This window comes from Prosopis cineraria, unplaced genomic scaffold (genome assembly GCF_029017545.1).
Source record: "Prosopis cineraria cultivar Desert tree isolate PC_DT_omini unplaced genomic scaffold, ASM2901754v1 PC3, whole genome shotgun sequence".
In the NCBI taxonomy this organism is placed as follows: domain Eukaryota; kingdom Viridiplantae; phylum Streptophyta; class Magnoliopsida; order Fabales; family Fabaceae; genus Prosopis; species Prosopis cineraria.
This window is the reverse complement of record NW_026555334.1, coordinates 35,073,698-35,213,924: the sequence shown is the minus strand read 5'-3', so window position 1 is coordinate 35,213,924 and position 140,227 is coordinate 35,073,698. Positions and strand designations below refer to the sequence as shown.

The window sequence follows — 140,227 nt, the reverse complement described above, 5'->3', positions numbered from 1 at the left end:
CACACCAAAAAATAAATCCAGTACTATAATCCAAACGCTGGCCTGTTCTTGCAAATAAATTGGAATAAATTGTGTTAATTTCTTCCAGCTACCACTTCTTTCTACATGTTTGGTATGGAGTTCTTCCCCAAGAATTCAAAAATTGATAAAAGGGTGAGCAATAATGGCTAGCATAAAGTCTGATGAAGCCAATTCAAAAGTGACACAGCAAAGTTGAATAGGAAATCATTTAAAGGTTCTAGGGTGGCAGAAAGCACCAGTAGCTAGGACAGGGTCAAGAAGCAAGACATGCCGTTCTGATATGTCCTTGGGAAGCTTCTCATATATAAGCTGCTTAAAGGAGAAACAATTTAATAGTTAATGCATATAAGTTATAAACATATATTATCAATACAAAGCCCTCAAAGAGGAACATTTTTAATTAACTTCCATTATGTTTTGGGAAAAAAAAAAGGTTTATTTACGTCCCTTCAAGGACATCCAACAAACAAAGTTAATTTACCTGCTTGCCATAATCTCCATCTCTGTGGATCAGAATCTTTCCAATTTTTATGCCTTTGCAACATGCTCGTAGAGCATTCTCCATGCTTTCACCACTACAATGTAAAAACAAGGGGGAAAATTCAAGGGAATAGCCTATACATAGTGGCAGTGTATGACACCTGATTTGCTATTAAGACTCAATGTTCAAGGAATAATAAAAATACATGAGAATTTCAAAATGTTAATCTAACAAAATAAGGCCACTTAAATGCATTTACTTAAACATTGTATTTCTTGTATTATATCATTTAGAGGCTGAACCTGCCAAAATTAATACCTGGTTCAAAGCTCACCTTCGGACAATAGAAACACCGCACAACTTTTTGCAGAAGTCAACACCAGTATAGACAGATCCTGAAACATAAAACAGAAATCAAAATTTACAGATTGCACTTGCTTTCAGGCAGTAGATGATTTAAATGAAAGGAGAAAAACTCCTTAAGCATGTGTCAACAACCTAGAGAAGGAAACCACGATTCTCAAAGCTCCTAAAGTCTAGACCACAACAAAACTCAAACATTAAAATTTTATTTTTGAAAAGAAACAAGACTAGCTGTATAAGTTCACCTACTATAAATAGAGAAGAAAGTGCCCATTCAGAAATAAATGAGGGTTTATATAAGAGAAAAATCTTGTTTGCTTAAGCTCATATATCTAAGGTACATTATTCTAATCAAATCAGGAGAAGTGGATTTTTTTTTTTTTAATGCATAACTTATCCTATAACTAACTCTTGTCACTTATTTTTAAATTTAAATCGTCTGATTTGATTGAACTAAAGTACCTCAAGTATACGAGCTTAAGTCTTCCCTTTATATAAGATCGTTGATAGACCTTGCATCTTCATTCAATGTCTACAGGGCAATCAAGATAAACATTCTACGAAAGATCATTTCAGGTAATCCATGGGGATAAAATGAACATCCAGACATCTGATCAACAAAACCAAGCACATCTCACAACAGAACAGTTTTGCAACGCATAAATCCTATTTTCCAAAAAGGGAAGGAGAATACAAAGAATTTGAAACTTCAAATATGATGATTGGAGAAGAGGATAGATGATTACCTGTTGGAGTAACCACTTGCTTTTCAGTGAAAGGCAAATGGCCAAGGCCATGCTCAACAACCTGATATAGATATCCCCAAAAGCCGTCATTGTTCAGTGTTCTAAGTAATGAAGATATGAAAACCAATGAAGTTTAGCAAAAAGGTTGAATAGCACTGAGTACCAGACGTATGAGTCGGTCTGAATAAAATACAAAGTCATGCTTTGATATATCTTTGTCACGAATCAATGTGTGCATCCCCCTTATCTGAAATGTTTAAGCATAACCAGTGGATAACAGTTAAAACCTTCGGCTAAAATCTAATCCAACACATGGCTTCCATGGATACAAACAAAATAAAGCTTCATAACGCAAATTTACCATCCACTTCTAATTCATGAAATAGAAGAATAAAATAAAAAAGGTCTAAGAAAGTTCCAAGCATGAATACCTGGAACGTTGACTGGATGACATACACATTCGGATATATTTTGCATAGATCATGTTGACCAAGTTTTGTATGTATATGCTGGACAATCAGATCAATGGCAACATGATTATCACCACCACGGGGGATGATCACATCAGCATATTTCTTTGATGGAAGAACAAAATCATCAAAGGCAGGCTTGACAAACTTTGCATACTGCACAACAACATTACAATTAGTCGCAAATGCACAATGTGATTAATTACATTTGATGAGGAACATTTATTTTTTCACAGAAAACTCTCACTGCCATATTGAAATTTCCCAAAAACATATAAATTTATTAAAAACAGATGTCATCATTTGCACATTCGCCAATAACCCTGTGGTTACTATTTAATTTACCATGTGTACCTGTTCAAGAACAGAGTTTATATCCCTACCCCTCTCCACTGTATCACGTCGAATTCTACGAGCAAGCCTCACATCAGCATCTACCGGCAATTAATAGCCCCAAATACAACATTAGATAGATAAATAACTAGAGAGAGTGGAGCTTCCATCACTAAAACAAATAATGAAAAAATTAGCATTCTTTTACAAAAGAACTCAACAGAGACAAGAATGGAAAGACAAAGAAGGTAGCTAAGCTAAGATTCTTTAGCTAGAAAGAGCAAGCCCATGAGTTCAATACCGATAGAAATCTCGGGCAATACATCAATAGGCATATTGAAATGAATTAGACGCCACAAAGAAATCTGAATCATTATAGATTTAAAGGATATCTTTACATTTACCCACAAAAGATAACAAGAAAGCATTCTGCGCTTTTAACTATCTAGATTTTCAATGAAAATCACTGTTTAAGCAATTCAAGCATAAGAACCTGCAATGCTATTCTGTCACAGCAAAAAAGTATGCTGGCAATTTATAGTTTTATCCAAAAAAACTAATAAAGTCATCTTTGCCCCATGGTTCAACAAGTATTTCTACAGCAATTATATTCTGAGTTGATTATCTGTTGAGATTCATCCATATATCCTTAACATGAATTAGCCCTGCATGTTTTCAATCATTCAGCCGAAAAACTACACAACATCAGAACCCAGCAAAAGTAATTTGAGGCACAGACAACAATGCAATGCAAAACATAGCAAGGGGGCATTGATCTCATGACAAATTATTACAAAATAATATAATCAACGTTGGCTTGTATTGACAGACAACATATTCACACACATGATACACCATGGGAAGGAGATACAAATGGATCAGACCTGTGTCAACAAAGATTTTCATGTTCATCAAATCACGAACACGTTGGTCATGGAACACAAGAATTCCCTCCAAAATAATGACATCAGAAGCATTGACCTAGCACATCCATCAATACTCTTTATCAAAAGGTCATTAGAAAAATTGATTAAAACGAACAGTTATTAGCATAAAAAACAATCTGATACATTTGACATGACTAAAGAATTCATCAGGTGTAATATGTACTGTTAAGTGTGTAATTCGTGATTCACAGATCTAATAAAATTTTCCCTCGCAATGTTGATGCGTGAAACTAACTAGAAAACAGCTGCACAACATGTTAATAACTACAATTTCTTTTTGGTCATCTCACCTACTGCATTAATAAAGCTTGAAAATAAACTCGTGTCTCAAATCAAGGTGGATCATGAAAATGGAAGGATTTGCAGATCACAAAATAGTAAAAATGGAAAAAGCAAAGGAACTTTGTCAAAGTGATGGAGGATGATTTCCAAGGGGCAAATTACATAGTAGTTAAATAAAAATAAGATTGACAGTTCCAAAGACAATTAACATGATATAAGGTGATACCTGCCGAAAACTATCTGAAGAGCGCTGGTGCTTCTTGAAGTCATAAATTGGGACTTGAACTGAGTGGCCACTTATGAGTTCTTGCATGCATTCTAATAGTTGTTCAGTGTCAAAAGCATCTACAAGAAAAAAGCGGAATATACTTCAAAGATTTAACAAATACTCGAAGCAAGCCCCAAAAAAAAAAAAAAAGTATAATAGGACAGAAAGAGGAGACCACTAAAAGTTATCTTTATGGGCACATGAAGTCGCGGAGAGTAACAGAAGAGCTAGGCCACTGAATAATTCAAAGAATCCCGATGATATAGGAGGTACGTATGAATTACCAGGATGATCAAAATTATACTCGTGTGCACGTTCCGATTCTTCAGGCGTCAAACCACGATAAAACGAATCCTACAGGTAAAACATCGTAACTAGATAGCTAATAGAAAGCAGCCAGAAAAAGAAAGGAGAGACATAAAACCTGATTGACTAGCACAACGCGGTGATCGTGTAGCTGTTGGATTATCATGTCACAAACAGTGGTCTTCCCTGAAGCTGTACCTCCCGAAACACCTACACATTCAATCAGCCCAAATCATAATGATGGAATTAAAACAGTGAAGCCATGGCTCAACGAACAAGAAAAGGAGTTTAGAAAATGAAAGCGTAAGATTCAAGCACATTCAATAAATACAATCACTGGAAAAAGTGTAGCCATGGCTCAACGGACAAGAAAAGGAGTTTAGAAAATGAAAGCGTAAGATTCAAACACATTCAATAAGCACAATCACTGGAAAAAGTGTCAACCTGTTTCAAAGAATGGAAAGCATAGCTGAGAGTTGGAATTGAAGAGAAAATTACCGATAACGAAGGGCCGTGCGGGAGTAGAATCACAGGGTAGGGTTGAATCCAGAGCAGAAGCGGCAGCGGAAGTAAATCGATGAGCAGGTGAAGAAGCAGAAGAAGAAGGCGGAGAAGAGAGGAGACCGTCAAGGCGGAGGCCCGAGAAGTGGGGCCCGGAGGCAGCCTCCATGACATAGTCGATCGATGTGGTCTCCTCCGGCATCGCTGTGTACTCCGTCTAGTCACACCTTTTCCGTGGAGAAAAATAAGATTTGGGAAGCGTCGCCATTGCCGGACGAAAAAATGACAATGGCCATGGGCATTTTGTCACGCGACTAAAACATCGAACACGCCTTTATTCCTCACTATTATAGTGGCAAATTTGATAATAAATTTGGTCATAAATAAATTATTAGATGATATAAAATAAATTATGAACTTAAAAAAAAATATTCAGTAACTCATTGTTAACTTTAACTGATGGACGTCATGTGAAACCCGTGATAATATGTGGCACGACACATCAGCATAATAAAGATACAAATTTAATTATGAATTATTTTTCTGAGAGTGTTAGATAGCCTCTACTATAAAAAAAACAGACCATCCAACACATTTTCCTTAATTTTGACTAAACATCATTTATTTTCATACTTATAAGGCCCACAAAACATTAATATCTTCAATTTTCTTACCTTTATTCTCAATATAAGATCTAGAAGAAAAGGTTCAATAAGTTTTTATCTGAAAACCTTCACAAGGATGATGCCAATGAAGTAAAAGCTTAAATTTACTATGCATAAGAGGAAGCTTAATTCTAGCTTAATTTAATCACGAATTATTTTTTCTATTTTGTTAACGTCGTCTCGATAAATGTTTTTGGATAAAAACTCATTGAACCTCTTTGTCTGGAGCTTATATTGATAACGAAGGCAAGAAAATTAGAGATATTAATACTTTGTAGGCCTCATAAGTATGCAAATAAATGATGTTTAGTCAAAATTAAAAGGAAGATGTTGGATGATCCGTTTTTTTATAATACAGGCTACCCAACACTCCCAAAAAAATAATTCGTAGCTAAATTTGCTTATTTACCATACTGACGTGTTGTGCCTGTGTCGTGCCATGTGTCATTACGAGCACCACATAACGTGCGTCAGTTGAAGTTAACGACGGGCTATTGGATGCTTCCTTTTTGAAAGTCTGTGATTTATTTTACACTATCTGATAGTTTAAGCTATCATATACTCCTTAAAAAATAATTTGTTATCAAATTTGCTACTTTACCCTTAAATAAATGTGAATGAAATAAAATAATTATTACATTATATTGATATAAATAAAGCCAATGGCAAGAGGTTGAATGAGAAGGAGGTTGTGAGATCTATTCCATGCTCACCAATCACCTCACAGTGAAGAGGTAGTTATGTAAATGTACAATATTGTTTGTACTTAGTCCATTTTAAAATATATATATACATATATATAACTAAAATTGATTGATTATTTATATTTTTTATTATATCATTCAAAAAATAAATAAAAATTAATTTGCAAATTCTTCTAATTTTTCTCAATTTCAAATTAAATATATCTATTTTATTTTATTTTAATTAATCTTTTATAATATGATCAATTAAATATGTTAATTCTTAATGTTAAAACTATTAATGCATAATTAAATTTTTTAAAAAAATATTTTTAAAAATTATAGAGAATGTGATTTAATACTTTTAGCCCAAAAAAATCATTTAATATGATGTTTACATTTTTACTAACTTTTTTATAAAAATTATATATGTATAAAAGTTATTTAGAATGCATAATCTAATTACATAATTTTTAAGTTAAAAAAGTTATGTGATGAATTCTAAAGTTATATATTCTTTTAATAAATAAAACATAAAAGTTCTTAGTTTCATTTTTAAAAAAATTCAAGGATTTTAATCTTAAGAATTAACATATTTAATCTATTAAACTATAACAACTTAATTAAAATAAGATACTATCTCTGTTCAAAAATGTAAGTATTTTTAAATGAATATCATTCCTAATAAAGTAATTACTTATCTTTAAACTAATCATATCTTTTTATATTTACCATTATTTAATAAAGTGTTTAACCCAAAAAAATATAAAATAATCTATTCAATAAGGGCACTTTTGAAGAAAAAATATAATGATTACACTTTAAAAGACTCAAAATATTTTATATTTTTTAATATCCAATCCCTCAAAAAATAATTTATATTTTTTAACAGGAAGAGTAAATTACAAGACCTAGTTTAAGATTAAAAGAAACTGTAAGAACTTGAAGATTAATTTTTTAAAAAAATAATATTAGGATAAAACTTTTTTACCTCTTTTTATTGTGTATTATTAAAGTTGGCTTAAAGTTTGGATGATTATGTGATAACTATTAAGATGTTAAAATCACTTGCTTTTACATTAGAACCAGCCACATCCATGTCAAGTGAAGATTATTAATGAAAATAAATAAATAAGTAAAACTGATTCAAAACTTTACAATAGATAGTATTTTAAAAAATATATGTTAAATATAACAATGAACATAAGCGTATAAATTCAATAAACAAAAGCACCACAATTGACAATGAAAAAAACTTGCTCTTTTGCTTTTTAAAGCAAGGCCACGGAAAAACCGTGTAAAGAAGACTAAGGTTTATTCATATCTAAAGTCATTAGGCTTATACAATCAAGGGGCAGATTTTCAAAGATAAAAATATTGAAATCTTTGTAGGATGCCTTATGGGTTGGAAGATCAACACATTTATTAGCTTCCCTATAAACATGGTCAAAGGTAACCTCTCAATCTCTCATGAAGAGCTCTTGATATTCTTGATAATCATAGAGAGTGGATAGGTATCGTAGTAGCTATTAGTAATGAGCGACAAGGTTTCTAAAGAGTCAGAGTAGGCATTAATTTTGAAAAGATCCTTATTCCAACAAAGATTGAGTCTTTCTAAAATTCCCAAGAGCTCAACTATTATATTTAGGTAACAACCAAGATATTTAGAGAATCCTTTAATTCAATTTCCCTTGTCATCTCTGATAATACCACCCAAGCAGCAGCACATTAGTAGTAGTAGAGCCATCAACATCAAATTTAACCCAACTAGGTTCAAGAGGATTTCATTTAGCTTCATATTTGTCGTTATTTGTAACACCCTCAAAAATACAAACCGATTTTTCGCAAATTATTAAAACCGTTATCATGGTAGAAAATTTTCTTACCATGATACATCCAAGACAATATACCACAGGTCTTAAAATATCTCAAAAAAACAATTAGAACTATGAGGGACAGTCAGGATCCTCGTGGCATGATATTTAAATTAGGTCATGAATCAAGAGAGACAAACATAATCCTCTTGGTCAAATAAATACTTTTAATAAAAAGGATTAGAGTTTACATGCTTCACAAAGAAGATATGTCCTAAGTTGGCACAAGATACATTATATAATCTAAAATAAGAGGCAACGTAAAAGATGGTGTTTCATACACCATAGTTACACCTCTGGTGCTTTCTCGGCCGGACTCGCTCCTGTAAAAATATTAACCACGGGGAATGAGACTTAAAAGTTTCAGTAACCAAAAATTAATATGTAATGATGCATGCGATTGTAACTAATCATGCAATTGCTAAGTGGGCACACAAAACATTTAACCGAATAATATTTTCAAACAAACCGAACAAGTATTTAATTTGCATGACTACACCTTATATCCTCCTTTCGCCATGCTCGGACGCCAAATCACCCAGCCAAAGGTGAGTTGGACCAAGCGACACGCCACTCATTGGGTCCAATGAGGGCTTACCACGTGGTAATAATTAACCGAACAGAAATTTTCCATTAACACCATACATTAAAATACCCTGACAAGTCATGCATCATTCAAATATCCAAACAGGAATATATCCGAACAATAATATCTCATCATGATAAATAAAAATAAATTTTTAACCCACTTGGCAATAATTTCAAACAGTATATAACAGTATTTATTTTCAATAATTCATAGTTTTTTTCAAACAACAAGTCAACACATAACCATTCACAAACACACTCATCACAACACATTAATAATGGTTACCTTGTGTCTTGAATAACAAGTTCTCCTTCACAACTCCTTTTTCACCACTATCTTTGTCAATATAATCTACATAATTATTTCACAATACTATATATTAATTTTACATTAAAATAAATAACTCTAATTTAAAGAATTAGAAAGTCTTAGATCTATAATCTATATTAATACTAATTTAAGATTTATGCCTCATTTAACTTCCCAAATTCTTTTTCTAAAATTCTCGTACCCTAATAAACTATTTTTTTATCCTCAAATCACTTCTAGTATCACAATTTCATCTTTCTATATTCTAAAAATTCGTCCAAAAATAAATTAAAAATTTTAAAATTATCTTGAAACCTCAAATCACCTTTCTATAACCTTAAAAATACATATTCATACTTAAATAAATATTTAATAATCAGAGATTTATCCCTACATCTCAAATTCCACATAAATTCAACCATATAGATCTAGATTTTAACTCAAAAATTCTTAAACATGAGTTTTAACCTCAAGAAAATATTCTATAATATTTATTATATCCCTAAGAGTTTTAACCTATATTTTTAATCCATCATATCATCAGATTAACTATCCTATAAAAAAATCCTAATCAGAATATTTACTCTATCCTACAAAATAATCATATCACTAAAAAGCTAATATTATTTAGAAAATAACTATAAAATTAATTTTGTAATTAAATAAATTTTTTAAATGCTAATCTAAATAGGAAAGTTAGAACATACCTAAAGAAAAAGAAAATAATCCCCCTCTTGCAAGAAGACGCCGACCAACGTGAGAGGAAGAGAGAAAAATAATATAAAAATGGGATTGTGGATCCCAAAATTATATTAAAAAAAACTATAGGTTTAAATTTAATTATTCAAACCTTTGGGCCATTACTTGCAATTTTCACAAATTGCATCTTGGGCCCTTAGTTGCAATTTTTACAAATTGCAATAAATAATTCATTATGCTTCCTCCACAATGCACCTCCTCTTTTTATACATGAGGAGGTGCCTTTCATTCCCACATCTAACCGATGTGGGACTAAACCCCCTCCCTTTTTTTTTTACTTTCTTTTCTTTTTTTTTTAAACTCTCACACACACGTAATTTTTTTTTAAATCTTAAAATTATATCTTAACAAAATATTTCTTATATAATTTTAAACTTAAGTTTTTAAATTCATAATTAAATGCCTACCCATATTATTAAAATAACCTCAAATAATATAAATTCCTATTATTATCATCATTTTAAAAAAAACTTAAATTTCATAATTTTTTTATCTAAAATTTAGGATGTTACATTATTCTTGCTTAATTGGTTGATCTTGGATTACAACTTTAGGTCATTCATTATTTGTTGCGCGTTAGAGAAGACAATGTCACTTTCGAGAAAGTCATCTTCAAAGTAGATCTTCCTGCGTCTAACTTTCCATATATTCCAACATTTTTGGGCAAAAAGTCTCTACTAGGGGATTCTTCTCATAATCCAACTGCCAACATCATTCTTGGCATTCTAGCTTATCCAATCCTGCACATCACAAGAGAAAAAGGTATTAAGGTTTGGAGGGTTTACTAATCTTTTCCATACCTCTTGGGCTTCCTTACAATCCTGTAAAATATGAATAGAGGAGTTAGTAGAGTTATAACACAGGGGGCATGTACGCTGCTAAGGAGTATTCATGTTAGTATATGTATAGTTAGTCTAGTGACAATCCCAAGCAGCCTTCTAAAGGAAGTATTTAACTTTCTCGTAGGTAGGTCATTTCCAAATCTTAGACTACATATTAAAGCAATTTTGATTTATAGGCTTTATAGGCAAATTGAACAAAGAAGTTGCCATCGAAGGAAGCTTCCAAATAAGAACATCTTCGTCACTTTATTAGTTAGGAGGTTGAACAAGTGCAATCTGTCTAATGACCTCAGGATAAAGGTAGCGTTTCAAAAGATCAAAATTCCAACGTCTTTCGGTATTACTAAAGTCTAAGACTCATGCATGAAGAATAAAATCAGCATTATGGAAGGCATATTTGATAAGAGGATTAAGGAGGGGGGACTATTTATCATACCAGAACAATATTTGATCTCTTTTGCCCACTTTCTAACCTATCTAGGATGTGAACTTATCCCAAACTTTGCATATGCTACTCTAGGTAAAAGAACAAGAGCTAGGCTTAAAAACCATTGGAATTATAGGTTTATTACATTTATATTTATCACGTAAGACCTGCACCCAGAGAAAATTTGGTTTGGTGATGAGGGCCCAATAAAGTTTCATGATGAAGGTAATATTTTGAATCTTGAGCTTCTTGATGCCAAGCCCCTCATTTTTTTTTTGTCAGAAGTAATGTAAGCCCAAGACAAAAGATGAGATTGTTTGTTCCCATCTAAAGAATCCCAGAGAAAACTTCTAGATATTTTATCCAATTCAGCTAAGACGTTGTCGAGTAAGAGCATAGTTTACATGATATGACTAGGCAAAGTAGAAAGGACAAATTTAATGATCACAGATTTCCCCATGATATTTAGATGATGGCTTCTTCAATTAGCCAAGCGCGAATTCATCTTATCAAGAAGAGGAGCAAAGGTAAGCTTAGAAGCTTTTTCATGTATTAGTGGAATTCTGAGGTATTTCTTAAGATTTCTTGTAAGGAGAACTCCTAACTCCTCACTAATTTGAGTATCAAGATTGATATTAACATTCTTAGAACAGAATAGTTTAGGATTTATCAGTATTGATTCTTTGTTCTGAGGCACTGTAAAAATTCAAAAGTCATTATTGGATGATCATTACTTGAGATAAAGATGATTCTATAAAAAGTAAAATATCATCAACAAAAAATAAGTGACATATGGGAGGCTCGTTAGGGGTCAACCTAATTGGCTTTCAATCATTTTTGTCAATACTAGTGAGAATGCAATGGCTTAAACGTTCAATATAAAGAACAAAAAGGTAAGGAGAAAGAGGGTCCCTCTGAAGAATGCCTCTGGAAGGTTTCAATTCCATAGACGGCTCTCCATTTTAAAGTACTCTCATCCTCCTAGTAAAGATGGCAGCATAAATTAATTTCCTAAGATTACTATTTATCTTGACAAATTTGAGAGTGTCAACAATAAAGGCCTATGATAGTCTATTGAAAGCCTTTACAAGGTTAATTTTTAGAGCCATAAATCCTTTCTTTCCCCGTTTTATTTCTCATAGAATGAACGATCTCTTGAGCAGTAATGATATTATCACTATTCTGCCTGCCCTGAATGAAGTTGCATTGATTATCACTACTAAGATGATTTATATAAGTGCATAAACAATTAAAGATAATTTTGGTAATAATTTTGTAGCTCAAATTACAAAGAGACATAGGTTAAAAAATTTTCATGCAAGTTGGGTGATTGATCTTAGGGATTAGGGTAATAAACATTTCGCTAATCTTTCTAATAGAATTAGGATCTCTGAAAACCTTTTTGGTAAGATTTATGATGTTATACTTTAATTTTTCCCAGTTAGAGTGAATGAATCCTGTATTGATACCATCTAAACATGGGGCTTTAAAAGCCCCAATATTAAAAGCTGCATTCTTAATTTCATCATCAATAACATCTCTGTGAAAGGATTAAAGATGAATGTAAGAGAGAACAAGGAAGCTTTTGTTAATGGTAAGTTTAGGTTTAATGTTGTCTTCTTCTTTGAATAGGTTTACACATGATTGTGGATTCCACATTATTTACCTCATATTTCCTACATAATAGATGAGAGAAATTGATACAGTCAATTGTACCTCTTCCCTTATTGTTGGAAAGGGTGGTGTTACTATTTCTAAATTTATTCATTTGGATTTTGTTCTTTATGTTCCTTACTTGGCTTGTAATTTGTTGTCTATAAACAAGTTGACTAAACAAGCTTATAATACTCACTTCTTTTTCACTTATTGTATTTCTAAGATCTCTTATTAGGGAAGATGATTAGTAGTGCTGAGAAGTGCGATGGGCTCTACTACCTAGATGAATCAACCGTGAGTAATCTCTAGTTTCATATCTGCTGCAACCTTACATCTACTTCTAAAAATGTTGATCTTTTGTTATAGCATAAAAGAATAGGTCATCCTAATGTCTAGTATTTGAGTTATTTGTTTTCTCAATTTCATCTAATAAAATTTATAATTTTCATTATAATACTTGTAAATTGGCTAAACACCATCGCTCTTTTTTTCCACACTTTCAATATAAACCCTCTTAGCCTTTCTCTATCATTCATAATGATGTTTGGGGTCCTTCGTGTGTCCCTAATCGAACTCATGCTAAGCAGTTTGTTACTTTCATCGATGATCATACTCATGCGTGCTAGGTGAATTTAATGAAAGATAAGTCTAATGTAACATCTATTTTTATCAAGTTCTATACCATGATACTAAATCAACTTCACATATCTATCAAAATTCTCTAAACTGATAATGACACTAAATATGTTAACAAATCTTTAGGTGACTTCTTTAAGTCTTAGAGAATTGTTTGTAAAACTTATTGTGCTAATAGTCTCCAATAAAATAGGATGGCTAAAAGGAAAAATAGGCACTTACTTGAGGTTGCTCATGCTCTTCTTTTCTCCACAAATGTGCCTAAATACTTTTAGGGGGATGTTATTCTCACTATCATTTACGTCATTAATCGCATGCCCAATAAAATATTATCCTACTCTACCCTACTTTAATATCTTCATCAAACACACTCTCTCATTCATCTTGAGACAAATCTTCCTTTGAAGATCTTTAGGTGTTCTGCCTTTGTTCATCTTCACTCATCCTCCAAACTTGAGCCTCAGGCTGTCAAATATGTGTTCCTCTATTACTCCTTAACCTATAAAGGCTATAAGTGTTTTAAGCCATCTTCTAAGATGTTGTTTGTTAATCATGATGTTACTCTTTTTTTTTTTCAAAACATGAATTTTTTTACCTATCTCCTTCAATTCAAGGAAAGAGCTGGAGTGAATTTCAGTCAACCCTTGATCATCACCATGAGTATTCTCTTGTTGATTCTCTTGACCACCCTAACCTTACTTTTCTTAAGCTCATGTCCGCTTCTTGTATGCCAGAGGCACAAGAAAATGCAAGTTCAGGGGGAGACAAGGACACAAGTGCTAAAGGTAAAGAGATTAAAGTTTGCACAGGAAGATGAAGAATAATGGAAAAGCCCCCATACCTAAGGCAATACCAGAATTTGAATTGATGGAAGATTTTAAGGGATAAGGTCTTTGAGAGGAAGATGAGAGTATTAATGAAAACCTTGATATGTGGAAGACTTCAAAGGAACTAGAGGATGACTTGGAATTGTCAATTGCCCTCAAAAAGAAACCTTAGCCATGTACACAACATCCTATTTAGAAATAAAATTCATATGAAGCTTTATCTCTTAATTTTCAAGCTTTTATTGCTAATGTAGATGATGTTAGCATTTCTAATAATATCTATAAGGCAACTTTAAAAACAACAGGATGGAGAGAGGGTCTTAGAGGAAATGAGAGCATTAAAAGAAAATGGGACTTAGTAGATTCTGCAGAAGCCAAGGAGCAAGAAAATAGTAAGTTGCAACTATGTCTTTTATCTGAATGTATCAAGTTGATAGGAGTCTCAATAAGTTGAAGGCTCAAAGGATTCATACAAAACTTTTGGCATTGATTATTAGGAAACTTTTGCTTCAATGGCAAAATTGAACACTACTAAAGTATTGTTGTCCATAGCAACCAATCTTGAATGGCCATTACATTAATTGGACATCAAAAATACCTTTATCAATAGAGAATTGAAAGGAGAAGTCTATATGACTCTACCCCTTAGTTTTGATGAATTGAAAGAAATAATTATGCGGTTTGAAGTAGTCCTCACAAGCTTGGTTCAATAGATTCTTAACTTAAAACTATAAGGCTACAAACAAGGACTATCATATCATACTATGTTTGTTAAAATAGAGGAAGGTAAGAGGTGTATCGTTATTGCATATGTTGATGACATAATTATCTCTGGTGATCATAGTGAAGAAATAACAAGAGTAAAATCTGCTTTGGGAAGAGAATTCAAGGTCAAGGACCTTGTACACTTGAAGTATTTCTTGGGAATGAAAGTTGCAAGATCAAAGCAGGGTGTTTATGTATCCCAAAAAAATTATGTACTTGATCACTTAAAAGATAGGTATATTGGAGTGTCAACCTATTAAGACTTCTGTTGTTATTCTAAAGAAGCAAAAGTCCAAGAAAGAAGCAAGCAAACCTGAGGAGGAGGATGACATTGTTGAGGAAGAGGAGGATAAGGAGAGAGAGAAACCATCTAATAAAGAGAGATAATAGAGACTTGCTGGAATACTCATCTACCTCTCATACACAATACCTGACATAGCATTTACTATGAGTGTAGCTAGTCAATATATGTGTGAACCAAAAGAGAAACACATGGAAGCGACATACAATATTCTAAGGTACCTAAAAGGTACCCCTAGAAGGGGTTTGTTGTTACAAAAGCAAGAATGAAAAACCATAAAAGCATATACAGATGCAAATTGGGGTGGACATCACCTAGATAAAAGATTGACTTCATGCTATTGTTCATTTGTATGAGAAATCTTGTTACTTGAAAGAGTTAAAAGCAAAGGGTTCTCTCCAAAAGCAATGTTGAATTTGAATTAAGGGCATTTGCTCAAGACATAATGGAAGAATTATGTTTGAAGAGGGTATTGGAAGATATCCATGTTCAACTAGATTTAGCACTAAAATTGTATTATGACAATAAGACTGCCATTAGCATGGCCCTGACTCCCATCCAACTTGAGAGGTCTAAGCATGTGAAAATAAATAAACACTTCATCAGAAAGAAGGTGGAAGGGTGGAGTCATACGCCTAACCTTTATACCAACGAATTTTCAAGTTGCAAATGTGTTGACCAAGGGGTTATATAAACTTACTTTCAAAAGTTGTATGAGCAAATTGGACATGATTAGTATCTATAATTCAACTTAAGGAAGAGTGCAGGAATAGTTAAATTAATGCTTAATGCAGAGAGATTTACTCCTTTAAAATAAGGATATAATTAGATGAGATTATGGGAGTTAATATTTTATTTTTATTTGATTTTATTTCCTATATAGGAAATCTTGTAAACTTTATATATGCTTCAACCCTGTGGATAGAATGAAATCGAGATATTCTTTGAACCATAATACTACACAGAATAACGTACTCCTCCCATTTTTACTACTAGTGAGTAGTGAACATAGCGTTCTTCATGACTAATAAGCCATTAGTTAAACTTCACCAGGTATCTTCTATTCATCCCAGTTATAGCTTTGTACATAACCATTCTCATTCTACTTTACTTAACTCTTTGTAAGATATAGTGGGGGACAAGCTGCAATTTCCATTATCAGGTTTGAAATTGACGCCTGAAAAAGGCAAGAACAGAACTGTACACAATGTCCTTGGCATTGATCCCCATAATGAAGTCAGCATGTCCATAGTTTTTTACGAACTGAACACTGAGCTTGTCCACGTCGTGGAGCTTAAGGCGGTCAAGTAAGCTGCCAACGTCAATAACATCGGACAGCGCATCTTGGCCTCCATAGCTAATGAACAGAGGAAGGTCACGGGGGATGTTAGAAAGGTTATAAATCGGAGGCGTTACTTCTCCATAATGCATTATGTTGTAGTCTGGTCTCACGTAGTTGAACTTTTCCAGAACCCCACGTCTAACAGCTGCAAAAGTTCATCACTTTATATCTGCATCTAAAGAAACAGGCTTTGAGCCAGAATCTTTACATGTCTTTAAACTCTCTTTTGACTTACTCTGAGCCAAGTGCACCATGTTCTTTGTGGATGTGGACTGGGGTTCGTTCCTCAAGAATAGATCAACTGTTGAAGAATTAAGACAGCAATTTTTACCTGAAGAAGAAGACAAGTCAGGCATTCAAACATAATGGTCAGGAATCAAAACCCCATAGTTGAGGAGTCATTAAGTATTAGTATGGCTAAGACTTGTACCAGTCAGTGCCGTCAGCAAGTCGTAACAGTCTACGCCAGGGTAATGGCAGAGAGACTTGACAAAGGCAGCAACAGGCAACCTGGTCAAACGATTTGGAGATAGAACATCATCAAATTATGAAGAATCATAATAGTTTCTTTTAACTTAGTTAATAGGATGAAGTTGTATGCCTTCTTGGTTCTTACCCTAAGGGATTAAATTCTGCAAGACCGAACAGGGTGGTGATCTGCTTGACAAAGCAAAAATATTAGCATGAAGGATCTAATTTGTTAGTTTATTTTGCAGATGAAGAACGTGGTTATTGGTTAGATTGTATAGTGTACCTCTCCAACGAAGGCTTTGGCAGCGATAACTCCAAGGGCAGTGTTCATGTGGCTCAAGTAGGCGATGGGGCTTAACAAGGCTGCTGCTTGAAGCTGGTCCACCAAGCCTCCTTCTGAGAATGATGCCAAGGCTACCAAAGTGCCCTGCCAAACGTGTTTCACCCAAATTGTTCACCCAAGCTTGCTACTTTGTTTTTCAGAAATGTCTCAGATTTTCATCATTAAGGGAATAAATCATGTGATAGTGTACCAGAGAATGGCCCACGTAATTAATCTTCTGTCCTGTTTGGCTGAATACGTAGTCAAAAACAGCTGGTAGATCATAGTCAACCAGTTCGTCCCATGACCAATTCCAAAATGCCTGCCATACATTACACAAATGTTTCAATTTCAATTCAGCAGATTAAAATAATGTCTCCGAAGAATATTAAAAAAGATTGAAAAACCAGAGAAAAAACTAGGAACGAACAGGGCTGGATGGGTCCCGAAAGATGTGTCTACGGCTAAATCTGGTTCCTCTTGTATTAGCGATCCACACGTCAAAGCCATTATCAGCAAGAATCAAGGGCAGATTTTGCTCTGGAGAGTTCAGAAGCCACGTCGTCCCATCCTGCGCCCACGATGTCGTATAAGTTCATCAAACCCACAAAACATAGTAGCATTATATGTAATTAAGCTTTTGGTTTTTAAAAAAACAAAAAACAAAAGAAATGCGTATATAAGCATGTTTCTTTAGCCTTAAGACTCAAGAACAAACAAACCTGCCCGGCCATTCTGAGTCAGGGAGACACTAGTAGTGTTGTTTGCTTCACCACGTAAACAGTGAAGACAGATCAGAGGGGTTCTTAAACTTCGAACCCCGAAAGGACCGTACGCTTATGCTGGAGACGGTGCATGAATTTGCGGTCCTGTCAACTTTTTTCAGCAGCTCACTCTTTAATCTTTACTTTCAGATTCAGAGTTAGAGGTGTCATGTATGTGGCTGTGGGGGACCATATATATGACACATTTATTATCTTGGAAACTCAACACTAAACTAGTTTCTGGGTCATATTTCAACTTGAAGACCCATGATCTTGTGTCTGCCAGAAAGGGAGGGCTGAAGAAAAAAAATTTGGGGAGTCGCATCCAGTCTCAGGCATGAAGATTATTATTAAAAAAATTTTGGAGAATATCAGGGGATCACAATATGGATGGATATCCAATGATATTGTTTTCCATTTGGAACATTTGATGAGGAGTGTGGCATAAGTACAAGACGTTTCAAAACCCATGGTAAAGTATGGACACTTCAAAAGAAAAGAAAAGAAAAGAAAAGAGATGTATAATCCTGCGTTCATAATTTCGTATCATGAACGTATTACGTCTCTACCAGTCGTCTGCTAATTATTGGTACCGTTACCAAACTCATTTATTAGGTTGCTTAATTCTAACGGCAGTCTTAACAAAGTCGTCTTCAGTCTCAAGCAATCAAATTAAATACATACATGCGACATTTACAACTCAAAACTGGTCAGTACTGTTACAAGATATCATTATCATTATTAATATTAATTATATATAATATACTCTCTGTTCTTATTTATTTATAAAAAAACTATTACTTTTTACTTATTTTTTATATAAGCAAAATCACATATTTTAATAAACATTTATTATATATTTTTTAAATCACCTTTTATAATTTACATTAATAAAAAATAATTAATATACTTTTATATTGATAACATATGACATTTTAGTTCAATTTCTTTACTTTCAAACATGATTATTATGAGTAATCAATTTTTTTAAATTATATGATATATTTTTTTCTCTTATATATAAAATGAAAGGAGTAGTTAGGGTTAAGGGCCATTGACAAGAAAAATGTAAGTGTAAAAATTAGAAGTAAATTATATAAAAATATTTTTTGTTATGCCAGGTCTCAATTCTCTTTGACTATATATGCATCGGCGAGATCCAATTTTATTTAAACTCAACAAAATAAGATTCATTAATTATGATGACAGGGTCATGATCCCTTTGACTTGAAAAGGGACAGAGAGCACTAGCAGATGCATCACGTGACAGACGCGGAACTGAGCACTTTTTGTCACTTTATCAGGTTCATCCAAAGTCATGTTCACACCGAACCACTTCCACATATATGAGATATATTCTTGGGTGGATTTTCACTTCATCATCCAAGCTTATCAACTACCACGTATACAGTAACTCACAATTACATATTCTCTAGGCCATGTCCAGAAATTAATATACGTAGCCTCTTAGAAACTGAAAAACTGGGATCAACATTTATCATTGGAAAACCTATGTTTTGTTCAAATCTAACGCGGAAACATTAATCATTATTGTATGATATATATGACTTACCACCAGCACTCCGTGTTGTATAATCACAGGCGGCTTCTGAGCACCGCTGCTTCCAACAACCCTGCCTTGTGGAATTCTTTGCAGGCTAAGAATATATCCATCTTTCGTTGTAACCTGTTTATTATGTAGATTGATTAGTGTGATATTCGAGTTGCAGACCATTATGAATGATGAAAGGTTATGAGAGTCTGTAGGTTTAGATCATGAGCGTTACATGAAGCTCGTGGCATTGGTAGCCATGGATGATGACAAAAGAAGCACAGATACCAAGTGATGAAGAAGAAGAAGAAGAAGAAGAAGAATCAGGAACGTGTCTTGCGGTGAAGGAGCCAGTTCTTGAAGGTGATGCTGCGTGAGGCTGGGACGATATGGCTAAGAAACAAAGGCTCAGAGCAGCGAAACCCAGAAGAGCCATGGAGTTTGGAGGATGATGATGTTGAAGTCAGGAGGGGTATTCCTTTATATATATAGGATAAGAGAAGTTATATGAAACAAACAAACATAACAATAAATGGAATATACAGAATGGGAAAACGCCTTTTGTTTATTTGAAGTTGCCGGGGAGAGATTCATGGGCCTAAAGTGGAAGTTTCTCTCATTGCCTGATAATGTCATGTGGTGCGGGCCCTTTTTCTTATCTTGTAAGAAAATGGCAATGGATTTTCAAATACTAATAATAATTATTTTTTTAATATTTCATCATAAAATTTTGATGATTTGATTTTTGGTAGTCCATGTCAATAGTTAGTTATGTTAATGACAATGCCACCTGTAAACTTGAGCTTTAAGATTCATACCCTACATTGGCATGTACGTACATGAGGCGTAATTGATAATTTCAGACCAAAAAAAAAATGTTGGTGCTCAATTGAATAAGATTTAACAGGGACAGGCGGTATGTATAAGATAAATAAAGCAGGATTCAGATTAAGAAAATTTTGAGCTTATTTGAAACTGTTTTTGTTTGATTAATGTTATAAGAACTAGTGTTTTGTAAAATATATTTTGAGAACAAAAAATAATAAAAAATAAGTATTTTTTGTATTCTCCTTAATTCTCAAGAATAATAATTCCAAAACATTTAAAAGATATTTTTGTTTTTTCATTCTCCAAGGGAATATTTAATTTTTTTTCCCTTCAGAACACTTTCTGAAAACACAATGCTAAATAGATTTTTTTTTTCCCATTATGAAGAAGAAAAAAACTGTTTTCAAAATAGATTGTCAAATAAGTCATTTATTTTCAGCAAAACAAAAGAAATTTGCATTATCCATGTATAATAACCAATATTTAATAATGTAACTGCGACCTGACGGGTATGAGTAAAATGTCCAAGATAAATATTGATATAATTACAACATTGAGCTTTAAGTTAGAATTTTTCCTCTTATGTTAAAAAGAAGTACCAATAATTTTTACCCAGAAAAAAAGAACAAGTCCTAATAATTATACCTATTGCCCATGGTTTTTGTTCGGCAAAGAAATTTCAAATTTCTTATGATAAGAAGTCAGATAAAAATTGTCTGATTAAAATTAAGAAATATTTTTATTTTTAAAGTAAAATTGACCAGCTTTATTTTAAAAAATTTGAGTCATCCATATGAATCGTTAATAACTACTACGTACTTCAGCACCATGTGACATGTAAATGTGACGTAAAAGTGATATGTACAACATAAATCCAGTTGTGGTTATGGCAATGTGTTCAATAATATTCAGTAATATATTATTCCATTGTTGTTTGGTCCAAAAACTATTAGTGCATAGTTTTTTTTTTTCCTTTCAAAAAAGAACCAATTTTATTAATTAAAAAAATTAGTGCATAGTTAAAGATTAATTTACTTTATCAGAAATGTTGGGTGTCTAACGTCTACTAACTGATAAATCATTTTCTTTATTTTAAAAAAATTATTATCATTCAAATAAATTAAGTAATTATAATTTATTAAAAATTATAATCATTTTATCTCATATAAATATGAATATTAACACTTTTTGAAAATATCATAAAAATACAAAAATCGACTATAATAGTATTCAATTTTTTTACAAAAAAATTCAATCATAACATTTTTTTTTAACAAAAATTTTAGGTGAGTTGGTTTTTAGGACTTAGAGCAAGGCTTCAAAGAGTATTTATAGATTTATTCACAGATCGCCTATCAAAGTCATCACATTGGTGGAAGGATTTGAACACATCATAACCTTATAAGTTATGGGTTAAATCTTTTTTAACTTGATTAACTTTTTTTTAAAAATAATTTATATGAGTAAGAATTTGAAAAATAATTTTTTATTAGTTTGATAATTAATTTTTTTAAAAAATAACAATAAGTGGGGGTGTAAATGGAAGTGTGGAGTCATCCATTCTCCAGGTCGTTGTTAAGTCTGAACGGGGGAATGGCAAAAAATAAGGAAGGAAAAGGTTCTTTGGCCCAGATTCTCTGCGAGTCTTCAGTCTTCTTTAAACGAAGAATTTTTTTTTTGTTTTCTTTGGTGGAAATTTAATTGTTCTTTTTCTTAGATCTGAAACGGAGGTGTAAAATTAAAGAAATCAAAAGAGGCAGACGCTGGAAAAAAGTTTGCTATAAAGTTACCATTTTCTAAAAGCATCCCATATTCTCATAAATGAAAGAAGTCTTTCGTTTTCCTTTTCATTTAAAATAATACAACATCAGTTTGCTTCTGCCATTGCACGTTTGAGTAGAGTTCATATCTATTGAGCCTTTTCAGATCTGACCCCTTAAAAATCACTGCCAAATGCATCGTAACTTTATTTCAGAAGAAATTGTTCAGACTAACATGGGATTATGGAAGGGGTTTTCTTTACATACATATATGCATGTATGTATTCACATATACAGCATTTGATTAATTTTATATTATTTACAAGTTGTATTCTTTTTTCAATGACAAATTTTTATTTTATTTTTCTTTTATTTTTTAAAAATCTGTGTGTACTTAGTTGTAATTTCAATTTCCAAATTTTTATAATATAAATAGTATGAATCAAGAGCTTTGCTCAAGATACTTGAAAATTATTAAGATATATTTTTTTAAAAAAAAATTCAAAACAATGATCAAATGACTCAATACTTATACCATTCCTCCCAAAAATTTGAAATTTAATATTTTTTAAGTATTATATGATAATTTTTTTACAACCGTCCTATTAAATCAAATCTTTATAATAGTGCCACATGAGACACTCATTGAATAACTATTCTTAAAATATTTATTGAATTCAAATCTTGAAAATAAATATGGTGATTCATTAAAGTTTTTAAATTGTATGTGTTTTCTGACCGTTGAATGTTTAGATGTAAAGTAAAGAAGTTACTGGTGGAATGCTTAGACATGGTGTATTTAGAAAAGATAGAGACCACAAAGATAAGCATGAACGAGTGCTTGGACATGGTGTATCTTGCACGTAATCACAATTTTTATACCAATGTCTCCCTCAAATATATGGAAGCTAAACGCAATTTAAAGTAACATAATCTCCTTTCTTAGTACAAAAACAAAAGTTACGTATTTTTATACATATAGTATTTTTTTTCTTTTTTATTTGTGTGTGTATCCACTCTTTCGCTGGTTGAGGTGAAAGAAAGTGAGAAAAATAAATAAATTCAAATTTATATCTAGGAGGTAGAGTAAAGATTTAAACACAAGGAATGCCAAGATTAAAAAGCATACCTAATATAAAGTTTTTTTTTTCATTTCGGAGGACTAAAATAACAATTATATGCTAAGAATTCTTTTTAAAAAGAAAAAAGAAAAAAGAAAACACTTAGTGAGGAGGCACGAGGGAACGGAATAAGTAGGTTGATAAAGAAAGAGATGGGGCAAGGCATCTTTTGATTTTTGAGGCTTTCACATTCGTGAATGAGTGTAGCTCTGCTCTCTGCTTTAATTCTGTTGTTATTGTGCATTCTGTGTGGACCCTGCTCCTTCACTCTTCACCTCCGCTCAATCACCCACATGGATCCATCCTCCTCTCTTCCTTTATTTCACTTATTTCTTTTATATATATATATATATATAAAATATAAAGTTTAGGTGAATTGAATTTTAAAAACTTATCAGAATTAGAATATATCTTTAGATTCAAAGTGCTTACAATGGTATATACATATTGTTTACTAACAAGGTTCTTATATTAACAGTAAAATTTAATTCTATAACTTTTTAAATTATGAGTCAAATCCTTATCAATTGAATTAATTTTTGTTAGTTTTATTTCAATTATTTCTCTCCCCACTCATTTTTTGCTTCTTCCTTTTTCCCCCCATTTTAAAGGCAACATCCAATCAAAGTTGAGTTTTGCAGATTCAAGTTTTCTTTGTCCAATTTCTGTATCCAGCTTCAAACTCTAAACTCGTGACCATTCAGTGCCTTTTTGTTTATCGTTCCCTCTCTGCTTTCAAAACACAATGAAAATTGTCAGGTGAAAATTACTCCCAATTCAATGGAATCAACGAATCATTTACCAAGTTGTTATAATTGTTAATTTCCTATACTAAAGTTATTAATTATGATGAGAGAGGTTTCAATGGAATTGTTAACAAAAGAAAAGGCTCCCGTTTTCTTATGCATATGATTGGCAAGTTTCAGATACACAATAGTAACAAATTATGAAAAATAACAAGTTGTTCTTGAAGTAACTTTTTATACATGGAATGCATGAGGTGATGCATTATGGAATAAAATGAACTGTTTAGTTTTTTAATATGCACAAGACAATAAATTATTTTATATTTTTTATTTACGATGGCATAACAATTTATGTGACAATAACTCATCCTGAAATAAAATATTAGTGAAAATTCTAGTTTTTATTTGTACTCAAGTCAAAGCAAACTTAATTTATACATATATTCTATGACATAATTAGAATTTACAATGTTTCACTCCAATGCTATCCCAAACCACATGCCATTTAAAAGCACTCGGGATCGGGATTGTAGCTTATCAGTGAATGATTCTGTCAAGTAAATCTTCATATGGAAAAATACGTCGAATAAAAAAAAATACTACTTCATAAGAGATAACCATTTCTAACGATGAATTGGGCCCAGGAAGAAATATTATCACAAGAAAATCTCGTAGCATTTTGACAGGGCATCACTTCAGTCAGAAGTTTTAAATGCTCTCAAAATTAATATTATAAGGTTTCTTTACAGGGAAATGTTAAGAGGTACATAATCATATAATGCCAATTGAGTCGCATATACCTTGTACAGTATGTCAAAGTCACTTCTGTGACAAGACTACAATATATAATCGTGGTCAAGGTTTTCCATTAGCTGCTATTGCAGGACTCATCTTCCTCCTCCTCTCACTAAAGCTACGACATGAAGCCAAGCTCGGAAGGCAGCACTGCACAGACTTACCTGATTTTTCTTTGATGGACAAAGGGTCCTCATTCATGCTTCTTTCACTGCTACACAGAGAGTTAGCCCCTGAGATATATGGGGTACTTTGTGCAGATTTTGGAAGCAAGTCATGCATAGTAGTTTTAACTTCCTTTTTATCGCCCATGTTGTGGGTCTCGGAGGTATTCTTCTCATCCTCAGCCTCATCTTTGTCTCGAAAAAGCTCTACAAGTTTCTTCTTCCTTTCTGTTGGAGATGGCTCTGGCAGTGAACTGGGATTTCTATTCTCAGAAGGGCTTTTCTTGGCACCGGAGTTCACAGGAGAGTGGTGAACTGGAGTGCTGCCCCGAGATGGGGTAAACTCTGCATTAAAAGAAACAGGCAAAGAAATACTACATCTGATTGTAGGAAGAGTTATGATCAAAGAAGAAGTTAAAACGATCTGTAGTTCAACGTGGCTCTGCATTCTTCATGTAATTGTATTACAGTAAGACTGACTATGATAATGATGAATATCTTTCCAGTTCAAATTTGTGTTTCCTTCTGACTTTTCCCTCGGCAATTTTTTTAGTTGTGCACAGTTTGACCTCAAGTCACAGTCAGCACACAAGCACATCACTAAAATCTTTGAAGTTAGGCAGGTAAATACTCTGAGAAAAAATTCGGAAAAAGAAACCATTGCAAGAAATCCTTACCACCATTGACACTATAGAAATCATCTTCACCATCAGAGTCTAACCAAGGCTTGGAATCAAAAAATGTTTCCTCTTTGCCACCTGTCCAGGCAAAAAAAAGAAAAAAAAAATCACATTCAGGTCTTGCATGGAAAAAAGCATGAATATGCAGACTCGACTTGAATGCAATATCTGGGAAAATTAAATCAGAAAAACAATCAAAAAGAGAAAAATAAATTCAACAGACAAGATTCCGTTTGATTTTGAAATGTTACAAACAAGAGATGAAACATAGAGATTGGATATCCTACTTAATCCTTCATATCTTATGGTCTACTATCAAGCATAATTAGGGGCACTCTCTGCACTTCTTCACAGTGCAGACTTTCAGCAATCCAAGAGTTTTGAGAAGGAAGCCGAACCTCATAATTTTATCTTCGTCCCTATTACAAAACAAAATTTGCAATTAACAAAGACCTTCAATCTAAAATCATGAGTCCATGATTCTGAAGGCCTTACATTCTTCTTTGGCAATGAATACCCATCCTTACCCCATTATGCGATCCACTGGTCCGGGAAGACTGAAAAAGTAAACACAATATCCTAATGGCATTTCCATTCACAAAAGAGGCATTCTTCCGTGAGCTTCACTATACAGTTTATGATGCAAAATGCAACAGGCTCAATCATTATAAAATTCTATGTTTTTTATAAAATTAATGGAGTCCATAGATGACGTGGCATGATGAGCCTAGATGGAAAATATACCATCCTTCCCCAGTATACAAAAGTTCCAAACAGCGATCATATACATACCAATAAGCATCTATGATCTATCATCAATGAATGAATCCAACAAGATATCTGCTAGTGAAAACAACAAACTGAAACGAAATTCCCAAGTAGAAAACAGAACAAGTAACAAGGTCAGCCGACACTATCGGGACCAGGGTGCGTGATATTCTAGTATTTTTGTTTCCTAAACACTAAGTCTTCTAAATATTGATCGACAGTGTTAAGAAAAAAGCCTCAATCCAGCTGCCTATAGGATCTATGGAGTTTGAGTTTAATACCAACACATCAGCAGAAAAAGAGAGAAGGGGTTCAATTTATAAAACAATATCTTCAATAAAACTTCTTGGACTGCGTCGTTCCCTCTTTCCAAGGATGCTCCCACTTTGAGGCAGATACTATTAATTATTGCAAGCTTAGCGAGAGGTAGCCACTTATAGCATGCTTAACAGGAGGCATAGCTCTTTGATTAAGTGGGGACGCCCCCTCTTACCTAATAGATAGACTTCCTCTGATCCACGAAAAATATCTCTTGAATGCTGAATAGCTCATTAACTAGATGCCTACTCTTAGTAATTATCTTACAATTAAGTTATTGTGACTTTCCATTTTATTAAATTAAAATTAATAAATTAATATAAATCAATCAATATGAAATAGAGACCATACAAACCAAATGGATCAATAGAAGAGATGATCAACGACCCACCTAGAAGGGACAGCGGAAGGAATCAAACAGAAATAAGCCACCCAATGACCCAAACTCCAAAACCAGTAACAATAAGTAACATAAAACATGAATGACAAAAATCTGGTATACACAGATTGGATTTTCTGAAGCATGTGAAACAGAAGATAAATAAATATCTACAGACCCCGCAACAGTTGAGATCGCACGTCAAAAGAAAAGCCCAGAAACATTTGCAGAAAGATAAAAGCGCCAAGCTTCACGTCTGATGAGAAATATATTGATAAAAGACAACATCTGTATATCAAGATAGTAATTAAAAGTAGAATAACCCTTTAAAACGGCCAAGCAAGACAGAGAAAAGAACCAACTCGTGAACCAATAAAAACATAACATAAATCTTGTGACGATAAAAATTTCAACAAAGATCATATCGCAGTCCCTGAAGAACTTAAGAGCAATACCGTGGACCCGGAAGTTGTCATTGCAGGGCTTTTCCTTGATGGGTGATGGGGGAATCACAAGCTTGTCAGCTTTGGATCCAAGTGACAGTTTGAATTTCATGTCCGTCTCCGTGTTTCTATGAACAGAAGCGCAAGAACCCATTACTCTCTGTTCATCACGAGCCAGGAAAATAGAGAGTAAAGTGGAAGTGAGAGGCCAAGAATGACGAAGTGGAGAGCGGTTTTGGCGTTACAGGGAAGGGTTGGGAAATGGCTTGGTAAGAAAATCAGACAGAGAGAAAAGAGGATTGGGCTTGAAAGGGAAGTTTTGATTGCTCAGAATTACTTCATACTGTATGTCTGTATGGCTGTATCGTATGTGGATTCTCGCTACTCAGGAATGACATAGGTCCCACCGGAAAATAAATATTGTTCTTTTGAATCGGAAGAAAGAGTTGGCTGTCTACAGTTCTTGCTCGAGCCCGTGACCACCAAAAACCGTCCTGAAAATGGAAACGCCTTTTTCCCCTTCAAAGCACGGACTGGGGAATTATTATTTTTTATCTTAATTAATTTTTTATAAAAATAATCCTAACAATGTTTTGCAAATTATAGTTCTAATTATTTAAAAATTGGTTAAAAATTAATAATAAATTTTTATCAATTACAATAAAAGTTTGAGAATTGATTGCCAACTTTAGAACAATTTAGAATCATAATTTTGAATAACTTTGACAGATTTTTTTATAAAATTTATAACCTATCCCTTTATCTCATTTTTTTTTATTTTGTGTAAAATATTGGAACAATGTCTGGTTTTTATAAAATTTGAATTTGGATAGTTTTTTTATTTTTTTTTAGAGAATTTGAGTATGTTTATTAAAGTTGAAATTTGTTTTAGTTTTAAATCATTGTTTTCTGTTGACTTTTCAATATAAAAATTGAAATAAGCAGTTTATAGGAGATCAGTCACTTCTACTAATTTCACGGAGAAAAAAATTGATATAAGTAGTTTGCTTAAAATAAGTGAAATATATATTTTGTTGCTAGATTAGTCACTTCTAACAATTTCACGTGAAGTGGAATTCCCCTGGACAGAGAGTGGGTTGGAAAGAAGCTCCATGTAAATTTAAAAGTAGAAAGTTACTTTTGATATAGAAACTTGTGGTGGCGGATCGATAACTAGTACAGTTAACGTGGGAATTAATACACATGGTGAATAATAATTAATAAGTACAATACAATATTCTAAACGCAATTATTCTCATTCACACCCCTCTATCTCACTTTGAATCCATTCCATAGCACAGCACATGGAATCTATTTATCATACTTTAATTGCCTTTACATTATATAGTGCCAGCTTCCTTCTCTGATAATACTGATAAATCCCTTTATTGTTACTTTTTCCTATTGAAGAACACCACCGAGGAGTGGACGACAAGTTTCAGAATCATATGCCGCACCCAACCGGACAGGTCACATATATAGGTGCGTGTGAATTTTACTAGTCTTGTGGGCAACATAGTAATAAATATTAATTAATAATGAGATTAGGAAACGCATGGGTGTTGCAAAGGGAATATTAATCCGTGGGTGAGTGGAAGGTGGGATAAGATCAACTTGGATCACTGAATTTAACTTTAGCATAGCGACGTTGGGTGGGAATTGAAAACGACGGAATTAACTAACGTTAAGGCGACCAAGTTGGTGCACAAAACGTACTCCGTAATTATTTCATAACTAGCTTAGTTATTAAACTGTAAACTATATAATGGATCGTCCCTTTGCCTGTTGAAGTGAAGATGAAGCATCACGTGGTTGATCACACGTATTACCTAAGCTTAGGCATGTAGATGTATAGTAGGATTGGATGAATCGTGAGGGAGAAGGCACTTATGGGATGTATAAAACCCTTGCAACCAACAAACATTTAAATCAACTGAAATGTAAGCCATTTTGATTTAATCAGAAGTCTCGAGTTTAAATCTTAAGAATATATCTAGTGTGATAAATTCTCCTTAAGGGTGTGGTAGAAGCTTCCTCCAAAAATGAACCAATCTGGTCTTCGTTTGAATTAGTCTGACCTTGTGAGTTAGTGGGTTGGGACATCGGATGCTTTCAGCAAAAACAGAAAAAGAAAAAGCCTCATATATTTCATATTTGAAACCGAAATTATTGAGGATGGCCTGCGTGATGTACCTTTCATTGTTTCATTTAAGAATGCGCCATTCCTGCACGTATATCACGGACTTTGTGCGCTATTCCATTTGAAATTCAGCTTCATTTATACAATATCCTCACCAAACCACTTTCTCCATTATTCCCTTCTCATTTATATGTGTGTGTGTGTCCTTCATCCTTTCATTTGATTTTCATTCATGCATTGAATAAACACACACACATACATAATAGTGCATCTTAGTTTAGACATATGGATGATCCAAGCTATATTATGTGGTTATTTCTATTGTCATGTTAATTAATTGAAGTGACTTTAGGACTCTAATTTGCCGTCCGGTGTACATATATGAACAAATATCACATGATATAGTCTATTAATAAAGTTGAGTGTCTTATCTGGAGAGGATATTAATTTGGCAATGCCACGGCGACATTATTGATCAAATCATATTCACCAACATGCACTGTGCAGACACGTGTGTGATCCATTTAAGAAAATGACATGGAAGATTGGTCAATGAATCACAATAATGCTCCCTCCGTTTCTACATATACCTTGTCTTTTATGATATAAAGTTAGTTAGTCCAATTTACAAGGCATGAGATATTAAATGAATTTTCTTTTTTTACCTTGTAATTATAATAATGATCTCATTACTTAGTACGATTATATTTCGCAAAAGGACGCAGATGAACAGGGGTATTATTAAAATACCGTGATGTTTTTAGACCAAAAAAAAAAGTCATCCAACAACTCTTTTTAATCTACGTGGAATATATCTGAAATATCCCAGAACAAGGACGGAAGGAAGTAAGTACATGTCATAATCATTTGTCGTAAATCATATTAATTCTTAATATCTTGTTAACAATAATAAAGTGAGTGATATAAGTCAAGGTATGGGTATGGGGAGAAATCAATATTAAGACCAATATGTTTATAGAAATTATATTCCCTCCTCCATTTTCAAATATATGAAAATTTCAACAAACTTACACAATTTAAAAAAAAAAGTTAATAATTAATAGTTAATATTTAATCATAATAATTATGTTTGAAATTGAAATGTTTAGACTAAAATGTCCTTGCAATTAATGATACTATCTATTTATGAAAGATAATTTAAAGAAAATATAATTAATGCTTTTTGAAATTTATAAGTTTATTTATAATAAAAATAAAGAAATATAAAGTATTTTTTTTATATTTAAAAACAGGGCAGCATATAAAAAGACCGGAAATCATGTAATTCACAACTTGTGAACAATGCAAGATTTTTGTTCTAGGATTTATGTCATGCCTATTTTGAGTGTCTTTGTGTGATTAATTAGAGTGGAGTCCACATGTAATTAAGAGTAGAGAAGGGAATCCGTAATTGAGAGGGGAGATTGATCGGCTTGGCCTGGTTGGAGGACCATAGGGATGGTCGGCAAGGCAAGCATGTCGACGCACGTGCGGAGCCGCTTCCCAACAATTAATTTTTAAACATAATTTAAACAAACAGTTACTCCTTGATTGACTCCGTAAAGTTTTTATGTCTCATTCTCATCTCATATCCCCTTTTAGCTTCGTCACGATTGGACTTTGAGAGCCTGATCCGCTGCTTGACCTTCTCGTGGATAATTTCTCTCCAACAAACCACTATAACTGTGTGTTGTTTATTTTTTTGTTTTCAGGCAATTATTACTTGTTTTGGGGTGCTTAGTGGGTGCGTTAATTGAAAGCAACAGAAAATTGATGTGAAGGCACTTAACTGCTCGACAACAAAAAGAGAGGCTTCTAATAATGGAACCTTGTCCTGTCTCTACCTGCCCGGGGAGGCCACATCCATCCCCCCATTTTTCTCCAATTTCTTCTTCTGGTATGGTTCTTGTTTCATATCTTCTCCCAATTATTATTTGATTTTCTGAGTGTCATCCTCAGAATTTTTTATATCCTACGAGATTTTTCCAACACAAATAGTATAATTTTTATTCAAAAAAACATTATATTTGTGATTTAAAATTGACATAGTTCATACTTCCATGTCAGCTCTGGAGCTTGTTTGTTCCAAACTCATATTGGGCCACTTCCTCTTGGGGTGAGGCTCGGCCCTGTTTTGGTTTGTGAAACGACATTGCCATTAAAATGCCATGTGCTTTATTTTCTAGTTAGAAAATTTAAAAAAATAAACTTAGAATAGCAATATTGGTCACTAATGTTGTGCTTGGGCAGGAGAGAAAAGTGAGGAGGAAATAATTTTTTTTTTTTTTACTTGGTTATGAAGAGAAAGGTGAATGGGAGAGAAAAGTTGGAAGGAAATAACATGTAGAACCCATATATTTTTACTTCAAACTTTTCTCTCTAAATATGGAGAGATTTTAGAGAAAAAATTATATTTTCAATTTTACTCACCAATTTTCAAATTTGATATTTATAATATAGTTACATTTTAATCATGGACTTTTGTTAAACAAAAAGTATATTTAATTTTTAAATTAATTAGATAAATGCTAATTCTAATTTTTCAGCGAAATTTCTTATATTTGGTTGTAATCTCAAAATTTTAAAAATTATATATTTAATAATTTAATAAATAAAAGAGTAAATTAGCCCAATGGTCATAAAAAATATAGTTCTCATAAATTATAGATGAGGTTTTTAAATATTTTAAAATATGGCTCATTCATAAAATAAATATATTACTAAAACGCTTTACATAAACAGGTTCACAAATATATCTCCTATAGCTAACTAAATGATATTAATATTTAACTAACTAAATTAAATCCTTGCATATACATCCATCATATCTCTCCTTCTTTCACAATAATTCCTTCCCTTTTTTGGTGGGTGGAGGAATCAATGTGATATTTACATATTGCTTTATTGTTGTCCAAACAAATGCACTCTCCTGCAAGAAACGTCCCAACATGAATAGTTTAATTTTGTGCCTTTGCAAACAATTCTCGTTGCTAGACTTCCTTTGCCCAAAGATGGATATAAACCCAGAAGTTTCATTGCATAGGGATATTTGATTCTTTATGATCAGTTAAGATGTCCAAAAAATTTTTATGACATATGTTTGACTTATTTTGGGTAAATAATTATGTTTTTTTTCGTGTTTCTAATCCACGATCGTATATCAATGATATACAATTATATATTCTAATAAACTATATCAGTAAAAATTTATCAACATCATTTAATTTTATAGATATGAAGATGCTTAATGTCATCATTTTTAATGATGGAAAAGAGATTTATTAATTTAGGTATTTTATTATCTGTAATAAGTTAAGATGTACAAAAAATTTTACAAACTATGTTTGATCTATTTTGGATAAATGATTATATTTTTTCATGTTTCTGATCTATGATAGTTTATCAGTGATATATAATTGTATATCACTAATAAACCATACCAATAAAAACTTATCAACACCATTTAATTTTATAGATGCGGGGATGCTAAATCTCGTCATTTTTTTTCGAATGAAGATCAAATGAAGCTTTCTTCCGTCTTTAAGTATTTGAAAAAAGGTTTTTGTCAAAAAAGTATTTAAAGGAAGGTCACATTATTTGCAAAGAGAATAATTTTGTCATATAAAGATTAACTAAATATTAAAATAATCATAATGCAAAATATAATAAATATTGGGCTGTTTATTAAATTTGGTTTTATAAAATGGAATGTATATGCAAAAACTGCTAAATAAAATTATAAATTGGATAAAATAATTTTTGTTAATATTGGATAAAATAATTTGCAATTATGTTTTTATTCCATCAATAATATATGATAGAAATTATTATTATTATTATATATATAACATGTTAAAATACTAAGTTTTATTATATATAAACATTTTTATAAATAATAAAGTTATTATTTTTTATATAAAATTAACAATTCTTTTCTCTTGTTCAGCCAATCATAATAGGAAAAAAATTACATCCTTTCACCTTTTTTTTTTTCCTTTATTTTCTCTCTTTCTTATTTTTTGTTCGGAGTCAAACACGGCAAGAGAGGTAGGTTCTTCTATATGCGTTAAAGCATTGATTAATTAAACAAGACATGGCCTTATATTTTGTACAAAGTCTGGCACAGGTTTCATTATTTATTACACACTGCAGTGTTACGTAAATTTAATCAACTGAACCCTGGATGACGGGAGCACATTCAGCACCGGTGCTCATCAGCCATCAGTCATCACCTTGATATCATCTGAATCGTCTATATTACAATTTTGATATTCCAAATTTAAAGATTTTTATTTTTATTTTTATTAAAATATAATTTTTTATTATTAATCTGGGTTGTTTAGAGGAACTGGTTTTAGTGCTAAGTGCCCTGATGAGCACATCAGGGTGTTTAGATCTAGATTAAAGATTTAAAAATTTTATATTTTACTTTTATTAAAATAAAAATTATAAACTTTTTATAAATAAAAAAATTAATAAATTTATTTTATCACTAATTTAGACAATACAGATTTAATTTAAATGATCTAAATACTGATAATTTTTATAATTGATAGCAAAAAGATATTTTTTTAGAAAAATGTTGTGAGTAATAAATTTTACATATAAATTGTTTATAGTACATCTACATGGTAAATTTAATATTAAATTGGATAATTTAGATTAAATATGTATTATTTAGATTGATGATAAATAAATTTGTTAAATTTTATATAATTTTTGTTTTAATAAAAATAAGAAATAATGATTTAGATCTAGACCATCTATATTAAAATATGAACGGTCCACTCGTCAAGGTGCTTAGCGCTGAAATTAGTTCCTTGTTTAGATTGTTCAAATTTAATATTATAATTTATAATTTTTATAAATTTTTATTTTGATAAATAAAATATTAAAAATGAAGATAATTTTCTAACTGACACTTTTCAATTTTTTTAAAATACGAGCCAAGAGTTTTGAATCTGAACTATTCAAAGTAAATTTATAGATTCAATTTATAAAAATTAAAAATAATAATATTAAATTTGAAAATCTTGACTATTCAAATTATTTAAAAAATGATGAGCACTTTGATGATCACCGGGTGTACTTCCCTCAATGTGACATGTTTTGATGGAATTATATCTAAACGTGAAACTGAAGAAATTGGTGAGAATGACCAAATGATAAAATTATTTCGGTAAAAAGAACCAAGATCCTTCAAGTGAATTAAGATTGAATGAGAAGTTACTTGAAGCACCAAGAACCTTAATTCACTGAAGGACGCTGGTCTTTTTATCCAAATAAATTTACCATATGGTCCCTTTCAAGCAATTTTCACTTGAAAGATTTTCATTCTTTCTGTCACTCCAATAAAACTGTAGGGTCAAAAAAACAAAGCCGATGAATCTCTAATTTTCATATCCAACCAGTGCCAAGAAGTAAGAACAGTGATAAGCACTTGTGGTCACGTGCATGAGCACGCTTTATTATGTACTTTTATTTTTTTTTTGGCCAAACGCTTTATCATGTACTTCCACCCCTTTCCCCTTGTGCTTGGATCCTAATGGAAAAATGTGCGCGTTGCGTAGTTATTCGCTTTTTCACGCTCAAGTCATCCCGTACGTCAACTGCATTAGAAGCTCCGTCTTCGAAAGCTGGTCAAATAACCGTTAACCTGCTGCGTCGTAAAGCTTTGTGTGGGGTATTGGGTACTGTGCTGCGATTTTCAGGGAATTGCTACTGAGTTCTCAAGTCTTGAGGCCGAGGTATTTCGATCATGACAACCACTTGTTTCCGACTTGCGTAAACAGTAAACTCAGATAAAGTTTTGTTTCCTTTCACTCTGTGGGCTCTTTAAAAAAGAAAAAAGAATGACTCTTGTGTCTCTAATCTTGAATACCCCAAAATTACTTTTGACTTCACTGAACCCTAGTAAATTGTCCTAGAAGTTACAAAGTAAGGGTTCTGTGGATAGGATTTGAGTCGAGCCATTTACTAATCCCAACGAAACTACCGACTCAGGAAGCGTTTTGTGTTTTGATTATATTCCAAGTTCTGACCCTCCTTTACTTCAGAAAGAAATTGCATGAGTATGACCTATCCATCCATACCCTTCCTTTTGGCCTCTTCTTTCATTGTCCATCTTCGTCCTTTTCACTGTCATTCCTATGTATTCATCCTGATTACGTTATTCATTCATTGCCTTCTCAACTTTTGATGCTTCCGAAGTCCACCAAGATCTTTAAAAGTCTGTTTCTGCAAAGTGGTGGCACTGTGCTCTCCCTGTAGGCTGCTTTTGCTTTATCATGGATGGAGGAAAATGCAAAGTACTTGAATTGAAAGGCTGCATCATGAAACTTAGCTGCACATCTTTCTCAACCACCTGCCATTCTTGTGACATTAATGAAGTGCAAAATGCCCAGCCTCCTAAATTTTCACTCAGATGAGGTTCTTTTTAACCAGCTTTATTCTTCGAAAACAAACAAGAAAGGGATGCCAGCTAAGAATATCTAGAAGCTTATCTCTGTAATATTCTTCGTATGAAACAGTGAGCGTGCCTAGACTAGCCTACTCCGCATTAAAGCATGACAACATTTATGACTCGGTACATGATACATGCTTGTCACGAATTATATTATTGGACAGTAATTCCTGTTCTTTTCTCCTTTTCTCCGTGTAGACTCTTAATCTCATCTGACTTTAACTGCAAATTGTTTTAAATAAATTCAGTTCTTTGATATGATAACTTTACAATATTTTATTGGTTATACTCAATAAATATTCACCCGCAGCTATCAACAATGAATGTTCCTCACATGTTCTGGTAGGACCATAACAAAGGTCGTAGAACCTCTAAGTAAGTTGAGACTTGAGAGTGGTGGCTATAATCACAGTCAAAATATTCAAAACAAACTTTGTTGTCTCCAAGAAACCAATCCTTGAAACAGCTTCGAAAAAATTTATTACCCTTACCTTTGTATAGATCCGAAATTTTTGCTCTCCAAGATTGAGAACAGGCTTTTATTATTATCAATAGGCCATTCCATGATGGAGCTGAGTGGCCTGGGGACTGGGGCTGAGTAAAGATGATCATAAGCTCCACCTGAAAGCTTCTTCCTCTGTTTATTTGTATTTGTACTTCCACCTGGAAAAGACCTTATGAATTTCAACACATCATTCCCCAGACGTGTCTGGATATGTTTGCAGTGGAAATGAGTTTTGCTCACTCATACTTTTGGTCTCTCTTCAACCTGAGCTTTTCACTCGAGAATCAATCGGTTCGTGATTTCAGAAGCGACCGGGTTTTGTGCAGATAAAGAGTCCCTCTCACAGTTTCATCCTCTGTCACCCTGTGATCTTGATGTTAAACTCAGATTGCTGATCCCATTGAGATATTCCTGCTTATTTTTTTGACGGAGTTACTCAAAAACCAAGATATTCGTTCACACCTGTCCGGTAAGTGAAGGTGATACAATATCTAATTTTACTTCCAAGTTCAACTTCTACAGAAGCTATTGCTTTCGTAACGCATCATCAACTGAAAGCCTTGCTCCATTTTTCTCTATTCTACTCAATGGTTAGCCTATTCTTGCTTCTCTAGCCAAACCATGTATTAGTCCACTCGAGAAATCAAACATGTGGAACACTGAACTCTGTCTTAGTTTAGCTGGGGTTATACTTGGAATTTGCATTGCTTTTGCAGCAGCTTTCCTTGTAATCAGATTGAAGAACAAAACGGAAGAGAATGGGATTGGGAAAGGAGACTTGGAGCTTCAGCATCTCAACCTCAGTGTAAGAACAACCTGCGACAAGAAGGTTTCTTTTGAGGGATCTCCTGACACTCTCAAAGGGAAAATTATTGAAACCACACCACGCAAGATGCTCCTGGAGACTTACACTGTTGAAGAGTTAAGGAAAGCAACTGAGGAGTTCAGTTCAACTAATCAAATTGAGGGATCTGTGTTTCATGGCCGTATCAATGGGAAGAGCACGGCAATCAAGCGCACAAACAGAGAGACATTGACAAAGATGGATTTTGGACTCTTCAATGAAGCGCTTCACCACCACCCCAACATCCTTAAACTGCTTGGCACGTGCTCGACGGAGGGTCCTGAATCGTATCTTGTTTTCGAATTTGCAGAAAACGGGTCTTTGAAAGACTGGCTTCACAGTGGGCTGGCCATCAAGAACCAGTTCATTGCTTCCTGCTATTGTTTCCTTTCATGGAGCCAGCGACTAAGGATCTGCCTTGACGTGGCCATGGCTTTGCAGTATATGCACCACGTGATGAACCCAAGCTACGTGCATAGAAATTTGAAGAGCAGAAACATATTTCTAGACGAAGAATTTGGTGCCAAGATGGGAAATTTTGGGATGGCAGGTTGTGTTGAGAATGACCCTGAAGACCCACTTTTGTATTCAACCAATCCTGCCTCTTGGAGCCGAGGCTACTTGGCCCCTGAATACGTGCACCAAGGTACAATTTCCCCAAGCATTGATATTTTTGCTTATGGGGTAGTTTTGCTGGAGATACTATCAGGTCGACCACCCATAAGCAGGCCCGATGAGAAAGGAGAAGGAAGCATTTGGCTCACGGAGAAAATCAAGTCCGTGTTGAAGTCAGAGAATGTGGATGAGCTAAAGGAGTGGATGGACAGTGCATTGGGTGAGAATTACTCTTTCGATGCAGCTATCTCAGTGGCAAAACTTGCAAGATCTTGCGTAGAGGAAGACTCCTCTCTGAGGCCGAGTGCTGGGGAAGTTGTTGAGAAGCTATCGAGATTGGTTGAGGAACTACCTGAAGAAGAGGACCACTTCTTCTTGTCTGAAAGCTCAACCAAACCTCTGGTCAAGACGCCTATAAACAATCAGTGCAACGTGTTAAAGAAGCCAAGCGAGTAATTCAGTTATGGTTGCTCATTTATGTCTCTTTGGTTTGATGTGAAACAGAGCAAACAAAGAGTCTCAGGGGAAAAATGATTTTCTGATTGGTCCAAAACATCTGCATCTAGAGTTCGGAATTAACTAGTGTCTTTCATATTAACTATGCAGTTGTCGTTGGGTGTTTTCCTCAAACATGTAACTAGCAAACAAATCATAATAAGAGACAGACACTCCAGTTTTCTGCTAGTGTTCATCAAATACTGACATCGGAATCATTTTATTAATGTAACTAAATAACCAATGGAATTTAATTTACAACATCACATCATCATGACTCTGAATTCCTCAAAACTGAGAACACCATCACCGTCGAGATCAAAGCGAGAGATCATAAGTTGGCAGTTATGCAAACTCATAGATTGACCCAACCTACTAAGCATCCTCTTGAGACTATTAGGGGTAATACAGCCAGACCCATCCATCTCATACATTTTAAAAGCCTCTCGTAAGCCCTTCACTTTCTCTTCCTCTTTCTCATCTTCCACAAACGTAGCAAAATCCTGCAAATCCACCAACCCATCTCCATCCACATCCAGATAAGCCACCAACGCCTCCGCCTCCTCTGCTGACAGCTCTCCGCCCATCGCCTCCACACGATGCCGTAGCTCCGACGCCGATAGCTTCCCGTCTCCGTTCTCGTGAAAGTGCTGAAATACACGTTCGTATTGATTTGACTTGTCCATAGTGGAATCAAAATGTATATGTTAAGTTAAACAACGATTGAAGCGGACAATGATGGTAGATAAAGATGTATAGAGATATGGAAGAACAGGGAGTGAAGAATGAAACCAATACGATGATTGCTGCTCAGGACAACGAAGAAGGCTGCGTTATTGTATATATAGGAGTGAGAGTTTGAAATGGAAAGAGTAATACGGTGTGGTCGCGTGGCGTGGGTTGAACACGCTGCCTGCTGGACCGGGTAAGGCTCCAGGATCACGTTAAAAAAATCGTTGACTCAGGGTGGTTCACAAGAAAATAATGAAAATGACTAATTTTTTTCTTTTGACCAAGGAAAATAGACTAATTTATTAACTAAAGCATTTCATATTTTTGGGATGATGAACCTGCATGGAAGGACATGTCATATTTCCTCTCGTATAAGAAAAGTCTAAAACACGCCCGTATGCTAAAGGTTAGTACTAGATAGAAATATCAGAGTTAAAATCTAGAGAATAACAAACAATTGAGAAGTCGAAGTCTTTATAAAATAACAACCCTAATTAATCCCCCAAATCAAAGCACTGTTCATCATACTGAAATAGCAGATTTACAAAGATATACTTTTCAATTTAGAAAAAGAAATCGATCGAACATCTCTTTAACAGACCGGCTAGTCGAGTTTGGGCGAGTTTAAGGGATGCTAATACAAGATGAATTAGTTTGGCTTAAATATAATTCAGAGGGAGATAAACACAGAGTTCCAGCTATCTTTGATAATGTCACCTATGACCCACTCAAGATTGAACACGTTTGACGTTGTCCGTCTAACGTTGTTGAAATTAATTAAAAATTTCAATCGTGTCGTTTTTTATTCGGACTGGAATTTGGAATTAAGACTCCTTCGTAGTTGGAGTTCGACGTGGAAAAGTTTGTTTTTTTTCTTTTAATACAAGCACAATAAAAACCGTGCAAGGAGATCAAGATCAAGTTGTGTTTCAAGTTACAAGACTTTTACAATTAGTAGGTGAATTATCAAATAATCTAATACCAAAATTCTCTCCCAAAACCTTGTGAGTCAAAAAATTAGCACATCTATTTATTTATTTTTTAAACATGATCAAAAGTAATTTCTCAATCCTTCATTGTGCGATTTTTGATATTTTCAATAATTATTGAGAGACAATGGCTATTAGAGGAGTTGCGTTCAATGAGTGACAAAGCTTTTATAAAATTTGAGTAACCATTAATTTTAAAAATCTTAGCATTCTAACAATGGTTTAGTCTTTTCAATATCTTTATAAGCTCAGGTGTTGTGTTGAGTTGATAGCCAAGATTTTTGAAAAGATTTTTAATTTAATTACCCTTGTCATTTTTTATAATGCCTCTACAAGCAGTTACACCATTAAAGTTGATAAAATTGTCAACATTTAGTCTAACACACTCAAGATTTGGTGAATTCCATCTACCTTCATATTTGGTGTCAATTTTGCTTAAAAGGTTGTGTTTGGATTTAAACTTCATATCATTGATAATTTACTAAGTGCAAGAGAAGACAATGTCATTATTCAAGACTACATCTTCAAAGTAAATTTTATTATATCTAACATTTCATATATTCCAACAGTGATAGGCAAAAAATCTTTGTCAAGGCAAATTTCTTTGTAAACAGGTAGCTTGTTTTATTTTTAACATTTTAAATCATCTAATCCTATATAAAAAGAAAAAAAAAATATTATGAAAAAGTTCGTGTTTAGTCGCAGCATGACATATCTCATCTCACAGTATTGTAAGGCACATCAAAATACTGTTTATTTACAATATTTTGAATGGTGCATTACAATATTAAAAAAAATTATTAAGTTTTGAATGATAATGTGAGATCCACGTTATTAAAAGTAGGTGTGGGGCTCATAGTAAAAGATATATATAAAGATAAGACTTAATAAACATGATAAATATGATTTTAAAAAAATCATAAATATAAAATTTGCGATGAGTGTACAAATTTAAGTTTAAAAAATGTAAAAAAAATGAAATGTTTATATTTTGAAAAATCACATGGGATTCATTACAAAAATAATAGGCGTATGATCTATACTGAAAAATGATAGTGGAGATAAGACGTATAATAAAAATAATAGGCGTCGGATATGCAATAAAATTATAAATTTGATTTAAAGGAAAGGTCAAAAAAGTATTTAACTGACTGAATTTTTTTTGAAAATTTAATTTTAATTATGTGGGGATAAAAATCACTAAATAATAAACTATTATTTATGTTTTGAGTAAAATATATTATTAGTTCAATTATAAAAAGGATTTTTAGGGGACCAACAGTAAAAAAAATATAATAGAGATGAGGCTCAATGAAAATTGTAAATATGAAATTTGTAATGAGATTAAAAATTTAATTTTTAAAATTAAAAAAATATAATATTTTAATATTTCAAAAAATCACCTGGGATTCATAATTCATTATAAAAATAATAGGTGTAGAATCCACACTAGAAAATAATGGTAAATATCAGACTTACATAGTAAAAATAATAGATGTAGAATATGCAATGAAATTACAAATTTAATTTAAATGAAAGATAAAAACTAAAAACTAAATTTTTAATTAATTCAAATTTTTAGAAATTTAATTTTTTATTATATGGGGATAAAATTACGTAAAATAATAAATAATTATTTATATTCTAAGTTAAATACAGTGAATATTAATTTTAAGGAACATTTGCGTGAATTTAAAAAATTTAAGAGAAGTATATGCAGTTGTGTTAAAATAGAAAAGATATCAATGCAGTTGTGTTATTATTATTTTTTTCGGTCAGGCATTTTACTCTTATAGTTTAAATATGCATGAAATAGTAAATTATAAAAGTAATTTATGCATAAATAAAACAAGTTGGCATATATTTTCTTATTATCACACATGTTATTCAAATTTCAGTATGCAAAACAATATTTTTTTTCCCTTCTTGATGCCGTAAAAAAGTGTAAGGCCCGTTCAAAATTGATCATAGACATAAGATCCGTATTAAAAAAAAAATGATAGGTATGATGTCTACAATAAAATTATAAACTTAATTTTGACAACATATAAAAAATACTTATATTACCTTGTGAGATTTTTTTAAAAAAATTTAATTTACTAGACATAAAAATTCTAAATAAAATAATGTGTTATCATTATTATTTTTAGAGTAGATAATTTGAGTCAATCCAAATAAATTTAAAAAAATTTAAGACCATGCTTAACTAAATAACATATTTTTTATGTTTGAACTTATTTGAGCTGATCCAAATATAATTGATTTACATGCTTCTAAAAAATTAATTTGTAAGCTTTTAATAATTTTCTTCAATGTTAAATTAAATTCCTATCATTTATTTTGTTTCAATTGAGCTTTTATAGTTTGATCCATTAGATTTGTTAATACTTGAAAATCCTTGAATTGTTCATTTGAAAGAAAAAATAAAACTAAGCACTTTAATATTTTTATTAGATAATCATATAATTTTAAAATTAATTACATAATTTTATAATTAAAAATTAATATAATTAGGTTATGTCTTCTAAGTAATTTTTACATATATAGAGTTTTTATAAAAATTTAATAAAAAATATAAACATTATAATAAATCAAATTTTTTGTAGACATCAAATGTGTTTTGGTTTTGAAAAAATAAATCATTAATAATTTTAACCTTTATAGATAAATATATATTAAATTATAAGAGCTCGACTCAAACAAAATAAACTACAAAGTCCTAATTTAAAATTGAAAAAAATTGTAAGGACTTAAATTGATTTTTCTTATTTTTATGATAAATTATTTATATTTTTTGATATATGCATATAAGAGTGACACTGACACATTACAAAATAAAAACTTTTCCATATATTTTATTTTCCACAACCAACACTTTCTAAAATAAAATAAATTATTATTTATATTTTTAATTTGTATTTGTACAATAAATTTTATAGTAAATTAAGTTGCTGTTTAGTTTAAATTTAATAGAATATGAATATACTAAATATTTTTTATCCTTTAAATATTAAAACATCCCCGTGAATGCACAAGAATAAATCTTGTTTACTATTATGCTTTGTGAAAGTCAGATTATTCTGACGCTATTTCTCATCTGTGAACATTCAATTCCGACATTTTTAAATTTTTCATATATCTCTATGTGAAGTTGCATATAGAATGGGGAACAATCAAAAAATGCACAAGGAGAGGAACAGTAAACGATGGTGAGTGGAGTGCTTGGAAGTATTAGAGGGTCTGGAGGTGGTGAGGGAGGTGCTAGCAGTGGTGGAAACGAGAAGGGAGGCAGAGATAAGGCTGGTAGGTCACATACTGGTGATCCACAGTTTGTTTTCATGGCGAATAAGGATTAGGTTCGTAAGGAGAAGGGGATAGTTCAGCCAAAAGCTCCTAAGTCATATAGGGAGTCTTTACTCAATTTGAATTCCTCTGGTTTCTTATCATGTAACGGGCATAATAAAGACCTTTTGAAGGGTTGGAAAGGATATTTTGCCAAATGTAATGAACAGGAGAGGAAGCAGCATGGTGACTTGTCTGATAAGGATTGCCAGGTTCTGGAGGCTAATCATGATAGGAAACCATAATTGAAGTTCACACAGGCAGAGTATGAGCAATGGTGTTGTCCTTGGCTGAATTCGTTAATAGTTAAATTAATGGGTAAAACTATCCCATTAAGATATCTTAGGCCAAGGTTAGTTAGAATGTGGAGAATTCATGAACCAATGAGAATTACATCACTCAGTAATAGGTATTTTATTGTTTCTTTCACAAAGCAAGAAGATTTGGATTATGCTTATCAGGAAGGTTCATAGATGATAGATGACCATTACCTCCTAGTACAGAAGTGGCGACCAAATTTTAATTTGTGGAAAGCAGATGCTCAGAGAAGGATTGCAGCTTGGATCAGAATTATGGATTTATCGGTTGAGTTGTATAATGTGGAATCACTGAGACGTATTGCAAACATGGTTGGAAGGACCTTGAAGATAGATTTATCAACTTTTATATCAGATATGGGGGCATTTGCATGAATTTGTGTTGAGTTGGATTTATGTCAACCTTTGCTTCCATCCTTTACGCATTTTGATGAGGATATGAAAATAAGATATGAAGGATTGCACCTTGCGTGTTTTCATTATGGTAAATATGGTCATCACAAGGATGTTTGCCCAGAGAAAGTCGTTACTTTAAAATGAGAGAATATTGATATGATTGAAAAGGTTGGTGAAGCGGATCAAAAAACATCTACAAGTAAGGAAAGGGATGAGTTCCAGGCTATTTCTGAGGAGACCCCTGTGAGTAATGCTGTGCCGATAATGGAAAAAATTAGAGAGATGGAAAGCACGGTGGTCAGAGACAGATACAGACTGGAGATGCTAATTAAGCATCAGTTATACTGGAGATATGGAGTTGCAGATTTGAAAGGACTACAAGATGGAGATGCGAGCTTGAAGGATAGAGAGAGGAGGAGGCGAGAAAAAAAGAGTGCAGATTGTATCAGGTGAACATAAAAGAGGCGATCATGGAGGAAAGAATCAGAAGATTAGAGGACACTGGATCTTCAGCAAGGAGAATAAAAATAAGAATTACTCAAAGTGGGTCCCGGTCGATGTAAAACATAAGGGATCATCAATTATGAAAGTCAAAAGAAAAGAAAATACTCCTCCTGTTGATCGAATCAGGCTTTACGTGATGAAGAATGAAGAAAATTGGAATTTAGGCCTGAAAATCTCAAACACTTTTAGGGCATTAGATAATGGGCTTCAGGAAGTGGGAGGAAATAATTTAAGCCAAATGGGGATGCATATAGGTCCAAGTAGCGAATTTTCCTCAAAAGCCCTCAAAGAAGTGATCTATGTGAATAAGATGGAAGATGAGGCCATCTTCAAAGGAAAAGGTAATGATCACATTATGGCTGATGGGACAAACGTGATTTTGGAAGTTGTCATGTATGAAGATAAAAACCACGAGGAGGGTTCTAGCGATAGGAGAATTTTATTCAGCAATGAAGCTCATTCCTTTTCCAATATATCTTGATGAATTTTGTATTCTGGAATAGTAGAGGAACAGGTTTGAAGTCCTTTCCTGGATTGGTTAAGGAAATTTCAAAAAAACATTCTGTGGATTTTTTTGTCATGCTAGAGACACGAACTGGTGGTAGTAAGGCCCAGCGACTAACTAAGGCGATGGGATTCTAAATTTTTAAAGTTGTGGATGCTAGAGGATTCGGTAGTGGTTTATAGGTTTTATGGAATGATGCTTCTTGAAAGTTTGAAATTTTGCAGAAACATGATTAATTTATTCATTCAAAACTTACATATGGTAGTAATGAGTTATTTATTATAACTGTATATGCTAGTCCTAACCCCATTCTATGTAGAGCCCTTTAGTCAGAATTGAGAAGAATTAATTTTTCTATGACAGGGGCGTGGTGTATTGGAGGAGAGTTTAATAGTACTCTTTTTATGCATGATAGTAAATCATCTTATCAGACTGGAGCTAGTATTAATTAAGAGTTCTATTCCTGGGTCGATGAGCTTGAGTTGTCAGATTTGGGATGTAAGGGTTCTTACTTCATGTGGAAGCAAGCAAGAAGTGAGAGTAGGATTGACAAAGTGCTGAGTGATGAAAGTTTTAAAAATTCTTTTCTTGGAGCAATTGTTACTCATCTCCCTTTCTTCAAATCAGATCATCGTCCTTTATTACTTCGTTTGACTGATCAAGGTAGTGCTATAAAGAAGAAAGACCGTCCTTTTAGATTCAATGCAGCCTCGGTCCTTCATGATGATTTCAAGAGTTTGGTGAATAAAACTTGGTTACCAAATGAAGATTGGTGTCTTAATGTTAATAACTTTACTATTGCAATCAACCAGTGGGGTCATGATGTTTTTGGGCATATTAATAGAAAGAAACGTCATCTGCTTAATAGAATTAAAGGGCTTAATAACTCAGTGAACTCGTGCTATAATGCTAAATCCCTTAAGCTTCTTTAAAAGAAGCTTTGGCAGGAACTTGAAGAAGTTATTCTCTAGGAAGGTCTACTTTCAGCTCAAAAAGCTAAATATGAGTGGTTTATTTTTGGGGATAGGAATTCTAAATACTTTTATGCTCGAGCTAATGTTAGAAGGAAGAAGAACATAATTGAGGCTATTCAAAATGATAATGGTGAGTGGACATATGATTCTGAGGAAGTCAAAGCTATCACTTTGTCTTTTTTCAAGAACCTTTTTCGTGAAGATTCGGCTCTCATTACAGGTAATTCCATTCCCTGCCCTATCTCTTTCCCTTGTATTGAATCTAGCTCTTTACATGAGTTGGGTAGTAATTTTTATGATGAAGAAATTAAGAATGCTATGTTTAGTATAGGGGCTTTGAAATCTCCGGGGCCAAATGGTTTGAATGCGCTTTTCTTTCAAAGCTAATAGAAGTATATTGTAATTTTATTACAAATATGGTTAAGTAAATTTTCAACAACCTATCTCTTGTCCATGATATTAATGGGACGTTACTTATTCTCATTTCGAAGAAGGAACACCTTGAGACCATTCGTGATTTTCGTCCTATCAGCCTTTGTAATGTCATTTACAAAGTTATGACTAAGGTTATTGCCAATAGAATTAAACCTCTACTTCCTACTATTATTTCTCCAAATCAGTGTGGTTTTATTTCAGGATAATATCATAATATCTCAGGCAGTTATTCATTCTATGCATAATATGAAAGGGAAGAAAAGTTTTATGGCAATTAAGATCGATATTGAAAAAGCCTATGACAGAGATAATTGGGATTTTCTTATTTCATACCTTGAGGAGATTAATTTGCCAACAAAGTTGATTGAGGTTATTCGGCATTGTGTGAGATCTTCTAGGATGCAAATCTTATGGGAAAGAAGTAAAATGGAAGAATTTAGATCGGCTAGAGGCATTCGTCAAGGAGATTCTCTTTCTCCTTATCTTTTTGTTTTATGTATTGAAAAGCTTGCTCATCTAATACAAGCAGAGATTGTTAAAGGTACTTGGAGGCCCATTCGCTTAAATAAAGGTAGTCCTCTTCTCTCCCACCTTTTCTTTACTGATGATCTTGTGCAGGTGATTAGACAATGTCTTGATTGTTTCTGTGCAATGTCTAGGCAGAAGGTAAGCCATTCTAAAACTAGGGTGTTTTTCTCTAGGAATATGAATCATAATAGAGCACAGCAACTTAGTGACTTACTTGAATTTAATCGTACAGCAGATTTGGGTAAATATCTTGGGGTCCTTCTTCATCATAATCATGTGACCAAAAATACTCATCAATTTGTGGTGGATAAAATAAAGCAGCGACTCTCTAGTTGGAAGGTGACTTCTATTTCTTTTGCAGGACGAGCAACTCTAACAAAGTCTGTGTTGAGTACCATTCCTCTATATTGTATGCAAACTGCTCATCTCCCTGTGAGTACTTGTGAGGAGAATGATAAATGTTCTCATGGTTTTCTTTGGGGTTCAACTGGGGAAAGGAAAAAGATTCATCTTGTAGCTTGGGATGAAGTGTGTAGACCAAAAAGAAATGGTGGCCTTGGTTTGCGACACACTCATCTTCAAAATAAGGCCTTTATGATGAAAGCAGGATGGGGCTTTATACATAACAAGGAGGCTTTATGGGCTAGAGTTATTATAAGTAAATACAAATGTGGAAGGGAGTTAATTCCACAAGTGAATAGGACTCACCCCGGATCTCAGTTCTGGAAAGGTTTGAGAAACAATTGGGAGAAAGTTCAAGTAGGGGTGGAATTCACAACTAACCAGGTGAATGAGGTGGTTGTTAGATGGAAACTTGAGAAGCCTGGTATGTTTACAGTTCGTTCTGCTTATGAGTTCTTGACAGATAGTTATGCTTGCCCTGATCAGATGTAGACCAAGATTTGTAAGCTTCAAGTGCCTTAACGTTGTAGATCTTTTCTTTGGCTCATAAGTCATGACTATATCCTTACTAATAAATCCCGTTTTAATCATCATTTGGGCAATCAATCGTGGTGTAGTTGTTGCCCTGGGAAGGTTGAAGACACTCTGCATGTAATGAGACAGTGTCTTGAAGCTAAGGAAGTGTGGATGAAATTACTACGTCCTTCTCAAAGATGGGCTTTCTTTACTGTAGACCTACGTGAATGGCGTAAGATGAATCTTAAGATTCAGGTAAAAGTTAACAATTTCAAGTGGTGTGATTTGTTTTCTGTTTTGTGTTAGGCAATATGGAAGCATAGAAATGAGAGAGTTTTTAAGGGATAAAGATCGACGTCAGAGTGTCAGTGTACAAACTACTGCTATCCTTAACTGTGTGAAAGGGGCTAATCGTCGCTTATAAAATACGTTTATTGCTGGCATTTGTCCTACTATGTAGGCAAATATGACTATTTTAGCTACTGATAAGCTTTTTATTTTTGTTGATGGGACCTTTGCGGTTGCTACGGATGCTAAAGGTTGTGGAGGACTTGTAACACACCAAATTTTTTTTTTAAAATAATTTAACTCAACCATAGTTGGGTTACAGTCACCCAACACATTTTTTATATCAATAATTTTAATATAAAATATTTTATAATTGGTTTCAACTTACACATTATAACATTTCGGATAAATTGTTACCTCCCACATGCCATTAGGCTAAATCACATTTGTCCATTCTTATACTCCCAACAAGTAAATTAAATTACATTTGTCCATCCTTATACTCCCAACAAGTAAAATAAGCAATTGAGTCAATTTTCAACACAAGCCAGTTATTTGGCCTTATAATTATGTCATTTTAACCAATCCAAAGTAAACCAAATATTAAAATTACAGTCATCCAAATTGTACCAAAAATAGAAATAGTTTGAAAGGCATGATTACATTTATATATTCATATAATTGACAATAAACAAAAAAAGTCCTAATATTGGCAATATAACACATTATAAATCATAAATTAAATACCCAAAAGAGACAGTGGATTTATACCACTAAGTCTCTGGGACTCCTCCACGTGTCACTCGTGGCTCTTCTCCTGAAAATTGTTAACCATATAATGAGACTCAAAAGTCTCAGTAACCAAAGCCAATTTATGATAGTGTATACAAACAGTTAAGTGTGTGTTTACTAAGTGAGAATTAAAAATAATATAATTCCAATAAATATAAGAAATAATACAATACACACAAACAATCATCCTTATATCCCTCAATTAACCTCAAACCGTAGCCCTCACTCGGTGCTAAATTATCCGGCCAAAGGTAGATTAGCTCGAGTCCTTACAAGCCACCTATTGAGCTCCAATAAGGGCGTATCACGTGGCACATAAATACAATAATAATAGCAAGTCTCCCAACACCTCACACAATAATTAAACAAATTTATAATAATATTGCACAATTATACAATATTATAAAATTCATAATTTTCTCAATAATCACCCAATTAACATGAAGTAATACTAATCACAAATTAAAAGCATGGTTACCTTGTGGCTTTTTCAATAAATTATTCCTTAAAATTTCTCTCTCACCACAATCTTCACCAGTAATACAATCTACAAATAACATATTATTTATAAATATTAGTTTCAATTTTTGAAACTAATAAAATAATTCTAATAATAGAATTAAAAATATAACATAATTCCTAATCTCAATCTTAATACAAATCTATAGTTAATGCTATTAAGTAAAATTTTTAACTCCTCTTTTAATTATTAATAAACATTAATAATCTAAAAATCAACTTCTAAACTAATTTCTATTATCAAAATTTTTTTTATTTCATAAATTCGTACCTAAAATACCCAAAAATTAAAAATTGAGTCTCTAGTTTAGAATCATAATTCTATAACCATAATAATTCATTTCTCATCCCAAATAATCATCTAAACCTCAATAAATTAACACATATTTTCAGATCTAGTTTAGAATTTGATTTATAAGCTACAAATTCAAAGATCATCAACAAATTTATACTCTAGAACATTTATTATACTACTGACAACCTCAAAAACCATATTTATTCAATATAAATTCATCCCTCTTCCAGATCTTAAATTTTCTACCATTACAAACTCAGAAACCAAAGAAGAAGGATGACTAAGAAAAATTTTTAGAACACTTACTTAGTCTTAAAAAGCTTAAAACCACACCCTAAATATCCTATTAAAAACTCTTACCTTAAAAACTCAGATCTCCCGCACCGGTGAAACTAGACGCTCTTTCAGTCTCAGCTCACGCACACGAAGAATGAAGAAACGAAAGGAAACGGGTGAGTTTTTATAAAAATTTAGTGGGTCCCACATTTTTTTTAAATTATTTCCTCTCTCTTCTTCTTTTTTTTTATTATTATTTTATTTTACTATTGAGGCGGCCGCGGAAAGCAAACTTCTCTTTTTCTTCTTCTCTCTCTTTTTTTTTTGCATACCTTTTTTTATAATAATAATTTAATAATATTTTTTAATTAATTAATTAATAATAATTTTTTTAATTAATTTCTTTAAAAAATTTTAATTTAGAATTATATCCTAAGTTAGATTTAATGATCATTTCCTACTAATTTATTTACCTCTAAATATTTTTTTTTTAAATTTCTATTAACCCAAATTAACTATTAAAATTTAAATTGGGATGTTACAGGACTAGTTAAGGATACCAAAGGGAATACCATTGAAGCTTTCATGCTCTGATTAGATAAGGGGGATAATTTGATGGTGGAATTATGGGCTTGCTATATGAGACTAAAGCGTGCTTGGGATATCAAAACCAAGCATGTAAGACTAGAGCTGTCCATTAGGGCCAACCAGGTCTTAAAGGGCCGGCCCTTGAAGGGCCAAGGCCTAAACGAGTTGGCCTTAATAAGCTCGATTGCATGTCAAGGTTTCATTTTATAAAGCTCAGCCCTAGCCCTCAGGGTTAAAGGGTCGGCCCTCAGGGCCTCAGCCATTTTTTTCAAGTAAAAATTATAAAAAATATATTTATAATCATAAAAAAAGTTATTATTCATAAAATTAAGTTTAAGAAAATAAATTTAAATCAATTTACACCACAACAATAAATAAAACTAAAACATTTAGGTCTAATATCAAATAATAACATTAAAGTGAATACCAATAAAATTAAACTTAGTTAATATTATCAGCTAAATCTTAATAAATAAATGGGGGATGGATGATTGCATTTAATATGTTCATTTCTTTGAGTTATGTATTTAATATTTTATTTTTTTTATATTATAATTTTTTAAATAAATAATAAAAGGCCCTTAAACCCAATTTACTTTTTTAAAGCTAAAATAGAAGCCCGGCCCTCAATTTTTTCGGGCGTAAAAGGGCCGAGACGACTCTATGTAAGACTCCATAGTGACTGTTGTGAAGCACTATCTCTGTTAGGAGCTACTAATTATGATTTTCATGAGGATCGAGAGATTATTACTGAAATTCAAAAATTACTTCAAAGAGACTGGTAGGTTGATATGAAATGCATTGAAAGAGAGTTCAACACAGAAGCTGATTCCTTAGCGAAATGTGCCTTATCCCTCCTCATAGGTCTTCACATAGTGGCTGGTGATTCTATTCCTTCATCTATGGAGGAGTTTTAGTTTTATTTGTTGTTTTGTTTTGTTTTGTTTGTTTCTTTTTAATAAAAAAAATCAAAAAATGCATACTTGATGAGCAAAAGTGAAAAACCATAAAGGCGCGTCTTAGATTTAATCTTTTATAGACATTATTTCTTATTTTTTTTTACTGCAGTTTTAAAAGATCAAATTTTTAAAACAAATTTATTAAAAATTAGATAGGAATCATTTCAGTATTGATCTAATAATTTTTTTTGGGGGGGGTGGGGGGGGGTCTCTCCAGTGATGGCAAGACTCAGGTCGAATTACCTAAAAAGGCTTGGGTTAGACCGTCATATCCTATAATAAAGATGATGATGATTTTATGCTGTTGGCATTTTGGGCAACCTAGTGAATAGAAATATTGGACTTTAGTATCTAAGCATCGCCATGCTTGTTAATGGATTTATTAAATATGGGGAAGAAGAACGTGGGTTTTATATTTTGCAACTATCAATTTTCCTCATGATAAATTTTTTTTTTTTTTTGGGGTAAAGATGATTGGTCCTTTTGATCCTGTCATCCATGGAAGAGTCCACCAAGGATTCGAACCATATGAGTTCACAAGTGATTAAAATGTTTTGAAAGCACTACACATTTGTTAAAATGTTAAGATTTTAAAAATTAATATTTGTTTTAATTTTATAGAGGTTACATCCCTTATTGAATGCAACTTCAAACATTGTCATTTTCTTTCAGCAACTATTAAAAACATTAAAAATTTCATTATAAAAAATTGAGAGATCACTTTTAATCACATCTATAAAAAAGCTAATCGATATACAGATCTGTTAGCTCATAAGGGCTTAATTGAGCATTTTGATATTACTTTTTTTAATCTTTCCATAGATTGCACAAATTTTATAACTTCGGACATGATCTGAACTTGGTTTATTTGTACAGCTTTTCCCGTGGTCTTATATTAAAAAAAATTATATATTTTGAGCTTCCTTATTTATAATTCTAACTAAAACCTTCCTGTACATTATAAATATCAAATGTAATTTTTAGAATAAACCAAACATGAACTTAAACTTTTTATGTATATATTAAAAAATTATCAATATATATCTCAATACTAGTATTTTATACTTGGCTAAAAAAATATTAGTATTTTATATGTTTTATTGAGCGATAAAGTAAAACGACAAAAATATCAAAATCAGTCAGCGCGTGGCCTGCCACCTCGTCCAAAACAGTACACATCCACGTGTCATTTATATAACCTATCACGCTTCCTCTGATTCAGCTTCTAAAGTCGAACCCTTCCGCGGCAGTTATTAGCTACGACAAGACCCGCTGCCACTGCATGAAATTCAATCATAGGACCGCCGGATACATTTTATTTTTCAGATCCGACTTTGACTCATTTTATGCTTTTAACGAAATTCAACTTTGACCAAAACGGGGGAAAAAAAAAAAGTACTTGCATTAAGGTATACCACTACACTGGATAGTAACAATTTTAATAGATATGGTGTTTATTATTTAAAATATTGTAAGATATTACCAAATAAAACTATTCACATATTTATTGAGACATCACACAGCTACCAAGTTAAAAATTTCCCTTTCAAAATAGAAAAAGTCAGGACAATTGGTATCGCGTGTGGACAATGAATATTCTCAGTCATTTATTCATTTAACTACTCACATGTTCAGCACATACTGTGGCCACTAAAATCAGGATCTGAACCTCTAAGACTCCCACTCCCTCGACGGCAAAGAAATCTGTACCCTTCAATTCATACCCAATGCTTTATGAGTTGCCTCCTCGTCTCATATTAAAATTTATTTTTTACACTTTATCTCACTCCTTCATATGTATATTTTGCGATAATGATTTAAATTAATGTTTTTTCATTTTTATTTCCAAAACTTATCCTAAAAAATTACTCTAATAGGTTTTTATTAAATATATTTGGCTAAAGTTTGGATAAATCGAATTGTAAGTTACTATGAGCATATTTATATTTAAAAAATAGTGAAATAAAGAGTAAAAATTATTTTTTAAAATTAGATTATTTTAATATGAGATGATATGGCAACGCATGAGGTATTGAATATAAATTCAAGGGTGTAGATTTCTATTGGTGAGGGACAATGAGAGAGTGGGAATGCAAGAGGATCCAGTTCCTTGAAATCAAGTCAATGACCTAGTATGATAGGTGGTCTTTTCTGCCTGAGCCTCTTGTTACATATGCTTCTCCTAAAGATGAGGCTATTCTACATGTCAAAGTTTTAGATTTTCACTCATTCATGGGTGAATGGAATATTGAAAAAATTAATCGTTACCTTTACTCGAAAGTGGTTAACTCCATCCTATTAGTTCAACCTCCCAACCCTCATGGAGAAAGTAATACTCTTGTTTGGAGATCTTCTTTGGATGGCACTTCTCCATTAAGTTTGCTTATAAAGCTCTTGAGAATTGTGGGGGAAATACCAATAATAAAATTTGGTTTACTATATGGAAATAGCCTACTTATGAAAATATTAAGTTTTTTTCTAGAAAGCTATATGAGATCATCTTCACATCAAATTTGTCAATATTGATAACGCAAATGCTTCCATAAGAGTTTGCCCTTTTGGTTGTAACTTCCCTGACTCTTCCATTTACATTTTGCGCAATTGCACTAAATCAAGGCAATTATGGATGAAATTAGTAAAATATTCAAAACTTAACACTTTCTTCTCTCTTTTCTTACATGATTGAATTCTCTGAAATGTAAAGAATAACGTTGGAGGCCTAAACACAAAAAGAACCCCTTGGAAACAATATTTTGATCACATATGTTGGAACATTTGGAAAGGCCGTTGCTCCTATAAATATTCTGAAGACTACATTCCTGACAAGGACATCATCTTCTCTAGCACCCAAGACATCATGAATGATAGTTGTCTCCAAAATCAACTTGGGAATGTGCATTAGGACCATGGTAGATCTCTTGCTAAATAGACTCCACCTAAATCTAGCTAGGTTAGGTTGGATGTTGATGGTTTAATCTTCATCAATGGAGCTGCTACATGTAGTGCCCTTATTTGCGATGACCATGGTAATTGAATAAAAGACTTTACCAAATACTTTGGTTATTATCCTAGTAATGCTGCTGAGCTCTTGGCCATCCTTCAGGGCCTTTCTCTTTGTTGGAATTACAAATTTACTCATGTCAATATCTACTCTGACTCTATTGAAGTTTTATCACTTATTTAATATCACCAAATTCCAACCACCCCTTCAACGAAGCTATAAGTAAAATTAGAATTCTCAAAATGAGGGACTGAATTATCAACTTCAACTATATGTTTAAAGAATCCAACAATTATACGAATTGATTGGCTCGTCATGCTTTGAATAACAACATCAACATCTCAATTTTTGAAGATCCTTCACTTGAATGTAGCACTCTTATACATCTTGATTTAACCCAATCTTGTGCAGTTATCTGTGACCCCGTATTTCAAAAAAAAAAAATCAAGTCCATGAAAAGAATACGGTGATCTCGCACGCACCTGATTAAATAATAGCCTTCCATAAAAACAGAGCGGATGTCTTTTCTTCTTCCAATGGACCAATAGACGCACGCCAATTTAGGAAGCTTTCCCGGGATCGCTCCCGCCACAAGATCTGCGATCAAAACGGAGTGGTATCCCGTAATTAAAATGAACCATAGTGGCATCTTGCCAAAGTCGAATACGCCACTATTAGAGGAACCCAGGGTCGCCTTCACTGACGAACTCTCCTCACACTCTCGAGCCCTACTAATAATAGCAGCCGCCACTGCCACCTCCGTCCACCACCATCATGGCTGCGATCAGCCACCTGAGAGTCGTCTCTCCGATGTTTAGAGCTCTCGGATTTCTCTATAATCGATCCTTCGGATCGGCGGCGGCCGCGGTTCAGTACGACTATGATGATTATGAAGAAGAACACTACCAGTTGTGCAAGCAAAGTGCCATGGCTGATACAGAAGGTTCCGCACCGGAAAGTGGAGTGCAGTGGGTAATGATAGGGGAACCGGGCTCCAAGAGGCATGTTTTTGCTGAGAGGCTCTCGAAGCTTCTTGAAGTTCCACACATTTCTATGGCCACCCTCCTTAGCCAGGAACTTAGTCCGCGTTCTTCTCTCTACCAGCAGGTTTTCCTCCCCCTCTGGTGATTTTAGAATTCAATAATCCTTTTATTTCTTGGATTAAACCTTGTTTCATTGTTTAGTTGAAGAAAATTTGAGTTCAGTTAGCCTTGAAAGTTGTGTTAGAAGGGCAATTAGTTGATAATCTTTCTTCGGATTTCTGTTGTTCTTGAAATCGAATTCTCCAAATTTTGACCGTCGGGCCCTTCTTTTCGTGGTTTCTTTATGCGTACTCTCTCCTTTTTTTCTTTTCGTTTCTCTTTTTATTTCTTTCTTCACTTGAAACCCTTCTTTCCCGCTCTTAAATTCAGCCTACATTCTGTGATATTAGCGGTGACAAAGCTGAATTTGAATCTCTACATTCGTAATCCTCTCAATTTGTTTCTAAATTTCAGTAGTTGGATTGATGTTGCAGTTCATATCGGTCAATTTTTTATAGAATACGGCAATAAAATGAGTTTGCTTCTGGCTTATGAGTTATATGTGTGCGGGGTTCACTTTGTAGTTTGTATAGGGGCCTAGCTCTGCTGTAATATTTTATACTTCGTTTCTTCCATTGCAGATAGCGAATGCCTTGGATCAAGGAAAACTTGTCCCCGAAGAAATAATTTTTCGGCTGTTGTCAAAGAGACTGGAAGAAGGATATTTGAGAGGTGAAACAGGCTTCATTCTGAATGGAATTCCTCGCACAAAGATCCAAGCTGTAAGTGTCAAGTCTCTAAAGTCTTGCAGATAGCTTCTTTTCTCTGCGTATAATTTGTTCTACTGGTATTTCCTTCACTGTTTGACGGACCTTCTTTCATAGTTCATATGGTAGTTGCTTACCTGTGTTAAAATATAAATTATTTCGCAGGAAATTCTTGATCAAATCGTTCATGTTGATTTGGTTGTGAATTTCAAATGCTCGGAACAAAACTTTGCGACCAAGAATCTGAGAGCTCGAAGATTTGATCCTTCACGAGAATATCTTAGAATTGACAGCAAGCTGTATACCCAATGTGGATGTTCCTGGAGAGAGAATGTCCACGATCACGCAGAGGAGGTGGGTCATAATCTTTCATTCTCTATCTGGAGAAGTCTCATTTCGTTATCCCTTTTCATTATCTTTACTTTATTTGTAATTTTATTACAGTGCAAGCTGTTGGAGGACTACTACAGAGAGCAGAAGAAACTTGTTAATTTTGAAGTAGCAGGTGGCCCTGGAGAAACCTGGCAGGGACTTCTGGCTGCATTACATCTCCAGCACATTGATGCTATCACTTCTTCACAGAAGCTGACTGCTTAAGGTTTCATCAATCTTCTTCCCCCGCACCATTCATATCCCCTCTGGGCCTTCTGATACCTGTGAATATGAGAGCCAGAGTGGTCTAGAAATTTTGGCGAATGTTGATGTTAGTTTTTCTTTTTGTTTCCTTCATTAATGCTTTGAGAATGTAAGCTGGATGCGTTATATGTAGCTCAAAGATACGATGCAAGTATACGGTACTTATGACCACTAGAGTGTATTGTCTCCTTTTGCCCTTCTTTTCTATCTGCCGCAATGTTTTCTTGATTTCTTGGTACGTTCTTGTTCCTGCGAGAACTTTGTGTTGGCTTTGGCGTTATTCATTTTAAAACTTCTCAGTGAAATAGTAAATTTAAGGTAATATTTAAATGGGTGAATTTGGATTGGGAATTTGAATTTAAAATTTTATATTTGAAATTTATAAATTTTAAATTCTTTGTTAGGATGATATAAAAATTTTAAATTATAATATTTAAAAATTTTTGCTTGAGTTTTAAGTAAAATTTATATTTGAATTTAAAAGCAATTCGAATAATTAGGATCAAACTGTTAGCACTTATTGGGATTGAATTGTAGACTTATACTAGGATTTTATAGTTAGTGATGACTAGAACAAAACAGCTGACTTTTACCAGGGTTGGTCTATCAACATAGACTAGTTGAGGCCAGTTTGATGGAAGTTAGCTGTTCGGTCCCAAGCGGCTGTTGCAGTAGTCTGGTCTTATTCACCACTGGCAATCCAGACCTGTTCGATGCCGCAAACAATCAATTAAATTACAAAGAGATTGTGCTATGATTTAAAATGATAGGAATTTAAAAAAGATTTTAAATTACAAAAATATTAAAGTAGAACTTGAATTTGAATTTGAATTTAATTTATTTTTAATTATTCAAATAATGAATTTAGCTAAAATTTAAATTCAAATTTTCATGTATCCAAACATAGCGGAAGAGTAATTTAGTCTCTTAAAAAAATTCCAATCATACAGAAAATTTACAATTTCTTTATTTGTTGGTGTCTCATTTATAGAAATTGACACAACTACTAATCGGTGATTGTGATTGACTTACTTTACTAACTTGAAATTACTTATCTTGTGACATTTTGCCTGAGTTAAGAGTTGCATGAACTATTCATGCCACCTCAATAAATATGAGATGACATGAACTTTGCTTCAATTTGGAGTAATAGTGATTGGGAAAAAATATTTCAGATATTTACTTAAAATTTAATATAAGTACAACAAATTAAATAAAAATCTATCAACTATTAAATTATCAATTTTTTATAAGAATTAAGCTATGGGAGGAGGATGACGTTTAAATATTCCCAGTTTAGGTTGGCTAATTAATTTAGTAGAGGAGAACATAATTGCAATCCATTTGGTCAAGACACTAGATTCTGTTGGGTATTACTATCCCTAGTACAGAGGATTTCATCAGGTGGAGTTTAATATAAACCATAACATGATTTACATTTGAATGTATTCCAGTTTTTGTGCTTTTCAAAATAGTGGAAAGTTACTTATGAATTATACTGCTCATTCTAAATTCGGTATAAATGCCTAAAGTTAATTTTCCTTCATCTTTTTGAGATGGAATGTCTTTTTCTTGGGACTTGGGGCCAATGTTCGAATGCTGATTGAATCATTGAAATCCAGGAAATTATGCACTACGTCAAGAATCTCACTAACCTGTCTTTGGGGCCCAGTGGCAAGTTGCATGTAGATAGGAGAGACGGTCAAATGAATATTATTTATATGCACACTATTCTCACCATTTCGATTTTTAATATTTCATGTTCAGCTAAACCTGGGTGATGCACCTCTATTATTGTTTCTATTTTACAGATCTCACAGGCAGAGAAACCTAAAATTTAGGAATCCGCGAGACTACTCGCTGCTCATCCACACGTCCCTGAGAAGTTCATATCTAACTGTAGATCCATTGCGAATTTCTTTGGTTTTCCAGCATAGTTTTGTTGAGGACACTGAAGATGCGGAGGCGTCGATTAGTATTGAAGACAAAGGGGAATTTAATTCATCAAGCTCATCATCACTGGTGTAAGCCTTCCTGAGAGCAGATGATCTGCTTCTTCTTAGTTGAGATTCACTTCCCACCTCCCCGAAAATGGTAACTATGGAAGTCGCCGGAGGAGGTAAGTACTCAATGGGAGCTGCATTGCATGGGAAGGTTCCAACACATTCCTTACCACACTCGAGATCGTCCTGTTTCAGATTGAGAACAAAAGCTAAATCTTCAGCGTTTAGGCTGATGATTACCAAAAATTTTTTAACTCCAACAAGGACAACATTGTTTACCTCCCAACGATATAAATCATGGCACTAAAACTGAACTGCCAAGAGATTACGAGCAAACTGGGTATCTTACCTGGGAGTCCAGAGCTTCAAAAACGACGGTGGGAATTGGATCAGGGCAAAACTCATCTGCAACAAAATTGTCTAGAATCCTCTTGATAAGTGGAGCGCTAAACTTTGGACACACCTGCACCAAGCAATCTCTTTGGCATTAACTGGCGCATAAATTTTTAAGCAAGTCAGCTGGTAGCAAAGAAATGTTCAAGTTCATTGGCAGACCTCTCTCCTGACGGAAGAACTCAACAACAAATCCTTGGGAAGCATCAGAAGGTCACTAAACGCATTCAGAAGATGGAAGGACTTCAAGGATGTATTCTGCCTCCCATCATTGTCATGCGAGTCATCCTTGTCTTCGGATGAGTCATCGTCATCCATACCAAACAAGTCAGTCAACCATCTAGACCAGTTCCCAATCTGACATAAGCAGAACACATGAGAAGAGCTATCTCTTGAGACCAAAAAATAAAACGTTGTGCACACTATCATAGCTCATCGTTTCCTAAGCTACAGTCCTGGCCTATTTTTAGATATACATTAAGGATCAGAGACCAACAGAAAGAGATGCACGGATTGAACTCGTAACTTTAGGTTTGAATTTTAAAAAATTGAAGTTCAAATATAAATATATATATATATATATATATAGAGAGAGAGAGAGAGAGAGTTTGACTAGTTTACCGCAGTTTTAAGTTGAGCCCCAGCTCCAAAGCTTAATTGCCCAGGTTGGATGGGGAGAACCTTGGGATCACTAATGGGATCAGATACAGGATCGGAAGGGATTTCATCAGCAGATTCACGAAGAATGGCATTGAACATAGCCACGTCTAATCTTGTCACACATTGCTCCATTATCTAGATTAAGAGGGTTCGTTCTAATGTCATGATACCGACAAAAAAGAGACTTCATCAACTAAAGTAAGAGAAAGCATGCTTGAGTTTTATTTTAAATGGCTAAGAAAACCGCATTTACGGATGTGAAGCCTTCTGCTAGACATTCTTTGCAAATTATACTTTTTTCCCACTCCTTCCTCCAGAATAAGAGACTGAAAATTGGGATCATTCAGCACATCAATAATCTCAACCATGAAGATACCTTAGACGTCAAGTAACCAGATACAGAAGGTATCCCCATTATAGAGTCTGTTGTGTAATTATTATAATTCCTTTAATACCAGGAACCTGTAGTATTTCAATCCATTAAATATGATCCTTTTCACTTTTAGGGACCATAGACCCGGAAGATACTACTGAATGGAATTTGGTTAGAGTTATATATAAATGTTATCCACACATCACATGTAACCAGAGTCCAGAAGATATATAATGACCATCACATTGAAACTATGACTTTGCAGCTTTAAACTCTGATGTGAAGTTTTTTCCCTGCCCTTTTGCCCTTTCCTGCTCTTATTTTATTGCAGTAATCATTGGCCAATGCATAGGACTACCATAATTCTTTGTTCACGCAATCACTCGATTCAAATCTTTTCCCCCTTGCCCATCCTGACCAAACCATAGAGATATGGCAACTAAGATAAAACAGAGAAGATAGATACGATAAAAGACTGAAGTACCTTTAGCACAGAAAAGGGGAGGAGAATAAGGAATTAGGACGGAAAAACTAACCAATCTAGACAGCACAGGCAAACAGCCACACTCATGCCCTCCAGCTCGAATGGGACAGAGCCTGTCCCAGGATTCCCGAAAAGCATTCTTCCAAATATCTAGTGAAATGTTCCCCTGCTCTTGATCACATGAGCTAGACATCCTTCTATAGCTTCTTCTTGAGGCAGAGTTCACATCCTTTTTAGTGGCTATTGCATCAGGTTGCATGTGTGGAATCAGAGTCTAAATATAGACACAGAAGGATTCACTCATTTACATTAGATTTGTGCAAATAGATTGTCATTTTTATTCATTAGCCTGCATGGCTGCTTCAAGAAATTGTTAGAGATGAGAAAATAGAGATTACCTGCCACCAGATAGATTCCACTATGCGAGAGAATATCCAGGCTTCTACCTTTTCCAGTGCTGAAGTGAACACATGGGGTTCATCCCAGTTACCAAAACCTCTGAGTTCTGGTGCTGTATTTTCATTTTCACCAGGTGAAGATCCCTTCCATCGCAATGAGTTTGTTGTCTTGCCATTCCTCTCTCCCTCACTTTTCCTTTTTACACTAGATTCTGCAAAAACTGATTGTACCATTTCTTTGGAAGTTTGGCATACAATTGTCCTCAACACAATGATATTAGACAACCAGAATGTCAGCCTGTAGTCAGATTCAAGAGGTTATCAGTTGTCAATACCAAGAAACCACATTAAATTTTATGCACGAAGAATAAGCAAAATGTGAGTTGACCAAACTCTTAAGTAGTAATCTGACTCATTGATGTTGGTACTTTCTATGCAATTTAGCCGGGAAATTTGTTAGTTTAGATAATGCTGATTCTCATTCTAACAATTATTTAACAAGTAATGCATGGAAGTTCAGCATAAAACACAGAATATTTTTCATTACACTTTGTAAGCTACTTGTTTTCCGAGACTAATTAAATGGCTTCCTTCTTTTTTCACCCAAGAGAAAATCTTGAAATTTTCATGACGATATAACTTGTGGTTCTTTGTGCTCAAGAACAACATTAAAATCTTAGCAAACGATAGGAAGCAGATAGATTAATGCTTAGAAAAAAGTGCTTGGTCTTGGCAGAATAGCTCAGGTATACCTTGGGACATCATTTCCACATGCCTTAGCGACAAGTACTAACCCAGAAACAGCATTTTTAGCTGCCCCAGCCCTTCTTGCTCGAAGGTTTTCTTTACAAGCATGGAGATACAGCCTAGAAAGACGCCGAGCTGGAGCATGGACCTTACTCATGGAGCTCCCATGCTCTGCAACTACTGAATATAAAGAAGCCTCAATAGCAGCAACTTCTCTTAACTCTCCTTCAAGCATCTTTATCTTGTTTTCTAAATGCTCGACTTTGCTGTCTAGAATGATCATTCTTGCTTCCTTTGGATAAATTTTAGCATCTTTCTTGTCAATGGTTCTGATTTTTTCTCCAGTATTTTGTGCATCTCCAACGTTGCCAATTTCCTTCACATCCAAATTATGATAACTACCAAGTGATCCTGCAATCCTAACTGAGTCTGCTGGTGACCTCACAGACTTTACATGCTTTAATCTTTCACTTTTTATAATATTTGCTGTGCCTAAAGGATATGAACTGCTACTCAATAAGGCATGATCATTGACACCTTGCGCTGCTGATTTTTCATTTTCTGTGTTGGCACTTTCCTCATACATCCCATTGAATTTATCAATGACTTCAGAAACATCACAATTTACAGAACCTGAATTCTGGTTGTACATTTGAACGTCTGTAACTATATTTCTATGATTAACAACCTTTTCATGAACCTCCTCATCTGAATGTTTACTATCACCGTTTCTTGTCTTGATCTTGAAATCTGCCTCAAATTTGTCATGAGCCAAAGATGGATAAGAACAAGCATTTTGGGTAACCACATGCTTTTGAGTTGTCACCGAATTACAATCAGTGGAATTAGAAGAAGCATGACCATTTACCGGACTCCCGAGATCAGATGACATTTCCAATGATGATGTGCTTGATGAACTCCTCTCCAGCTTTTGGCATGTATCTTGTGGCATCATATTTGATTTTTCAAGCCTTGCCAGATGCTCCTTGTCATCCCCACTGGTGTTTTGAGTTGATCCAGTCTGCCATTAAATAGCAATTACTGTATTAAACTGAAAAGTATTCTTCATTGTTTCTTTATATATTGATGAGATTCAATCAGCATACAGACTGCTTTGCTGTGCCGCTGATAAAAACATTGAAGTTAAATTTCTTTGTCAACGTTAATTCTAAAGAACAGTTTACGGTGACAGTCCTATGATGGTGCTAGCAGCAATTTATAATCCTTTTCCAGCAAAGATAAAGTCTCAAGGTTTTGTCCTATTGCAATATGTCCAAATCAGATTTTTTGGGGGAAAAAAAGATGTAATGATGCATAATATAATTTTGAAAAAAAAAAATGCTTGGTCATGGAATGGGACTAGCAAGTTGGAACCCCCCCTCCCTTTTTCAAATGGACATATCCTTTGTGTGAGAGACACTGAAGGCCTATGCAAGTAGACGTTCTAATTGATCTAGTTAACAATAAAAGAAAAATCCATGACTCTATCAATAAAAGAATGGAAGACAACATGAGTACCTCTACAAGTTCAGCAGGTATACGCCTATTTCCCTCTAGGGCGGAAGCAACAGCTGCCACAGATGAATGTGAAGAAACATCATCATCAGAAAAAGTGGCAATCTCAGATTCTTTAGCGTATTCTTCATTCGTCAATGTTAAGTCACCACCATTAACGTCCTTTGACACCACTTTAGACAAACTAACCCTTGACAAGGAGCCAGTGCGACTCTTTTCAATAGGCTGAATTTTTATGAGTAGAAGTGGCTGATCTGTGTTTTTGTAGTTCCTCTTGCAGTTCATCGGAGCACTGATGCTTAAGGTCTCCTTAAGGATACCATAATCTGCCAAGTCTATGATGGCAGTCGCCAGCGACTGACCCTTAAGAGTCTTATCTCTTCGGGGCTCATACAAGTTGAACTCCAAGCAATTCTTTTGGAATATATCAGCATGACCACCTCTAATGGACATATCTCTCAATAGAGTTACGGGGAGTCTAAACGACTCGTTAAATTCAATTTTTCCTTCTTCTGTATCAGAACCCAGCGAAGGGACAACATGACTGGTAGAGCCTGAATAGCGTTCACCATTCTCCCATTGTATCAGTACAGAACGAACGGATCTTAGAGATTGTGAAGGGGGCCAAGGCTTAATTTCCTCGATATGAATGAGGTAATTGATTTTGACACTAGCACTTCTCCTGCTCTTTGCTTTCAGGCTAGAAACCATGGTGCCAAGGTAATGAGTCCCTTCCAGATAAACTTGCTAACTTCAACGTCGGAAATATTTAGAATTCCAAGCCCTGTGTAGCAGAACAGCTAAAATGCTATACATCAGGAAGCAACTTTCGAGCCTTATATATATAATAGAACACAAAGGCAAGTAATTTCTATTCAAAGGCAGGCAATGAATGGTTATAGCAGAGCTGCGGGTACAGACAAACCAGCAAATAGAGCTCGAAATCTAGAAACAGATTGCACAGCGACAACTAAAGAAATGCAGATAAAAAGTAAAAACTAAAAAAATGGAATAAAAAACAAATGGAGAACTTCTGGTCAAGCTTCAGAATCAAAGATAGAAGCATCAGATCGGCGCATTGTTTCAAAGAATTGATGTAGAAGGCAACGGTTTAAAGCACAGAATATGCAGAAGCTTGAAAAGGCGGACCATGGAATATAATTACAAGTTAAATAGTAAATACACAACTATATTCATCACAAGAGGGCTAAAAAAGAATGCGACAAAACAAACGAAGAACCAACAGATTAATGCAGACCTTACCACGGGTGATGGTAGAGTTACTACAAAATATTGACAGAATTAGACTTGAGAGAGCTGCAAGAGCTAACGAAAACTGGAAGGGTTCATTGCTCTGCCATCAAAATGGATCTCCACTTGCTGAGACTAGGACACATCTCACTGAAACTCCGAGCTCCGGAAGAGAACCGAAAACGTCCGGACAACAAAGAATAGAAAATAAAGAAGAGGAAAATAGTGGAAAGCATCAAAGCAAAGCTGACGGCAGAGAATAGAATTTTCATGTGTAAAGTAAAAAGTAAGAAGTCGTCAATATATTGTTATCATTATGATGAGACCCAAAAATGGGGAGGAGTCGGGATAGCCAAAACGAGGTCGTCCGCGGCAAGTGAAAATTATAGGACTGTAACGTTGCATTTGTGATCGCGATGGTGACGGCAGGGCACAAAAGCAGGCATTATAAAATTGGAAAAATCTCACTAGAGCCTTCAAAGTATAAAAATTTACATTTATTACCTAATAGACTGATACTAAAAACGCATTGCACAGGTCCAAAGGCTCTCCTTATAAATTTTGTTATAGATGAAAAACACATTTGTTATTATCTCAATAGAATATTTATATATACACAATATAATATTTACGAACTCTAATATAATGTTCATAAATGTATAGTATATTTAATAGATATTAACTTGAAGTATATTATTTAAATGAAAGTATATTATTCATTATGTATTTTATGTTATATAAATGTTGTAGGTTTATTTGTGCTTACTGTGTTGAGAATTGATGAATATCTTATTGTAGATTCATAGACATTATGTTGTACATCTTTTACAAGCATATACATTTTATTTTAAGTTAAATTATGTTCACCATATGTCTTGTGCATTCATGAACAATGTGTTAAAAATTTATGAGTATCATGTGATATATATATGGACATTCAATTGAAATAAAAATAAATGCATTCTTTTATTTATAATAAAATTCATAAAAAGGACTTTCGAGTTTACATTGTGTTTTCAAGTTTTATTAAGCCTTCAATGTAAACTGGTGTATGCTAGTGACCCTATGTGACATTGTCCCTATGAAATTTCGAGTGGGAAGTGACGCTCACGCGAGCTTATAGAGAATGGCCCTGGTTGTTATTGTGGGTTCGACAGGGACACTAGTGGTTAGTTAAGAAGCGAACAACTCAGTTGGTGTAATTCAAGCCAAAGACGTTGGGTGTGTACCAAGAAGAGCACAGGGAACTAGGAGAGACGCGTGAAGAATACGCAAAGAGGAGAGAGAGAGAGAGAGAAAGGCCCGAATCTCCAAATGCGAAGAGGAGGAGTCTTGTGCGCCGACATGATGATCGTGGGGAAGAAGCATACCCGCACATCACAGTCGAGGAAACTGGATTCTGATAGTGGGGCCCACCAACATCTGTTCACCAATGCATTCTGGGCTCAGGCCACCAGTGTGGTCCATATTTCACAAGCCCAATCAGAGTGTTTTTGGGTTGAAAAACTTGTGTATATATTAGAATAAATTTGCTGCAAAAAAAAAAGCATAATTTAATAATTTAATTTTTAAAATATTAATATTTTATTAATCCTATGCTTTAAATTTTATCTTTTATTCAATTTCTCAATGACTTCTTTCAGTAGAAAATAGTTTTTGCAATCAGTTGATAATCTAATGGAAACTTATGTAATTATTGATTAATGATTTCAACTTGTTTAGATGTCAATTTTTTGAATGATATTTTTGTTTGATTTATCAAAAAACAGTCACTCCAGCAATATGATATAAATAACACAAAATGAAATCACTCACGAGGATGTTTTGAAATTTCTATCATCTATCTCTGAATAAAAAGAACTTTTATGACATTCAGATTGTAGTGATAGAAAAATAAAATAATTTTAAGGGCCATCAACAATGACTTATTAATGTAGATTTATTAATTTTCAAAAAAACATTATTTGAGGCTTAGGTGCAGCGACTTCATCATAAAAGTTGAGCTTAGCTGAAATGGTGAATAAGGTTGTGATAGTCTTGTGTGTCATGTAATGTTCAGAGGTTTGCCATTCACAGAAGGTAGTTTGAGATATTCACTCCCACATCAAGCTTCAGCTTCTTGACCGATCTAGTCGTCTCCCATCTATTATATTTACTAATATTTTAAAACTCAGATTAGACATTAAATCAAAAAGTGTAAAAGATTGCCATTATTATGATTCAATCAGTTAAACCAGCAATTAAACTAATAACATAAAAATTAAATAAAAATAATATTTATATATAAAAATATATAAATGAAATATTAATTTATTGATAGTGTTTGGGATCCTAACACCAAAGGTTAAACGCCTAAACTGCTAAAGCTGGAGGTAAAGGCATGTTGACATAAGCTCACAATCTCAAAGCAAAATGCTAGAGCTGGAGACATGCTATCATGTCATGATTCACAAACTTCTAATCTTAAAGGTTTGATCGCTAGAGGCAAAGGTTGGAGGAGAAATCAAAGATTGAGCTTAAGCCATATATGAGAAATCAAATATTAGAGAAGAGAATTAGATATTAGAAAAGATAAATCACAAATCCAAGTAACCGAGCTTAAGTTTTTTTAAGCTTTGAACCGAATTGACCCGATTTGATTTCTGGATTAACTCTGATTCTCTTAAAATCACCCAAGTCAACCTAGTCCAAATGCCCACGTGATCGAAATAGTTGAACTAAGTTGTTTTATTGAGCGATCAATTATTAGTTCAGTCTAGATTTCAAGACATGGATATTTACTATTTGGCATATATGGTAACCATGTGACTATTTTGTAGACATATATAGTATTTTTTAAAATTATTATATAGCAAATAAAAATAAAAGATTATGAGGGCTTTTATAAGAAAAAAAGGTGGGTCTGGGATCTATGGCAAAAAATAACTAGTGAATATGGAATGAATACTAAAAAGTATTCCATCCAAACCATAATATAACATATCGTTTAAAAGTCTTACTTAATTTAAAATATAGGCCATTGAATAATTTTTATAAAAATATTTTCTAACTATATTTCTACTTTATTTATTAGTATTATTTTTTTTATTCAATTGTCATTATTGAAACACCTACTCCCTTCATTAAAAAATATAAAGCATTTTTAATTGAATCTCATCCTTTAATAAAGTGATTACTTATTTTTAAACTAACTCAATCTTTTCATATTTACCCATATTAAATACTCTATAATAAATATAAAATCATTATCAATAGAGATACTTTTTAAAAAAGGTAATGATTACACCTCAAAAGATTAAAAATGCCTCACCTTTTTAAATATTTAACTCTTCAAAAAATATTTTATATTTTTGAATGGATGGAGTATATAGAGTATTTAATAAAGGTATAATTAAAAAAATATAATTTTTTTAAAGATTAAGATTTCAACTAATTTTTTTAGAACCACAAAGTAATTACCAATGCCTTTTATTGTAGTTCAAAGGAAGTAGTTTATAAGATATTTTTTAACAAATTATATATCCTAATAAATTTTATTAAATATAATTTACAATCTTATTGTTTTAAAACACGAATATAAATTTTTAAAAATATATTTAATTTAATATAACTTTATTAATGAAACATAAATAGAGAAATAAAATATAATAAAGAGGGAAGATTAGTATTAAAACAAATATAATCAATGAAACATTGTTTTTGTCAAAGTATTTTATATTTCTAAACACTGAATTATCTCTAAATATGTTTTACAAATTAGGATAGAGAGAGTATATATGTCACAACTAATTTTTTTTTTTATAAAAAATGGAAAAGCTTCATAAAAATTAATGGATTTCAATTTTAAAGAAGTTTTTAAAAAAAGATGAACAGTGAATATAGAAACCTATAATAAAAAATATGTGTGTGAAACACGCAACAAAATTTAAATGAAAATTACACAAATTGTAAAATGGTCGGCATGCAATGCAATGAATTTTTTTTCATTTCTAGAATTTTAATTTACACATAATGAATTCTAAAAAATAATTTGATGCTTATTTTCAACATTTAAAATGTAATAAATTGTATAATAAAATAAATTATTTATTTTTTACTATGCAAAAAGAGAAAAATATCATAAAAATAAGTTGCAAATAAAAATAACTTCTAATATATAAAATCAAAAAACAAGCTTGGCTCTTATGGACTTGTGCATGTAAAGCTTTTACCTTAAAATTAATTATTTTTTGAAACTAGTCTTTATTAAAGTAAGCTTAGTGCTAAGTTAAAAAACCCAATTTTTTATTTTTTTTAAATTAAGTTTGATACTGTAATTTTATATATTTATTATCTAAAATATAAATTATAATTCTCTCAAATCCAAAATAAGTAGCGTAGTTCATCATTCTAAACTATAAACGCATATTCTAATGTCACTTGAACCCAAGACCATTTTTAGGGTTTAAATGAGATAGGCTTAGAAATCTTTTATATAAATAATTTTCAATTTTTTAAACCCAAGCACCCAAATAGCAAGCATAAATGGGTAGCACAACAAACTTAATTCATATTCTCAATTCTACTAATACACAAGGCTCATAGGATAATAAATTTTAGAATGAAATGCATTGTTTTATTTTTTTTATTCACACATATAGTATAACACATTATAAAATATAACAAATTATTATATAAATAAGTGGTTTAAAATTTGTAAATAATTTTATTTACTTATTTCCTTTGCATTTTATCTATATTAAACAATTTTAATCTTCTATTCATTTTTAGAAATTGAACTCATTAAATTTTTTCTTCTTTCTATTCCTTTATATTATAGGAAAAACATACTTTTTAGTCTTTATAATTTTATCAGGTTTTACTTTTAGTCTCTGTAATTTTTTTTTTCAATGTTTTTAGTTCTTATAAGGACTAAAAACACTGAAAAAAATTATAGGGATCTAAAAAATAAATATCACTCAATCTTTTTAAAATTATAGGGATTAAAAATATTTAAAAAATTATTGAGACTAAAAACAAAACCTGATAAAACTATAGGAACTGATAATTATATTTTTCCTATATTATAACTGAAAGTTATATCATACATATAAAAAATCTAGTTAGCATATAAAGCTCGTTTCCTTTTCTTTCACATTTCATATTCCTACTTTCTTTCTAGTTGAAAATTCAATTGATTGTGCATTTTGCCTCTCCCTTTGTTAGCAATATAGTCCTATCATTAATTATTAATTCCACCTTTTGCCTTGCGGTTTCACGAGACAAATTGATAATTGACTTCTAAATTATCAAACAAAAAAGGACAAAAAGTAATGAGCATTTGGTTATAGATTTTAATATCAATCAATCAATTTACAACATTAAATTCATAACAAATTTAAAATGAAAACGAAAATATAGTGTTTATTTTTGTGTACTAACTGCTTCTCCTAAAATGAAAATGGGCATTTCAAAAGCCTAATAATAAATGCATATTGTTTTGTTTTCAAGCCACCTCGTCATATAAACTGTTCAAATAGGACTCGGATGACATTAATGAATATATGCAGATCAGATCATATTATTTGAAAAGTTTGTTTTGTTAAATGTTCTTCTAAAATTAAGGAAATCAAATAAAAATTTGAAGAAAGACCAACATAAAATTTCAAAACTGAAAGAAGTTGCAATTTGACGTGATATCTCAGACTAGGTCTATACATCCACTTGAAGCGTTCCTGATCTCTGAAACTCCGTCTACTTCAACCTCCACAGTTTCCAGTTTCCACCAAATTTCATTTAATGCAGACTTGATCCCAGCAGCTGTTAGTCAAGTTCAAGATTTGCCTCACCAGAGCCTTAATTTTTACTGTCTCTAGAAGGGATATGAATTCTAACTAGCTCTGTCATAACAAGTGAATATAAGATTGAAGATTGAGATCTGACATTTTATTTGTATAGGAGAAGACATCATCAACATGAATAGCATCATGCAGAATCTGATTTCTGATCTGCATCTGCAGTGGCCTGGACTTGAGCTGCGTATTGTAAGTTCCAAAGGACATCTTCAAAAGAGGGACGACATGATGGTTCCGGGGATATGCATTTGGTTGTTATAGATACTACAATTGATAATGACTCTTGAGAGCAGGTGGTCAACACTATCGGATCCACTATCTTTCTTCGACCATCTTGACTCCCAAATGATGCCTGTGTCCACAAGACCAGAACTCAACTACATTAATAGCTCACCAGAGGTAGGCAATTTTCATATGCGTTAGAGAGAATATAAGTTCCCAAAGCTTTTGAGTCTTTAGGTGATCCTAGAAACCAAGATCTGGGGACTTCCAAGGAATTTGGACTACTTAAAGGCCACAATGAGACAACAGATTAGGCTCTGCGTCATAGCAGATTCCTCACATCAATAAACCAATAAGAATTCACCAAGGTGCATCAAAGAGGACGTTGCAGGTGGTAAAACATGTTTTCACGCTCTGGTTAGAGAATCTTGGAAGTTATTTTGACAGTGAAGATAAAATTGACATAGAAACAGAACATATCCATTTGCTCAGTAAAACACAGTTTTCAAAAGCTTCTCTTTACCTTTTCAGTCAGGAAATATTCTTCTCCTTTCTCACTTGCTATGGTACCAACAAGCGATTCCAACAATATGAATCCAAAATTATAAACATCATCCTCCATTGCTGTCGTTTGGCTGAACAGGAAATTTTAATTGAATGATAAGCATGTTATACACCGAAACAAATTTACCCAAAGAAGCCAAAATTACTTATGAGAGAGGAAGATGAATCAATATGGGATCATTCTGCTGGTGATGCTTAGGTAATGGCTATGAGCCTGCTACTAATGATTTAAAATTATCATGATACTATAATGGCAGCTATGACAACAGAAAAGGTGCAGAATTGAAACTAACATTCCAACCCAACACGAGCCAAAAATTCAGCGGATAGGCATTCTGCTAGAAATAAAATAAGCTTCAATCGGCATTCATACCATGATATTGGGCTCTCTCCAGTAGCCTATATAAAAAAATAGAAAGCAACAGAGTCACTCAAGGATCAATCATAACAAATTAAGTATAAACATTGGCATTAAAGAGCTAGCAGATGTACCTCAAGCTTTTCAATTTCTTCTCTGATGAGGGACATCCCATAATCACTCAGTTTGGGAATGTTATGCTCATCAAGCAAAATATTGTTCGTCTTCAATTGGTTTCTAAAACAGCCAGGTATAACCCCAGTATGCAAGAAATGCACTGCCTTGGCAACTCCAATTAAAATTGCCAGTCTATCAGACCACTTTAGTGCCTTCTCTGGAGAAAATTCTGAATGTTATGATACAGAAAGATTAGCGGGTTGAAACCCCCAAAACAGAAAGCTATATGCGCTATGCACTGACCAAGACATTGCTCAAGGTAAACATCATACCAAGTTTCACCTTGATTATGGTTTACCCTACGTAATGCATATGAGAGGCAATGTATATAATTGAAAGAGAGAAGGAAGGCAACTTTGATGAAATTTATGCACTCATTCATTAATGGACTATACTGTTATGCTAACCTGACAGATGTGCACGATAATTCCCATTTGGTATATACTCATAAACAAGATGAAATTTGAGGGTACTGGAATGATCTTGTCCACCACTATCTATACAATGACCCAAGAGGCAAACCAAATTAGGATGATGAAGCTTTGAGAGTAAATCCAGCCGCCCTTTAAGATTCTGAATTGAGCATTTCTTTGAGAGAGACAAAGATCGTATTGCTACATAGGGTCCATTTTCCAGTTTACCTTTGTACAACTGAAATTGGGCAGCAAACTTGATTAAAAGAGGCCATGGGAAGGTCCCAGGAACTGAGAAAACTCGAGTAATTTATACAAGAAGGTACTTCTTAATTCTTATCAGCATTTTCCTTGTTCTGTTCATTCTGAAGTATGACAGCTGAAAAACCAGAAAATATCTAATTTCTTAAAGTATGACATGAGTGGCTGAATGAGAACGGTACCTTCCCTATGGAGCCTTCACCCATATAAGTTGACACGTCAAAATCTTTCGTAGCTTCCTTCAGCTCTTCAATTGAAAACACTCGACAGACTGGATTAGCTTGTGCTCCAAGCTTCACTGCTTGAGCAATGAATCCTGAAAGATATAGAAATCAAGACCTAACTATTTTTCATCTGCTGTTTTTTATCATCCGTAACTTGATTCTGAATCAAAACAGTAGACCAATATTCCTTAACCAACATACTTACTGGCACTTGCAAGGAGCTCTGAGGAAACCCCTGCTGCGGAATTATCTCTTACTCTTTTTGGCACCGCATGCCGCCCAGATGTTTTCCTCAAATGGCATCTCTTGCGACAAAAGAAAACACCAAACACAAACAGCACAAGAATGAGCACTAGTCCAGTAATAATGGCCACAACTCCAACTAATTTCAGTGCCTGGAACTTCTTCACACTGGGCTGTTTACAGTAAGACCCTCGCGTCTGGAAGCAATTCCCACCATTTTTCACGACTCGTCTATCAGACGTGCTTGCCAAGCAAGATGGAAGTCCACCAGTTAGCTTGTTACTAGAAATGTCCACATACCCAAGTTTGCTCCCACAAGTTAGTTTGTTTGAAAGGGACCCGCTCAGAATATTGCTTGCCAAATTCATGTACCTGATGTTAGGCAAAGAGAACAATGGGGATGGAGGAATCCCGCCAAGATGATTTGATGAAAGGTCTAGATGTTGAAGCAGAACCAGTTCACCGAACTGCTTGGGAATCTTTCCAGAAAATGAATTTTTACTTAGGAGAATTGTAACTACTGATTTCGGCATCAATGGTAGTTCAGAGTCTAAATGATTATCTCCTAAATTCAACACATGCAAGCCAGTGAGAGTACTCAGATCAGGCAATTTACCAGACAAGTCATTGTGAGACAAGGAAATGTCAGTAAGCGCTTTAATTTTGCATAGTGAAGAGGGGAACGAACCCTTCAAGCGGTTGCCATTCAAACTCAGAGCTTGTAGATTAGATAACGAATCAAACCAATCCGGCATAGTGCTGTTGAAATAATTGGCGTTAATGGTTAGTGCATGAAGGTTTACCATTGTAGATATTTTTGGTGGGATTGTGCCGTATAAGAAGTTTGAGCTCAAGTCCAGAATTTCAAGTGAAGATAATCGATGAATCTTATCAGGGAGTGGCCCCCAAATCCCCAATGACACCAAGCTAAGAACCTTCAAGTTGGTTAACCTGACCAATGTGGTAAAAAAAGAATCAATAGAGAAGCTCCCGGACAATGTTTGATTAGGAATCGCTAACCCGTTAAACTCTTTGACCTTCACAGGTTTATCTCCCATAATTTTAAGCTCTGTTACAGAATTGTCCTCACATTTAATGCTCATCCGTGCGGATGGAGATATGTTACAGAAGTCTCCATGATAATCTTCCCAAGTTTCCAACGAGGGAGGGTTCTCCAGATACTTCCTCAACTGTGACAGGACTCGAGTTTGAGCAGCCTGCAGTTCATAGCTGCTTTGGATGGACAAAAACCAGGACAGAACCAGAAGAAGGTGAAAGTATCTCATTGAACCGGTTTGGAACGTTAGACACACAATTTCATGAAGGTGAGGATCGAAATTAGCAGAAGTTTTGGAATATGAATGATCAAAGAAAGAAAAGACGCCAGACGGAAAATGATTAAAAATAACTACGCTTCAAATATTCCCATTTCAAAAGTAAGTTACTATGAGAAAATCCTACTCAGGAAGAAAATTTATGAGCAGCAGCTTCGAGCAATCCATCGCAACTGCTCCACACCCGCTTAAATTGGCAAAGAAAGTGGAGATTCCTCCAAGTTGATGAATGGTTATGCATGATCCAACAAGCTAATCCAAAACCCGTGAGGAAGAAAATGGAACGTGAAGAATGTAGCGAAGTTCATGAAGCAAAGAATGTGATTGTTTATCAGACAACAACAAAGAACGACACCCTGGAACGACCAAATAAGAGTCAACAAGAAAGAAATGCAGTTTAATTTTGGTCTGATAATGGATGCGCTAAATGAAGAGATGTACAAGACGGTGAGGAAGGTAGTTGAGAAGGCTGTACTAGGGACACTGACGAGGCATTTACTGCAGTGTGTATTAGTAACTATTAAGGGACCCTTTAACCATTACTGGTTCTGGTACTATTGGAGAATGACGAGCCAAGATTGGGAGCCATAGGAGAAGACGAATGAGAGACAGAGAGTGGTCGTTTTTTCTTTTTTCTTTTTGTTTTTGGAGCTGAAATGAGAGCGCGGCCTGGAAGACTGGGACGGGGGTATGTCACGGGAGACTGATAGCGACATAATATATATATATATATATATATATTATCTTTTCCTTCTTGTTAGTACTTGTTTTTTTTTTTTTGTTCAGAACTTCTTGCTTGTATTTGTTAATTGACCGTATATAACTATTTAGTTTCGTATGTAATATTTAATTACTTAAAAAGTGTTTTTTGAAATAGAAATGTGTCTGTCATATTTTTTTTAAAAAAATATTTTTCGTATACTAATTAAACGTTGTCTTCAAATTTTTGGCTGTAGATTGATTTTATGAGGAAAAAATTGCAATAAATGTCTAGATGATTGAGTAATTATGTTTACATTATATAGCGCCACCACCATTTTAAATTATAAAATATTTTTTAAGGAGATTTAACATCTCAAAATATAATATATTTTAATAAAAATAAAATTTTATTAATGATACTTTTTAATATTATCATTCTCATTATATTCTTTTTTTTCAATATCCTTTCATAAATGAAGTATTAAATGAAAGATATTTTTTAAAATTTATATTTATGTTTTGAAGAATAAAGTTATAAAGTATATTTAATGAACTTCATTATAATGTATAATTTTGTCTATAAATATCTTATAATTTAGAATGAAGTAATAGTTTCTTTCATAATCAAGCCATATTACTATTGATTACTTCTATGATCTTATTTATAAATCATTTTTAACATGTTTTGCTAGAATTAAAAAAAACCTTAAAACTTGTTAATTCTAACTAAAAATTTAAAAAGTTCTCAACTCTACTCTTATTAAATATGTACATTTTAATAATATATTTTTTCTTTTTAATACTCAATGGAAGATAAAAAGATAATTTATGATAAAAATTTAATAACGTGATTTATAAATAGAAAAAAAACAAATATTCTCTATCGAATATGGGAGAGAGGGAATATAACAATGCTCAATGTTTTAATCTGTTAGACCGTTGGTCAAACTAAAAAATACTCTCTACATTCCAAAATTGTAAGACACTTTTAAAAAAGATTTAGCGTCACAAAATATAAAACATTTTGATAAAAATAAAATTTTATTAATGATAATTTTTTAATATTATCATTCTCATATATTCTCTCTCTTTAATATTTTTTTATCAATCGAGTATTAAATGAAAAGTATTTTTAAAAGTTTATATTTTTATCTTGAAAAAGTAACGTTGTAAAGTGTATTTAATGAGCTTTATTAGTATGTAAAATTTTGTCTAAAAGTATTTTATAATTTAGGACGAAGAGAGTAGTATTTATATATACAAATATATAAATAGAATAATAATTTGTCAATAATACTTAAAATCTTGATGCTAAAAGCTAGATGCCTCGACCATTGGAGCTGGAGGCAGAGGTAAGTCAACACAAGTTTGGGATCTTGAAATAAAATGTTGGAGTTAGAGGTATGCCATTATATCACGACTCACAAGCTTTAATTTCAATGTCAAGAGTTAGATTGTTAAAGTTGGAGGCAAAGATTAGAGGAGAGATTAGAATTTGAGCCCAAAAATATCAAAGATTACATAAGGCCAGAGATTAGAGTAAAAAATTATGAATTCAAATGATTGAACTTAGTTTTTCTTTTTTTTAGGCTCCAAATTGGGTTGACCCAACTTTGATTTTCAAGATAAATTTAATTCTCTTAAAACCTCCTAAATCAACCCGATCCAAATGTTCAATGGTTGAACCAAGTTATTTTGTTAAGCATTCAACCGTCGGACCATCCTAACCAATCCGGGTTCAAAACACTAATAATGCAACCAGCACTGTTTTTTTCCCCCCCCCCCTCTCTCTCTCTCTCTCTCTCTCTCTCTCTGTAGCACTGGCTCAGTCAACTCAAGCAGCTGTCCTTAGTTACATCAATGTTCACAGTGAATGTGATAAAGAGAGTGTAAGGCTGTGAGAGTTGTTGAATTGATTTTTGCAGCATTTAATGACATCTTTACAGCGCATAATTAATCATTAACATGGAAGAGAGACATATGAATCTATAAAAACTTGTGCCCTTCTCGGATATCAATAATTAAATGTCGATATTTATCAGCTTCAATGCAAATTCCCCGTTAAGGGAAGCGCCGAAGCAGCGCTGAAAAGTTTTTGGCATAGTTAATTCCATGATGAATTGTGAATGTGAGGTAAAAATTAAGATCTTTATGCTCGAGCTTTAAAAATCACTATTATAAAATACCCTAACCAGTACCTCAACAGAATTAAAAAAAATAGTTACATTATTAAATTTACTTTAAAAAAGGAATAAACTTTTATTTTATTTATATTTAAATAAAAATTAAATTTATATTGCATTCTCTCTCGCAAATTTAAATAGGAATTATATTAATAAATATAATTAATATCTCTTAAATACCTTATAAGCACTGCAAAATACTTCACAGTTAACGTTCACTTTTTCTTTTGTTTTTTTTTTTTTCTTTTGAGGTAAACTGCGCAATGCTATGCTATGTATGATTGTTGTGGTGATAAAATTGGCACTGAAACATCAATGTCAAAATAAAATATAAACAAAACAATTTATAAAAATAACTGTGTAGACTTATCTTAGATGTCTATAAAGGACCCACTCTAATTTTGCATGAAAACGCCATCTTATTTCATCCATACATAAAATCTTGTATTTTTTTTTATTTCTCAACAATGATCATGTTTGTCACAGAAAAATTTTCCTACAAGCTCTTTTCGGAGAACTTGACTTTTCAAAATCATACCATCATCCTAAATTGCATGATAAATAATTTTGTTATGATCATACAAGTATTATGAAGTATGAATAAATAATTGAAAGCTCGACTTTTAAAAAAGCCATGCACCCCGTATCTATATCCTTTTCATGATTTATTCTGAAATGTTTTCATGCACACAACATAAGGGAAGAATAATCATGAGCTATTATATCTTTGCCAAAAGAAAAAGAAGTTATATCCTTAAATCAAGACCAACTTTAACGCTTTGACCATGTCCAACTAGAAAAATAAAAGTACTCAACCTGGCAGAAAGCAGCCTAGCTGGCAAGCATATTAAATTATAATTCATAGGCTGACACACAGTACACGAGGAAATAGGTGAATTTTGCAAACAAAAAGTTGAATAATAATATCCTGAAAATTGAACCAATAATTAAAATGGTCAAATTATTTTCAGAAATTAATGTTAAAATCAAGGGCAGACTTATCTACTGATATTTTAAATAAAATATTTCATTAAATGAATGAATGTATTGATTCAATAATTTACAAATTTAACTAATTAGATTGAATAAATTTTCAACATTATGGTAATGAATTGCTAGTGAACTGTTAAAATCACCATTCTCATATATAGTGCCATATAACTAAACTAATAATGCAAGAATAGTGAGAGAGAGAGGCAACACGATCCGGTTGCTATGCGCCAAGAAAGAGACGTGTATCTGCTGACACCGATAAAGGGAGGCTCTTGCTTTCGAAGAGATCATGTTAGGTGTCATCACTGAAATCCCAGCTTCTATATATTTACTTGGAAGACGACTTCAATTTGTCTAGTGGAGTCCCACGACATTGGTCACTGTGCGAAATAATGCCCTGCGCAGGAAATAAGACCAAAGATGACGTTGACATCTAGGAAGAAGGATAGGATAGGAATTAGGACCACTTTAATGTGTCCCTTCCATGGATTGCCTTCACGCACAGTCAATGAACCATGTGATGATGCATCAGAATATGGGTAAAAAAAATGCAAGGGGTTTGAACACCAAAATAGAAATTTACATGTGTTGACCATATATATATATATATGTATGTATGTAGCATGACCTTTAATTTCTGCAGTGAATGAGGAGAACATGTGGCCACAGTTGGTTTTTCTTTTTGCCTGGTTTTACTTTTATGAGGAGGCGAAGAGGGTTAAAGTCTCGTGTGTGCCATTGATATGTCAGTTTCAAAAGTCACCAATGAATAGTGAAATCAACCATTGTCGGTTAAGTTTATTCATTCGAATGACTACATGATTTATGTTTTATCTTGTACGTACATTTCATATATTTGTGAAGAATTAAAGTCGGTGCCGGATGAGCTTATCAACCCAAGGTAAACTAACAGTGAAGAATATGGAATCTCAGCTGCCTAGCCGTTCATAGACGCAGAGCAAAGTAGCTTAGGCTTGAACAGAGACTTGTTTTTCAAAGACCAAGTTCCCTTTCTTCTTTTGCTTTGCTTAATTCAATCATTGGGTTGTATAGAAGAGAAGCCATCCAAAGCGCCATCTTTTGTCGGAGCAACTCCATATATAAAAATTTATATTATCTCAAGCGTAAAGTATCTATTTGTTGCTTTTTATTTAGATATTCCACGTTTCTTTATTATCAGTTTCTCAATTCAAACATGAAATATATTATTATCATTAACACTGTAGATGCAAGTTCATGCCTTGCTACCAAAGCTCATGGATAGATAATTTCTGTGTACTTCTGCAAACCCCCTTTTGACCTATCCTTATACAAGTGAAAACTCACAAGTCGTAACCCAATTAACCTAAAATTTCTTCTATAAATAATGATAAATGCATGATTTTTTTTAAGAATATCCAGATAAATTCATATTATTATTTTATTGTTAAAAGGTTAGTGTTTACCTGATTTTAATCAAAGACGCTAATATTACGGATATATGATATTTTATACTCAAAATTCTTTTGTTTGAAAGGTATTGAAAATAAATGACATGACACGATTTAGGAAGGCAGATGGCATGTCCTGATTTCTTTATTTTTTATTTCCGAAATACAAGGCAAGACAAGCTTGAACAAAAAGACATAAAACACTAGGAATTCATATCAGCTGCAACCAAGTTAATGCAATTCGCAGGGCAAGTCCAAACTAAGATACTATCTATTCTCGCTCCATGAGCCGTTTGTGTCATTTGATCTGCATATCTGATGGTATCCCTCAAAATACGCCAAACAGCCACATCTCATCCATTGCACTCTCGCCAATTTACTTTATTAATCACTTTTTTAAAAAGTAAAGTAATTTACTTTATAAGTCATTAAATTAATAATAATATTTTATTTCAAATAAAATATTTAAACTATTTTGAGAGAAACAAAAAAATTATATAATTTATTTATTTTTTAAAAATTATATTTATAATTTTATTAAATTATATTCTTTATTTTTTGTAATATTAATATTGATACAGTCGATAAAAATAATTTTAATAATTTATAAATAAAATTAAGGGAGAATATAATATCTTTAATCTCTTGAACTTTATGTTTAAGCGGGTGGCAGGGTCTACAATTCCTAAATATAAGATTTCAGGCCTCAAGAGAATCAGAATACATCACTAGTCACGCTCAGCAAGTCCTGATATCTAAATTCTACGGGCTCATATGTTGTCAGTGATGCTCTGTTCTAGACGTTACAGCGGAATGCTTTCGAGAGTTTAATACTAAGGTTAGGGTCAACTTAAATTGCAGGTCGGCATCAGAGCAGCATAGTAATGAAGCAGTCACCACACCAAGGTTCGTTAAAAAGTGCATCAGAAGAGGACAAAGAGCCAGATTCATTTCCCTTTTATTTTTTGCTTTCTTTGGAAGGGAGGAGATTAAAATCTAAAAATAGTGATGGGCCCGTCCTGGTCTTCTTTCTTCTTTTTTCGGCCCTCTTGTTCTGCGTAGAAGATTCTCCCTGCATAAGAATTCCACTTTCTTGCCCCAAAACAGCATGAGAATGGCCGCAGAGTGCAAGGATGACAGTTCTGACCTTGTCTATTAAAGCTGAAATAAAGAAATAATACAACAGTACGGAAAATAGTATGACACCTAGCATTACAATAGCAATCATTTACTAGTCACTAGGCACTGCGTCTTCTGAAGCGGGGTTCAGGTAGGAAATTACAAGATCAGCTGCTTTGCATCCCGAAGCAATTGCTTTGCCCACCGAGAGTCCACCTTTGTGGTTACCTACCACATGAAAAATTCACAAGTTCAAAACTTCTTGAATAAAAAGCATTCCAGCTTGCTAAAAGAAATTTCTTCTGTTCTTCGCACATGTTCTTCGACCAAGGCCGCTTATATAACATTCTCAATCAAATGATTATCCAAGGCTTTGTTTTGAGCAGTTAACCTGCATAGAAAAATCCGGGAAGATCCTTTTCCAATTTGTCAATTGCTTCTAAAACTGACCCATAGTTATGCCCATACAGAGGAAATGCTTTGCTCCAATAGAAATGGCTGCCATTGAGCACAATTAGAGTCATAAGATAAAGAATAATTAGACTACGGAGAAGTAGCGTGGATGCTGCTGAGAACAAGAACTACGGGAAAAAGAATTAAATGCCGTACTTGACTAAAGTGGGTTCCCCCTCTGCTCCCAACAACTTTCTCAAGTCAGAGGCAACAACCTGCTTTAGCTCGTCACTGCAGCAAAGCAAACAAAGCCAGTGGGTAAAGAAAGGGAGAGAAAATAAAAAGGTCATTACACTAGAAAAATAAAAAATAAATAAAAAGTTCATCATAAGAGGAATATGTCTCGTTTCACAAAGTATCCAGGGAAATTACTTCCTCATTCCACTAAAAGATTTTCAAATTACAAAATTCTCCTTTCTGTCTTAAAAAATTACATTTTCATTCCCTGAAATCAAAAGATTGGCTACATTGTGTTCTATAACAAAAGATAAGATGCAATTACACAAATTTTAACCAGGAGACTCATTTTTTACTTATATAATGTACCCACTATCAAATATGCAAATGTCAATTTAGAAGAAAAAACAGCATAAAATAAATAAAAATTGTAAAGGTAATTCTCTTAATAAATTTCATTTTAATATAAAAGAAATAAATATGATTGTTGAAGGTGCTTTGGTCATGTTTTGGCTTTAATGGTAGAAGAAAACGTAGTATAACTTAGGCATATTTATCCAAATATATGTAAGTAAAACTGCAGTAAAATTACGTTGAAGCGTGGGCCAGTTCCCTGTTTCTACTTCCCCCAATGAAGGTTGTATAAAGATATAAATTATTGGGCGCACGATCAGGAAACATCATAGAGGAAAAGAGTGTACCTGCGGAGCATAATACATTCAGCAGCTAAATCAGAAAATAATTTTAAGTTATTTCTACTTCATTGGAAAATTGACTAACGATGCCCTACCAAGGGTTTTTAAACCATGTCGTTGTTCATTAGAAGGAACAAGAACCCCAAAACCCTCCAAGGGTCTCTTAACGTTCTCCCTTTTAAAGGTGGTAATTATGACAGATAGTGGCAGATAGGTCACCTGCAATAAGAGTATGTGAAACATTGTTATAAAAAACTGGGACTAACAAAAGGCATAGCCAACTTTGAAAGACGTGTTCTCTTGCCGCCTGTTTGGTTGGAGGAGTGGGAATGGGAGAAGACCCCTTTGCCAAACAAGGGGAGGGGAGGTGACAAAGTGGAGGGGAGCCTCTCCTCCAAAACCTCCACCTCTCCTTTCACTCCCCCCTCTCCTCCATTAAAATCCCTCCCCTCCCCTCCAACCAAATATAATGTTAAGGATGAGTTGTGCTAAACTCCAACTTATGCTCAAAAACAACCTTCCACATTGACAAACTGCTGGCAAAGCAGCAAAGCCACAAGCTTTCATTGAGAGCTCTTAAAAGAAGTAATTATGCAAGCATAAGATACGAAATCGCCTGATGCATGTCAAAATTAACGAGTAAAATGCATAAACAGAAGTCCAAGTCAAGTTGAAATGAAGTATACCTCAGGCAGAAAATCAAGTGGAAAGGGGTTTCCCCTGTTTCTAATCTTCATGTCTTTAACATTAGATAGAGGAGCCTGTGGCAATACAAAAACCGATGTCAGAAATTGATTATCCAAAAAACAATTTGTGGTGAGAATGAACTTAGTTGCCAATGAAACAAGGTCCTTATCCCACTTCTAGAAAATGAAAAACGGTAGCAGAAAAACTAATGACCAAATACAGCTGCTTATAAGTCACAGGAGGTTGTATTATTCACAAGTCGTTATATATTGTATGTTTTTAAAACCAATATTCAGGTCCCACCAATTGAGATTCTAACAGAAATATACCATGGTTTTTGTCAAAGTTCTCAAGAATACCACAATACAAATTATAAATTCCAAACAATGAGAAATATCATTTCACTTTATAATATACTCTAATGATTCACAATTTCAGGAACATCTTTCAGCACAAACAATTTAACCAATGGCAGAGACGCATAATAAGGTGTTCAGCTTTAACGTTCAACAAGTAATATCCTAGAACTTAGGTGTGTTGGACTAAAATTTTATTGGAGTATCCTGGAGTAAGCTGCAGTTTGCAGGAAATACTTCTGTCTAAGTTCAGACTACTCTTAACAGCTGCAACACTATCACACATCCATGTCATTTCCTGATTTTCCTTTAATTTCATACTTACATCCTTTTGAGCAAGTTAATAGACACTTATACAAAATGTGCTGTATCTATTTTATTAAGAGTAGGGGGAAGGGAAAAATAAGGAAAATATACTAACCGTCATAATTACAGCATCTACAACATGTGCGTCCGGGTTAGAAGAACAAGTAATTGACCAATTGTCTGACGAGGAACTTCCATCATGACAGTAAGATAATGACAAAACCTTTGCATTCAGTTTGAGGTTATCTTTGCCAAGCTCTTTTGACAGTGTATCAGTTAGTGTCTGCACTGGATACATCAGCGAAATCATATGCAAGCTGATGTATTAGGGGCATAAATAGCAAGTTCATACAGCCCATGTACCACTTCAGCATTAAAATATAGGCATCTTAACAGGAAATTTGCACAAAGATTCGATACCTGCATGCCACCATAAAAAGAAAATGAACCCCTTTTAGGTTTCTTGTTTCTCAATGCACCCTTAGCTCCTCTGTTTTTTTCCCTTTTGATTGATCGCAAAGCCCCAGCTATGATAGAGCCAAACCTAAAAAAAATGAATTTCTATCAAGACCAAATCTATTTTCACTTACCAAAAGATCCACACAGCTCCAATACTCAAACTTCAACCACTTATAACCGTAAGGCTTTAGTAACAACCAACGCTCTTATCTGGCATTCAAAAATTGGAATACCCACGGACAATGATGCAATTTTGTGAAGCTTAACAAATGATCAAGCTTATTATAAATGCAAAATCCAATTAGAGAAAATTTGTTTTAAGAAAAATATCAATTATCATATAAATCTATTTACTTTTGCTGGCCAACTCATCTAAATTTATTTACAAGCACTAGGAAAAAAGTTGCAAAACATTACCTTTTCTCTAAGCCCCATAGCTCCGGAAAAGAATAGTGCATCTGATTGAAGTACAAGAAAGAAAATAATCAAAGACGAGATCTAGGCAATCAGAAGTACTAACTAGCTGACAAAATATAAAAATAATATATTTTGAAGAAACCTAGACTAGTAGAATATTATTATTCTAGGAGGGAATAGGTTTTCTTGTATTATTTTAAAATGTTATTTCCTTTGTGTTATTTTAATAGTTTGTAAAAGGAAATCAGAAAATTGGCTTTATATGGATGAGTGATTAAGGTTTCCTTAATAGGTAGGCAACTTTAGTTTAAATAGACTAGGCTTTGCTTTTGTAAGAGGACTTTTGCTGAATGAACGAATACTATGGGTTAATTTCTGAAAGCTCCCTCTCCCTCTTCGTTCTGCCTGCCTCCCTCTTGCCCCCACTGTTCTGTCATTATTTCTTCCCTCTCCCTCTGTTTCAGATTTCCACCTAATCCCTCCTTCCCTGTTTTTCATTCTCCTCCGTCTCCTTTTCAGTTTTGCATCCCTCTTCTCCTTCCCCTCTTTCTCAATTTCTGTCTCTTCTCCCATCTCTCCCTCTATTTGAACCTATACAAGTATGTGTTGCATCAATTTGGTATCAGAGCTTGGCTCTGAGCACTCATAGGCTATTCCCGCTAATCAGAGAATGAAGAAACTCATTGGAAACATTCCCTTTCACTTTGTTTCACACTGCCTGAACCAAAACGCATACTTCCTAACGTAGGATCAAAAAACGACCACCATCATCGTGCTTGGAAGGAAAAATTTGGCTAGATAACTGAGACCCACTACCATTTGCCACCACACCTGCCTCCACACATTAGTGGAGTGCTCTGCACATGGGCTTCCTGTGGCCCACATGCCAGTGACATCCATTACACATGACTTCATGCGTTGTCCTTCCAAAAGCCTCCTGAACCTGTTTTTTGCACTTTTTGAGGTGTTTAGCAAGGTTTCCTTTGTTGTGATCAATTTAGGAGAGCTAACTAATCATTTAAAGCTTAATTGGAAAAAAAGTTTCATCTTTTAGGCTCTAAAGCTACTTTGTAAGGCTGATAACCCTCTAAAAACCTGTTAGTTCATTGTTTTTTTTTTTTAAATGTTGTTTGGCATAGTTCCTTCTATTCAAACCTATCTTATGAGCAAGAAATCATTTGTGAGAGTTTAGGTTGTGTTTATTATGTCCCAAATTACTAATAGTTACCTTAAGGAATCTCGTAAGGCTCATAACGAAGATGGGAAACAAAAAATTCAAGAGTTCAAGGAATATATGAATAGTAAGGTTGATGAAATCTTAAGAACTCTCAAATGTGTGCATGAACAACGTGCTATGGGAAAAACTTTGTCAAGACCTAGAGAGGATCGTGATTATTTTGTGGCACTAGAAAAAAGTATCATCATCAAAAAGCCTTCACCTATGTCAATTACACAAAAACAGGGATGCTAACAGCATTAATGGTCTTGAAATTGGAAGCTTAGCTATGGAAGAAGTTAAGGCAATAACTGAGGCCAGAACCAATGTTATTAAGAAATAAGAAGAGATTGATTTAGAAGATATCTCCATGAAATATGAAGGCATGAGTCTTGAATTGAATCAAGGTTTGAAATTGGTGGCCAAAGATCTTGAGTCACGGGCCTTAGAGATTCATCAAGTTAATGATCTTGATAAGAGGAGTGTTCAACTTTGTTAGATTCCTACTTACAATAATCTATGTGCTACACCATTTGCTGCAAAAGTTGTTTTTGTTAAGAAAGAACACATTGTTTTTCCCATTTGATAACAACATCCACAACTACCTTGTTTATTGAGAAGGTTTTCCAAATAACTAGCATCACATTGCTTACTCTACACATGGTCTCATTTTCCACTACCTTTTGTGTTGGAAAGGATCTCCAAATTAGTTGCTACCAGGAGGAATTCCCTGCATTGCACTCTTGTGGAGTTACATCAACTTTTTTACTCTCCAAAGGACAGTTCCATCAAGCAGGGGAGAAATGATGAAATATAGGAATAATATATTTTGAAAAAACCTAGACTAGTAGAATATTATTATTCTAGGAGGGAATAGGTTTTCTTGTATTATTTTAATATGTTATTTCCTTTGTGTTATTTTAATATTTTGTAAAAGGAAATCTGAAAATTGGCTTTGTATATGGATGAGTGATTAAGGTTTCCTTAATAGGTAGGCAACTTTAGTTTAAATAGACTAGGCTTTGCTTTTGTAAGAGGACTTTTGCTGAATGAACGAATACTATGGGTTAATTTCTGAAAGCTCCCTCTCCCTCTTCGTTCTGCCTGCCTCCCTCTTGCCCCCACTGTTCTGTCATTATTTTCTTCCCTCTCGCTCCCTGTTTCAAATTTCCCCCTAATCTCTCCTTCCCTGTTTCTCCTCCTTCGTCTCCTTTTCAGTTCTGCATCCCTCTTCTCCTCCCTCTCTTTCTCTGTTTCTGTCTCTTCTCCCATCTCTCCCTCTATCTGAATCTATACAAGTGTGTGCTGCATCACAAGCACCAGCAGTTTCAAGTCACAACTTAAGTATATGCAAAATTCCGTAACTGATTTAATTAGCTTGAAAATATAACCAATTCAAGAAATTCTTGTGACTAGGAGCTTGGGGCAGGCATCAAATGGCGTAGCAAGAACAAAGTGCAAGATATAGAAGAACAAAATACAGAATATAGGTTTGAGCATAAAATTTTGGAAACCATTTGGGCTGAAAAATTGTTCAGACGTCAAACAATTTGTTTAAAAAAATTTAAGTGACTGTGAAAATCAAATTGTCAAAGCCAACTCTACAGAACCTAGTTGGCTCTTGGAGTTCAGCAAGCACAACGTAAGATGTCGTGAATTTTCAGATTTTATCAAGTCCCAAAAAACATGTGTCAAGCTTATCAGAAAAGCTTTTATGGTCAGATGATGGTGAACATATTGTAATGATTATCCACTCTGAATACAACCAACATTGATCTTAACAAGAAAAATTACATGCACAACATATAATAGAAGTATTTCAAAACTGAGAGCACTACTCACAGAAAGAGATTCAGGATCTCCAGCACTTGTACCCGCAACAAAAGGATCAATAAGATAGTCCACGACCTTGAAATTAATAACAATATTTATTATTATAAATAAATAAATAAAATTTCAATTCAAAGAATTCCTCTTTTGACTCTGCTGCGAGAAGGATGTTCTGTGCAGTATCAACAATATTGAACATGAATAGAGATTCCAAACGATTCAGTATTACAATATGGCACATACCTCTTGGCCAAAATGACGTTGAAAGAAACTACCAACACTGCCAGAAAGAGAACATCAAGATACAAAACTGTTTTTAAGTTTTTGTCATGCAATAAGAAAATAAAAATGTCGTAAAATTCTTTAGATATATGATTCCATTGAATGAGGTTTACCATACCTTTCTTCTGTATGTTCATCGTGCACATAAGCTGGATCAACCTTTTTCCACATAAATGGTTCAAAAATAATCCGAAACTGCAAAGATAGAAAATGGGAAAACTTTTACAAGTAATCTAGATAAACGAAGACCTTTATGTGCTTTATTTAGAACAGGTAACAAATATCACACAGAAATGAGGGGGGAAGATGTAACAGAGTGAAGCACAACTTTTTATTAGCCTTCCAATTAAATTACTCTCTCATACAAAGATGCGAGCATCTTATGCAAAATCCTATGTTGCTGCACACTACAATCCTATTTCTGACAGTCTCTGCATATTCACACACAAAAACTAGCTTTTGCTGTGAGAAGTCAGAGAGATGAGAAGCATGAAGTGACCCAAAAACATTTTTTTCCTGAAACAAACCTTTGATTGTGAAGAAAGTAGTTTGCTTGTCAGTAGCGCAACAGGACTTGTTGGTACCTGATGTACAAATTTAACCAGGCCATGATTATTACTGAACAAAAATTGCTATAATTGTAAAGAATAAAAATTTAAGTTCAAACATTCAAAAGCAGAGAAACAAAAACAACAGTTACAAAACATATAGGCAAAACATACTAGAAGGGGCGTGCCATTTCTCACAATATAGCGCTTATGCTGTGAAATTGGCTGTAACATTAAACAGAAATCAATCTTGATCAGTCCGGGATATCACAGTAAAACTAAAATTAAAGCACAGCCTCCTGATAGATCAACCATAACTATTCTCAAACTTTCAGTTTCTATAACAAAAGTTACATCTACATTACAATTATATGAACCTAGGACTCTCCAATTAAATATTAAGAAAATCCTTGAATATTAAATACAATAACAATAATAAGCCTTATCCCACTAAAATTAGCTATATGAGTCACATGACATCAATAAGTTCTATCAACAATGTTGTTCCAAATTATCATTCATCATGAGATCACATTCTATAATTTCATTAAGAGATATTAAATGAAAGTAGATATCTTTCTAGTATCTGATAGCATGGTCTTGGACACATAACAATCTAGGTAATATAGAGATCCTTACAAATTGCTGCTTTTCTTCAAGCCCAAGATCATTGATCAAAGCTTTGGCCTCCATTTCACTCTCAGTCTGCACCAATTGAACAAAACTTAAGAGCAAACATCATGCAGCATTTATTGTTAACAATTCACAGCAAGAACGTCATCCATTAGAAGCATGTGTGGAACAAATTCAAACTTTTATGAAACTATCTCCTCAAGAGTGGAGAAGAACTTCAGAATAAAGTGCACATCAGTAACCAATAATGAAATTACAAATGGTTTAATATTTCAGAGAACAAGTCCTCAAGCAATAATCTGTAGACATGTAACAAACCACACCATTAGTTTTTTTCATAAATTGTTATCCATTTACACTTTTATATCTAAAGTGCACTAAGCATCTTAAAGGACCTAAATCCATATGCAACTGGTAAATTTTACCATTGTATTTGCGCCCTCATCCCAGATTAGGCCATCCTGTGAAACACTTCTCAACTTCCCTCCGGCTCTTTCTTGAGCTTCAAATACAGTGACATCCAGCCCGTGTGATTTCAGTTTGTAAGCCGCTGCAAGCCCACTTGGTGTCCCAATACAAAATTGGCCAGAGTTATGTCATGAATATTCAAAATCTGAGATAAATAGATGCCTGGGCAAAATGACATGATGATGTTTTCCAATAAAATTGACAGAGATAAGCAATTATGGTAGTAGAAATGTGCACAAGGTTCTCAGAGAGGGTTTGGTCAAATTTATGATACGACCAATCATATTAATTTATCCAAACAGGAAAGGTGAAACAACTCAAAGCTCTATAAATCGATTCATATAATTTGATGAATAATTGGAGCAAACAGTGGGATATTTTCTATAAACACAAGTAAAAGAACATATCAAAATTAGTTGAGAAATATTTATATTCCTGGTTATCAATAAAATGTGCAGTCGTGCTGCAAAGATGGTTTCATAGTTCCCTTTCTCATACTCTCAATCCATCATAACTAGGAGAAAGTTAATCCAGGAGGATCATGTCTTCATGTATTGATAGGTTCTTGGTCACTTCTGCCTGTTTTGGTCCAAGAGGCATTTGCTTGCCCTGTGTCTGATCATTTTCTCATTCTCCTAGTCTAATGGGGTTAAGTAATGCCAACTCCATTCCAGTTTGAAGATACGAATCTTCAACATCACTCCTTCTTTAATCAAGACAACTATACAATTTATGAATGATGCTTTGAACCAGGAAAAGATTTAAGCCAAATTACCTTACACCAGCGCCAACAACAGCGACTCTTTTCATAGATTCTGCAAAAGCCACAAGACCACAAGATCATAAAGTAATTCTTTCCTTCTTCCATAGACTCTAGGACTTGTTTAATCCTAAAAAGACTTTCAAAATTCAAACAACCACCACACAATAAGTCTGGAGCAAACCGCTGGAGCTAAATTCCAAGCCATAAATTTGACATCTAACCGATGCGAGGTAAATTTTGGAAAACGTCTTGTCAAGTATCAATTTCTAAGTTATAAACCTCGAATTGTCAAACATTGTCTAAATTACCATTAGTTGACTAAAGAACTAAACAGAATATGAACCTGAATGCATTTGAGAGTAAACAAAACTTCAAGATAAATTGATTGGGCTGAAAATCTATAATATAAAATAACTCACTAGACTTATCATCTTTTGCAGCGGACGCCATTTCTGTGTTTCTTCGTCGTGTGCTGGAGCTGCTGACACTGGAAGGCCGGTATGGGTTCAGTTTAGGCGGGGCTTGGAGGTGGGGGATGCGGTGAACACTTGATGAGACGCCCGAAACCATGTCGTTTTTAGTCACCCATCATTTTATCGAACTTAGCTTTCAGAGCAGCTTGAAGTCTGGATTACATGTTACTAAATTGTTTTGCCAAGGGAACGTAGATGGCAAGATTAATGTTCAGAAAGAAATAAAAAATTAGTAAAAAAAGATAATTACGAGATTTAAATTAGTATATAATAATTATATTATTTATGTCATTTTCTTTTATAATATATACTATATAGTAAAATACATTAATATTTAGCTATTAAGATCGATGCATTAATATACTCACAGAGCACATTGATTTGATTTGGCAGTAATCGCGCTGTTCCCTAGCTATTAGCTTTCACCTATTACCCTTTTTCTTTTTCTTTTTCTTTTTCTTTTTTTTTCATTCAATTGTTTATTCGTTGGATTGGACCCAAGGAATGGCCTTAGACATAATCATATTTAGCTCCGTATTTTTACTATTTGTATAAAATTATTATCAATTGGACATACATTTTTTCGACAAATTAACATTCCCTCTTTCATTTCATATATTCATGCATTTATCAGATGGTGGGTGAATTTGTATTTTACTTGATATTTGATTTCATATAAGTGACACTAATGGATAATAAGTTTATCATGAATTTTATATTATATATAAATGTAAATAATTAATTATTCACGCGCATCACAATGCGGGCACCATGAAAAAAATTTTATATGCATTGGCTCCCTTAGCTTAATAAAAAATCGTACTGATTTTTATAACAAGAAAAAATAGATGTCAGGGGTAAGTGGTTAAAAGAAAAATCATGAATTAAAACACTTTGCCTCTTGAGATATGTTTAAAGCTGAGGTGCCTTATTTAATGAAGAAAACCAAGGCGCATGTGTAACTCTGCCGATTCTTCAAAATTAATCCTCCAATATGCTGATAATAAGTTTGATAAAAAGTGATATTGTTTATAATCATAAATAAATAGTAGAGTTCAATGCAGTTTCATTTTTTTTTTTATTGCACAACAGTTTGTAAAAGGAAGTGATTTTTTTTTTCTTTCCAATGGCTCATTAAGTGATTCAATCCATCGTTCAAGATAATTTCATCAATGTGAACTATTTCGTATATTGGATGATGCTCTGTTGATTCAAACTCTTTGTGATATTGTGAGAGGATTTGCATATCGAATAATGTTTAAATTTGTTGATTTAAACAATCTTTTGATGTCAAAAAGGGGGGCAAAAATCTAATGTGTTTATTGGCTTAGCTGCGCCTTTTTGTGAATTTGTGATGGTTAATGAAATGAAGGGCGTTATTCGGAGAATGTGGTGTACTTGTAACTTGGTTGAGTATCTCTAACTATTAACTGCCTTGAACCACTTATTTGTTGATTTAAATTTATTTTTGGATCCCAGTAGTTTATTTATATTTAATTATTTATTTCAGGTATCTTTATATAAATTGTTTTTAACATATTTTAACATAACAAATAAAAATTTAGATTTTATTAACTTTGTCCAAAAAATTTAACAAAATTTATATTTTTTTGATATATTTATATATTTTAGTAACATGATTTTTATTGTTAACATTTAATCAAAGGCAGAGAAGAAAACTTGTAATAAATTTTTAATGACATATTGTAGCTTATAAATATGATAAACAAATATTTTCTGTTTGTAGGAGGGAATAAGTGTTATTCATTTCAACTCCATAATATCTCAAAAAGAATTACTACAATAATTGTGCAGCCCTTTGTCTCAAATTATTAGATAGTTTTAGATAAAATCTCACTTATCAATAAATTTTATTAAATATACTTAATAAGCTTATTTTTTTAAAATAAAAATATAAACTTCTCAAAATATCCATAATTTAATATATTAAAAAAAGAAGTGATGGAAATTAATTATAGAAAGAAAAAGGGTAATACTGAAATTGGTGCATTTAGTGAAATCTTAATCTACTCAAAATTTCTTATATTTTAAAATAAAAAAACTCTTTTAAAAATGTTATATAATTTAGAATAAAAAGAGTAATAATAATAATAATAAAAAGCATTACAATTCTCACAATCATTGAATTCTCTTGATTGGTAACGTCAAGGAGCGATGTAAACCGCAGATTCTACACCATGCCTTCGATCCCCCCCTCCTATGCACCATTGTCACCTCCCTCTTATTCATCGATCATGCCACCTTTCCCTCAAACCCTACCCCATAAATTGCAAACAACATTCAACAGACACACAAAATCAAGAACCCTAATTCCAAGATACATGTCATCTGTACAACCTCCCTTCCAACCTACATTGAAGAATGAAGTGTTGGAAACTAAAGCACTAAGGCACTCATAGAGTCAGAAATAAAGGTTAAACCTAAAAGGTCGCCTGTTTAAACCCATTTTTATAAGGGCTTGAGTTTAAAAAAATAATATTTTTTAAGAAAATCAAGTTTTTAAGCCCGGCCTTGATAAAATGAGTTCGGGCAAGCCTTTTAGGCCCTTTTATTTTTCCTTTAAAAAATAAAATATTTTTAATTTTTAAATTAAATTTAAACTTTAAAATATAAGTGTATACTTTAAAATTAAATTTTTTATTATTTATTTTTAATTTTTAAATATTATAATTTATATTTTTAAAAAATATATGAAATATTATAATTAAAAATTTTAATTTTTAAAAATTTTTAAAAATAAAAAATAATAATATGGGCTTATAGACTTGGCCCTAAGCCCTTTGTATAAAGGTCAAACTTTAAAAAATAAAATATTTTAAAAAAATTAGGTTTGAAGATTGAGCTTATATGGATCAAGTCTATCTGTTTTACAACTCTAAGCACTCACAAAATAGAAAGACAGATCAAGGCGAAAAGGCAGGAACTGCATTGTCATATAGCTTGACCTTTTTTGTCATATTTTTTTACGACAAAAAAGTGATAGGGCATCGTATTACAATGAACGAATGGATTGATTTAGTTGATGGCCGTGGGACAGCAATTATAGTGGATATGACAAAAGATTTGCTTGCTCTCAAGCCTGAAGGACAAATCTAGAATAAGAAATTATCACAGTTAGCTCAGTTTCTTACAAGCGAGTTGGTTAAGAAGTGGGTTAGATTCTTTTTTTTTTTTTTTTTTGTTTTGGGACAAGGCTCGCGAAATAGATAGCATATGTTATATCAAGGATGAATGACGTCTCTATATTAATTTAAGACATTAAAAAAGCATATATATTAGTAGTAGATTATAAATAAGCATTTGAATATGTCAACTGTAATGATAAATGTAGCGGGGAAAAAAATAAGCAAATACGTCTGGGCCACTTGAAACTTGAAAGTATTGGCACAGTGGCCCATGGTTTTGGAAATCGGGCAATTCATCATCTTGTAATCACGTTTACGCCTTAAACTAAATGTGATTGCAGTAAAGGAGTTGAAGTGTGCGGGTCGACATGTCTACTAATAATTTTCGCACACACTTGAAGAATGCCCGCCCTGAGTAACAATGAGTGATTTCAATAATTTTTTTTAATGTATATATGTGACTACCTAATAAGTACTATCTAACAGCCATGCTTAAATGTTATCTAGCGTACTTGAAGATAAAAATTTTAATGAATTTTTTTTATTTATGGAACTTAAATAATATGTTTATAAAAAATGAAATCCGTCTAGTGCCATTGGTGGTTTAATACTTTAATTCAAATTTGATTGGGAAAAGTGAGGGCACGAAAAGTGCCCCGGGGGGGGGGATACCATTGGTTGGTGGTTTAAGAAATTGAAATTGTAGAGAGAGAATGAAGAGAGATTGTTGAGTAAGGGAAGGAAAGTGGGGAAATGGAGAGGGTGGGCATAGATCGTGTCCCCGTCGTGGAAGACAATGAGGGGTGATGGTTGTTAGCATCACAAGTTGACTTTAACACTTGGCAACATGTAATTGAGTGCATTTTAAATCCACTCTCTAACATACCCACTCCCAGTAACTTCCAATTTACAAGCGTATCTTGAAAAAGTTTAAGGGAGAATCACACTAAAAGTTTTAAAAAAATAAAACATTATACATCATGTTTAAGGGCTCTTGTTTCAATTTTTATTGACAGTAAAAATATAATTTTATTTTTATATAATTTAAAAACTCAAATCATATATAATAAAATATTTACGGATATATAAAATAATATCCATATGTGTTTTGTTAATTTATAAATTAAAATATACATTACACAAAACATACATAACACGATGTCTATAGATGCACAACACGATGTTCATGTGTATCCACACATGGATATTTAGTTGAGAATGCATAAACATTGTGTTGTGCATCTATGAACATTGTGTTGTATATTAGTTGCGTCGCTTGTACATTTTATTAAACCTGTTAATCAATTAGACACGCATGGACATTGTGTTATGCACTGATTGACATTATGTTGTACATGATCTGAGTTTTTAAATTATATAAGGACAAATTTGTATTTTTGCTCAAAAAAAATTACAACAATGGCTCTTAGGTCTACAATAACATAATCTATTGGGCCTACAGTGCAAACTTTTACTTTTTTAAGGCTTTTAGTGTAATTCCTCCAAAGTTTAATTATAATATTTTAAATAATTATAAAATTCTTTTATATTCCTATGATAAAAAATATTTTGCATTTTTTGAGAGGTTTGATTAAAAAATATCAAGCATTCTTAGTATTTTAAGATAAAATTAATGTGTGTTTGTTTCAGAAAAATGTCTTTAATAAATAAATCATTCTATATTTATTTTTAAGTGAAACATTCTATTAAATAAAAATAAATATAAAAAAAATTATATTAATTAAAAATAGTTAACTAATTTATTATTTTTTAATTGAGGGAGGGAGTATTTACTTTTTATCAACAAAATTAACATTTTCTTCTAAATATTCTCTTACTCTATTCATTCATTTTCAAAGCAACCTGATCTGCTCCTCTTATTATTGTATGTTACTCATTATGTTTTGGGATAATTAACCTATTGGATCAAAAAAAATTTGTGTTCAAAAATTATGGATTAACTTTTTAAAAATTTAGAAGTATGGCCAATTTACATTGATATATAAGAGATTTATAATTGATATATAAGGAATTTAACATTAATATATAAGGAGTTCAATATTGATATATAAGCTTATGAGAAGTTTATCATTTAAAATTTAAAAATTACAGGGAATATATAATTGATATACAATTATGTATCATTAATAAATATAATAAATTAATCATAATATAAAATATAATAAATATTGAGTTATTTATTTAATTTAATCCTATCACATATGTTATGACTACAAAAGCCCCTATATTTTATTATGTACAAGTCATGCTCAACATGTTTTGTTGAAATGACAAAAATCTTAACATATAATTTTCCACTAATATTTGATGGAGGTAAAAGGAGCAAATTAGTGATAAACTATATTTATGCCCTGCACGGTACACAAGAATAGTTTAATTTTTGGAAAACAAAATAAATATAAATATTTAAAAAATATTTTTGTATAGATATAGATTCTCCCTCCGTTAAAAAATATAAAGTATTTCTAGTTAAATCTCGCCCCCAGTCAAACAAATTTTTTTTTTCATATTCATCCCTATTTAACAAGGTGTTTTACTTTAAAATAAATATAAAATGATTCATTTAATAGGAGTATTTAAAAAAAATAATTACACCTTAATAGATTAAAAATACTTTACCTTTTTAATATCCAAACTCTTAAAAAAATATTTTATATTTTTTAATGAAAGGAGTATATAAAAGTTCTATGCATATCTAACAACTGTTATTTTACTAAAAATCTTATATTCACCATCAATTTTTAATAAAAAATCCTACACGATCTCTCAAAATATAAAAATCTTATTGTTTTTTATACCTTGTTTAAAATTTTAAAATTTATAAATGTAAACCCCACTGATATTTTTAATGGTAGGTCTTACACACCACTTTTTTAAACCACACTTCTTCAATTTTTTAAAAATCAAGTTTATTAAAATATTGAATTTCCTCTATTAATCTTAGAGCTTCAATTCATATCAAGTCTAAAATATCTGAATATATAAAAAATTTATGGTCAAGCATGACTCTTAACACCTTTAGTTTTTGAATTTATTTAAATCGATTTAACTATTTCAAATTATTAAAAATTATTTTATTTTACATTTCTCTTTATTGAGTCCATACACTGAGCCTTTGAACATGATCTATAGTTGTCCTTTTTCACAATCAAGTTCTTTCAGATTACTGAATTTGTCAATTATCGAGTGACTTTTTGTTAAATACGAATTGTTATTTGTTAAAACATGATCTATAATTATCTTTTTTCACAATCAAATTCTTTCATATTCTTGAATTTGTTAATTAGCGAATGATTTTTTCATTAAATGCAGATAGGTACTGGACTACTTATTAATTCATGAATAGTTACTTGTCAATTAAAAGAAAAAAAAGGTGCATTATAATGTTTTCCCATCAAAAATTATTTTAAAAAAACATAACTTTGGGTCTATATATTTTGCTCATGTTTTGCTATAAATTTTTACACATTTTTTAATGTTTTAAATTCTTACACTTTTATTTTTGGTGTTTTGGATTTCAAAATGAATAAAGTATAAGAACCCAAAATACTAAAAAATAAAAGTGTATGGATTTAAAACATTGAAAAAAGCACAAGAGCCTATAATAAAATGCAGGGATCTAAAATTATGTTTTCTCAATTATTTTTAAATAAATTCTCAACAGTGATATTTTAAAATATTTTCAATCTCAATTAACATTAAATATCTTTAATGGTTTTTGACCAGTTAAATGATTGTTGAATGATATTTTTCCTAAATAAATAATGATAATGCAGGGTTAGCTTCAAAGAAACGCCTGCGGCCTGCATGGCATTGCAATTTGCAAAACACGCCACACGGCTGCTTGATTTTGCTGCAGCTGGTAGTAGATCTTCTTCTCTAATATCTCTATCCCATTTTAATCTTATTTCAACTGTCGGCTTTGTATAACAGTTCTGCACCATTATCTAGAATGGCTGAAATTTTTAAGGCCCCGTCGAAGATTCTGTACTTGTTTCGTCCCAAATAAAATATTCCCGCTTTCAACATGAAGGTTTAGTTTTAAGCTTTAACACTACACTACCGGCATGTTTAATTTTGGTTTAAAAATTAAACGCCACTAAAGAACAAATCAGATCTGCTGCTACCACATTGCTCATCAAAATACGAGAGAAAGGAGGCGGGGCTGATGGTTCCTAAGCCTTTTCCTCTTACATCGGAGTTAGAGACTTCCGAGGAAGAAGACAAACGGTTAACAGCCACATCAGCCTTCGTGGGCCCTGGCCTTTGATTTAAGGTTTTTTGTCGGGTTATGACTTATGAGGCCAACCTGTGGGGCAACCCACATGGCATTGTGGAAAATGCCTGCAAAGAAATTATATTCTATATTGACAGACGACTGCTGACTTCTCTGTTCAAATTTCAATTCAATTCACCCCAAGTTTAATGTCCACCTCGCCTCCGTTGCACCGGTCGCATACAAGGATAACACAGACACGTATAATTGAATTGAAATATAACACCTAAAAACAGAAGCATGTCCAACCCTCTCTCTCTCTCACTAAATAATGCAGCGGTCAAAGTGTAGCATGTTGTTAATCTTTACTACTATTATTTAGTGTTAAACAATAAAGATCAGCGTGCCTTTAAATCCTTAAAATTACTCCACAAATTCAACTCTGTTAATATATATATATATATATATATATTCACTAAACGTTAGAATAAATCAACTTAAATAAAAATTCAATGAAGTAGGAGTGTGTGTGTGTGTGTGTATATATGTCACATAATTTTAAATTTTAAAAGTAATTAAAGAAAATTAAGAATATACCTTTTAAGAAATAAATTTATATGTGATTATTAATATTTTTATATTTAATTTTTCAATAAAAATATAAGGAATTTTTAATTTTTATAAATGTGTTTCGATCATATGAGTATTTAACAATTACAATTATGCCATATTATTAATAAAAATTATAAATTTGTCAAATATATAATATATTCATATTTTGATTCAAGAGCTAGGATCAATATGGCCTGGTTAGAGTTAGATCTATGGTTTTTCCCCCCCTAAACAAAGCTTAGTTAGATCTAACTAACAGATATTTATACAATAAATTAGCCATGATTAGAATTAAAGTTTTTCCCCTCCTTGGAGAGGGATTAGAATTAAAGCTAAACCATCCCAATAAATTTGCAATCGGGCCCTTCCCATGCCGGGCTCCTTGTGGCGCTTACTCCTTTCAACTTTTTTATTTAAGTGTTTTACTTTCTGCCTCGATCGTCGAGGTTCCATTCTCCAGGGCGACAAAAGCATTCCGTTTTACCGAAGTGAGAGTCGTACAAAGCACGCGCGAACCCTCTGACCCTCGCCTGAGGTTGTAGCAGCGAAGGCGCGACTCTACTGCAGCTTCAACCTCACTAGCTGTCCGCCGGACAATGACGGTATTTTCCGGCAAGCAGGTGTTTCCGGTGGACTACGAGGCCGAGGTGTCGCAGCGCCTCCTCGAAGCTTGTCACTCCGGGGATCAGAGCTTGGCCTTTGAGTGCATTGCGGATCCATTCGTGGACGTCAACTTCGTCGGCGCTGTGAGCTTGAAGATCAGAAAGGCCGAGCTGGTTCTACACGAGGAATCGGCTAGCGAAGTACGCTTCGAGTTCGAAGAGTTCAAGACCGACGTCACGGCTTTGTTTCTAGCTGTTCATGCGGGGAATGCAAGCCTCATGAAGAAGCTACTGGTAATGAACTGTTTGGGGGCTCATTTTTGTATGGTAACATAGATCTCCGCGATTGATTTAATTTCGGCTGGTCTATTCGTATTTCTGGTTTTATCTGATGCTGATGCATTATTTATCAATTTTGAAACAAATTTGGCGCTCTCTTACTTGATTGTTTCTTCATATTTTGGTCAATAACTTCTCCAAACTTTGTCCAATGAGATGTTACTCATGTTACTGATTTTGAAATGTTTCATACGCTCAATTTAAGTGGACATTATGCGAAATGTGTGTCTTCAATTTTAAATTTCTCTGGTTTTGAATTGATGCCCATGCCATTTGTCGACAATAAATTGTTTCAATAGTGCCTCTTCTTCTTTATAACTGCTCCTCGGATTTTGGTTGTCTTCTTTTAAATGAAGGAGGATTGAAGAAAACTTCAAAAATTAAAATATCTCTCTTCCCGAAAACTGATTTCCGATGTTTCTAGACAGTGCTGGTTCAAGTCTCTATGTGAAGTTAATTATTCGATTATGAGGATCTCATATGATTTTCTGAGAAAGTAGAGTAAAAATGCCCGATCAATTTGAATTTCAAACTATTCAGGTTTTAGTGGGTGCCTTTTTCTGCAGTAAATGCTCTGCCTTTGTCATCGATGGTCCCCCACGTATCCCTTTCCCCATCCTCAAGTTCTTTTAGATGTTAGCTTTGGCCAATTTCCCTCGTTATATTTTCGAAAACTTCTCATGTATTTAGATGAGCTACAGATTTTAAAATACAAGGCCTTCATGTTCGAGTTTAGTTTCTAACGAGACTCTCAATATTCGCGACTGATATATTAAGCCACAGTTTGGTTTTGATTTAACCAACAGGGATAATTAATGTTAAATCCATAAGGTCTTCAAATTATTGCTTTTGTTAATCTGTGGGCTACATGTTGCATGGCTAACCATTTTGCTCCAAAGATATATGAGCGACATCCAATTTTTCTTGGTGCTTTTTTAGCATGTCTTATCTGTCCCATACTGTGTTGTCCCCAACCATTGCACATAATGCCACTACCATATAATGTATCCCACATTCCCTTTTGATAACTTTTCCATTTCTTTTGTTTGATTTTACTTGCTTCCAATTATTGCTTTGGCCATCACATCGCTTGCACACACACATTATGCTATTCAACGAAAAAGGTAAAAGGGGAAAATGACAAGAGTCAAAGTTTTTGTCCTGAATGGAAAGAATGGTTTCTGATTTCTTATACTGTGTTGATCCTAGCATCCAAAGCAATGGGAAGAAAAGATTGAATTAAAAGGACAAAGGGAAAGAAAATTTTCTCGTGATTCTTGTCACTATATAACTTTTTTAATGCACATTTTTTTTCAATTGACAGGGTGCGGGAGCTGATGTAAACCAGAAACTCTTCAGAGGCTTTGCAACAACTGCAGCAGCGAGGGAGGGCCACGTTAATATTCTTGAGATCTTGCTTAAAGCTGGGGCATCACAGCCAGCTTGTGAAGAAGCTCTTTTAGAGGCAAGCTGCCACGGGCAAGCCAAGTCTGCCGAATTGCTCATGAGCTCTGATTTAATCCGACCCCACGTTGCTGTACATGCTCTTGTGACCGCATGCTGCCGGGGGTTTGTAAATGTGGTAGATACTCTCATAAAGGTACGTGTTTGCAGTATAAATCTTGAGGTTCGTTGTTGCGACGGTTCCAGACTTCCAGGTAGGAGATCATTGGGGCTGGGAAGGGGGAGTCAAAAACTTAATCAACGAATTTTTTTTTTTTTTTTGGGTACCTAAAAGTGAATCTATGGATTTTAATTTGGCAAAATAAACTAGAAGCTTACTTTTTTCGTTTGATTTGAATTCGTTTGCGACTAGGCCCCAACCTATCTTCTACTTTTTTAAAATTAGGGTTGAAATAAGTGCCACTTCAAAATACCCGAGTTCTTTATGATCACAATGGCTTGCATAACTTTTAATTTAACCATTAACACCAAAAAGAATGGAAGTAAATGAAAACTAGAGTATAAAATTATTAAAATATGCTTCTGTTGCGCGTCTTTTATTATTCTAAGTTCAAGAATTCATGCTCCCTTTTTATTTGTTTCTATTTTACGGTAAACCATACTTCCAAGTTCCAAGGGTTGGGTGGAAGGTTTTGTTAAACCCAAGGGCCATTGACGGCCTCATGGACATCTTTTTTGCGTTTGATTAATGTTTCTTAATATGGAAGAAATTTGTGCTGTCAGATTTTTTTTTTCCTCCTGCTCTTCACGGTTTTGTAAGCTTTTTAAGTGCCTATGTCAGGCGCTTTCATAAATTCTCTCTATGACACTTTATTCATTCTGTACTATTTTGCTAGAAAAGAAACTTGTATTATGAATTGTGTGCCTCTTAAAAGGGGATGTCTTGTCCAATTGACAGTTTCATGAGAGAAACTTGGGATAGCTATCTGCTATTTTTCTCCTGCCATTCCTAAGGGGAAAAAAATCTTGTGACTGAACTTAAGTAATATTTTCCATTATAGTACTTTCAACCCTTTCTTAAATACTTGTTTGCATGTGCTAAACTTAAGATTATCTTCTCAATGGCAGTGTGGTGTGGATATGAGTGCAGAAGATCGGGTACTTTTGCAGTCAGTTAAGCCTGCTCTCCACACAAATGTTGATTGTACTGCGCTTGTTGCTGCTGTGATTCATAGGCAGGTCCCCGTCGTGGCTTTGCTACTGCAGGTATTCTTTTCCCTTGCCCTTAAATATTTCCATTATTATAATAACATGGATAGATTCTATCCAAGAAACACACTCAGTTGGACAGTACATGATGTTAATTCTTAAGTGCTTAATTTCAGTTTCCACATGAAAGATAACCCCCCTCCCTTGAATTTACCTCTTTTAGGTTGTGGCACTGTTAAGATTTATGGTCATCTTTGATAATTTTTATTTATTAATTTGTGTAAATTAGGGGGCTTTAACCCTATATGACTTTACTTTTAACATTAAAAAATGAACTACAGAATGGTGCAAGGATGGACACCAAAGTAAGGCTAGGAGCATGGTCATGGGATGCAATAACGGGTGAAGAAATTCGCGTCGGTGCTGGACTGGGAGAAACTTATGCCGTGACCTGGTGTGCGGTTGAGTATTTTGAAAAAAGTGGTGCTATACTGTTCATGCTCCTGCAGAATGTCTTCCTCAACAACCCTCACGATGGAAGAACCCTTTTACACCATGCCATTCTTTGTGGCAATGTTGAGGGTGTTAGGATACTCTTGGAATGCGGCGCTGGTGTTGAATCCCCAGTTAAAACAACTCAGAAGACTGAATTCCGTCCATTACACATGGCTTGTCGTCTTGGCTTTTCAGAAATTGTTCAATGCCTCATTGCCTTCGGTTGTGATTTGAACTCTATTACACAAGCTGGTGACACGGCTTTGATGATTTGTGCAAAACATAAACAAGAAAAGTGTCTCAAAGTACTCACAGTGGCTGGTGCCGATTTTGGCTTAGTCAATACTGCTGGGCATTGTGCAAGTTCAATTGCTGATTCAAACCAGTGGTCACTTGGTTTTCAGCAGGCATTACTGGATACAATCAGAAAAGGAAAGATGCCCACATCCAGCAATGTCTCTGTGTTTTCACCCCTTTTATTTGCAGCTGAAGTTGGGGATACGGAGGCATTGAAAACTGTAATTACTTGTGGAGGATTCGATCTTGACTATCAAGATGATAATGGATTCTCTGCTGTTATGGTTTCTGCCTTGAAGGGTCATGTGGAAGCTTTTCGGTTGCTTGTATATGCTGGAGCTGATGTAAAGCTATGCAATAAATGTGGTGAAACAGCAATTGCTCTATCTGAGTTAAATCATAATCACGATTTATTTGAAAAAGTCATGCTTGAATTTGCACTCGAAAAGGGCAATCGCAACGCTGGTTTCCATGCTTTACATTGCGCAGCTCGTCGTGGTGACTTGGATGCTGTGAAATTGCTCACTGATAAGGGTTATGACGTGAATGCTCTTGACGAGGAGGGCTACACTCCACTCATGTTAGCAGCAAGTGAAGGCCATGGTTCCATTTGTGAGCTCTTAATTTCACACGGGGCTTGTTGCAATACCAAGAATGCTAGAGGAGAAACTGCACTTTCACTTGCAAGAACATTTACTGGAGGTAAGAACGACGCACAGGCTGTCATACTCGACCAGCTTGCTCGTGAATTGGTAATTGGTGGCGCCTACGTGCAAAAGTATACCAAAGGTGGCAAAGGCTCTCCTCATGGCAAAAAAATACAAATGTTGGGATCTGTGGGAGTGCTCTGTTGGGGTAAGTCAAGCCGGAGAAATGTAATATGCCGGGAGGCAGAGCTGGGGCCAAGTTTATCTTTTTGTAGAAATAGACACAGAAGAGGTGATGCTGACGTTCCAGGAATATTTAGGGTGGTCACTATCAAGAACAAGGAATTTCATTTCTTTTGTGACGGGGGCTCTGAAGCTGCTGGGCTTTGGGTGAGAGGCATAAAACTTGTAACCAGAGAGGCTAAATTTGGTAACCAGAGAGGTATATAGATAGTGTTGATGTGAATATATAGGATGTATGTTTGGAGCAATACTTGATCTCAAAGTATGAAGCTACTTTTTATTGTAAAGATTTTGATCTCCATCAGTTGTAAATGTGCTACTTCCTCTTTTGGTATTGTTTCTGCTGTTTTTTGGACGACGGTATCGTTTCTTCCATCATCTGTTCTTTTGGAATGCGGATATTAACATCTAAATGCAACTTTAGAAAGCTACAATATAAACGGATAAAAAACGAAGAATTTTGCAAAAGATGCTTCATTGTCGTGATTTAAAAATTTGCAATGAAAATCTATATTTAAATAATAAGGACTTAATTGATAGTAGAGGACTAGAGGCAAATTTAAAAGGCCAAGTTAATCAAAATTAAATTTAAGAGAGCAAAAATCATAACTAAGTCTAAATAAATAATTAGTAGTTTCATTATCCCTAACCTAAATGCGTATGGCTAATTATCTAACTTAATCTCTCGCCACAAAAAAAAAAAAAAATCCCAACACCAAATATACACACTCCCTCTCTCTGTTTTTTTTTTTTTTTGGGTCAATTAGTCATGAAGTTTTTCTTAATCCTCTGTGTAAGTTAATTTTTTTCTTATTTTTTGTAATTTTTTATGTACAATTTCAAAATTATCCTCATACAAATTTTAAAAAGAAGTATAATATTTTAATTTTTTTAAAAAAATCAAAAGACTATTTTTTAAAATTTAGGGATAAAATTAAAAAATAATTTATTTTTAAAATAATTTTATTATTTTAACTAACTAATCAAAAAGTGATTTATAGAAGGGGAAAAAAAAGGGAGGAGTGTGTGTGTGTGTGCGCATTTATATTTTCGTTTGAGCCTTCGCCCCGGTGCCTAAGCACCCCAGGGGCCAGACGACCGTTTTTTAACAAGCCATTTCCTTCACAGCAGGCAGCAGCAGCTGGCCTTCCATAATTCCAAGCTCGAACTCTGAAACAGAATAGGAAAAATTGGAGAAGCGAAATATAGACATGTGCTACTCCAAGTGTCTCGTTTCTAGAAAAGGTGCCATATGGGTTGCGGCTTATTGTTTCAAAAAGCTCAAGAAAGCTCAGGTCAAAGAGACTGACATTTCGTCCTCCGTGGGTTTGTCTTCTTCCCTCTATCTCTTCTTTCTCGTTCGCTTTAATCAGTAAGCGTATTTGGGGGGTTTTAGGGGAAAATTTTGAAAGAATACACTTATTCACTCGAAAAACCGAAGTGTTTTTACACGGTTTCATTTCTAGCCCTTGCGCAGCGTCTTTTCTTTTCGAAGAAAAGCGAATGTTAATTGTTCTGTTCATTTCCCGTTTGTCAAACATTCAGGAAGAGTAAGTGGGGGCACCGCACCCTGACATTTTTTTTTTTGAGTGTATGAAATTGGCATCTACTGGGATTTTTCTATATGGGATTTGCCTTAAATTTGTTGATTTGGATTTGTAGCTTATATATTCTCGTTTATGATTTTTGGCTTTGTTCTTCACCATGAGGAACGATATCAACCATGGAAGGCATCGGCATATGCATTCTATTGTGTGTTAGATGCTGAATATTTGATCCCAGAGAACTTTTGGTGTAGCAGAACAATCTAGGGTTTTAATTAGCCGTAAAACGTGAATGAATATTTGCAGACCTCGGTTGGCATTGTCCTCTACAAATGGGGGCAATACACACACACACACAAATGTAATGAAACTCAATTTTGGTCATAGTCTCATACTGGTGGAACATGTTTTTACTATCTCTTTTGTTTACCTTAGCAGCCTATATTCTTTTTATACTAATCAATGCTCCATCCCCCCTTAATTGTAAAATTTAAAACACAATTATCATTGATTCCAGGTAATAGCTTTTATATCATTTGCAAGAAAGATTGGGCAGTGTCACTTAGTTCTGTGTTTATACTAACACTTGAAATCCACTGATCTTCCTCCCTCCAAATACACAAATTTGCATAAAATCCTATCTATTAATTTGACCATTCACAGGATTTGAGAGGTTCTGCTAGAAGCTACATTATTGCCTCCACATGTACATATTAGTTCAACTGGCAAACTATACTGAATTCTATTATGAAAAATTAAGAAAGCTTTGTGGGCTAATTTTGGATTTTTTTAATATATATATATATATATATATTCATTTTTTCCCATTTTGCTGTTTTATGCAGACAAAATCTTGCAAGATGAAATGAACTTTGACTCATATAGAGTGACTTCTTATCTTCTTCTTGGTGTCGTCAAAATATATTCAAAGAAGGTTGAGTATCTACACCATGATTGCAATGAGGTGCTCATCAAAATTAAGAAATTTACAATTGATACACAAAAGAATGCTCGTAAGGAAACCTTGCGTATGTCTATTACTGTACCAGACAGATTTGAACTGGATGCTTTTGATTTGGAGATTGTTGAAGATGATGGCTGGTAAACTATTCTTTTGCTATAAAAGTTTAATTTGTTATGGATTTTTTTAATAAAAATTTTGGAATTTATAAATATTTCATTAAATCTTCTGTTAATTCAGGGGCAATATTGCTCCCAAGGAGGACATCACTCTTAAAGGTATATAAAATTATGTAACAAATTTTCCTTTACATTTTTGTCTTATTCTATTGTTATATGTGATGCAGTATGATATTTTACAGATGTTTTATGGAAAGATGAGGGAATTGGACAGTTTTCTCTAGACAAGGTATTTCTTACTATTTTCTTCCTATATATAACTCTAGTTCTTAAAATTTGTCAAATCCTTTCAGCCTAACATGAATGATGTGCCTTGCGTTTTTTATTTTTCAACTGTTAGTGATTTATTTATTTCCATTAGCAAATTCTCAATCAACTTTTGTTGGTGAGTCCTCTCTTTTTTCCTTTGTACCTGCAAATTGATTGTCTGATGAATTGTCATGTGCAAACTTTGATATTCATGATCAATTTATCAATTATTTCATGCTAGCGTCAAGCCACTATACCATTTTTTTTTAAAGAAATGTTCATTTACAATAATATCAAAAGTATATAGATCCTACTTTCCATTCATACTTATACTTCCCTAGTGGTCTCTTCTGAAGTACCAATATCTGGTTGGATGGTTTTATATGATGCTTGCTAATAAAGTTATAATATTGTGCAGCAACTGTAACGAGATCAGTTTGGAAATTGGAATCACATACAGGGTGTAGGGCCTGAGCTAATCTTATAATAGATGAAACTCTTGTCAAATGGACCATAATGTGACACTTATTGATGGTTGACATTGGCATATTTTTAATTGTTTAACTTTACATGGGAACAGCTTTGGTTTTGTCTATGTCTGTTGTGTGAGTAGTTTTTATTATTATTTTTTGGATTGTTGCCATGCTTAATACCTTCCATTTTCTCACTTGCAGTATCAATATGAGGAGTCTGATTTCTGTCAAAATTCCTGCCCTGCTGATCCTCTTATTCTGGAAGAGTATGTCAACTATATTTCATAAATCAATTTATTGAGGACAACTGAAATTTCTATTTAGTCACAGTATGCTGATTCTGAATCTTTACATTTTATGTTATCCTATGAACTGATATGATTGTGCAATAAGCCTTGCAGTTTTCAACAATCGCAACTGATGGACAACTATGAGGTCAGCCCACCAAATAGTCCAATTAATTTACAGGTAAGAAAGGATAAATTTCAAGATAGGTTATTCTCTGAGGAGATATCAGTGAATTTGGACTCCATTTTTGGAGTTGAAGGAGTACGCACGGATCCTATCAAGTTATCTATTCAAAATCAACAAATTGACAAAGAGCAGACAATTGCAGAAACTGCACCATATGAAGATGATATGCATGATGAAAGAAGTTTGGAGAAGATTATATCATGTGGGATCTCTCAAGAGGAGCTTGAGGATGTCAGAATGTTTACTAGGAGGGAGGAGGGACCTGAAGTCTCTGTTGCTGTATCCCGTCAAGTTGGTGAAGAGCATATTAAGGCCAGGGAAACAGCAAACTTAGAATGCCAAATTCATCAAGAAATTGGAGAAGTTCATGTGGCAACAAGTCCTCCTAGAAGCATGGAAGGGCTTCAAGATGACAAATGCAATAAAAAAGAATGTTTGGAAGATGGCAGATCTTCCATTGCCAAGGAGAAGATTGAAAAATTTGTGGTAGAGTCTGCTGAAAAACATGATAATGCAGGCGAACTAAAGTTACTAGAAAAAGATTCAAATAAAGATGGAAAATTTGGTGAAGAGAAGATTAAGGTTAATGAAACAGCAAACTCTGAATGCCAGGTGCATCTGGAAATTGAAGAATTTCATGAGGCAAGGGATTCACCAGTCGGCATGGAAAGGCTTCAAGATGATATGTTCAATAAAAAAGATTGCATGGACCCTGATAGATCTTCATCTGCCAAGGAGAAGGTTGAAAAACTCGTTGAAGGGTCTGTTAAAAAGCATCATAAGAAAGGCAGATTAAAGTTACAAGAAGTTTCAGTTGAAGTTGAAAAGTTTCATATTATTCCACCAGAGTCAAACATTCTTGATATAACTCCCCAAACCAAGTTTCAAAATGATTCAGTTGCAAAACCAAAACAAGGTTTTTATGACAATTTTCCACAGAATCCTGAAAATACAAATGCTGAATATTTTTTATGTATTGTTTATTCACCTGCTCAAAGTTCTTTTTTTCTTTGGGGGATGGGTTATCATAGCAGGTGCTACTATGCTGGAATCTATGCATATTTCTACACCAGCTGTGAAAGAGCGTGCTCGCTTTCCAAGGAAAAGAAAATGTGTTTTTGATGGATTGATAATCTTGCCTAATGAGTATGTGATAATTAATTTAGATAATCTTCTTGAACACTCTTCTAGCCTTCTTTCAACCATTTTGTCTTGATATTACTTCATGTTTGAAGCACTTTTGTTATGCCATTGTATGGAATACAAGTCTTGCAATAGATATTATCTATGTCCATTGCCCAAAGCTTGATCAAAAGATAGAGTTGGCATCCGTCTTGGGAGGATAAACTATTTGGAATGCATATTGAGTTTTGCCAATAGTCATGTTGGAAGTCAAGGTTGTTTTACATCTCTGAATTTAAATGGAAGATCCTATGGCAGTCAAGTTATTTGATAATCGCAAAATGTTGTGCATCTTTATGCTTTACAACGTGTGGTATGAGCAACAACTAGTTTTACTTTGAGTAATAGATGGGGAGGAAAAATTAGTCCATTCACTGTTTTGATCCTTTTTATTCTTTTGGAGAATACTGACATTTGCAATTTTTTCTACCTCTCTACTCATTTCTTTTGAAGCTGCCCTCTTTTTTGCATGCACTAGCTGTAGCTCGTGTGATCTACCTGTAACTGGATAGCAGCTACTCAACTTGTTATATTATATACTGAATGTATATTTAATTCAGATATGGACTTTCAACTCTTGGGATATTGCTTGAAATAGTGATACCTTGAAATTTGACTAAATGAGCCCTATGCATATGGAACTGTCTTAGGGTGCTTAGACAGAGCATACATGACACAAGCGACTTAATTTCCAAACGGAGAAAAGTTCCCTGTCCCGTAATTGCTGCTTGGAAAGCATCTCGGGTTTCCAGTCTTCCTGAGGGGTTCTATGAATCTTTGCTGCCTTGTGAGTTCAAAATTTATCATTTGTTCTTTGTTTATATAGTCTGCTATCTTTACGAACCTTTCTTTTTTGCAGGTCATTCATTAGAGCTCCAAATCCTGTTCTCTAAAAAGAAAATCAAGATGTTAAATTCCATTAAAATTGTGGAAACTCCAGGGAAGTTAGATGAATCAGAATCTCAAACTGTTGACAAGGTAGAGCATAGTGAGCCTGCTCCAAATACCCCTCCTCAGTGCTCAACATCTCGACCAATTTATTTTCAAGACAGCAAAGAAACTACAAGCTCGGACAATATAAGACCTTCAAGTCCATATGAATGTATAGAGAGAAAGAAATCTTTGAAAAGGGATGGAGAACTTCATCTGGTGAAAGAGGTAATGAATAATTATTATGGGAACTTTGAAAATTCTGTTATTTACTCAATTGGCTCACAGTAATAATGGTAGTTTTAGACGCAACAGTAATTATTTTTACAATTCACTAGTGAACCATTTTGCAGGGTAATTTGGAAACTTCTAGTTGGCATGCAAGCATAACAGGAGAACAATATTTAAGAAAGGATGAAGAACTTGATTTGATGATTGAGGTAAAGAATAACTATTATGGGATTAATGTTAAAAATTGTTGTTTTACTAGGTTAGTCTAAAATAGGTTGCAATTGTCTCTGCTAGTCATCCTATGAACTATGTTGCAATGTAGTGTTTTATGTTGGAGTTTGTTTGAAATATTTTCTTCGGAAAAAATTGATTACATCTCAGGATTGACTTCTTAAATTGCACCCACTTCTTTTGAGAAGAAAATGCATATGGGTGAACCTTTAAGATAGTTTGGATGACATGTTCCAAATATGAAGGTAATATCTAAATAGGTTATCATAAAGTATGTTTGATGTAAAACACACACTCGCATTAATTTGAACAGAATAGGATGAGGAAGAAGAAACAGAATCAGAGAGTGAGCGGTGAAAGGGGAGCAAAAACAGAGGGGAGAGATGACAAAAAACAGAGAAAGCAGGGGAAGAGGAGTGGAACGCAGAACTGATAGGTAGGGGGAGTAGAAGGAGAGAGACGCAGAGCTGAGAAACATTCACAAAATTCAGCTATTCATTCATTCAAAATCTAAGAACTCCCTTATATGTGCTGCATGGTGGCTTTTTATAGAAGCCACAATTAAGGTTTCCTTCTTATGAAGGAAACATAAAATGAAATAAAATATAAGCTTGATTTTTCCTTTCCTATAAGGAAAGCTCAACTTGCAGATTTAAAATATATAAAGAGTAAAAAAAAAAACAAAAGCATGTCAGGTTTCCTTTCTTAGAAGGAAACTTACAAAATACTAAATAATGCAAAAATAATTATTTCTTTCTAGAATAACATTTGCCATATTTTCTATCAATGTTTTTAATTTAAATTTAGTGGTTGAAATATCTAAATCTCAAGATAGTGATTTCAAGCGTCAAAGCTAAATCCCTATGGTAATTATTACTTTGTGGGGCTAAGAGGTTCATTATTTAGTTTATTTTTCTTTTTGTTCTTGACTGTGCTGAAAATTAATTGATGCTTTTGTCAGGAGACAAATTCAATTGAAACAGAGAATTCAGACTTATGTAAGAACTCTTGCAGATTCTCATTATTAACTTGCTAAATTTTATTGGTCAAATTCTGTGCTCTCTCTAAAATGGCCTGGTTTCTTGATTCTTTTCTTTACTACAGGTGGATGGTCTAGGCGAACGACGTAAGTTGGTTGTTACACTTGGAATGTCTTATGATTGTCTATAATTTAATGTTTGTTTTCAATACTGCTTGATGCAGGAACTCGCCAGATACTTGCAATATTTGTCTATTGACTGGCTGCTGTTTGATATAGGAAAGTTGCCAGATACTTGCAAAGACATTTTCTGGATCTAGGGAAACAAAGAGAAGAAAACGTTCTGAATTTTTCACAAGTTTTGCTAGGACGGGCTAAGAAAGATTGTGCAAGGCTATTTTATGAAGTATTGGTATGACCAGTTTGCGTCTTAAAGTTATATTTATGCTCATGACAATGTCTTAGATGACTTTTCATGCGGCAAACTTTATCCATTTCTTGGCCAGAAATGAGACATATGGGTTAGTTTCCGGTGATTTTGAATTTTCACCTCTTGAAGGGAAGAGTATCTATCTCTATCATCAATTATCATTGGTGCCGTGTTATCTGATTACACAACTGTGAAAAGTTGAATCTTGGTTTTTTGTTTGATTGGTGATCTTGAATATGAATTGATGGAAAGAATGCATCGATAATTCTGAAGACGTGATTTGTTTTGAACTCCTTTTGCTCTTGGCGTAATTTAGTTATTATGACATCAGTGTCTTATGGTAACGTAAAACAAATTGGTTTGACATACGTTTCATTATGGGATATTTTCATCACTGTACCATGTTGATGCTTCAATGGCTTCATCAAGGGGGAAAACAGATTGGGAGAATTTTCAGCCCATTCTTAGTTAGTAGAACGGCATGTTCACAATGTGATTGTGCCTCGAAATTGACTGTTCTTGAGTAGGTTCTTTTAGTGCTGTTTTCTGAGCACTACCCTTGCCAGAAGAGGAAAGGAACATATAGTAGCATTGATCTGTGTGTAACGGTTTTGCAGGTTTTGAGAACTACTAGTTGTTTGGATGTAATGCAAAATAATGCTTATGGTGATATTTCCATCCGGAAACTCTCGCAACTGGATCAATCTTTTGGAGTTGACGAGCTGTAGAATCACAGATAGAGGTAATTTGTTAGAAACAACAAGTTTACTCTTTATTTATAATTTTAAAAAAATAAGAGAGTTGTTTTGGGGTTTGTTTAAAGGATATTCTACTATTTAGCATTTTATTTTATTTCCTTCGTGTGTACTTTTACACACATGCACATCTGTGCGTATCGGTTGCTGAGGATCTTTCTTTATTGGAGAACTACCTGACTGCTTTTACAGACATGATTGCTAATGGTTTCCGTATTTCTTTTGCTCCTTGTCTAGTCTTGTTTCTTGGAGTAGCAAAAGGCAAAGACACAATAGGTTCACAGTAAAGCATACAAGGAGATCAGGCCACACCAAGTGCCGCTGAAGACGGCTTTTGGTATAGGCGATCCTCAGATTTGTCAGCTTCAGATCTAATCTTTCATGCTACAACAATAAGCAACTTTCTGATAGCGCGACACTTCTGGATTGCATCTGCAGCTAAATTGATTGGAGAGGAGTTTTGGAAGTAACAAGTTAATTGGAATGTAGGGGTTTAGGTATATATTGAAAGGGACGATTTCACTATACATCATTATTTGTGTTCTTAGCTTGTTTCTTAGCTAATTCTAATGTGTGGTTATTAACTTATATGCCGTAGGATCCATGTAAAGTTGACAGGCTCCAATATATGCAGGAAGCCACTGAGTTTCCTAGCAGGGAATGTTTTTCGGCCTCTCTAGAACTTGAACCTGTCTTATGAGTCATATTATTCACGTGGCTAGCTTTCTGCAACTATTGGTGATTCTCTGTTTTCACTTTTCGAAATAGGAGTAATTTTTGTCTTTCACGATTTCATCCTTCATCGGATAGTACGAAAGGATCGATAATAATCCAGGGAATTTACATTTATGGACCCAGAATTAAAATAGGATTATTACATGCAAAATAATCCATATTATCATCAAATGCGAAGTGCGTTGCCTATAATCGCACTATTTACAAACGTAGATACCAATAAGTGGGATTAAACTCACGACTTTTCACTTATTGGCAAAGTTATATGCCATCGGATTATAACGCCATTGGCCTCGTTGTCACACTCTAGTAGTCAAGCTTGGCTCCTATGACTACAAACGATTAAAAAGTGAGGAAAAACAAGAATAGGGGGTCATACGCATTGGGATATGCGTAATGCGTCTGTGATCTGTCTCAGCATGTTTTCTTTTGTTTTTCATTTTCTTTTTTTGGTCAAAGTCTGCGTCAACATGTTGATTAACCGTGTGTCTATGAAACTAGGAAAGCATTTGCGGGGCCTTGTCTCGATTTGGTACGTAACTAATTGCTTTGGATGTTATGTACAGATAAGAACGTCTTACATTTCCTTTGTTTTTCATGCCACTTGAGATATAGAATTATACTTTCATAAAATAGTTGAGTATATTAAGAGGAGAGACCAATTAGGGGAATGAGTGAAGATTCGCAAGATAAGAATTCAGACGAAGCATCAAACGGAGGAATATTTTAAGGAAGGGCAGTTTCGTAAATCCACAGGGGAGGGTTCATTTGGTTATAGTTTGCTGGCTGAATGGGCGTTGCATTTCGACGTGTCTTGGCGACTCTTCCTTCTCCTTCGTGCTTCTCCAGACATCTAGGCGTTGACGTTGGTGCTCCTCTGTGAAATCGAAGTTCTTAATCTCTCTGATTCAAACCTGTCTCGTCTCAAAATCTTACCTAGGTACACTTACTTCCAGTGCTATTCATAGTTTCTGTTTCTAAATTCTAATTCATGTCAACACCATCAAACCTCATACTGATTATAACGTTTCTTTTCGTTTCTTTTGTAACCTGCTGATATCCACATTGAAAAAGGCGTACAGTCATGTAAATGATTACTTGATAGAACAGTTACCACAACACAATGGCACAAAAGAAGAAAACCTCTGTTGTCTGTCGAGAGAACGAGGATCTGTATGTAATTTTGTATAGAATTTGAGGATCTAACTGCACAACAACATCGCGAAATATTGTTTTCTGATTATTTATAATAAAGCTTGAGAACATGTGTTAGGTTTTTATAACAGAGACTGGATATAAATTTGTAAGAGAAAAGAGCATCCCCTGTTATGCAATCCATATATAGTAAGCAGCACACAAAAACTAAGGTGTAGAATCTTCAGCGTATATTCAAAAAGGTCGGCGAACGAGAAAAACAATAATTGAAGGGTTAAAAAAAAAGTCAGAGTTGCATATTAGAGATTCGTGGTCGTTTGACACGTGTGGATTGTGTGTTATTAAAAAAAAAAAGACGATGAGTGAATCCGAAATTGATGGTTTTATTTATCTTATTTATGTTGTATTTATTTATTGGATAAGGTGATGAAATGTGTGAGTGAATGTCAGAGATGGACATGCTCCGAAGGTTTTGGAACAGCCCGATCGGACCAAAAACAACTCATTTTTGGGGCCCTACCTTCAACTGGAGCCTACCCATAGCGGTATATCATTCTGCGTCTTTGACTTTCATTTTTGAAATAAATTATCATCTGTAACATCTATGCTCTCTCTCATCTTATTTATAGATTTTTTTAACATGTTTTATTGTAATTAAAGAAAATTAAAATTAAATTTTTTATTAAAAAATAAAATTTATTAATCTTGTCTAAAAATTTAATAAGTTTTTTATTTCATCATAATTAAATATAGGGATGATCTAACTTTTAGTTCTTCCAATTTATCTCAATTATTAATTTGGTCTCTTAAATTTAGTTTTTATAAATTTAATTCGGTAAGTTTACTTTGGTTACTGATTTAATATTTATTGCTTAAAAAAATATTACACTGTTAAAATTTATTGACATGAATAATAGGATATACATGGTAGTTATACACAAATTAATAAAAAGAAGTATAATTATTTAGGTAGAAAAAACAAATCCTCAAATTTTAAAAAACAATAAAACAAAATATAGTATAAGGGATTATATTGATAAAAGTTAAACTAATTTGAAGGTTAATTTGTTTTCATTTAATTATATATATATGACAACTTATCAATATACTTTACACATTAAGTTATTTTAAAAGTTAATTTATATTTTAAAATTTAAAAGACTCACATCATAATTTAAAAAAATATAAGAGACTAAATTGATAAAAATTAAACTTAAAAAATTAAATTGATAATTGAGACAAACTCTGAAATTAAAAATTTTATTATCCCTTAAATTAAATATACATATTGATATGATTGGTATTAGGGTAAAAGAAAAATCTATAATAAAAAGTTGATAACATGGCGGAGGGAGAATTTAGTTGCAACTATCAAATACACTACTTTGTTTTGAATTCTATATAGGTGGGAATACGAGGAAAAATTAACAAAAAAAGGTTGGGGGTAGTTTGTACTTTTTTTAAGTTTATATTCCTGAAAAAGGAAATGTATAAAAAATTATGAAATCCATAAAATTTTTGAATTCTTTACCTTCCGTCACTCAATCGACAGAAGAAAAATAGAAAAGAAAAAAAAGGGGGGTGAAGAAGGAGGACTTAGGAAAAGGGATTTAGCTCACATGTAGTAAATTTTGTGTAGGAGATGGAAAGTGGGAAAATCCTGACCATTTATTCTATCTAACGTTTAGGAAGATAGAGGTGCATGAAAAGCCTTATTTTCTGAAAAGCACACAAGCTTTTTTAATACTTTTTAAAACCTATTTCTTCATAATTCTTTAGCATTTAAATTGTGAAGTAAGTTTTTTATTTTTTAAAAAAAGTAAAAAAATAATTTTTTGTTAAATAGAATCCACACTCTGCATCCACAGTGAAATAAGTTTTTTTAGGATTTAAATTATAAAGTATTTTTTTTATTGTAAAAAAAAATATTTATATGCTTTGCAAATGATAAAGCATTTTGCTCACCTCTCTCTTTCTAACTATTAGATAGAAAGAATGGTTGGGATCTTCCTACTTTCCACCCACTGCACAAAGTTTGTTGCATCTGATCCGGATCCTAAGAAAAGAGAAGTCGATGGAAAAAATCAAGTCATGATGTAAATATATATATATATATATATATATATAACAAAAGGAAAAAATTATTTGGATTACAAATGACAGTGAAAGTGGTATAAAATAACAGGCAGCAGTGGACACCAAGAAACCCCCAGAAATGATCTCTCTCAACATGACTGCAGGTTAAGTTCCGTTTGATTGTTTGTTTGAGTGCTTTAATTTCTGATGCAATGTTAATTTTTACTTTTAATTAAAAATTGGATGTTAAGGTTAATTGGAATATGATTAGTGGAGGTTATTAAGTATTAATTAGAAATTTGTTGGTGTAGTGATGTGCGTGTATTCGGCAATGTTCATGAGGTTTGCTTGGGTGGTACGGCCTCGTAACATTCATCTAATGGTATGCCATATCTCTAATGAGACTCTGCAACTCTATCAGCTCTCTAGGTACCTCTCTGCTCCCAGGTATTTATGCATATACTTCACTTGTTTCGTTTATTTATTTCTCAAATTCATTCAGTAGTACTCTTAACACAATTTTTTATATTCCAAATATGGATATTAATTTGACTCTGACCCCAGCAAAAAGGTGAAATTTGTTTTTTAAATCTTTATAATTTTGTTCAGTTTTAGTTTAGTATCTTTATAATTTTTCTTTTTTCTTTTTGATAATCTAGTGTCTTCATAATTTTTGTTTTGGAACCAGATGTACATCATCTTAAATCAACAAAGTATGAATATTTCAAATTAAAAACATTCAACTAAAAATTTTTAACTAATAAGGATGAAAATAATGATTTGATGAGTGAAATTATAGGAATTAAAACTATACTATAAGCATATATAACAAAGGAGAGGCTATTTAATTTAAAGTCATTTATCAAAACCGTGTACATGACTTATGACTACGTGTAGGCAGCTGGAGCAAGAAAAAGAGGAGGAAGCAGGTGCTAAGTGAACCTCGGATAAAATATTTGTTCCTTTCATTGGATGTAATTTTCCATTTTGGTTAATGATCAGTGTGCCTAAAAAATTGCTATATTGTCTATCTTTAATTTCCTTGTAATTGAATTCCCCGTTGACTTTTTATAATTTTATAGATATCACGCCTCGCTTGGGCTGTACTTTTTATTATTTGAAACTGCGTGATCTCTTTTATTTAATATTGATATTGATGAGACGCCAGAACCCAGAATTGCATCTTTGCATAAACTAAAGAAGAAAATACAATTTTGTGTATGACATCTATCTTTCTTATAATGGAAAGCTGCCCGTTTCTATGTTTATTCTCAACATATTATACACAACCATTTTATTGACATAGAACGTCAAAAATTTTTACATTGCACATAAAACTACTGTTGGCCAAAACAAAAAAACCGTACGTAACTCTATTAAATGATAAACTGTTCTGTTATACATACATCTACTAAAATTGCTTTCTGAAGAGGAGCAACTCACAGTGGATATCATACGGTTCTCAAATTTATGCGTCTCTCCATTCTCTATTACATTCAGCACTGCCTCTGACATGTCACTGGCTAGTGTGGAGGAGTCCTTTTGGAAAGCCTGAAGTATTAAGCCAAAAAATGCAAAATCTAGTTAGAGCAGAATTGTGCAAATTGATATAAAATGTCAGGGTTTGTTTGGTGTGAGTGAAAATTGGAAACACCAACAAAAGTTAGCAATGAATGAAGATATTGATTATTTTGTCTCCAATTCTCTCTTCAACTATGCAAATCTGAAGTGATAAAAATATCAACGAAAAGACAAACCCACAAATCCAAAGCCTCCAAGCTTGAAAGTTTTTCCTGCTTTGGCGAAGCCTGCGCATGAGTACCTAGCAAGGAACACTTTAGCATGCGGAGCAACAAAGAAAGCTGCTTCAATTTCCTTGTTCTTAAAGGCTGTAGGGTATTCACTAATGGAATCTATTTTCCGAATATTCTCAGGCTTAAATTTTAGTGCCTCTGTCAAATATGTCACAATAAATGAATTTCCATTGCACCCAATAGGGGCATTTGTCCTTTGAAGGGTATCGACATCTAACACAGATGGTTCAAGCTGCCTGATGGTCATCATGGATGTCAAACTGGTTGTAAAACTTGTCGTGAGAATAAGGATTATGAATAACCATGGTGCCAACACAACTCGAGCCAAAGGGTGTTTGATTGATTCTCCTGATTATCAGAGATATATCTAAAATTAGAAGACAGCTGAAAAGGACTTTTGAAGTAGAGAAAGAAAATAACTGACTAGGATCCATGCTTTTTGATAAATAGGGAATGGGCTTTCTAAGTTTTGACTTCCATCTTAGCCGTGACTTAAAAAAAAAAATTCTGCAGGGCAAACTGAAGCAGTGCGTTATGCAATCAGCCTCACACTGATATGATTATGTAAACCACCGACATTTTCTGCAAATGAGACTCGTTAAGTTTGGTATGACAATTAATTACTCCCTCCACTTTTATATATATATATATATATATATAAAATTATATTACACAATTTGAGAAAGTTAATTAACTGTAACAATTATGTGTGAAAATTAAAAAAAAGTAGATTAAAATATTTTGTGTTAATCAATATGAGCAAACATTAATTGTTTAACATTAATATAAATTATAAGGGGTGATTTAAGAAATGTGTAATAAATACTTATTAAAATGGGTGACTTTGCTTACAAAAAAGAGTTAATATGCAATTTAAACCCTAAACTATAGGTTTAGGGGTGATTTGAATCCTAAAGTTTTAAAACGGTGCATTTTCAACCCTAAACAATTAAAGTTGAGGTAATTTTACCCCTACTATTAACTTTTAACAAACGTCCATCAAATTTATTTACAAAAATTACACTTTAGGCCCCAAATGCAATTTTTTCCAAATAAATTTGACGAATGTTTGTTGAAAGTTAACGACGGGGGTGAAATTGTCTCAATTTTAATTGTTTAGGATTCAAAATGCCTCCTTTTAAAATTTTAGAATTCAAATCACACTTGGACATATAGTTTAGGGTTCAAATTGCATATTAACACGTGGTAATATTGCAAATTTTTCAAGATATGAAAAGAAAGAATATAAAAAGGTAAATAACAATAATGATGATAATGATGAAATTATATAAAAGAAAGCTATAAATTATAATAATGAGTAAAGTAGTTTTTGGTGGAAATTATGATGAGTATAAATGAGGCAATGTCGAGTTAATTATTTTTGTTATTGCTAGATGAGATTTTGATAGGTTACTAGTGGTGGCAATAGAAGTGTAATATAATCTTTTGCTACAAGTGCACTTTTATATTTTTTTTTCTTGTTTGTTCTTTGACGTAATGAAATCTCATAATAATATCAGTGAAAAAAATATTATCATTCTTTGTCAGGAAAAAATTTAGAATAGATTTCTCTTCATATACTTTTTTTTCTATCTCTTTATTTATTCCTATCGTTAATTTTTAACAAATATCCATCAAATTCATTTAAAAAAAATTACACTTTAGGCCTTAAATGCAATTTTTCCCAAATAAATTTGACGAACGTTTGTTGAAAGTTAACAGTAGGGGTGAAATTATCCCAATTTTAATTGTTTAGAATTCAAAATGCCTCCTTTTAAAATTTTAGAATTCAAATCGCACTTGGACCTATAGTTTAGGGTTCAAATTACATATTAACACATGGTAATATTGCAAATTTTTCAGGATGTGAAAAGAAAGAATAAAAAAAAGTAAATAACAATAATGATGATGATGATGAAATTATATAAAAGAAGGATGTAAATTATAATAATGAGTAAAGCAGTTTTTGGTGAAAATTATGGTGAGTATGAATGAGATAGTGTCAAGTTGACTATTTTTGTTATTGCTATGTGAGGTTTTGATAGGCTATCAGTGGTGGCAATAGAAGTGTAACATAATCTTTTGCTACAAGTACACTTTCATATTTTTTTTTCTTGTTTGTTCTTTGGCATAATAGAATCTCATAATAATATCAGTAAAAAAATATTATCATTTTTCGCTAAGAAAAAATTTAGAATAAATTTCTCTTCGTACACTTTTTTCTCTGTCTCTTTATTTATCATAAAAGCATTTGGTTATGTTTTATAAATTTTCACTTTCATTAATTAATTTAAACTAAGAAACTTACACATTCCTTTAAAAAAATTTTTAAAATTGATATAATATGCAAAATATACTTTTTTTCTGTTACTATTGAATTATTATTAATTAGAGTGTATTTTTTAAAATATAAAAGGACTAATATATAATTTGGACCTTGAACTACAGGTTTAGAAGCGATTTGAATCCTAAACTTCTAAAAAGATACATTTTAAATTTTAAACAATTAAAGTTGGGACAATTTCATCTCTACCGTTAATTTTTTCAACAAACTATTATCAAATTGGGGTTTAAAGTATAATTTTTTTTAAATGAATTTAACGGACGTTTGTTGAAAGTTAATGGTATGAGTGAAATTACTTCAATTTTAATTGTTTAGGATTTAAAATGCACTAGAATTTAAATTATCTCTGGGCTTATAATTTAGAGTTTAAATTATATATTAATCTTATAAAAGAATATAAGTAAAAAAACGATAGTTTCTTCAACAATAAAAGATGGTGGGAGTATCATTTATAAACGCAATAACATTAGTTCCGCAAATGTGTGATGCCTACATACGGAATATAAGCATTGATTACATTGAGGTATCTTGGAAGCAGATATGAACGAGTCAGCTTATCGAACGCCTCCAAAAATGGAAGCAGATCTAATAAACTCGGCAACACTACAGCACTGGATTTTCTTCAATAGGCGGCGGGAGTTAGACACCCTATAAAAAATTGAAATGATGGTGCGAGGAAAAGAGACAGATTATGTAAAAAGCAGTGGGGGTAATCACAGTCGTCCATTTGCAACTCACAAGAATTAATAAAATTAAGTGTTTTGGTTCATGCAATCTGCAGTGTCCGTTTAATTGTAAGAAAACGATTGAAATGGACTATTAATGTTTCTTACTGAATCCAAATGTGATTTTTCATTTTATTAATTATGGGGCATGTGGCAGAGTTTCGTGTCAGAAGACTTACCGTGCGCATTGAAGATTACAGTGACTAAAAACCAAAGCGTGGCCCCAAGCGTCCATGATTCTTCATTCACTTGTCGTTCCATGAGCCAGATGGTAAGCCCAATGAAAGTGTGCATTGCCGCCATCACCAACCACATCTCCTTTGTGAAGGCACTCGTGAACATCCATGCTCCTTTTGATTTACTGGGCTTTACTGTTACCACCATGTCAAGCCCAGATTCAACATATGGCTGAGAAAATGTTACATAACGATATCTATATGCCATTATTTCTGTATCTCCAACAGCAGCATCAAATTCCTGTATTAGTTCATTTATTAATCAGTAGGATTAATGTATAGAAATAGGATTATAGTATGTTAAATATTTCATTAACTCCCAATTGCAGAAATAATTGTAACCAATACCTTCCTATATACTTGCTAAACCAATTCATCATAAGAGCCATTGAATGGAACAAACACATATCGCAATTGATAAGGCGGACGTCTAATAGCAGCTTTGAAGACATCAATTGAGAAACCCGTGATCGAAGTTTCATTCCGACTCTGATCATAAGTCACATTCACAAACTGGGTGAAGACACCTTTTGCAGGAACCCCTATTTTCAATGTTTTTCCCACATTACCATGAGCCCAACCCTTGGGAACTGAGAGTAAGTTTCCCGGCCAATATACGGTTTGTAAAGATCCAACAGAACCATTATTTTGGGTCGTCTGCATCGACCGATGTCTGACGAGGTTCTTAGAGAAACCAAATTCTGGAGACCAAAATGCCAAATCCCTATAGCCTTTCCCAATTACATTAATTATTTGTAAGGCTTGTGATTGCAATATTTTTCCATTTTCATAGCTAATCTCGCCACTCAGTCCTTCAAAATTACAGGCCAGAATGCTTTCTGAAAATTCCCCCCTGGAGAACTTCCCTTGTGATTTCTTTGCGGCGTGAGCAATAGCCCAAGTTGCATCATACGATCGAAGCGCAAAGATACTAGGGTTAGTGTTCTCTTCTTCAGGGTACTCTAGCGCAAATTTTCTTCGAAATTTGGATTTGAATTGTCTGAATGTCTCGCTCATTTCATTAAAGTGCGTTTTAAATCCAATAACACCTTGCATGCTAAGAATAACAGAGGAATTCACCGAATCGATGAGACCAGCAACCTCATCGGGTACAACCCATACCGATCCTTTTTCCATCAGATCCATCTGCTTTGCCCTCTCAAAAAGAAAATTCGCCATCTCTAAAGAAGATTGAACAACCAAGAAGACCCTGTTACACTATTACTCTTGAGCCTGTTAAGTTCCTTTTCAATACTAACTTTAGGATTTGATAGAGAAGACAGAGAAGGCAAAGCTAAATGGTCAACAATATCAGAACCAACAAGACGAAGCGAGTGGGAAAGGATATTTAGTATCCTAGGATCAGAGAAAAAACCGTTACTGTGTTCGTAGATTAATGTCACTTGGGGCCACCTGAATTCCCCAACAATGGCGGCAAAGCATCGGATATGAAAGGTGATATCGGTGCCCATTTGGATGAAGTATGGCAGTCGAATTGAAGATAACTCTCTGTCTGTGTCTCTGATCACCGCGAGTGAAGTCACAGATAGGATAGGAAGGTTATTTATGGAGTTACTAATTTCGGCTGCCAGAATCGCTTCGCTGTGTGTTACCGTTCCTATGATAGCTTGCACTTGCTTGCTGTGTGCGAGATCCATGACTACATTAACCAGCAATAAAAATGTGAACTGCGAAGTATGATAGAATTGAAATGGAGAGAAATGGCGAAGATGAGCATTGCTAACAAGTATAAAGAGCAGACGTTGCGTTTGAACAAGAAATATCGCATTGCTGGGTTATATATAGCAAACCTCTTTTTTAGTGCAGTAGGCTTACGCAATGGTTTATTAGCAGAAGTTGTGGTTAATAAGCTTTGGAAGTGAATAAAAAGGGAGGTGTGAAAAGTAACCGGCAGCGGCGGAAGCGGCGGAAGCGCCGCGAGAATCATGGAAACTCAAGAGCAGGTCAAAGCATCGGAAGAGATTGAACTCTTGGGCAGCGATTTGCATGGCCGCCTTCTGCTCCTTCCCCATACGGGACCCCAAATCAAGCACTCCTCCGATCCTCGTCGTCTTCCCTCTTTCTCCATCCGAGCATGGCCCTCCTGTTGCTAATCCCAACGTAACTACTAACAGCAACACTTCCACACCACGCATTGCTCTAATCTCCTTTTCGTTCCGTTGCCCGCTTCTTCCCTCTTCAATCCCTCGCTTATTACACTGTTGCGATGTTTACTCTCATTACCCCCCACTCTTCTGGATTCACATTGACTTGACTGTTGTGTGCTAAATAAAGTTGTGTGTGGGTATGTTAAGAGGAAAAGTCCGTGGAAAAAGAAGAGGAAGTGTCCAAACTCCAGAGGAAAACTCTACGAAGTTTTCATTAAGAAGTCATTAGCTTAATGCAATTGCCTTGAAATGAGGGGAAAACAATATTTTTTTTTAGCCAAAGAAAAAGAATATTGAGAGTATATGAGTGAAATATATATATATATATATATGTGCGTGCTTTTATATATAACTTAAAATTTAAATAAAAGAAGAACTCTTACATCACTATTTGATAATTACCAACAATTTACGGGGAGAGGATCTCCCTTTTTCCTTCTCATCCTTTTCTCTTCCTCTTCCTAATTTTTTATCATTTAATCTTGATTTGGATAGTTTATATTTAATTTCTTATAAAATATTCACTTTATTCTATTTTTGCTGTATTTTTTGGTTATTTATATTAAATTTTACTAGTTTGATTTTTATTATTTATATTTTTTAATAATTCAACATTTTAACAATAAATTTTTAAGAGATAAAATTTGAACTATTTAAATCTTAATCTAATGGCTTGTATGGGAGAAGAATGATAGAGAATGGGGAGAGAAAAGGAGAGAATCCTCTCTTCTATTTATAAGAAGTGCCAAATAATAAAATCCCTCTAAATTATATAAATAATAATTTGATATCTCAAAATATTATAATTTTAGTAAATTTTTTAAAAATTTATGTGTTAATAAATTTTAAAGTGAAAATGTTATTTTATTTTTATTAAAAATAATAAATTTCAATCACAATCTTTACATAATGACTTTTGTTTTGCGAATCATAAAAATTAAATAAAAATTTACAACTTATCATATATAATTTTTGTTATTAAAAATAAATTTTAATAATAATTTTTGCTTAAAGAATAACAACTTTTTACTTTGTAAATTGTAAGAGTTGAATAAGAAATTACAATTTATCAAGTGTAATTTTTATTATTAAAAAATAAGTTCTTAAAATAATAAATTTCATTTGTAATTTTTGTTTAAAAAATAATAACTTTTATTTACAGAATCGCAAGAATTATATAAAAAATCACAACTTGTTAATAAGGGTAAAATATTCTTTTAAATTTTAAATTTATTAACACAAAAGTCCTTAGAGATTTTAGTAAAATTATAATATTTTAAAAAATTAAATTATTATTTATATAATTTGAAGGATTTTATTATATTTTCTCGCAAATTATCTTTACTAATATTTACCTTCCAACAAAAGAAAGCATACAAGGATGTATAATCTAATTCCTTGCCTTTTCCTTTCCTTACCCATCTACTATTTGACCTATAACAAAATTCTTAAAAATAAAATATGAGTGAGATAAAAATTTTAGTATTTTAATATATTAAATTGTTCATATATAACTAATACCATAACACAATTATTTAGAAAAAAAATAGGTAGGAACTGCAAAAGAAAATTGTTTATGCAGAAAATGGATTGCATTAACAATCCTGCTAATAAAATTACATCAACAATTTCTATAAGCCAGGATCAACCAAGGTTCTTATTACTCAATTGCATCAACAATTCCTATAACTCCACATCAATCAAGGTTCTTATTATTAGATAAATCACATCTACTAACATTATCTAATTGTTTATTATATTATTAAGTGCCCATATCCATGACTTTATATTGAATAAATGCAAGTAATCATCATGAATATAATGTAAACATCTACAGTTGTAATAAGTTTGGTAAACAATCATCAAAATTAAAAGATTCAATAATAAAATTTATTACCTTTTTCTTCTCAAAATACTTTATGAATTTCTACAGTAATTCACTAATCGTTCTTGCTAAGAAATTTCAACCCCAAATGCCACGCCATGCAAGGAAAAGGAAAAGGAAAAGGAAATGAAAGCCATAGTTCATTTTTCTCTCCACCTCTGTTACACAAAGGCAAAGGGTAGTCGAAGAGGCAACGATTTTATGAATTATAAAAAAAAAATGAATATAATAAGTTAGTGGGCTACAATTACTCTAACAGAGCCTATTGCTAATTAATTTCCCCTATGAATTTAAAGGATGATGACAATGATATGATAATATTATACAAAACATGTTCTTAGTTTTATTTTGGAATAATTTATTTATTATTTATTTTTGTAGGAAATTATTTAAATGCCTCCCTAATCAACACTCAAAAATCAAATCTTGGGATGCGACACACACAGTTGAACAATGGATTTGCCCCTGTGCGTTCAACCTGTATTTTAACTTAAGAGCTTTGAATTCAAGGGAAAATAATTGATAATAATTCAAATTAAGTTTCAAAATATTAAATTTCAGAAGCTTGCAAATTCAATTCTCAATTTTATAATTTTATTATAATAATTTAATAATTTACAATTTAATTTTTAAATTTTAATATGGTGAAAGAATAAACAAATTTATTTTCTTTGTTAATTTGCAAATTCATTACAATAAAATTATAAAATTAAAAGTTAAACTTATAAATTTTTAAAATTTAACATTTTGAAACTTAATTTAAATTGATTAATTTATTAGAATATATCTATCATTCTTCTTAAGTTTAATGCTTCACTTTTGAGTTTTTGGGCCCTTTTTTTCACCTCCTTTGCATTGTTGGAGTATATTCTGCTGGTTTTCATTATTCTGTCTATTCATTTTGTAGGAAGGATCTATTTGATTTTAGGGAATTTCTGTACGATCAGCGAAATAGTTTTCAAGGACAGCCTTCAAACACAACTAAGGCTGCCAACGTTGACTTCACTTGAGGATATAGAAAAGAAACAGAGTTGTGAATTTGGCGAGTCAGTGATGAGAAGCTGAATATCAGCATTATGAGTTGATTTAATGAGCTCAATACTTTTTTTTTTCTGTAAAAATTAGCTGAATGCTTTTATTAGTGAACAAGACACCCAATTCCACTTCCTTGACTTGTCATCTTTCAAACTTCTTTTTCAAAAATGTTCGCGATCTGAATTTTTCTCGAATGGATTCATATTTAATCATGTTAATTTGTCTCATTTTCTTCATAAATATATCGATATAATGATAGTTGTAAAAATATACTCTCTCTGTTTAAAAATATAAAATATTTTTTAAAAATTAAATGTTTAAAAATATAAAATATTTTTAATTTTTTGAGATGTAATTATTTTTTTTAAAATATTCTTATAAATGAATGACTTTATATTTATCATAGGGTATTTAATAGGAGTAAATATGAAAATATAGAACTAGTTTAAAGGTAAGTAATTATATTATTAAGGAGTAAAATTTGATTAAAAATATCTTATATCTTTTAACGAAAGAAGTGAGTCTAACGTGTCATTCATCAAATGTGATGTCTTAAGTTCACATATCGTTTCATTGAATCCGTAAATGTACTTTTGTTTAAAGGTTAAATAGATGATTTCTAATTTTTTAAAAGCATTTGGGTTATTAAACTTATTTTGTGTAATATTCTACTTCAATTTTTTAAAAATAATACGATGTAATTCTTACAATTAATAAAAATTAATTTTGATCATTAATTGATTAGAAAATAATATGAAAGGATATAAAAAAATTTGTCATTTTTTGCAATTTTTAGAACTTTTCTAGAATTTTATTGATTTTTTCTGTTATTCTTTTGATCAAATTCTATCATTTTTAATTATTAACAGTTAAAATTAACTTTTATTAATAATAAAAGTTACACTATATCATTCTCAAAAATTTAAAAAAAATTTATACAAAAAATGAGTTTGAAATTTTAAACGTTCCTTGATCTATAATTTAATGATCAAACTATTCTTTAACCCTTTATTACACACACATATTTTACATACTTGGTCAAGTTAAACAATTACCCTATACGTCATTTTTAAAGTAACAGTTTAATGTTTACTTGAAAACTTTTATATATTAAAAAAACAAAAAAATTAAAATGTCTGTAAAATTGAGTGACAGGAAAATTAAAAAGAGAAATTTTATTTTATCGACAATGTACATAAAATAGTTAGCGCAGCATTTTTTATTTTTATTTTAAAAAAATCGCATTCAAAAAATTTTTAAAAAAATTATTTAAAGCCAATGATTAATATAAAATTATTTTTTTATTAAAATGATAATAAAAATTTGATTTTTTAAATAATGACTTGCTATTGATTTTTATTTATAAATAATTCTCTTACAAGATTTTTAAGTGTAATTCTCTTTTTATCTTCCTCATAAGGCAAGTACAATTGTACAAAGAAGGTTCAAGGAGATACTCCTTTCATTTAAAAATATAAAATATTTTTAAAGAGTTTAATGTTAAAAAATGTAAGATATTTTTGATCTTTTAATGTATAATTTTTGCCTTTTTTTAAAAGTGTTTTTATTAATAATAATTTTATATTTATTATAAAGTATTTAATAGAAATAAATATAAAAAATAAGATTAATTTAAAAGTAAATAATTATTTTAATAAAAGTAAAATTTGATTAAAAATGTTTTAAATTTTTTAATGAAGGATGTACATTTTAGAGGTTAAGGGAGAGAGGAGGTGAAGAAAAATGGACAGTCTATTTTATTGGGCAAACAAAAATAAATTAAAAATAGAAAATAACTACCTTCTATTTTTTTGCTGAGTAGCCTAATTAAAGTAATTATTTCATAACCTATAATTGTTACTCCAAACAATAGATTAGGTTCCTATAATCCAAGCAATAGTTATATGTCGTGGTACTTAATTAACTCAGCTTTTTGTTTTTTTAAATTTTTCCCTAATTTTAAGTGGTGGGTGCATATCCTTTTGCATTTAATATATTATATCTGACTTATTTTATACAAATATAATGTAATATTTAGTATCATATGCAAAAAAAAAGGAAAAATCTTGTACACGTAACCTTATATGTTAAATATCTTTATTTTCAATTAAATTGTGTATCTTTTCTAAATTATTTTAATTTATAATAAATTCTTATTATTAATATTATTAACATATTAAAATCTATATATTTTGATTTAATTGAATAAAAATATATTAAATATATAAATTTAAATATATAAATTTTGCTCACAAAATTAGGATTAATTAGTAATTAATTAATTAAATTTATTGTAGGCTTATTTAAATGAAAATTCACAAATTGGGTGTCTGCATAGCCTTGGAGAAAAAGAATGTACACTTGTTGTTGGGATTTGAATTTGATGATAGTACATAAAACTTATATCATTTGAGTAGTAAAAATTTATATTAATAATTTAAATAAATTTATTCATTTATTAATATTAAATGAAGTATAAAGTTAAAACTATTAATATAAATTTTAATAATTTAAACAATATATGTACTTAATATATGTATAAAATGTAATATCGAATTCAAATTCCCTTGTGTCGGAAATTGATGAAAATGAACAGGCAAGTAGCTGCCCGAGGGTCCGTTAAGGTACTTGTTGGCCACCTGTCTGTTTTTGGATTCTCCACCTTTTGATTGTAGAAATTTTTTATACGATGACAAAACTATTTATGTCAGATAACACGGTTTTTATCCGTAGCCTTTCACTCAAAAAAAAAAAAAAAAAAAACGAAGGGCCATCTCTTTCTTTATCAGCCCATTTCGTTTCGTGTTGCTTATCTTCCTAATGGTAAATTCTTAAATACAATAGACTCCAAATCAGCAAAAGCAAAATATCTGTCTGGAAAATTCACTCCATCGCTCTTCTTGCCACAGTCAGCAGCGATTCTGTGATTTCTGTCACTCGCGCCAAAACCCTAATCCTATGGAAATCTCATCAATTCCAGACAAATGCTTCTTCCCTCCAATTCGTTATTCTTTAGTTCATCCTCTCCCACCTTTCTCCAGATTTTCGTTGTTTTTTTGCAAGAACCCCGGTCATGCTTCTAGCTCTGTCAGGCCCCTTCGACGATCATGTTCTTGTTCGGCCTCTAACCCTGATACTTTGCTTGCCGGGTCGCGGAAGGAGGATGGTAAACATCACCCCGAGGTCTTTCATAGCAAGAAAGAAGAAGAGCTTGGTGATTTGAAATCCTGGATGCACAAGAATGGGCTTCCTCCTTGTAAGGTTGTTCTAATGGAACGCCCTTCCTACAATGACAACCATAAGCCCATACATTATGTTGCTGCTAGTGAAGATCTTCAGGTTCGCTGACCGCATATTTTGTTTTTATTTTTTTAAATGAGGTGTTTATTTCTGTAGTGGGTTTTCTGATGTGTTGAACTATCCTACTTCAGGTGGGTGATGTTGCATTCTCGGTTCCAGATTCGTTGGTAGTCACACTTGAGAGGGTGTTGGGCAACGAGACTATTGGTAAGGTGAAATGGTTTTGAGTTTTAACTCGTTGATTATGGCTTTGCCTTGTCCCATGGTTCAAATATTCGGATTGCGTATATTATCCGTTTTTCCACAGAAAGAATATATATAAGATTGTGTTGGGTTTAACACCAATCTGAACGCCAGTATAGTTTATAGAAGTCTTGGAGCTGTCCGTGTTAGTTTCATTTGATGTGACTTCCGCAGCTGCCAGTTGGAGGTGGTTAAACCATCTGATAAACGGTGCTTTGACATCTCTCGACTAAAATAAGCTTTGATGAATTATGATAGCTAAACCAGCGCGGTCTCAGCAGAATGGCCGAGTTGATTTCAAGCTCCTTGGATTTTTATAATAGGATTTATTTAATTGTCGGAAAGCTACTAAGTGACATGTTGTCAAGGCATTCTAATAATTTTTATCTGTTTCTCGTTTTATCCACCATGCAGCTGAATTGTTGACTACAAACAAATTGTCTGAATTGGCATGCCTGGCATTGTATTTGATGTATGAGAAAAAACAAGGGAAGAAGTCTTTCTGGTATCCATATATTAGGGAGCTTGATCGCCAGCGTGGTAGGGGGCAGCTGGCAGTGGAATCACCCCTTCTGTGGTCAGAATCTGAGCTGTCTTACCTTACAGGAAGTCCCACCAAGGTGACTATATATTCCCTCTATCCTGATTGAAGATGAATACTGCTACCACAGTATTGAGGGTTGCACAATTTGTCCGGTCTTGTGCTTGAAATTTTCAAATATCTTGAGACTAAACTCTTGAGGCTATAATTTAGGCTGAAATTCTTGAAAGGGCTGAAGGAATTAGAAGAGAGTATAATGAACTTGACACTGTCTGGTTTATGGCTGGTTCACTGTTTCAGGTAATGAAACTTGTCATAGCAACGGAAGCACTACTATAGGTGTTTTTTTATGCTTGGTCTTACTTTATTTGCATCATGCACTATGCAGCAATACCCATTTGACATTCCAACTGAGGCGTTCTCATTTGAGATTTTCAAACAGGCCTTTGTTGCAGTTCAGTCATGTGTTGTCCATTTACAGGTAAATTTCTCCTCTTGTGCGTGCCTTTACTGCTAGTAAAATATGCACAAATGATTCTGAAGCTTAGTGGTTTGTTGGCTGATTTTTAACTTATATGACGAGAGGTTCGCACTTGGTCATGGAAGTACCACCACCTAAATTGTGATTATAATTCAAATCAATTGTTAGATGAAATGGTGCAGCTTTAATCTTTGTCTGCTTTCAAACCAGAAAGTTAGTTTAGCTCGAAGATTTGCATTGGTTCCTCTTGGACCTCCCTTGCTGGCCTACAGAAGTAATTGCAAGGCAATGTTGTCTGCTGTTGATGGTGCAGTTCAGCTGGTGGTTGATCGTCCTTATAAAGCTGGGGAGCCTATTGTTGTTTGGTAGGTGCTTATTCATATTACAGCGCGTAACTAGGTCAAAGAATGATATGCATCGTTTTTGTTTCTCTACAAGGTTTGAAATTGGTGGTTTTCAGGTGTGGACCACAGCCTAACTCAAAATTACTCATAAACTATGGTATTGTTGATGAAGAAAATTCTCATGACCGTCTAGTTGTTAAGGTATTAGGTGGAGCCTTGATTTTCTGCTTCTGGTGTTTTGCTGTTTCTAATTTAACCTTTCTGGTACATGTCACAGGCAGCCTTGAATACTGAAGATCCACAATATCAAGATAAAAGAATGGTTGCTCAAAGAAATGGAAAATTATCAGTTCAAGTTTTTCAAGTATTATTACTGAACTCTTCATGTTCTTGGTTTATTCAGTGGTCACTCTCTTTAATTCCACAGGTCACCCTATCTGCAGGTTTTTGCTGGGAAGGAAAGAGAAGCTATCTCAGATATGCTTCCTTATCTGCGTTTGGGCTATGTTTCAGATCCTTCTGAGATGCAATCTGTCATTTCCTCTCAAGGTCCAGTTTGTCCTGTAAGTTTCTCGTCCATGTTTTTTGGTTGATGTAGATTCTGAACCTGCCAAAGATCATAATTCAGTATATGTCAATGTTTCTTGGGCTTACTCTTTTGATATAATTCTTTCATACAATCTCCGTAGCCTCTGGCTGTGAAATCTTGTGATTAGTTAATTAAAACTTTATTTTATTGCCCTGTTATCATGTGACACCAGCTGAACGGAGAATGAATCTATTGAAGTAAAAAGCATATGCCTATTTTATGTCACAGGTGAGCCCTTGTATGGAACGGGCTGTGCTGGACCAGCTTGTTGGTTATTTCGAGACTCGGCTAGCTGGCTACCCCACTACCTTGGTTGAGGATGAGTCTTTGGTACTGATTTGTCAAAATATTAAGTTGAGTTTATTAGAATATGGCTTGGCAGCCTTTTATTGATGATCTGTGTATTGCATTAGTTGGCAGATGGTAATTTAAATGCAAAAAGACGAGTTGCTACGCAACTGGTTAAGCTGGAAAAGAAAATACTTTGTGCATGTTTGCAGGCAACTGTTGATTTGATTAGCCAACTACCTGATGATAGTATATCTCCATGTCCTACTCCCTATGCGCCTTCATTGAATTAAAAGGTCCAGTTCTCACCCTCTCCAGATGTATATCCCCCCTCCCCCCATCTAGTGTACGTGAGTATGCATATTGGTGGCTAAAATCCATTTCATATTTTTATTGATTTAGATGAACTTTCTGCAGAAATCTATAAATCTCATTTGTTGTTGTTTTGGACCTACCTTGATGGACTGGATACACCTTTACAAACGAATCAGGTCAGTGCAGTAGGGTTTCCATGACAGTGATGAAAAGTGAAACTGTCCTATTAGATGGAAATCTGGTCAGTAGAAATCTAACGAGTTAAATCATAGAACGCCATATTGGTGATAAATTGAAAACTAACTCGCTTTATCCTGTCCTACTCATTTCAAATCTAAGCAATAGATCCAGTAGTAATGTTTCAGAAGCAAAGAGATCGCCTTATTATATTATCCGTTCATTTTTTTTTCTTCGGTAATAATCGTCTGTTTATTTGGTGACAACCAAAGTGTCACGTGCTTTATTATTTTTCCCAAGCTTTGAATATACTTAGAAAAGAATGTGAGGGAGACCTAACCCAGGTGCATCAGTGGAAAAGATAGCGATCAAGAGTACAACTTATGAATTACACCGGCTAAAAAGTTCGAGGAAATTATTCATCTGCTAATCAATATTATCTGGATTCTAGTCAGTGTTCTTATTTTAGGATTTTTCTTACTGCTCAGGTAGATACTTACGCCTAATGCGTTTCAGCACTATTATTGGCAGAGTCTGTGAAGTTAAACTCTCAAAGGCTTGTGCAAAGAATAGAGAAATGAAAATACTGTGCTGGAGCTGTAGGATATCTGGATATGACTAATCATTTGTTTGAATTTGAATCACGACTCAGGATATGAAGATGTGCTGACCTCTACGCTGATGATGTGGCCTCTTGCTGGATTTAATATAATTATATCTCATTTTTTCAGGTGTATCTGAGTAGGTACCTAGGCTAGGAATAATGGTGCGAGGCTCCAGCTAGCTACATAGATGATGTGTCTGCTTTATAATTCACTCAAACCAGGTGTACTTGCCTTGCTCATCCTTCACTATGGGTGTTGCTGATGTCTATTTGCAAGGGAGCATACCAGTCCGGCAAAGGTCCAGTTGTCTTCATCTGGGGTCTGCGCAGATGTTCTAAGTTTGACTTTTTGCACGATAACATCGTAATCATGCTCTGTAAATGGAACACAGGATCAGAAATCCTAAAATTCAATTGTCTATATGTTTTTCTGACAGTTTAAAGCCCGTCTTACTATTCATATGGCCCAAACACGCAAGCATTGGGCGCCAATGAGTTTCTTAAGAGTGCATTTAGAGGTTTAGGACTGAATGAAATAGAATGATCATTAATTAAATGGAATGGAGGGTGGAATGGAATAAAATTTTTCATTGTTTGGAAGTTATATGATAGGAAAGAATGATTTTATATGATTATTATTTGAAAGTTATTATAAAATGGATATGATGTAATGGATTAAAGCTTTTTTTCCATCCAATATTACTCATATAATTAAATTTTAAAAAAATAATTAAAATTAATGGTCAAAATAAGGTATTCAAGACTAAGAATAAAAATAACTTGGTTTTGAACATAAAATAAGTTAAGATGTACAATTATTATTTTTAGAAGATATCAAAATCATTACAATTTCATTGTTGTTAAGTTAGAAAAAATTATTATTACTTTTGTAGCTGTAGGGTTTAGTTACACGATGTAACATTTATTTTAACTCTTAAAAATAATAAATTTTTTTTAATTTAATGGTAAGGTTTTAGGTGCTTGAAAATTTAAAAGTCGAAAAATGTTTTTGTACATTTCAGGAGTTCAAAATTCAAGATGTTATTTGCACAATAATTTAGGGTTTAGAATGCTTATTAATTCTATATTATATTTAGTTATTGTAGTAATGTATTATTTTGTTTAGAAATATAAAAAATATGGCCTACAAAATAAGTTTGTATTTTGTTTTATTTCATGCATTAAATTGTTTTCTGGGGAAAAAAAATATCTGTCCTATGAAAGATGAGATTTTAAAAAATTAAATGAAATTTCATCCAATGCATTTGAAATTTTTAATTAATTAGTATTCTTTTTTAATATCTAATAGCTGAATACGCGGCCATGTATTTATTTTTACTATTATTGCTAACAAATTTCGAGTTTTGGTTATCATTACATTACACCTAAACTCTCAAATATTTTCAAGTGAAATATTCTTCTTTATAAGTCACTTTTACTAATCTCATCAATATCAATGTAAAAAAATATAAAGAATAAAAATGTATAAAATTCTAAATATGTCTCCTATGTAATAAATTCAAAAAGTGATGTCATATTAGTTTTTTTTTTCATGAAGGGTACTTTTGAAAATACCTTTTAAATATTATTTAAAAAGCCATATCATACCTTATAAATGAAATAAGATAGACTTTTTAAACTTTGCCTTATAAATGAAATGAGAGGGAGTAACTTTGCAAGCAACTGGTCTTTTTTTTTAAAAAAAAAGGTGGGGAAAAACTTGCAAGCAACTTTTTATGTCATCTCATTTTTCTTTGCTCATCGTAAGTCATTCACTTGTATCACTTAACAAAAAATATTGGTCATCTTACGTGGAATTGCGAGTGTTGTAATTATTTTATTTAAACTTGAAAATAATTAAGGCCATCTCGTCATTTCAAAGGAAATTTAAACCTTCCATCTGTGACTTGTTTTCGCCCTTTCATCCGTGCATTCCTATGAGATTGTTAGCTGTAACCCAATCCCAAATTGTCTTTATCGTAAATATTCTCGTCTGTAAAGAGTGAAAAATTATGCTTAAATAAATATGCACTTCGCTTAGGAAAAAATAGAGTTGATCACTCAATTGAAGGCCCAGAAAAACTACAATTAGTCAATTACTCGGCATATGGGATTACTCAATTTGACACAAAAATACATTTAAATTAAAAAATTAAGGGAAACTGCAACTTTAACCCGTATACAGTGGGCAAAAAATACAACTGATTATGAGTCTAACCTGTCCATTAATATCTGTACATTATAATGAACAAAACTGTGTAGTAGCTAACCAAATTAGGGAATTAAGAGATTGAAAAGAGTTACAATTTGATCGACCGAAGGCAACAAGGTAGAATCAAAAATTGAAAAGCTTGACGTGCTGCAGCATGTTTATGTCTCGAACTACATCAAAATACTTAATTTTGTTCTCCACAGCTGCGAAATCACTTCCCTTGGCTGTGGATTATCAGGCCCTCTGTCCCGCTGTCCTGATGTAAAGTACAACCATCCATTGTAAAAACCAGTTAACGTAGTTTTCACACGGAAAGGAAGCTTTCCGATCACCGTCCATGTCTGCATCATCAGTAAAGAAAACGAAATAAATTTCAAATTAAACCAAAAAAGAAAGAAAGAAACAACCACAAAAACTAGTCATAGGAGATAAAACTAATGTTTCTCATCAGCAGCAGAGGAATACCATGGTGTCTAAATTAAACCGGAAGATCTCTCCGACCAGGATCATCCTTTTTGTAACTGGGTGCTTTTCTGTTGTGCCCCCAGTGATGATAATTGAGTTGTTGACAACTGCCCAAGAACACTCAATGTGGGAGTCTGGTTTTGGCATAGGTGGTAAATTCTTCCACTTCATTTCTTCATCCAGCATATAAACATCAGCATAGACCACCTGAATATGTTTAGCATATATAAGTAGTGCAAGAGATTATTTATAATGCAATACAGAACAACTCTCTCATGCCAGATGTCCAAACTTAGTTTAAGTATCCAAGTATAACTGACGAACACATCAAACTATAATATCATTCGATTCGTTTTGTGGCTAACAAAAATGCTGTTGATACCTCATGCCGGCGGGAGCACTTGAATATAGGTGAATTGGGTTTGGGCATAAAATCACCCTCTTGCCCACCTATTGCAAATAGTCGATCATTGACCACGACGCAAGCCCTGCCAGCAAAATGGTATACATTGATGAGAGCCAGCTATCAAACCTCCATCAGAAGGCACAGAAAGATATGGCACCACTGTTCAAATATGACACACAAAGCTGAACAATGACCATAGAGATTTTGGCTTTCTTAATAAATGATTGTATGCATAAAATCCGCAAATGTTGCTGCATGAAAGTTATTTTTTCCTGGCTTAAACAAGAACAGAATTTAAAGCTTTCACATTGAAGAGGAACATAGAATAGTGTAAGTTTACTATTAGAATCTGAGTAGTCTGCGAACCTATGTGGTCCACCACGTGGAATGGGAATTTCAGACCGCCATTCTTTGTCCAAAGCTTCACCATCCTTTACAGCGAGACTCCAATGTTCTAATGCAGGCGTATGGCGATTCTCCTTGCCGCCACCCATGGCATGGAGTCTTCCTCTCCACAATTGAGTACAAGGAGAATACCTGTGAAATCCCTGTGTTATAATTCTTCATTGGACTTGCTAAGTGTACTCGGTAAAGTTCAGTTATAGATAAAGTTAGTAAAGTTAGCTTCAGATTAATCTGCTTCTATTTCTAGCCTGGAAAAAATACATATAGTTTGCAGCAGCATGTTATATCCAATTATCATGAAGCGAATGGACAGTAGCTTAATGGCCCATATTATACCTATATACATATGCATACATGCAGGCATATATGAAAAGATAAAAAGTCCAAAATGCAATTCATGATGATCAAGAGAAAGTTAAACATCTGCAGTTGGATATTCAGCAAAGTTCAAGAACATTTCTAAGCAAAACAAACCTAGGAGCTGGCAACGGCGGCAAACTTTTCCATGTCTTTGTTTGGGTATCTAACACAAAGGAACGAGAAGTAGGAGGTCTGCATTGGGGACCATATTGTCCTGATACCACATATATATACCTCCCATCAGTTACCACTCCTAAATGAGAATGAGCCATATCTTTTGGCGTGTCAAACCTATCTACCCATGTGTCAGTGCTGAAATTGTAGACGTCAACATGAGAATGCACCTGGAAGACAAACATAGGCGCCAAAGGAAGCATCAAGATTAATACACTTTAATCATTAAGTGGACACTCAAGTATCAAAGAAGCAAAGGTTTATTATCTCAGAATTATTTTATATATACATCAAATCTAGAAGGAAGTGAGCGATTAAAACTCACAAGAAACCAATCAATTGAATCTGTAACTTTAACACTTAACAGATGAAAACTTGCATTCAATCCAAGTTAATTCTTCTATCAACCCAGCAGGAACAAATACTGGGGGAAAATACAATATCAAAATCATGGATAAAAAGGGATCTAAATTGCTAGTGATATTCTGTGGCAACACAGTCGACATGTAATGTATTAAACAAAACAAAAATACCATAAATGGAAGAAAATCTCACATAGTCAAGAGAGCCATATCCTGAAAATACGTAGAAAAGATCATCAATCACGATAGATGCTCCGTCCAACCTAGGAACTGGTGCCGGTGGCATTTTCTCCCAGGGCAAATCAGGTGCCGGTAAATCGGCAAAAGTTGGCGACAGATTTTTCTCAGAACCAAGCTTCCTTGCAGTGGAAGTATCATCTCCCTGTAAAATCATAACATCGCACATGACCAACGAAAAAAATTAAAAGGCTCAGCCGTTGGGAGAGGGGATCAAATGGAAGCAGGATTTCTGAGGAAATGAGAATCATGACCTTGCTTTATTTAAACATATATAGTAATATATATAACCTTGGAGACAATAAGAGCAAGTATTTTTGAAAGAAATTACGGACACAGAACAGAAGTCTCAACCAAGAGCCTCCTGTTTTGCAGGGATTTGTTGATTTATAATGTAGCAGGATGCGCCTACCACAAAGTTTCAGTCAATGATTGACATCGCACAACGATAACAATGTAGTAAGATCTAGGCGTTTCTCTCTCCATATTCATTTCATTTTCTTGCTCTTCAACGTAAAACGGACACTTACATTTGAAGTCTAGGGAACATGAAAGAATGATGTAGGATAGAGAGGAAAACAGATCCAATGCCAAAACGCGGCTTACCTTGGGAGGCGGGATAGAGGAGGCATTGGGAACAACTAAAGGGGCAGGGCGTCCAATGACCCAGTTTGATGAAATCGGGATATACACAGAAGAGAATGAGGCCCAGCAGAGAGACGCAACAAGAGTGGCACCCAGAATAGCGCCGCACCATAACAAGAAGACGAATTTGGTTGGAGATAGAGGGGAGTGCAAAAGATGAAGCCTGGCCATTTTGGTTTGATAGGAATCAAGAGAGCATAAACAGAGAGAGCCATTAATTTATAGAGAAGAAGGAAAGAATCAGGGAAGAAGAGGAAGGGATCGATTGGAGAAGAAGAGTGTTCGATGGACGATAAACGAAAATGTTCTGAGGCGCAAAAGAGTTGGGCGCCAATGGTTTCGAGCTTCCCTTCTATGTCCGCTACCCCCCATAGAAAGTCACCTCACATATACCATCTTTCTTCCTTTTTTTTTTTTTTTTCTCAGCCGTTTTCATTCTTAAATAAACACGTTCTTTTAATCAATTCTATTACGAGAACAAGGTGATTTTAAACAAAAAATTAACAAAGAACTGATCTTTTTCCATTTGAAGAAATTAGCATGATTTATTAGGTTGAAAAAATAAAAATTATCTCGATTTAAAAGTGATATTTATGATTTAACTTTTAATATTTGATTGATACGTGGGATAAATGTTTGTTTTAATATTCACTTTTGCAAGGGAGAAGGAGGCACTAATATTTAAATGAAAAAAACTATTAAATTTGCTTGCCTCTAGAGTAATCCGTGTAATTAAGAGAGAAAAGAGATAGATGTTCAATATTCTCTCTATAGTATTGGTAATTAATTTACATCATTATAATTATATCTTCATTACATATCTTATATAATTATATGATAATGATAATTAAAATTACAATATATCATTTTTTTAAAAAAATAATAAATAAGGTAGGGATGAGATTAAAAAACTAACTATAAAAATTATTAAATATCTTATATTTTAAATTAATATCTTATATTATGATAATCGGAAGGAGGATTTATTTATATAAACATGATAAAAAAATCCAAGTGAAATAACTAATCAAATTTAATTTCCCTCAGTCTGCATCTGAGTTACA

General features: G+C 33.2%; 15 protein-coding genes and 1 pseudogene across 32 annotated transcripts in view; 7 read left to right on the top strand and 9 right to left on the bottom strand.

Annotated features, from left to right (window-relative positions):
• Window positions 1-5,030, bottom strand: part of LOC129305078 (uridine/cytidine kinase UKL1, chloroplastic) — a 5,796-nt gene extending 766 nt beyond the window's left edge. Inside the window, exons 1-12 of the mRNA XM_054944996.1 lie at window positions 4,716-5,030; window positions 4,336-4,427; window positions 4,196-4,265; window positions 3,870-3,988; window positions 3,299-3,395; window positions 2,436-2,515; window positions 2,043-2,237; window positions 1,775-1,858; window positions 1,612-1,672; window positions 837-897; window positions 503-596; window positions 258-330 (exon numbers count right to left, since the gene is read on the bottom strand). Of these exons, the coding sequence (XP_054800971.1) occupies window positions 258-330; window positions 503-596; window positions 837-897; window positions 1,612-1,672; window positions 1,775-1,858; window positions 2,043-2,237; window positions 2,436-2,515; window positions 3,299-3,395; window positions 3,870-3,988; window positions 4,196-4,265; window positions 4,336-4,427; window positions 4,716-4,920 (1,231 nt within the window). The 5' untranslated portion in view covers window positions 4,921-5,030. The remainder of the gene's footprint in view (window positions 1-257; window positions 331-502; window positions 597-836; window positions 898-1,611; window positions 1,673-1,774; window positions 1,859-2,042; window positions 2,238-2,435; window positions 2,516-3,298; window positions 3,396-3,869; window positions 3,989-4,195; window positions 4,266-4,335; window positions 4,428-4,715) is intronic.
• A 10,934-nt stretch (window positions 5,031-15,964) lies between these two features.
• On the bottom strand, window positions 15,965-19,938 carry LOC129304359 (triacylglycerol lipase 2). 2 transcript variants are annotated; one of them, XM_054943981.1, is made up of 9 exons: window positions 19,738-19,938; window positions 19,524-19,637; window positions 17,617-17,757; window positions 17,398-17,508; window positions 17,148-17,291; window positions 17,010-17,050; window positions 16,824-16,903; window positions 16,629-16,724; window positions 15,965-16,538 (listed from the first exon to the last, which is right to left on the bottom strand). In XM_054943981.1, the coding sequence occupies exons 1-9, from the start codon at window positions 19,936-19,938 to the stop codon at window positions 16,210-16,212; spliced, it is 1,257 nt and encodes a 418-aa protein (XP_054799956.1). In that variant the 3' UTR covers window positions 15,965-16,209. The 2 variants fall into 2 exon arrangements, with proteins under 2 accessions (XP_054799956.1, XP_054799957.1); XM_054943982.1 differs by lacking the exons at window positions 19,524-19,637; window positions 19,738-19,938 and adding an exon at window positions 17,909-18,028.
• Window positions 19,939-24,651: 4,713 nt separating this feature from the next.
• LOC129304423 (uncharacterized protein At3g27210-like) lies at window positions 24,652-27,876 on the bottom strand. The gene is made up of 3 exons (XM_054944068.1): window positions 27,517-27,876; window positions 25,594-25,674; window positions 24,652-25,261 (listed from the first exon to the last, which is right to left on the bottom strand). Exons 1-3 carry the CDS (start codon window positions 27,656-27,658, stop codon window positions 24,813-24,815), a joined length of 672 nt encoding a protein of 223 aa, XP_054800043.1. The 5' UTR covers window positions 27,659-27,876; the 3' UTR covers window positions 24,652-24,812.
• Window positions 27,877-36,880: 9,004 nt separating this feature from the next.
• LOC129305556 (protein LYK2-like) lies at window positions 36,881-38,755 on the top strand (the record flags this gene model as incomplete). The annotated part of the gene is made up of 2 exons (XM_054945555.1): window positions 36,881-37,036; window positions 37,208-38,755. Coding segments are annotated over 2 exons (1,476 nt in total), but the record flags the coding sequence as incomplete, so codon positions are not given.
• On the bottom strand, window positions 38,723-39,506 carry LOC129304890 (putative calcium-binding protein CML19). The gene has a single exon (XM_054944726.1). The coding sequence runs from the start codon at window positions 39,250-39,252 to the stop codon at window positions 38,830-38,832; it is 423 nt and encodes a 140-aa protein (XP_054800701.1). The 5' UTR covers window positions 39,253-39,506; the 3' UTR covers window positions 38,723-38,829.
• A 7,521-nt stretch (window positions 39,507-47,027) lies between these two features.
• On the top strand, window positions 47,028-48,182 carry LOC129305554 (uncharacterized). The gene has a single exon (XM_054945554.1). It carries the CDS (start codon window positions 47,028-47,030, stop codon window positions 48,180-48,182), a length of 1,155 nt encoding a protein of 384 aa, XP_054801529.1.
• A 7,410-nt stretch (window positions 48,183-55,592) lies between these two features.
• LOC129306977 (probable adenylate kinase 7, mitochondrial) lies at window positions 55,593-57,549 on the top strand. Its single transcript, XM_054947814.1, has 4 exons — window positions 55,593-56,031; window positions 56,588-56,728; window positions 56,879-57,067; window positions 57,158-57,549. The coding sequence occupies exons 1-4, from the start codon at window positions 55,699-55,701 to the stop codon at window positions 57,308-57,310; spliced, it is 816 nt and encodes a 271-aa protein (XP_054803789.1). The 5' UTR covers window positions 55,593-55,698; the 3' UTR covers window positions 57,311-57,549.
• A 1,497-nt stretch (window positions 57,550-59,046) lies between these two features.
• LOC129306060 (uncharacterized) lies at window positions 59,047-65,447 on the bottom strand. 4 transcript variants are annotated; one of them, XM_054946394.1, is made up of 9 exons: window positions 65,181-65,447; window positions 63,926-64,722; window positions 62,413-63,428; window positions 61,661-61,958; window positions 61,315-61,536; window positions 60,367-60,540; window positions 59,908-60,102; window positions 59,702-59,815; window positions 59,047-59,538 (listed from the first exon to the last, which is right to left on the bottom strand). In XM_054946394.1, exons 2-9 carry the CDS (start codon window positions 64,631-64,633, stop codon window positions 59,203-59,205), a joined length of 3,063 nt encoding a protein of 1,020 aa, XP_054802369.1. In that variant the 5' UTR covers window positions 64,634-64,722; window positions 65,181-65,447; the 3' UTR covers window positions 59,047-59,202. The 4 variants fall into 4 exon arrangements, with proteins under 4 accessions (XP_054802369.1, XP_054802370.1, XP_054802368.1 ...); XM_054946395.1 differs by having other exon boundaries at window positions 63,926-64,706; XM_054946393.1 differs by having other exon boundaries at window positions 65,186-65,447.
• Window positions 65,448-70,709: 5,262 nt separating this feature from the next.
• LOC129305117 (probable inactive leucine-rich repeat receptor-like protein kinase At3g03770) lies at window positions 70,710-75,447 on the bottom strand. Of its 3 annotated transcripts, none has more exons than XM_054945052.1 (7): window positions 73,432-75,440; window positions 73,185-73,318; window positions 72,736-72,979; window positions 72,286-72,485; window positions 72,167-72,192; window positions 71,753-71,864; window positions 70,710-71,359 (listed from the first exon to the last, which is right to left on the bottom strand). In XM_054945052.1, exons 1-7 carry the CDS (start codon window positions 74,753-74,755, stop codon window positions 71,138-71,140), a joined length of 2,262 nt encoding a protein of 753 aa, XP_054801027.1. In that variant the 5' UTR covers window positions 74,756-75,440; the 3' UTR covers window positions 70,710-71,137. The 3 variants fall into 3 exon arrangements, with proteins under 3 accessions (XP_054801027.1, XP_054801026.1, XP_054801028.1); XM_054945051.1 differs by having other exon boundaries at window positions 72,286-72,497; window positions 73,432-75,439; XM_054945053.1 differs by having other exon boundaries at window positions 71,221-71,359; window positions 72,087-72,192; window positions 72,286-72,497; window positions 73,432-75,447.
• A 5,275-nt stretch (window positions 75,448-80,722) lies between these two features.
• LOC129304511 (protoporphyrinogen oxidase, mitochondrial) lies at window positions 80,723-91,154 on the bottom strand. The gene is made up of 18 exons (XM_054944197.1): window positions 90,940-91,154; window positions 90,533-90,572; window positions 89,715-89,850; window positions 89,296-89,361; window positions 88,831-88,881; window positions 88,636-88,692; window positions 88,227-88,303; window positions 88,070-88,106; window positions 87,839-87,904; window positions 84,781-84,821; window positions 84,325-84,448; window positions 84,020-84,187; window positions 83,242-83,316; window positions 82,651-82,774; window positions 82,453-82,561; window positions 81,840-81,914; window positions 81,622-81,728; window positions 80,723-81,458 (listed from the first exon to the last, which is right to left on the bottom strand). Exons 1-18 carry the CDS (start codon window positions 91,088-91,090, stop codon window positions 81,343-81,345), a joined length of 1,620 nt encoding a protein of 539 aa, XP_054800172.1. The 5' UTR covers window positions 91,091-91,154; the 3' UTR covers window positions 80,723-81,342.
• Window positions 91,155-99,362: 8,208 nt separating this feature from the next.
• Window positions 99,363-104,563, top strand: LOC129307419 (uncharacterized). Its single transcript, XM_054948376.1, has 4 exons — window positions 99,363-99,884; window positions 101,254-101,529; window positions 102,462-102,599; window positions 102,884-104,563. The coding sequence occupies exons 1-4, from the start codon at window positions 99,585-99,587 to the stop codon at window positions 104,429-104,431; spliced, it is 2,262 nt and encodes a 753-aa protein (XP_054804351.1). The 5' UTR covers window positions 99,363-99,584; the 3' UTR covers window positions 104,432-104,563.
• Window positions 104,564-105,292: 729 nt separating this feature from the next.
• On the top strand, window positions 105,293-113,629 carry LOC129306375 (sister chromatid cohesion 1 protein 2-like). 4 transcript variants are annotated; one of them, XM_054946941.1, is made up of 16 exons: window positions 105,293-105,550; window positions 106,614-106,869; window positions 106,970-107,007; window positions 107,091-107,137; window positions 107,832-107,896; window positions 108,032-108,098; window positions 108,237-109,020; window positions 109,136-109,250; window positions 109,937-110,073; window positions 110,146-110,444; window positions 110,570-110,656; window positions 111,640-111,676; window positions 111,783-111,804; window positions 111,937-112,069; window positions 112,705-112,829; window positions 113,080-113,629. In XM_054946941.1, exons 1-15 carry the CDS (start codon window positions 105,436-105,438, stop codon window positions 112,813-112,815), a joined length of 2,313 nt encoding a protein of 770 aa, XP_054802916.1. In that variant the 5' UTR covers window positions 105,293-105,435; the 3' UTR covers window positions 112,816-112,829; window positions 113,080-113,629. The 4 variants fall into 4 exon arrangements, with proteins under 4 accessions (XP_054802916.1, XP_054802915.1, XP_054802913.1 ...); XM_054946940.1 differs by having other exon boundaries at window positions 108,032-109,020; window positions 109,139-109,250; XM_054946938.1 differs by having other exon boundaries at window positions 108,032-109,020.
• A 624-nt stretch (window positions 113,630-114,253) lies between these two features.
• Window positions 114,254-117,924, top strand: LOC129304777 (mitochondrial pyruvate carrier 1-like). Of its 3 annotated transcripts, none has more exons than XM_054944564.1 (5): window positions 114,254-114,517; window positions 115,156-115,277; window positions 116,918-116,972; window positions 117,120-117,237; window positions 117,706-117,924. In XM_054944564.1, exons 2-5 carry the CDS (start codon window positions 115,176-115,178, stop codon window positions 117,746-117,748), a joined length of 318 nt encoding a protein of 105 aa, XP_054800539.1. In that variant the 5' UTR covers window positions 114,254-114,517; window positions 115,156-115,175; the 3' UTR covers window positions 117,749-117,924. The 3 variants fall into 3 exon arrangements, with proteins under 3 accessions (XP_054800539.1, XP_054800537.1, XP_054800538.1); XM_054944562.1 differs by having other exon boundaries at window positions 114,258-114,517; window positions 117,120-117,255; XM_054944563.1 differs by having other exon boundaries at window positions 114,261-114,517; window positions 115,183-115,277; window positions 117,120-117,255.
• Window positions 115,543-124,275, bottom strand: LOC129304776 (glutamate receptor 2.5-like; annotated as a pseudogene).
• Window positions 124,276-129,828: 5,553 nt separating this feature from the next.
• LOC129307016 (ribulose-1,5 bisphosphate carboxylase/oxygenase large subunit N-methyltransferase, chloroplastic) lies at window positions 129,829-134,340 on the top strand. Of its 7 annotated transcripts, none has more exons than XR_008592295.1 (13): window positions 129,832-130,354; window positions 130,447-130,522; window positions 130,973-131,178; window positions 131,313-131,399; window positions 131,488-131,580; window positions 131,791-131,945; window positions 132,041-132,125; window positions 132,202-132,288; window positions 132,368-132,487; window positions 132,742-132,867; window positions 133,014-133,097; window positions 133,219-133,292; window positions 134,025-134,340. XR_008592295.1 is itself a non-coding variant. In XM_054947866.1 (12 exons), the coding sequence occupies exons 1-11, from the start codon at window positions 129,974-129,976 to the stop codon at window positions 133,092-133,094; spliced, it is 1,497 nt and encodes a 498-aa protein (XP_054803841.1). In that variant the 5' UTR covers window positions 129,829-129,973; the 3' UTR covers window positions 133,095-133,097; window positions 134,025-134,340. The 7 variants fall into 7 exon arrangements, 3 of the variants coding, with proteins under 3 accessions (XP_054803841.1, XP_054803842.1, XP_054803839.1); XR_008592296.1 differs by having other exon boundaries at window positions 129,833-130,354; window positions 132,742-132,843; XR_008592294.1 differs by having other exon boundaries at window positions 129,841-130,354; window positions 131,542-131,580; window positions 132,742-132,843; window positions 132,927-133,097.
• A 1,594-nt stretch (window positions 134,341-135,934) lies between these two features.
• On the bottom strand, window positions 135,935-139,523 carry LOC129306390 (kelch repeat-containing protein At3g27220-like). Its single transcript, XM_054946981.1, has 7 exons — window positions 139,125-139,523; window positions 138,475-138,663; window positions 137,860-138,089; window positions 137,347-137,517; window positions 136,957-137,062; window positions 136,575-136,781; window positions 135,935-136,450 (listed from the first exon to the last, which is right to left on the bottom strand). Exons 1-7 carry the CDS (start codon window positions 139,332-139,334, stop codon window positions 136,280-136,282), a joined length of 1,284 nt encoding a protein of 427 aa, XP_054802956.1. The 5' UTR covers window positions 139,335-139,523; the 3' UTR covers window positions 135,935-136,279.
• Between the last annotated feature and the right edge of the window lie 704 nt (window positions 139,524-140,227).

What these genes read in the sequence shown, in the direction of transcription:
- LOC129304359 (XM_054943981.1), bottom strand. Translation starts at nt 19,938, where the DNA reads ATGGCTCTTCTGGGTTTCGCTGCTCTGAGCCTTTGTTTCTTAGCCATA. An exon ending in GCAGAATTTAATCCCTTAGG is followed by an intron (nt 16,904 to 17,009) that starts GTAAGAACCAAG and finishes TCGTTTGACCAG; the next exon opens with GTTGCCTGTTGCTGCCTTTG. An exon ending in CATGGTGCACTTGGCTCAGA is followed by an intron (nt 16,539 to 16,628) that starts GTAAGTCAAAAG and finishes GAACTTTTGCAG; the next exon opens with CTGTTAGACGTGGGGTTCTG.
- LOC129304423 (XM_054944068.1), bottom strand. Translation starts at nt 27,658, where the DNA reads ATGGGTTCTTGCGCTTCTGTTCATAGAAACACGGAGACGGACATGAAA. An exon ending in TGACAACTTCCGGGTCCACG is followed by an intron (nt 25,675 to 27,516) that starts GTATTGCTCTTA and finishes TTGCCTGGACAG; the next exon opens with GTGGCAAAGAGGAAACATTT. An exon ending in TTTCTATAGTGTCAATGGTG is followed by an intron (nt 25,262 to 25,593) that starts GTAAGGATTTCT and finishes CTTTTAATGCAG; the next exon opens with AGTTTACCCCATCTCGGGGC.
- LOC129304890 (XM_054944726.1), bottom strand. Translation starts at nt 39,252, where the DNA reads ATGGACAAGTCAAATCAATACGAACGTGTATTTCAGCACTTTCACGAG.
- LOC129305554 (XM_054945554.1), top strand. Translation starts at nt 47,028, where the DNA reads ATGGCAATTAAGATCGATATTGAAAAAGCCTATGACAGAGATAATTGG.
- LOC129306977 (XM_054947814.1), top strand. Translation starts at nt 55,699, where the DNA reads ATGGCTGCGATCAGCCACCTGAGAGTCGTCTCTCCGATGTTTAGAGCT. An exon ending in GTTCTTCTCTCTACCAGCAG is followed by an intron (nt 56,032 to 56,587) that starts GTTTTCCTCCCC and finishes CTTCCATTGCAG; the next exon opens with ATAGCGAATGCCTTGGATCA. An exon ending in CTCGCACAAAGATCCAAGCT is followed by an intron (nt 56,729 to 56,878) that starts GTAAGTGTCAAG and finishes ATTATTTCGCAG; the next exon opens with GAAATTCTTGATCAAATCGT.
- LOC129306060 (XM_054946394.1), bottom strand. Translation starts at nt 64,633, where the DNA reads ATGGTTTCTAGCCTGAAAGCAAAGAGCAGGAGAAGTGCTAGTGTCAAA. An exon ending in GGGCTCAACTTAAAACTGCG is followed by an intron (nt 60,103 to 60,366) that starts GTAAACTAGTCA and finishes TGCTTATGTCAG; the next exon opens with ATTGGGAACTGGTCTAGATG. An exon ending in TTGAAGCTCTGGACTCCCAG is followed by an intron (nt 59,539 to 59,701) that starts GTAAGATACCCA and finishes AATCTGAAACAG; the next exon opens with GACGATCTCGAGTGTGGTAA.
- LOC129305117 (XM_054945051.1), bottom strand. Translation starts at nt 74,755, where the DNA reads ATGAGATACTTTCACCTTCTTCTGGTTCTGTCCTGGTTTTTGTCCATC. An exon ending in GGAGAGAGCCCAATATCATG is followed by an intron (nt 71,865 to 72,166) that starts GTATGAATGCCG and finishes TTTCCTGTTCAG; the next exon opens with CCAAACGACAGCAATGGAGG. An exon ending in AATATTTCCTGACTGAAAAG is followed by an intron (nt 71,360 to 71,752) that starts GTAAAGAGAAGC and finishes TTGTGGACACAG; the next exon opens with GCATCATTTGGGAGTCAAGA.
- LOC129304511 (XM_054944197.1), bottom strand. Translation starts at nt 91,090, where the DNA reads ATGGTTTCGGGCGTCTCATCAAGTGTTCACCGCATCCCCCACCTCCAA. An exon ending in TGCAAAAGATGATAAGTCTA is followed by an intron (nt 90,573 to 90,939) that starts GTGAGTTATTTT and finishes TGGCTTTTGCAG; the next exon opens with AATCTATGAAAAGAGTCGCT. An exon ending in GGGGAACCCACTTTAGTCAA is followed by an intron (nt 81,729 to 81,839) that starts GTACGGCATTTA and finishes GCTCAATGGCAG; the next exon opens with CCATTTCTATTGGAGCAAAG.
- LOC129307419 (XM_054948376.1), top strand. Translation starts at nt 99,585, where the DNA reads ATGACGGTATTTTCCGGCAAGCAGGTGTTTCCGGTGGACTACGAGGCC. An exon ending in GCCTCATGAAGAAGCTACTG is followed by an intron (nt 99,885 to 101,253) that starts GTAATGAACTGT and finishes TTCAATTGACAG; the next exon opens with GGTGCGGGAGCTGATGTAAA. An exon ending in TCGTGGCTTTGCTACTGCAG is followed by an intron (nt 102,600 to 102,883) that starts GTATTCTTTTCC and finishes AATGAACTACAG; the next exon opens with AATGGTGCAAGGATGGACAC.
- LOC129306375 (XM_054946938.1), top strand. Translation starts at nt 105,436, where the DNA reads ATGTGCTACTCCAAGTGTCTCGTTTCTAGAAAAGGTGCCATATGGGTT. An exon ending in GACAGTTTTCTCTAGACAAG is followed by an intron (nt 107,138 to 107,831) that starts GTATTTCTTACT and finishes TCTCACTTGCAG; the next exon opens with TATCAATATGAGGAGTCTGA. An exon ending in GATCCTCTTATTCTGGAAGA is followed by an intron (nt 107,897 to 108,031) that starts GTATGTCAACTA and finishes TAAGCCTTGCAG; the next exon opens with TTTTCAACAATCGCAACTGA.
- LOC129304777 (XM_054944562.1), top strand. Translation starts at nt 115,176, where the DNA reads ATGTCAGAGATGGACATGCTCCGAAGGTTTTGGAACAGCCCGATCGGA. An exon ending in ACTGGAGCCTACCCATAGCG is followed by an intron (nt 115,278 to 116,917) that starts GTATATCATTCT and finishes ATAAAATAACAG; the next exon opens with GCAGCAGTGGACACCAAGAA. An exon ending in CTCTCTCAACATGACTGCAG is followed by an intron (nt 116,973 to 117,119) that starts GTTAAGTTCCGT and finishes TTGTTGGTGTAG; the next exon opens with TGATGTGCGTGTATTCGGCA.
- LOC129307016 (XM_054947864.1), top strand. Translation starts at nt 129,974, where the DNA reads ATGGAAATCTCATCAATTCCAGACAAATGCTTCTTCCCTCCAATTCGT. An exon ending in GTTGGGCAACGAGACTATTG is followed by an intron (nt 130,523 to 130,972) that starts GTAAGGTGAAAT and finishes TCCACCATGCAG; the next exon opens with CTGAATTGTTGACTACAAAC. An exon ending in TATCAGTTCAAGTTTTTCAA is followed by an intron (nt 132,289 to 132,367) that starts GTATTATTACTG and finishes CCCTATCTGCAG; the next exon opens with GTTTTTGCTGGGAAGGAAAG.
- LOC129306390 (XM_054946981.1), bottom strand. Translation starts at nt 139,334, where the DNA reads ATGGCCAGGCTTCATCTTTTGCACTCCCCTCTATCTCCAACCAAATTC. An exon ending in CCTCTATCCCGCCTCCCAAG is followed by an intron (nt 138,664 to 139,124) that starts GTAAGCCGCGTT and finishes ATGATTTTACAG; the next exon opens with GGAGATGATACTTCCACTGC. An exon ending in AGTGCTCCCGCCGGCATGAG is followed by an intron (nt 136,782 to 136,956) that starts GTATCAACAGCA and finishes AAACATATTCAG; the next exon opens with GTGGTCTATGCTGATGTTTA.